This window comes from Zonotrichia leucophrys, chromosome 12, assembly GCF_028769735.1.
Source record: "Zonotrichia leucophrys gambelii isolate GWCS_2022_RI chromosome 12, RI_Zleu_2.0, whole genome shotgun sequence".
Taxonomy (NCBI): Eukaryota; Metazoa; Chordata; class Aves; order Passeriformes; family Passerellidae; genus Zonotrichia; species Zonotrichia leucophrys.
Window position 1 is genome coordinate 18285904 of NC_088182.1, and position 140937 is coordinate 18426840.

The following is a 140937-nucleotide window of genomic DNA, read 5'->3' on the forward strand; positions in this document are numbered from 1 at the left end:
GCCGGGAGAGCCCCAAAATCCCGTCCTAACCCGGGAGCGCCCCAAAATCCCATCCCGAGCCAAGAGAGCCCCCAAAATCCCATTCTGAGCTGGGAGAGCCCCAAAATCCCACCCTGAGCCAGAGAGAGCCCCAAAATCCCATCCCGAGCCGGGAGAGCCCCAAAATCCCATCCTGAGCAGGGAGAGCCCCAAAATCCATCCCGAGCCGGGAGAGCCCCAAAATCCCATCCTGAGCAAGGAGAGCCCCAAAATCCATCCCGAGCTGGGAGAGCCCCCAAATCCCATCCCGAGCAGGGAGAGCCCCCAAATCCCATTCTGAGCTGGGAGAGCCCCAAAATCCCATCCTGAGCCAGAGAGAGCCCCAAAATCCCATCCCAAGCCGGGAGAGCCCCAAAAATCCCATCCTGAGCCAGAGAGAAACCCAAAATCCCATCCTGAGCAGGGAGAGCCCCCAAAATCCCATCCTGAGCCAAGAGAGCCCCAAAATCCCATCCCGAGCCGGGAGAGCCCCAAAATCCCATCTCGAATCGGGAGAGCCCCAAAATCCCATCCCGAGCCAAGAGAGTCCCAAAATCCCATTCTGAGCAGGGAGAGCCCCAAAATCCCACCCTGAGCCAGAGAGAGCCCCAAAATCCCATCCCGAGCCGGGAGAGCCCCAAAATCCCATCCTGAGCAGGGAGAAACCCAAAATCCCATCCTGAGCCGGGAGAGCCCCCAAAATCCCATCCTGAGCCAAGAGAGCCCCAAAATCCATCCCGAGCAGGGAGAGTCCCAAAATCCCATCCCGAGCCAAGAGAGCCCCAAAAACCCATCCCGAGCCACGAGAGCCCCAAAATCCCATCCCGAGACGGAGAGCCCCAAAATCCATCCTGACCCGGGAGAGCCCCAAAATCCCATCCCAAGCTGGGAGAGCCCCCAAAATCCCATCCTGAGCAAGGAGAGCCCCAAAATCCCATTCTGAGCTGGGAGAGCCCCAAAATCCCATCCTGAGCAGGGAGAGCCCCAAAATCCCATCCCGAGCCGGGAGAGCCCCAAAATCCCATCCCGAGCCGGGAGAGCCCCAAAATCCCATCCCAAGAAGGGAGAGCCCCAAATCCCATCCTGAGCAGGGAGAGCCCCAAAATCTATCCCGAGCTGGGAGAGCCCCCAAAATCCCATCCTGAGCTGGGAGAGCCCCCAAAATCCCATCCTGAGCCGGGAGAGCCCCCAAAATCCCATCCCAAGCCGGGAGAGCCCCAAAAATCCCATCCTGAGCAGGGAGAGCCCCAAAATCCCATCCCGAGCTGGGAGAGCCCCAAAATCCCATCCCAAACCTCCCTGGCAGCAGGGACATGGCACCGCTGCTGTTTCTGTGTTCCAGCATCTACAGAGACAGCTTTGTAAAGAGAGAATTGCAAAATAATCGAGTTTGTTCATTTGACAAGCTGAATTTATAATAATTTTGTGTGATAAATGTGTATTTCATGATTGGCTTTTCACAAATATTAAAATTAATATTATATGTGTTGTGTTAGAAAGTAATGCTGTATTAATTCTCTTAAGTAGTGTGGTAAAAATAGATTTAGGTTATAAAAAATGTATATAAAATATAAATATTTATAATATTATATAATATATAATATATAATATATTATATATAATATATAATATATTATATATAATATATAATATATTATGTATTATATAGTATATAGTATATATTATATATTATATATTATATAGTATATAGTATATAGTATATAGTATACATTATATATATTAATATAAATTATGTCATATATAAATATATTAAATAGAAACTACACTATGTAGGATAATTTTGTTTTGTAAAGAAAGGACTCACAGCGAGATAGCAGCCACAGGACACCCAAATCTTTCAGAGAAAAAGAATGTATTGCTCTCCTATCAGAAGAAACATACTTCTTCCTGCCTTGAAGATGCTGTTAGGATTAAGAAGGAGAAGTTGACACTGACCAGACAGAATCCTGTGTTTGAATGGAATTTATGCATCATGTATGAGATGTATGAATATGCAACAGGTTATTGGTTTTAAGGGTTAATTTTCTCTTAATGTGGGTCCTTTTTCGGGCTTATGCTGCCCAGAAAATAGGTACCCAGATGTCTGTAACTCTTTGTTTCTATTGTCTCCTATTGTCCTAATCCAAATTGTCCAAAATTATTATTACTCTAATTGTATTACTATTTTTATAACCATTTTATTACTATTAAACTTTTAAAAATTTAAAAACAAGTGATTGGCTTTTTTCACGTTTTGGAATAATGTACAATTACTACATTACCAGTAAACATTGCTGGTGAAGTCACCATAGAATTGATAATGTACAAAATCCCAGAATCCCAGACTGGTTTGGGTTGGAGGGATCTCAAAGCCCATCCAGTGCCACCCCTCCCAAGGAACAATTCCCAATTCCCAGTTCCCAATCTCCCATCCATGCCTGCCCCTGGCAGTGGGCGCCATTCCCTGGGTCCTGTCCCTCCATCCCTGTCCCCAGTCCCTCTCCAGCTCTCCTGGCTTCACCTTGCCATAAGGACTTCAGCCCTGCCATCCCAAAGAAATGTAAATGCTGTGATTATTTTTCTGGCTCTGTCACTGAGGTTTTTAATTTAAAATGTTGTCTGGACAGGCTTGGTGCCAGGTGAGTCCTCTGCTCTCCTGCTCCACCCTGTCTGTTCCATTCAGGGACAGCAGGAGGGCCAGAGGGCTGGAGCACTCTCCTGTGGGGAAAGGCTGGGAGAACTGGGATTCTTCACCTGGAGAAGAGAAGTTTTGGGGTGACCAAACTGTGTCCTTGCACTGCCTGAAGGAGCTACAGGAAAGATGGAGAGAGATGGTTTACACAGGATGGAGTGAAAGGGGCAATGTCTGCTGTCAGGATCTTTAGCTGCTCAGAGTGACCCCGAGATTGTTCAAAGTCTCTTTTCCCAGCCCGGTGCTTGAAGAAGGAGTCAGAGCTCTTCATTTCTCGGTCTCAAGGTTATTTATTGTTTCTTATCTATAAAAATTTTTCTCCTGCCCAGCTCAGGTCCATCCAGCAGGACAGTTCCAGGCCCTCTGCCTGCCTCCAGGGCAGTGTTATGTCTTTTTACTAAAAACTACGTGTACAATGTTTACAATTACTCCCCAATACCCATCACCTATGTTAGACAGTGAGCTTCTACTCTAAACCAATCTGTCAGTGCCACCATCACAGCAGAAGATGGAGGCCAAGGAGAAGAAGGAGAAAGGCTGGACACACCCAGATTCCTCCATCTTGCCTCCTGAACCCCCATACCAAAACCCCAAAATCTACATCTCCACCCCGTGATAACTTCACTATTATTCTACCTAAACTGTTGTGGCTTGCTGATCTTCACATAAGGTTGGTAATTTGCTCTGTGGGTCATAATCAAACCCACAGGTGTTTTAGGCTTCTGAGCCCTCTGCCAGGAGTCCCTGCAGTCCTGGACAGCCAGAGGGATGTGCTGGGTTCCCACAGGCTCCCACTGATAAAGAGTTCAGATCAGATGTTAAGAAATTCCTCCCTGTGAGGGTGGGCAGGCCCTGGCACAGGTGCCCAGAGCAGCTGTGGCTGCCCCTGGATCCCTGGCAGTGCCCAAGGCCAGGCTGGACAGGGCTGGGAGCACCTGGGACAGTGGGAGGTGTCCCTGCCATGGCAGGGGTGGCACTGGATGGGCTTTGAGGTCCCTCCAACCCAAACCAGTCTGGGATTCCATGATCTGCCCATTCCATGCTGTGCACATTCCCCAGTGCAAATGGAACCTGGCATCTCCAATTCCTTCTCTCTGGGGATGTATCTCGTTAGGGAGGTATCTCATTAGGGATGTATCTCATTAGGGAGGTATCTCATCAGGATCCAGCCCCTCCAGGAGAGCAGGGTGCCCCAAACTGAGGATGGCTGAGGCACAGGGCAGTCCCCAGGGCCACAGCACTGTCAGCAGCACTGCAGGGCTCTTCTGGCAGTGCCCTCAAGGAAAACATGTGGGGAAGTGTTGGGAAATAATTTTTAAAGTTTGATAGAAGGTTTATATGCTATGTATTTGTATGTAAACTCTGAGATAAAATAAGCTGAAAATAGAATAAAAGTTTTAAAAAGTTTTTAAAGCTGGGGCAGGGACAGGTGACAGAGCAGAGTTGTCCCTGCCCAGCCCCAGTGGGGCAAGGTGGGCACTGACAGCACACACGAAAATGGACACAACTATTGCCAAGTTCATCCTCTCCCCACCTATTCCTTCAGCCCACTGACACAGACACTCTGGACATCCTGCTCACATGGTTTGCATTAAAGCATTATGAAATCCCAAATTCTGGTGCCAGATGGTTTTGGATTGGCTCTGCTTCTGTAAAGGGTTTAATTTGGATGCACGGAAAATGTAAAATACTCTGGTAATAGCTTGAGCAGGACTGCACAGCCTGCATTTGCTTTATTCATCAGCCCTGCTGGCTGCCTCCTGCACCTTATATTCCCACCCATGATAAAACTTCAAAACATGAATTCAGATTTACTGACTTCCCAGAACAGACTCTGCTCTGTAAAATGTTTAAAGGGATTGACGCGAAAGGAAATATTCCCCAAGACCTCTGTGCTGAGAAACCACAGGGTGAATAAAAATAGCCCTGTTTTTCCAAATGCACAGCTCCCAGGAATGCCTGAGCCTGCTCCTGAGAGCAGAGGGGGAAAGGGGCAGTGGGGAAAGGTCAGGCATCAGCTGCTGCTCCTGCCAGGAGAGCTCTGCTCGCTCCACTTGCTGAGCTGAATGAGCCTTTCAGCCACTTCTCACATTTTTCAGATGATCTTTTCTTGGTGGAACAGATGAGCACCAGGAGTTTAAATATGGAGTGAGCCTGAAATGGGATCTGCTGGAATTCGCACATCCCATCCTCTGTGGGAGCAGCAGGGTGGAAAGGCCCCTTGCACTGCCTGGGTTCCATCCTGCAGGGATCTCTGTCACATCCTGGGCCACGGGCTCTGCCTGGACTTTATCCAAATACAGAATTGCTGCCCTCATCCAGTCACACCCCCAAGTGCAAAATTACACCAGTGGCTTTCTAGGATATAATAATGAAAAGAAGATGGGTTGTATTTAAGGGGAACTCTCCTAAAGTTACCCCTCAAACAGGACGTGATTTTTAAATTTAAAAATGTTTAAATTTATTTGAGATGGGGAAGCCAGTGAGTGGCTAAAGAAACTATTTCAGCATTCTCTTTTGTTTTAGAAACAAATTGCTTGTTTTCAGAGACAACACAAAAATGAGGGCATGATGTATGGACAGTGGCTGATGTGTGCAGAGGGATCCCCTGGCTCTCCCTAACACCTTTGAGCACTTCTCACTCACCCTCTTTCCACAAGTATTTTTCCCCTGAGTTTCTGTGTAAAACCCAGAAAGAGAGATGTCCCATAGAAAACAAACCAGGAGGTTTAGATCTGATTTTGACAAGTTTAGTATTGCCAAGGAGTCTGTGTTTCCACTTGCAGTGCAACACAGAGACAGAGCATCACTGACGTGAAATTCACCTGATCAGCCTCCAAATATTCTATAATAATTTTCCTATTGAGTTATTGTCACAGACAACTTTCATGAAAAATCATTTCCTTAGGATTTTTCCTCCTGAGAAGCTGGGAGGCCTCAGGAACAAAATGTAAACATTGATTATCTGCTGCTGTGGAATGCAACAGGTGCATCTGGGATTGGTCTCGTGTGGTTGTTTCTAATTAATGGCCAATCACAGTCAGCTGGCTTGGACTCTCTGTCCGAGACAGAAGCTTTTGTTATTCATTCTTTCTATTCTTAGCCAGCCTTCTGATGATGAGGAGGATTTGGGACACGGCCAGGGCGTGGGGCTGTGCCCAGGGTCACTGAGGGTGCCAGGGCGGAGCTCTCACCTGTGCCCAGGGCCTGGCACAGCTCCCTGCCCTGCCTGGCTGGAATCCAGAATGAGCCACCAGGACATGGGTGGGGGCAGAGAGAGCTGAGCATTGCCTGGAGCTGCAGGACACGTCTGTAGGGGTTCAGGATGGGTGCTGGCAGAACTGCTCTGTGGCAGGCCCTGTTGCAGACTGTGGCAGGCCCTGTTGCAGAGGAACGATCAGCACAGAGAGACATTGCTGTGAGAAGCTTTGGTGTGAGAAGTTTGTTACATTACAAACCTCCTTGTTCAGTCTGTGCTGCAGCAGTGTCACTGTGCCACCACAGTGTCCCATTTTCACAGCTGGGAGGGCAGGAGTTGCCCTGTTCTCCTCAGCCCCATCTCTGGCTGCCCTGGCTCCAGGCAGGCCAGGAGTGACACAGCACTGTGGATGATTCACCCCTGTTCTCCTCTGGAAGGCTCAGGGCTGGGTTGCTCAGCACTCTCCCAGATTTTAACCATTTTCATACATTTTTAAGGTGAATGTGTCCCCCCCACCTGGTGAGACACACATGTTGATTTATATATCAGGAGTTCTATGCAAAGGTTCCATATCTCAGAGTTTCGTACCCCCTCGATGTTTCTCATAGGCTGCTCCTCTAAGCACTGACTGCTTCTTCCTCAGAGCACAACCAAGCAACTCCAGTTCCCACCAATCCACTCTTTTATAACATTGTTCTTATTTGCTACAGGTGTGGCCTGTTATCAGGCCTGCTCCTACTCTTCAGTAACTGCTCCAGCTGCAACTCTTTAGGGGATGAGATTACATTCTGTACCACCTTCATTTACCCATCCTGTGTCCCTCTATACACTCAGCTAACCATGAGACAACCCAATAAAACCAATCCAGCCATTTCCAGGAATGCCCCTTGGCTCAGAAGAAGTTCCTGTGAGTTTTCCCTGCTGACTCCAGGGGTAACTCAGGGTTAGGAGCTGCTGCCAGCTCTGCTCATTTCTCACTGCTGAGTGTCTCCCATGCAGAGCCCTGGAGATGAAGTCCAGCTGGCACAAACCCACTGCCACCCCCTGGGAAAAGGCTCTGTGTGGGATCCCACCTGAGATCCATCCCACAGACAAGGACAGAGTTCAGTTACCCTGGACAGGCTTTGGTTCTCTGAGCCATGGAATTGTCCTTTCCCTCCCCTGAAGTCTCCTTGTGCATCTCCCAGCTTCTCCAACAAGGTGAATGCTCCATCAGCAAACAACCCTGGCTGACTCCAAGGAGGTGGGGGAAATCAGCCCTGAACTATTTCACTGAATGCTGGTGTAATTCTGCCCACAGGGTTCCTAAATTAGGGCTGTAAAAACAAACTTAACCCTAGCATGTCCCAGTTTTGATCTGTGTTCTGGTGTATTCTAATAACTGTGTTTTCTGGAAGAGATTTTCTGGGAATTCACACACTTCACCACCACTCTGCAGGTGCAGCAGTGCTCAGGTTTGAGGAAGAATTAAATATTTTATCCCCAGCACCAAGGGACTGGCCCAAAGCCCCGTCCCTGCCTTTGTAGCAGAGGTTCCATCTCATTAAATGAGAATTTAGAGGAGTGGGCTCAGACATTCCCTTGATACCTGTACAGGGTATGGGCATCACAGAGACCCCTGTGAGGAACAAGGAGCTGCTGGATGAGGCTCTTCCCTCAGCCTGGGAAGCTGCCCAGAGCCCCTTGGGGAGCTCAGCCCTGAGCTGCAGCTCAGTTCTGCTCCCAACACCCCAAATTCTCCTTGCTCGGAGCAGCTCCTGCCCACAAACCTGCCGGTCAGGTTGGCTCATGGGAGTGTTTGTCCCTGGGAACAGCCCGGGAGCAGCCAACACCCAAGGTCATTCCCAGCCCCAAACATCAAAACACATTCTTGAGGTGCTCCCCATTTGTTTCTGCTCCTATCACTTTGCCCAGTCTGAAGCTGGCTGAGAGCTGCTTCCAGGAAAATAACCGGAGCAGATAATGTGTTTTGTCCTGGGATACGCTAAAGACAAAAATAAGTGATAATTTCTGGAAAATAACAGCTTCCTTCTGTAAGGAAAGCAAACCCAAACAATTCTATTTGTTCTTCAGTTTTCAGGGACAGCTGATTTTTCTCCTAATTTCACACACAGCCTCCTTTTCCTCTCCTTTTCTCTTTTGCTAGATACCAGTCTTGTGCCATTTTCAGGCTCCCATGGATAAAACATCCTTCTGGATGACTCCTTCCATTAGTGTGACTAACCTTGGAGACAGATATTGATGATATAATGATGACTGGGCTCCCAGCTGCCTGAATCTTTAAGGAAGAATTTTTTTAAAGACTTTAATATGAAGCATGCCTGTTAAAGCTGGTGATAATATTAATAATATGAGTCTCAGATGAGTTATTACATATTTAACTACTGTATTATCAAAATAGGATGGCAGTGAGGCAAAACAAGCCATACTTGTGAGCCATGACAAACTTTACACCTCATTTTATTGAATAACAAATGCTGGAACCAAATGCCATCCTTTTCTTAGGTGACTCTATCTGCTTTTATAGTGTTGACATGAATTCCAAAACAGTCCTAAATAATATATATTGTGCCATCCACCAGGAATTATACAGTGTGTGTGTGTATATATATATATAAAATATATATTATATATATATGTATATTATATATACATATTTATATATATATATATATACACACTATATAATTCCTGGTGGATGGCACTATATATATATATATATATTGTGTATATATATATAAAATAATATATATATAATATAATATAATATAATATAATATAATATATAAAATAATATATATATAATATAAAATAATATAATATAATATAATATAATATAATATATATAAATAATAGATATAATGTATATTATATATTATATGTAAGTATATATAATATATATTTATATATTATATATGTTTATTTTATTTATATATAAATAAAATATACATATATAAAAATTCATATTTTTATATATTATATATATATACCATCCACCAGGAACTAGGGATTGTTTGAAAGCCCAGTGGCTGCAGCTCTGAATTCCACACACACAATTTGATAAACTCTGCAAACACCAGATATTAAATAAATATTAAATAAATCCACTGTTTCTGTTCTCCTGGGGATGTGGCACTGGGGACACAGGGCAGTGCTGGGTTGATGGTTGGACTTCATGATCCTGAAGGTCTTTTTCCGACTAAATCATTCTATAATTCTTTGATTCCATACCCAAGGTGGTGTAAAATTGGTCAAATAATCATGTAGTACTGAGGGAAAAATGCCTTTAGGGTGAAGTCTCACTGCTCATGTGTGGGGTAATTCAAACAGCATTTCCACATGTGCCAAAGGGCTTAGAATTACTCTGATTCCTCAATCAATCCCTAAAATCTCCAAAACTCACTATTTTGTATTAAAAAGTCATCAAGTGTTGGAATAAATCAGCCAAGACTCCATCTTCTTCATGCAGAAGGCTGAATCTTTATTGCAAAGGTATTTTGTAGGGCTATCAGAAGTCTCTGTGCCATATTTCATTGGTTCACAACACATTTACTCCTGGTTTATTGGTCAGTACATGATATTTTGCACATCCATCAAACTTCTGTGTTTTTAGTTAGTTTCTATATTTTTTTTCTACTGGTTCTCATGGGACAAATCCCTTGTTATTGCAGGTGCATTTGTTTTTCACCCTCAGAACAGATTGTTGTGTCAATGAAGTCTCACTCTCCAAACAGCTTCACATGGGACAGGGCAGCTTTGGCTGCCTGTTTAGCAGAGCCTGGTTTCATAAGGCCTTTCTTCTATAATTCTTCAACCTGTCCATGATATCTCCCCCTTTTCATTAATTTAAAAAAGGCTCATGTGTTCTGATGTGGAAACAGCTCACTCTTATCTCATTAAGGTTATCTGTTAGATGTGGGATAAGACACATAAAATACCAGCTCATCAAATTCTATCATGTCATTGACACAGCGTTTCACAGCATGAAAAAACAAAATCATGTCCAATGTCTCCTAGGGAAATGGAAATAAATGGCCATTGTTTTAAAGAACAAATAGTTGAGTTAATTCCTCTTTCTTTTTGTTTTAAAACCAGCGTGTATGGCTCTTGCTAAAAACTCAAAGGGAATAACAAAACAAAACAATATATGTAGTGAAACAAGAACCTGACAGCAATCAGGAATAAGTCAGGTACAACAATTGGGAATATTTCAGATAATACACATAATTAATAGCACATGTGAAATTGGATGATTATTAATCACTAAAATACTGTACCATCACCCCACAGTCTGCAAAAGCTGACAAACCTCAATTTAGTGAGGGCTTGGATAATTACTTCTGGATAATAATTCCCAAGCTCACTCTAAAAATAGGTTCAGCTGTCATATATAAAGGGTCAAATTGCCAAGTCACAGTGACTGGAATCCAGTTTTGATGCAGAAAACATCTGGGTTCGTTGGCAAGTTCTCCATCCAGGTAGAGCCAAGGCCTGGCCACTGCCCAGGCTCCAACTGGGAGGGAATTCCCTGAACACATTTTACAACAAGGCTCCTAAGAACAGCAGTTATGAGTGAAGGCCTTGGGGTTAAAGAATAATCAAAATATCTAGTAGCTGGATCCCTCTGAAGCTTCCTTCAGGACAGAGGTGCTTCAAACACAGCAAACTGCTGGAGTGCTTCTGTAACAATAAACTGGGAAAGCCACAAGACCAGCAGCTCAGAGGAGGCTTTCAATGAAGCTCAGATGTCTTTTCTTGGAACTCCGAAAAATACTTAAAATTGTGAGACAGCATTGGGTCAAAGCAGTGCAGGGACCAGCCAGAAAGCTCAGCTGGTCCAAGAGATGCATAAGCAGCTAGAGAACAACAAAGAGGGATCCTGAAACAGCACATCTTTTAGGTAATTGCACAAAGAGATGTTAAAGTATATAAGAAGCTGGCTATAAATACAGTAATAACATCTTACAAATAATGCCTGTTATAAAATCAGTAAATTCACTTCATGTAATCAATATTTCAATAGTAACTGCCTTAGGAAGTTGAGCTAACACCTTTCCAAACAGTACCTGTGACAGCAAAATGAAGCAAAGGAAAACACTAAAAAAGCTTGCAATAAATAACAGCCATAATGGAGAATCATCACTGACTCTTCTGTGCCATCTATGGAAGACAAAACAGCAGAGAGTGTAATGAGCAATAGAATTCTCAATAATAATAGAATCTTAAAAAAGAATAAAACCAAGGGTGAACACACTGGTCTTTATCCACATACAGGTGTTTGTCAGGGTTTCATCACAGCTGTTTTAGTCAGAGTAGTCTGATCTCTAAAAGAAAACAACTGCATGTCTTACAATGCAGAAAAGCAATATTTAACTGTCTTAGATAGCAGTGCAAGATGTAACCAGAGGTTTGTATTCTATCACTGTCTGTTAAACCAGGTGGGGGAATGTTCTTTATCTCTCCCACAAACCCATCCTCCTTCCAGGAGTTATTTTCTGTTAATGGGCCAGTGAGTGTCCCTGCAGGGCTGATAAAATTCCATGAAGATAACTCATTCTTAATCAAATTAACAGAACATATCTTAGTATTACTCAAATCTGACAATATTGGACCTTAACTTTGCTTAATCTTATTAATAATAAATCTGCAGACAATCTGTGAACAGAATGATTTTTCTGGAGGGATAAAAAGGGTGTGAAAAATCTGTTGTAAGTTTATGTAATGTAGATTCAGGTATAATGGAAGATCAAAGATTACTCACTGCAAACACTTTTAGATGTATAAATTCCTAGAGCTGTGGCAATAAACCAGGTGCATGATTAAAACAACTTTGTCTGCTTCGGGAGCAAAATTTTTTTTTGGTGAGCTAATTATTTCCAAACTTTAACGAACCGCTGCAGATAAAATTCAGGTTATAGGGCTTAGCTAAGAACTTCAAATGAATTGCTGCAAATAATCTGGGGAGGAGAGGAGAGGAGAGGAGAGGAGAGGAGAGGAGAGGAGAGGAGAGGAGGAGAGGAGAGGAGAAGAGGAGAGGAGAGGAGAGGAGAGGAGAGGAGAGGAGAGGAGAGGGAGAGGGAGAGGGAGAGGGAGAGGGAGAGGGAGAGGGAGAGGGAGAGGCACAAGCTGGGTATGGAGCAGCCGTGGTTCTGAGGGAGTTTTGGCAGCTCCCTGCTGGCCCTCTGGTTCCCAAGGCACTGCTCCAGGTGAGGAGGAGCAGGAAGGATCCCTTGGATGTCTGGGAGCTGATGGAGCCCACGCTGGACCAGCTGGGTCAGGAGAAGAGAGAAGCAGAGATGGAGCCACACGAAGGGAAGAGGAGAGTGGAGTCCCTCTGGCCCATCTTCAGGCTCCACCACCAGAAAACTCATTACATCTTTGATCTCTTCCACACAAGGAAAGCAATCAGCAGAGAGCTCTGAGTGTCACCATCATATCTCCTGGAAAAATCCCTTAGCCAGGATTTCCCTCCTGAGAAGCTGAGAAGCGTGGTGGTGTTTGCAGGGGTCTCAGGATGAGGGAAGAGACGAGGATCTGACTCCATGTTTCAGAAGGCTTGATTTATTATTTTATTATATATTTTATATTAAAAGTATACTAAAAGAATAGAAGAAAGGATTTCATCAGAAGGCTGGCTAAGAATAGAAAAAGAAGGAATCATAACAAAAGCTTGTGTCTCAGAGAGTCTGAGCCAGCTGGCTGTGATTGGCCATTAATTAGAAACAACCACATGAGACCAATCACAGATGCACCTGTTGCATTCCACAGCAGCAGATAATCATTGTTTACATTTTGTTTCTGAGGCCTCCCAGCCTCTCAGGAGAAAAAATCCTAAGGAAAGGATTTCTCAGAAAATATCATGGCTACAGAGAAGCCTCAGAGAAAAAGGAAAACAATATTATCTCATTTGCTTCTCCTGTGTTTTGCTGCTTTGGAATGAGGTTTGGACATTGTTTACCAACAGGTGCTTGTTTCATTGGTTTCTTGTGAATTGTTTTTACTCATTGGCCAATCAGGGGCCAAGCTGTGTGGGACTCTGGAGAAAGAGTCATGAGTTTTGGTTAGTAGCTTTCTAGCCTTCTGTCTATATCCTTTCTCTATTCCTTAGTATAGTTTTAGTATAGCAAATTTATACTGAGAATATATAATTTAGAATTTAATTTTAATTCAAAGAATATATAATTTAAAGAATATATAATTTATAAAAATATATATTCTTTTATATAATAGTAACATAAAATAATAAATTAGCCTGCTAAGAACATGGAGTCAGATTCATCATTCCTCCCCTCATTGGGGTTCCATGGAAATACCACATATGGGTACTGCACCAGGGAGGAGACAAAAACCTGACTGCCCAGTGGAAGAGGCAGGGCTGTGGGAACCTCTGCTGCATCCAGACTTGGGGCATGAACTTTGGGAGCAGCTGCAGCTGCAGGGTCCCCAAGAGCAAGCTGGAAGTGGTGACTCTGCACTTGTTCCTCTGCCCTTTAGTAGCTGTTCTTTCTCCCAGCTCAGGGACAGCAGAGGGGTGCTGCTGTTCTTCCTGATCATTGTCTCTGCTGGTAGAACAGCTGTCCACCTGGTGCTGGAGTTACTGTCAGCTTTGGCATCCGTTTAAGGTTGTTAAAAGTATGGGAAATAACACCAGGCTGTGGAAACCCTTCCCACCCAGAGCCATTCCCTGCCTGGAGCTCTGAGCCTGCTGCTCTGGCTGTGCTTGGCTCTAACACCCTCCTCATGTTTCAGTGCACTCACTGTGATGCAGAGACTGCTCTGGGTGAAGCCTTTTGCCATCAAACGTGTTTTCTGAACTCTGAGGGACATCCTCCTCCTCAGTGGACTGTGAGTACAATTACAGCTGCTTTCTGTGATGGGACATTTCTGTATAATAACTAAAGCAGCAGCATGATCAGCTGGATCATGCAGAAATGGAGGGTGCTTTGGAGAAGGGTTTTGTGTAGCTATTTATTTTAAAATAAAGCTTGCCTTCCTGGAGAAAAAATAAAAAAAAGAGTTTTGCACTGAATGTAATTCTGAAGTCACACAAAACATGCAAGTGGGTTTCCAACCACTCCAGAAGAAAACTCATCAGGGGAAGCAAAATCTGCTGTGTAAAACATTACAAAATAGAAATAGCCACTCCTCACACTGAGCAGTAGAACTGGGGGTATTTAGCATGAGGAGGTGACAGAGCACTGGCAAATGCATCCTGAAAGGTGGAATGGAAGCCCCTTCTGCACTCAAATCAGAGTTTATGTGAAAATGTTAAGTGTATGTGCCAGAGAGAGCTATTCCTAGATTCCCTAAGAACGCACCACAAGATTTTATAAGTAATCAATTCAAAAAGCTGGAAAACAGAAGAAAATTATTTATTTATACAGAGAAGATCACACCTCTTATGAATTATGAACTATGCATTTATATAGCAGGCCATATGTGCTCATGAATAAATCCCTTTCTGAGACTCAAGGCTTTGGTAGCTGTTCACTAAGCTAAACTTTACACATGTAAATGAGGAGCAGCCTAGGAAATGAAGATAGTTCCTTCCTAAGTCTTGCTTAAGCCAGTGAAACCCCAAGACCTCAGAAAGGTTTTGCAATGTCCATTTCTGGGACTGAAATCCTTAAAACAACTCGAGAACATCCCAGAGAAGAAGAGCAAGACCCAGCTGTGTGCACTGAGGAGAAAAAGCTGTCTCATGTTTAGGATGTTGTCACTCTCCAAGAGCATTTAGGCTGAGGACTTTTTGTATTTGGCTAGCATTGAAAATTGTAAACAATACTGTAATTGTTTTGTATTGTAAGAACAATTAGCATTATAAATTCAGCATTGAAAAATTATATGATGGTACAATTATGAGGAGAGAATTTCTATTCTATTTCATTTCTATTTAATTTATATGGAGTTGACATAAAAAGAGTCAAAGTGAGAACAACTTACAGGAGTTTTCACCTGTAAATTTTCACCTTTGCAATTCCAAACACAGATTGTTTGCACTGCTGGGGAACCCCACAGTACCTGGGGGTTTTTAACCTTTAAAACTGCCTCAGCTGCATTATTGCTCCAACTTTGAGCCTATAACATAATAAAAGCACCTCTATTTTCAGCATATCTCACACACACAGCTTTGTCACAGCTGTGAACTGTGATATGCCTGTTCCTATGCTTTTCTGCCTCCAAGCCAGCACCTTTCTGTGACCTTTTACTCATCCTCAGCTTGTAGCTTCTCATGCAATTAAAGTGAGCCATGCTTATTTTTAGCACGTACAAATATTCTAGGAACTACAGAGCTGTTTGTCATCTCTGTTGGTAGAGCCCAATTGTTTTCATTTGTTGCTTGGTGGAAATTACCATGGAATTCAGTTATCTTTTTGTTGCTGGCAATGCTTACATTTCTTAGATAATTTTTCTTCTCCTGTGAGTTACTCCCACTGCTCCTTCCTGACAGGCCTATCCCAAACATGGCTTTGCACAGCTTTAGGTGAACATCTCTTTTTAAAGAGTATTTTTCATCATTATTTCTGTACTTCTATGTATTATTAAATGCAGCTGAAAGGATGCTGTCAGGTTTATATCCACATTTCAGTCCAAGGTGGGATAACCTCACTTAGCTCACTCTCCTGTATCCTCTGCACTATTTTGGGTGAAACACCTCACTGGAAAAAACAATTAAGCAGATAAACCACTGTAATATTAACACAGATTTTTTTCCCATTAGATATCTATCTTTCTACAGAGAATTTATGTCTGAAAGGAATGTGGCTATAATATTTTCCATTAAATTATCATGCGGCTAAATCTTTCTTGGCAAAAGTTGTGGTAAGGTGCAACAACTCAACTGCTTGCTTGACAGCTTATTCCAGGAATAATGTAGAGGGGAAAAAAAGTTCTACTCGTTCCTTCAGTAATGAGATATTGGGGGGGGCAAGGTTTGAATCCCTTTTGCTTTGGCAGGCTGCAGACAGGACACCAGATGGGAGATATTTAATAAATAAACACTGCAAAGGCTCTGATCCACCTATAGCCAAGTCCTGACTCAGCCTCCTCTTACTGAAATCACTTGGAGCCTGCTCAAGTGCAGATAAAGAGCTCATTTCAGCGCTGGATCCCAGCTGAGCATTGCTGCAGCCAAACTAGGTTAGGAACCTGCTGCAGGGAGCCCCGGCACTGGGAGAGGTCACGGCAGCTCTGCCTTGAGCTCTCTTCAGTCAAGTCAGCCTAGACCGGGCCATTTCTTCTCCTTCCAGCTCTGGAAAACTTGGGAAAGCTGTTCCAGCACCCGGCTGTCTCTGCTCTGCCACTGCCCTCTTGACATACTGTTTTTTGCCTAAGACTCTCTTCCCTTCCCAGAGTTAACTGTGTGAAAAACGCCAATCACTTGTTTTTAAAATTGTAAAATTTTATTATTAATAAAATGGTTATAAAAATTGCAATATCATTAGAGTGGTAAAAATTTTGGACAATTTGGATTAGGACAATAGGAGACAATAGAAACAAAGTTACAGACACCTGGGTACCTATTTTCTGGGCAGCATAAGCCCGATAAAGGACAGACATTAACAGAGGATTAACCCTTAAAAACAATAACCTGTTGCATATTCGTACATCTCATACATGATGCATAAATTCCATTCAAACACAGGATTCTGTCTGGTCACTGTCAGCTTCTCCCTCTTAATCCCAACAGTGCCTTCAAGGCAGGAAGAAGTTCATTTCTGCTGATAAAGGGGCAATAAATTCTTTTTCTCTGAAAGATTTTGGTGTCCTGTGGCTGCTATCTCACTGTGAGTCCTTTCTTTAAAAAAAGTATCCTACATAGCATAGTTTCTATTTTAACTTTTTTTTAAACTCAAACTATATTTACCACACTACTTAAGAGAATTAATACAGCATCACTTTCTAACACAACACACATAATATTCATCTTAATATTTGCAAAAAGCCAATCATAAACCACACATTTTTCACAACTGGAAGAGTCATGGGGGGATGGCCCCTCAACAAGATGAAGTTGCTCAATGTCAAACGTTCACTGATACAAGGTGGGCTGGTTGTGAATTTCAAGTGGAGGATCCAAAACCCATTTGACCCAGGCCAGTAGGACTGTCCAGCAAAGAGAAGGTTTGGCTGTGGGATCTGATCCTGCTCTGGAGTCACAGCTCAGGAGAGGCCCTGTCAGAGCAGACAGAATGGCACAGGCATTCAACTGGTGGCAGCAACACCATGGAACGCCTGGGCTTATCCAGTCCAATCATGTTAAATTAATAATTGATACTTTTTATTGCGTAAACACTGCATAGACATTGCTGGTCACTGATTCCTCACCAGTAAAACTCCAAGTTTGGAATCACTCGTGCAAGTGGCTGGGGCAGTGAGAAAGAAAAGCATTTGGAGCAAGGGAGGAGCCGGGCTGCAGATTGACTGCGGCAGATGCCCGAGGGCAGCCACCGATAACAGAGCCGCACTCTGGGGACAATCCCGGCACATCATTGTCCGGGATAACCGCAGGGCACTGCTCAGAAAGGCAGCAGAATGAGCAAACCTGCCCTTCAGTGGAACCTCCCATTTTAGAGGGACACCAGAACTCCACCAGCACTGTGCACATAAACATCTCTGCTGTTCTCACAACACAGAGCCTCAGGCACTCCAGGTTTTGGAGGTTATCCTAAAATATTTGTGGGGTGTTTGGTGTCAGAGCCACCCTCAGCAGAGGTATTTGCAGTGCCACACAGGCCATCAAATGCTGCTGGGATTTTTAACACTGTCACCAGCTTTATTTAACACTGTCACCAGGCTTAACAGCCACAGCACTGGGCTCAGGCTGAGCTGTCCCTGTGACCAAAGGAAATGACACCTGGAAGGTGGGCACAGGGTAAAAGCAGCACCCCAAGCAGCTGGCAGCCAGCAGGTTACCCCATAGGGTGTTTTAAAAATAACAGAACAGCACAGGGAGGTTTGCATGTTCCTGCCATGTCCCAGAATGTGCCTCAGAGGATTTTTGATTGAGACACTTTCTCCACACTGGTTATGCCAGGGTTGGCCTCATGGTGACTTTACCTGCACTTTTACCTTCCTGCTCTCCTGGGACACCAACCTGTGCTGCAGGGCCCCCTTGTACCATGTACCTTGTGGCCTTTTATTCCACAGGACTTCCCGAATAACTGACTTCAATCTCTTTAGAGAAATAGAGGGGTGATTGTGCAGCTGCAGCTCTCAGTTAGCAAAGGAAGTCCTTTTTGCCTGTTCTAAATGTGGGTATCTGTCATGAGCTAGCTCATCACTCTCATGTTATTATATACACAAAATAAGAAATTATTGGAAATCTCATCAGCTAATTATAACAAATCAAAATGGACTAAGCATCTGGAGTCAGTCAGTGTGATTGCTTCTCCTCAACCAGACTCATTTTGCCCTAGAAGACTGCATGTAGCTAATTTAGCACAGACACACTCTCAAGAAAAAGAAAGACAATCAGCCAGCAACTGCATCAGTTCCCTACCCACAGCTCCAACCACTCTGAGGAAAACCGCAACAACATGGCTTGCAAATTTGGATTTGTTGTTTTATTTGGTCTTAAAAAGATCTGGCTCTTTGTCCAATACTTGCAAGGGCTGTGTTAGGAGAGATATATTGCTGAAACAACAGACTGCCTTCAGCAGGGAGGGCCTGGAGCTCCTCTGAGCACAGCTACTCACAAATTGCTCTGGAGCCTTGGGGTTTCTGGGCCTGACATAAAATTGCATTTTCCTTGTGTGCAAGAAATGCAAGGGCTTTGTGCTTCCACCTTGTTTGGTGTCTCCTTTGTTTTCTCTAGGAAGCACTGAGCCAGGAATAGATGCCATGCTCCTCACTTTTGTTCTCTAACTGCAAGATTATCCCTTGCCTAAATATCAAAGAGAAACTTGCAAAACAAGAATTACAAGTTTTATGAAGATACAGCAAGCCAAATTACTTCTTGAGGCAAGTACACAAACTAAATGCTGTTGAAAGACTCTCTTACTATCTGCTGGGGGAGAATTTCCTCCATTATAATGAAACAAGCTAAAAATATCCCGTGTAAGAACACTGGAGCTGAACGTGAGGCAGTGCACTTAGGGAGGATGATTAATTGGTGTGTCACCAGCAGAAACACTTCTTGAGCAAAGCATTTCCACTCACTGCTGCACCCTGGTTCCACTTCAGCTAAGGGAGAGTCCAGGGGATGATCTGAAGTTCTTTTAGATAAAGAGTTTTGATTTGCTCAGGGCAATTTATCAGCTGTATAATCACAAAAACTTTTTATGACAGTAACTCTACAGGTGCCACCAAGATGAAGCTTGGAGTTTCCTGGGGTCATGGACAGTCTCAGAAGTACAACCAGCAAAACACAAGAAAAAGTTAGAAAAGTTTTATTACAAGAGGTTTGTCAGTCTGAAATTCCTGAGTCCTCTTACAAAGACTCAGAGAGAAGACAGGTTTTATTACTTAAAAAAAAAGATTTGATTAAAAAAATGATGATATATGATTTGTTTCTTCAGCCTTTGTGAGTGACATTGATCTGTAGCTTGGGTTTTTTCATGAAGTGAAAAAAATGATGATTTATAAGCTCTGAGCACTTCCTTAGCTCCACATGCTATTTTTCCTCCCTTTATCACCTGAAAACTGCAGTAATTGATTGAAACAAAAAGTGGGACTACTTGTGAACAGGATTGTAATGTATCCAAGGCAACCAAAGGCCATGAAAATTATGCTGGACTAGGACTATGACAGTAGAGATTTAAAAAGTAATTAATGGGAAGAAATGCTGTTACTGGGGAAAATGTTATTAAGAGTTCAAAGCCTGGTGGCAACCCTGATGTTTTACTGAGGCTCATCCCTTTCCACAACTTGGGATGGGTTTAGTTCTTAGTTCTGTAGAAAATACAACATGTTACAAACCACACCACACAGACACAGCACTCAAAACACAAATAAAACCAAGTCCATCTTAAATGAGCTGCACTTAACAGGGAGGAAGAGACACACGTTGTTACTCATAGTCTAATTAAAGAAACTTAACAGTGCTATAATATTAGATTTACAGCTTGAGGAAAGGTCAATCCAAAGCGTCTCCAGATCTGCCTCTCACACATTTCATCCTGAGCCCGGGGCTCGGTGGGGGTTTCTTGTACCTGAGGAGCAGGAAGGGAAAGACATTTAAACAAAATGATGACAAATTGTGGGTAACGCTGGTGTGTTGTACTTGATGCACTATCCACGCAGGAGTGCAGTTTGGGGCAATAACTGGCCTAAATTAATTTATTAAGTTCCCAGGCAAAAAGGGAGAAGATTTATGTAAAACATCCTCAAAACGCTGAACTAAGCGCTAACATTACTTCTGAGCTTCGCGTACTCATACAGGCTGAGAGCAAATCCTGCTCAGCAACTGAAAGAACTTTCCCCCGCAGTGTCTGGGCTGTGGCGGTGCCCAGCGGAGCCCTCAGCGCTGAGGGAGCCCCAGAGCCCTCGCGGCCCCGCGTCCTCCATTTCCTGCGCCGCGGCGGCGCCCGCGCCCCGCCAAGATGGCGGCGGCGCCTGAGGGCCGGCTGAGGGCGGGACGCGGCCGCTGCCCGCTCCCCTCGGCCCGTGCCGAGCCCCAGGGCCGCTCTAGCCCCGCGGGCTCTGCCGAGCGCGGCACCGGCGCCTGGCGGTGTCCAGGCAGCGGGACGGAAGTTTGAGGGAGTCCCAGCTACGGGAGGCTGCCAGGGCACGGGGAAGCGGAAAAGCCCGGGCAGGTCTCGCTGGGGCGCGCGGGGTTTCCCGCTGGAGGCCTTGAGCTGCCCGGCTCGGCACGGGAATCAGTGCGGCTCCCCGGTACAACACAGAGTCACCGCGCGGAGCGGAGTGATTAGGCCAGACCGGGCAGACAGGCAGGGAGTGAGACGGGCAAGGGCTCCAACGCTCCCGCCAGCTACTTGAGTGTATGCGCCACCGCCACTGCCGGGGCTGCGCTGTGAGCAGCGCGGGGAGAAGCGGGCGGTGAGTCACGGGGACACAGCGCGCACCGAACGCCGCCATGGCCTCCCCGCCCGCCCCCGGCCAGCGCGCGGGAGGCGCGCCCCGCCCACCCTCCGGCCGCCACGGTTGGGTGTCCCCGTCCGCCGCTCCCATTGGCCGGTCCGCAGCGCCGCTCTGCTCCCATTGGCCGAGCGGGCTCCTGCGAGCCGTGCGCACAGCGGCGGGGCGGGGTGAGCCGACGGGCCGTGTGCACACCGCGTGTGGCGCAGGCAGCGGGACCGGTGGGGCCGAGCGGGCGAGCGGAGCAGAGTCGTGCGGGGGCCGCGGCCGCGGGGAACCGGACCGCAGGTACCGCCGAGGGGGCCGGAGGGAACCGCAGGGGAGCGCCCGGGGGTCCGGCGGGGCCCCGAGGCGGTAGCGAGGGCACCGCGCGGGACGGCGATGGCGCTGGCGCACTCCGGCCTAGCGCGCGGGAAGGTCCGGCCGGGCGGGCGCCGGCGCCATTCCCGGCCCTGCGGCGCACTGGGCAGGCCGTGAGGGCCGCTAGAGCCGTGAGGGCCGCGGGCCGGGTGAGGGCTGCGGGCGGCGGCGGGTGAGTCAGGTCTGGGTTCCGGGAGCGCCCAGGGAGCCTGCGCCGCTCGGGGGAGGGAGGCCGGGGCGCTGGGCGCGGGGGGAGCCGCTCCGCTCGGCGCGGGCGCGGCCCGCACGGGCCTCACGCTCGGTCTCTGGGCCGGGGGTGGCGGGCGGCGGGGCCGGGGCAGCGGCAGCGCTGCACGTGGCCGCCTGGCCATGGGGAGAGGGGCCCGGCCGAGCCGCCCGTGAGCCAGCGAGTTTGGGATAAAGATCGTCCTATGAGTTTGGGCACTGCGGAGAACGGGCTGGAATGAAATATTTTCTTCATTAAATTATTTTTCTTTTCTTTTTTTTAATTTAATTTTGAATCCCCGCTGAAGTCCCGACGGCGGGGCCGCGGCCCGCGCACCACGTGGTTGCCCACGTGTGGGGCGCTGCCGGAGAGCGGAGGGTCGAGGTGTCGCAACTGTTTGCTCCTGCCACAGGCACGGATGGTGGCCTGCTCTAAATCCAAATGTGACCTATAAATGGATAGGAAAAATAGTCCGTGCCATCTGCAGATCGCGGGCTGCGGGGCGGCCTTTTATTCGAGTTCCTGTCTGGCGTGGTTCTCAAGTAACCGCTGTTAGTCATTGAGGAGAGGGCATTGTCACAGCCTTTATTAAATCTAATAGTGAGTTCTGGTTTCCTGTGTGCGCTCAACGTGATCCCATCTCCACGCAGCATTGGGGTTGCCCAGCCCGCGTTTCCTTCTTCAGTGCACACTTGCCTAGAGCAGCAATCCTGCATCCGTCCTCAAAGGGAAAAGGTTAAATAGGTTCACTAGAGCTGTGCAGCAGTCCTGAGAGTTACAGGTTTAACCTGCCATTTCAACTAACTTTGTTAATGTCTGGGCTGGATGTTATGTTTAAAGTCTCACATGTTGCTCGTGGTGTTTAAGTTTAAAATTTCATACAGATAGACATAAAAATTAAAGGGGAAGATGGTAAAATGTGCATATTTGTTCAATAGGGTCTAGCCCTTTCCATATTAACTAGTATGGATAGGCAGAAAGTGCTACTGAGTCACTCCTTGATGAACTTTTGTTCTCTTTTTTGTTTGTGTCAACAGAGATATCTCAGAATGACTTGTCTAAGTGGAGTCATGATGTCCTTTTGGCCTGGTTTCTGTCCCCTCTTGAGTCTTAGTTAATGTTCAGCAGTCCTGGCTCAGCCTGGCTGTGAAATTAACTGAGGGGTCCTAAATGGAGCAGAGGGATTAGCTTTTCACATCGGCAGGTTTCCTTGATTTTCAGACTAGTTTATTCCAGAATTGGGGTGTTATTACCTACTGGTCAGAATAGTTAATTTTGTATCTTGTTTTAATGAGAGCCGAAGAGAGAGACAGGAGCATCACTAACTTTGCTGTAGCAGGTTTTCAGGTTACAGTGTGGAAATAAACTGCTAACTACGATGGCTTTGGTCACAGTGATGTGTCCAGGAATTCTTACAACGTGTTGCTTGGGAAATAAAAACTCCCAGGTGGCATTTCTTGTAAAATGAGTAATGCTTTGACTTCTCCTTTGAAACGAAATGCTGGCTTATGATTATTAGCAGGTCTTTCTGCCTATTCAGAGGACAGCAGGGCTGTGCTTCCTGTCACGTTGGGGTTTCATCACCTGGGCTCTGCCTTGTCCAACTCAGGTGTGGTGCTCTGGGTTGCTCACAGCAGCCTGGGAGGGCCCTGCTGATTTCCCAAGGGTGCCTCTGCTGGAGCTGGGGCTCTCTCTGCTCTGTGCTCTGGCTGAAGGAGTGAAGTCCTGCTGTTTGTAGGTCACCAGAAGCACTGAAGTAGAGTGAAGAGAATTGCCCCTGTTCTGTTGGATCCTGAATAATCCCAGAGGTGCAGCTCAGCTTCCTTTTCACTATGAAGAGCCCAAGTTAGTTGTATTTTAGTTTGTTAAAACAACTTCTTTGGAGGGCATCTAGGTTAAAAGCCATATAAAATGAGGAGTGTTACAGTGGAGCTTTGTGGCAGTTTTACATCATCAGGTCTGAAGGGGCTGCTAAAACAGCTGAATATTGCTGAATCTCATGCTTGAGGGCTGGAGATTGATAGCACCTCTCCTGTTCTGAGAGTCTTGAATATGTATTAACTGCAAAGCCATAGAAAAACACAGAGTATAAGACAGGAAACTTCTTGTGTCTGAGGTGTCTCCTACAACTAGGAGAATTATCAAGAAACTCCCACTTAAAATTTGGTGCTCAAGTTGCACTGAAAAACTTCAGCTGTGTCCTAGGAAAGTGCTGTGGTGCCACAGGGATCTCTGTCCTCAGTCCCTGTATGGCCACCACACAGAACAAGGTCTAAAATTCACTCTCAATAATGTTTCAGCTTCCAGCTGCAGTTTCAGAGGTCTTTAGGAGGAGTTAAATAACTGCTTTTTGCCTTCTCTAGAAAGGCAAGGTTTGAGGTGGGAAAGCCCAACTAGACCTGAGTTTCTGGAGGAGTTTTGGGAGCTAATCCAGGAGGCAGTGCCTTGCTGTATCTCGCAGAATTTGACCTGTCTCAGAAATGCCAGATGAGGCTGTAGTTGTAATTTCTTTTCCATTACCACTTTTCCTGCCCTGGTGAGGTAAAAATCTGGTTCTGCTATGTAAGAAGGGAGGGGACGATGACACATGGACAGACAGGACAGGCTGCTTTGTGTAACACATCTGAGCTCTGCAAAACAGGGAGAGCTGGGACTGAAAACTTTCCAAGAAGACTTAGGTAGCTTTCTTACAGAAGGCTTACTTAAGGTGGCCTTGATAGATAAAAGGAACTGCTGGAAACTTGCCTGTGATGACAAAATGGAGGGGTATTGACTAACAGAGAAGTGTTTGAACTTGGGTGGTTTTACTGTGCTCATTTTTTTCTCTTGGAAGTAACTGAAAACTGTAATGGTGTCCAGAGTGCTTGGAGGCTCTCCATTTAAGGGCTTGTCTTCTGAACCGGCCTTTTCTGGATGCTGCTCCTTGAAGGTGGCTCTTGGCTTTCTCTGAAAACTGAATCACTGCAGTTCACACTGCTGGGCAGTTCTGTCCTGTGTGAGGCTTGCTGGGATGCCGGCAGATAAATCCAGTGTCAGCTGCAGCCACCTCTCACTGGTAAATCCATTTGCAGTTCCAGACCCTTTACAGGAGGATGCAGAAGTTTAACATGGAAATACTGGTGGAGAGAAACTGCAGGATGTGTTTAAGGGACCTGAGGATGAAGCAGCATGTCTGTAATCACATTTGTATGGCTGCTGTGAGCTCAGGGTGGGCACAGGGCCTCTGAAGACAGAGGTGTTTAAATGAATCTCAGGCTGGAAGGATCCTTGCCCAGAGACTGCAGTCTGACTTTGGATTTCTGCTTCAGTTTGTGTAATCTTTACCAATTTGCTGTATAGCAGAGACAGAGAAACTTGAGGTTTTCCCTTTGAAGGGGCAGTTAAAAAGGAAAAAGCTCTGAATCAATGTAAAACTTGTGTATTGCATTCCTTTGGGGCAGTGAGGAGTGAGCTTTTGTCCCTCCTGCACTGGCAGAGGGACAGACTGGCTGCAGGCTGCCATTAATCTCGGTGTGAAAGCTCCCCAGTGTGTATGTGGAGCACTCTGGCTCACCTGTCACACATTTATCTTTTACCCTGTGTTAACCTGGCTGGGTCTGTCAGTGCTTCCTGTGGGGCACTGCCAGCAGCTCCCAGTCCTGTCACCTCCTGCTGGAGTCCCACCTTCGTGGTTGGGAGTGAAGCCTCTTCACATGTGCTGCAGGTCTCTTACAGCTGGTGCCTACTGTTCTGCTCTTTTTAATAGATTCTATGTTGCTATTTGATAATGCTTTAATGTGAGGACCCTTAAAAAGAGTTGTAATGAAGTGAAGGATCTATATATTTAAAATTCAGAGACCCCATCTTGGCCCTGTTGCAGATGAGAAGCAGCATCACGGTGGTGCCTGAGCCCCGCTCCTGCAGTTGCTGTGTTTTCCTGTTCTGCAGTGTCCACACGGTTGCTATGCAGGCAGGGATAAACAATGGCTGGGCAGTGCCACAGCGGGCAGGGCTCAGCCGGGCCGGGCTGCCCTCAGGGGGCGCTGGAAATCCTCAACACTGAGCTGTGTGTGAAATCGAGTGAATCTCAAAGTGCTCCAACAACCAGTTTTAACTTTGTTTGGATGTGTCTATGGTCTTCTTGCAGCTTTTCACTCCTAACCCTAACCTGGCCATCTCTCATTTTGAAGGCAAAATCCGTCATCTAGTCCAGCTGGAAGTTAGATGTGGGGTTACAGAGATGACATGCTAGAGTATGGACCTCTTGCATTTTTAATTCTCACCATTTACTGTGGTTGAAATAACCATTCCTGTGCAGAAGACCATCAGAGAGAGGAACTGTTTTGAGGGAGTAGTGGATAAGAAGCCACACTAAATTTGTGAAACATTGAGGTACTTTGGAAATAGCTAAATGACAATTCATGTTTAGATGCTGACTCTATATTTAAGAGCTAATTCTGGTTCCTGCTGGAGTGAAGAAAGCTCCTGTAGTGGCTTTCTTCAAGACTCAGCTTGTGGGAGTTCCTGTAATCTGGGATGCTGCAGGTCTGGGAGGAGGGGAATCATTCTGTACCATGACTAAACTGCAGGGTTACAGGGGGATTACCTTGAAGGGGATACAGGTAAACTGTGAAACAAGCCAGATAATGATTCTGCTTCTGTTGGGTAAAGAATAGAGTTGGGAGAGCGTATGTGAGGTATTAAAACTTCAGGAGACTTCATCAAAACAAAGGTTGACATGCATATTTTTAAACCTGTGTACTTTAAACTTGTCTTCAAGCACGTTTTAAGAAAGAGTTTAAATGTGTAACTTCCTTGTTCTTTTCTGGCTCTGGAGGTGGTGTGTGAGTGTCCTGCAGCTCAGGGGAGGTGTGGCAGTGTGAGCACAGTCTGGGACCTGCCCTGTCCATTGGGGCTGTGCAGGCTCTGCTCATGCTCCATTCCCAGTCTGGGCTCTCAGAACTCCCTGTCTGGTGCTTCCAGAGCATTCTAGGGATGTTTTGCCCCATTAGCCTTCTCTAGAGTTAGCAACTATCTGCTGTCTTAACATCTTAAAACATTTTCTTTTGTGTATACCTGGAGTGGAATATGCATCCTGAGCTAAAGGTTATTTACAAGTTGTAGTTTTGCTTTTCAGAGTTCAACTGCTGTTTAGGTCAGAAAAGACCTAAAGTCTTCAAATGTGAAGCTAAAGGGCTTTTTGAACACTTTAGGTGTAATATTGCCTGTTCTTGGCTTCCAGTCAGTAAAGGTAGTAGCTGCCAGGCAGATCCTTCAAGAGAAAATGTAGCAACTACCAGGAGGAAATAACTTGTAGAGATTAAGTTTCTGGCTTTTGAGTTTTAACTCTGAGCAACAAGTAAGAAGGTGCTTTACTGAAAGGGATTATGATATTAACGCTGCTACTACAATAGTTTAAGGGATTTCCTTCTCTTTTTCCCTCTCCCTGGACATTTTGGAATTTCTTGCAGTAAAGGGTGGCTACAAAATACTTGGAGGAAAAGTTACATAGCACATTGTCTGTTCAAAGCTGTCTTACTCAAAGCAGAGTGGAGGCAAACTTGTATCCTCTGCGGTGGTTTCAGTGGTCATGATCAGATACTGTACAGGAGAGTACTGACTTAGCTGGGAGTCCTGTGTGGTTTGCAGTGCCTTTGCTGAGGGGCTGGGGAGCCTCTGAATGTCTCATTTGAATGTAGCCTTGGGCTGGGGGAGCAGGAGGTGCTCAGAAATGTCCTTTTTGTTCAGACAGGTGATCTGCAGCCATGAGCAGCAACGAGTGCTTCAAGTGTGGCCGTACTGGGCACTGGGCCCGGGAGTGCCCCACTGGCATGGGCCGTGGCCGTGGCATGAGGAGCCGTGGCAGAGGTGAGTGCAGGGGCTGGGCTCGGTGTTCCTGTGCACAGCACAGCTCTGGCTGCTGCTCTGTGCAGTGCCAGCCTCTGCCAGACCCCAGTGAGGAAGCTGAGATTCTCATTGGTAATAAGAACCAGGGAAACTTGCCTCTACCTAAGAGTTTGGCTGGGGGCTCTGAGAGTGAAGCAAACTTGTCAATTCAGTTTGTGATTGATTCTTAAAAGTGTTTTGAATGTAATACTTGTATTTATTTTCTTTTACCCTTTTCAAGCAGGCTTCCAGTTCATGTCTTCGTCTCTGCCGGATATCTGTTACCGCTGTGGTGAGTCTGGCCATCTTGCCAAGGACTGTGACCTTCAGGAGGATGGTAAGTATCACTAAATATTCCAGCTCTTCAGTGCCACAGGCAGAGAGAGCTCTGTGCCTGAAGAGAAGGGTGCTGGGCTTCCCTGGGAGCAAGCAGTGCACGTGCCCCGTTCACAGCACGCTGCCCCTCGTGCTACCAAGGTTTTATAGTCTGGTTTGGTATGTTTTTCTTATTGTGGAAGCCTGCTATAACTGCGGTAGAGGTGGCCACATTGCGAAGGACTGCAAGGAGCCCAAGAGGGAGAGGGAGCAGTGCTGCTACAACTGTGGCAAGCCCGGCCACCTGGCCCGCGACTGCGACCACGCAGACGAGCAGAAGTGCTATTCTTGTGGAGAGTTTGGGCACATTCAAAAAGACTGCACCAAAGTGAAATGCTATAGGTAAGGAGTGACAGGAGGCACCTGTGGGATGCACCTCTTGGGCTGGATGTGTTCTGTGTCCCACTGTTGTTCAGAGCTAAGGCTTAAACCCCTGTTAGCAAGGTGGAGTACAGATTCCATGCTGTATCTCTAGATGGCCACCCAATGCAGGTGCTCAGTCACTGGAGCGGTGCAGAAAGGGTTGTGTCCTTTTGCAGAAGGTGGCAGGAGGCACTTGGCTGTAGCAGAGGTAGGCACCCTGTGCCTTCTGCCAGAGCTGACAAACCCCAGCTGTACTGCCCAGCTGACTGGCACAGCCAGCTCCTGCAGGAGCACACTGAGGATGCTTTGCTTGTGGGAACAGTGAATAGAAGTGGGTGTTGAATTGGTTTGAAATGCCATCTTCTTCAGTGTTGTCTGGTTTTTGAATGCAGGCATATACCAGAAACAGCACGTTCCTGAGAGCAGTATTCTTCACCCCCACCAACATTCCCTTCTGTGGAGGAAGGAGAGAGAACATGGTGTATTTGAGTTAAAACTAATTATTCTCAAAGCAAGGCTAAACTGCAAGCATAAGCATTGGGAACAGGCAATACCCAGGACACAACTGGGGCAAAAACCCTGCAATCCCACAAAGTTGATGTACAGTGATTGTGGCACGTGCAGTGATTAATGGGAGTTGATCATTTGGGAGCACTTAATGGCTCTGCTGAGGACAAACTTGCTTCATGTCAGAGAATTGTGGAACAGAAGCCCTGAATGCAGGACTAGGGTTGTATGAAGCTGAAGTAGACAATGTCCTGGGCAGAGCAGGATTGCTCCTGTGGGTGTTGTGGCTGCTCTGACAGAACCTTTGCTCTTGCAGGTGTGGTGAAACTGGCCATGTAGCCATCAACTGCAGCAAGACCAGCGAAGTCAACTGCTACCGCTGCGGCGAGTCAGGGCACCTTGCACGGGAATGCACAATTGAAGCTACAGCCTAATTATTTTCCTTTGTCGCCCCTCCTTTTTCTGATTGATGGTTGTATTATTTTTCTCTGAATCCTCTTCACTGGCCAAAGGTTGGCAGATAGAGGCTACTCCCAGGCCAGTGAGCTTTACTTGCCGTGTAAAAGGAGGAAAGGGGTGGAAAAATCAACTTTCTGCATTTAACTACAAAAATGTTTATGTTTAGTTTGGTAGAGGTGTTATGTATAATGCTTTGTTAAAGAACCCCCTTTCCGTGCCACTGGTGAATAGGGATTGATGAGTGGGAAGAGTTGAGTCAGACCAGCAAAAACCCTCTCTGGGTTACAGGGAAGTGATCCTATGCAGGAGGAATGAAATTCTGGAAGTGTCTAAACTTCCTCATAACTTTTATTTTATTACAATGGCCTTGGATTGTCTGACCTCAGTAGCTGTTAACACCAAGTGATATCTGCATCAGGCCCTACCTAGAGCATATAGCTGAGTGGGAGTAAACAAACAAGATGCACATGCCTGTTAATGGCCATGAGAGAGAGAGAGAAATCTGAAATAAATCTAAAAGTAACAGTAATTCAGTCAGTGAATGTTAATGTTGGAGATACAGAACGCAATGGGAAGCTTTTGAATAAATATCTCAAAGTCAATCTGAAACCCAGACATCAGTGCTCATAGCATAAACAATTTGGAGCTATTCAGGAGTTGCAAATAAATGCATTTTCACAGAAATCAAGATGTTATTTTTGTATACTATATCACTTAGACAACTGAGTTTCATTTGCTTGTAATCGGTTTTTAAAGTAAGATGGTAAGAGCAATTGAAGTCCTAGAACATAGAAAATGTAATTTTAACTATCAATAAAGCTGGAGGAGGAAGGGGAGTTTGGCTAAAGTTCCTTTTGTTTATTTTTGGTTTTCCTGTACACAGTGCAAAACAACATATTAAAAGGGGTATGTGGAGGTTCAGCTTGGCCTTTTCTTTTCTGCTGTCTCATGTTGAGGTCCTGTCTGCACATGTTCATGGGAGTGGGGCTGGATGGGGGCTGAATACACCTGTGCTGAGGCACTTTAAGCATTTAATGGAAAAACCACTGAAGGAGGGGTTGCTGGAGGTGCAGTTCCAGTCTCTGAGTAGGTCAGAGTGGTGTTTGAGCTGCCATAGTGGCTCTGAGAACCCAAAGCTTCTGCACTTGGCCTGTCCCTGTGCTGGTTCACAGGGGTCAGTGACCAGAAAGGAGCTGATAAAGAGAGGATCTTGACATGCCCTCAGTAAAATCAGCGTGCAGGGCTCTGGGCTGGGCAGGGCTTCACCCTGAGGCAGCTGCAGAAGGGGCTGCTCACACCTGGGGTGAGGACTGGGCTGTGCCCAGAGTGTCTGAGCTGCTGCCTGTGCTCAGCTCTGGCAGCTCTGGAATGTGCAGTGTGCTGGGCTCATGTTCAAACTGTCACTCCACAGGCTTTCCTTTCCAATCCCAAGGGCTGTGGGGGCTGTAGCAGTGAGAAGGGGCTGTGCTGTCTGTCCCTGCAGGAGAAGTGCCAGGCTGGCATTGCAGCTGTGCTGGAGCCAGCTGAATTGGCACTGCCACTTGTACCTCTGGTGTCATTACAGTGACTGTCAGGGGAGCATTCCTGGTGATTTTGGAAGCAGCAGTGAAATGTCTGCGTTCTCCTGGGGTAGTGCAGATAGCACATGGTGGTTCAGCCTGCTAGGTTGGGACAAATTCAGTCTTTGCACACAATTATCTTAGTTAAGTAACAGCAGTAAAGCTTGGACTTCTGTGATTACAAAGACATGGAAGTCTTTGGGACTTCCATGACAGCTACAAAGTGGTGTTTTCCTCTAAAAAGCTATTTTTATTTAAAGAAAACAAGGTTTAAAAGCTGAGGAACACAAACCGGGCTGTTAGTTACAGAAATAGAAAATTACTTCAAAAAGAGATGTCTCTTCCTTGGTCATCTTTCTGTGAGGACATTGGTGCTGCTGTTCATAGTCAGTTGTACCAAGTGAACAGGCATTGGACAAGCAAGTGGTGATTTCATACATTGTGGGACATGGGAAAAATCAATTTAAATTCTTCATATGTTTCATGTTGATCTTTTCACTAGTACTGAGGTATCTCCTCATTCCTTATGGCAAACTCATGAAGTGGTTACAGAGAAGGACTGTTCGTCGGGAATTGAGTGACCAGACAAGGGGCAGTGGGTACAAACAGAAAGGGGAAATTCACATCAGGTGTTGGATGGAAGGAGCTTTGCATGTGAGGGTGGGCAGGCCCTGGCACAAGTGCCCAGAGCAGCTGTGGCTGCCCCAGGATCCCTGGCAGTGTCCCAGGGCAGGTCGGGCGGGGCTGGGAGCAGCCTGGGACCGTGGGAGGTGTCGGTGCCGTGCCAGCGGTGTCACTGCGGTGTCCCCAGTGTCCCCCCCGGCAGTGTCTGAGGCCGGGCCGGACGGGGCTGGGAGCAGCCCGGGGCAGCAGTGGTCGGTGTCGGTGCCGTGCCAGCGGTGTCACTGCGGGGTCCCCAAGGTCCCCCCGCACCCGGGCCCTCCCGGCTCATCCCATCCCGCCAACCCCAGCAGCGCGCATGCGCCAAGCGAGGTCACCCAATCCTGCACGAGCGGGGTGCGCAGGCGCAGTGGGGAGCGGGGCCGCGTTCAGTTCCGGGGCTTGGAGCTGCTGCGTGCACGGAGCGTTCGGCGGGACCGAGGGGCTGAGGGCACGGCGGGACCATGGTGAGTGCGGGGCTGAGGGCACGGGGGGACCATGGGGAGTGCGGGACAGGAGCTGAGGGCACGGCGGGACCGTGGGGAGTGCGGGACTGAGAGTGCAGGGGAACCATGGGGAGTGCGGGACTGAGGGGCTGAGGGCACGGGGGAGCAATGGGGAGTGTGGGAGTGAGGGGCTGAGAGCACGGCGGGACCATGGTGAGTGAGGGGCTGAGGGCACGACGGGACCATGGGGAGTGCGGGGCAGGGACTGAGGGCACGGGGGAACCATGGTGAGTGTGGGACTGAGGGTCTGAGGGCACGGCGGGACCGTGGGGACCGCAGGGCTGAGGGGTCACTCAGCTTTTCTTGTCCCCTGGTGCCACTGCCCGGCGGGGGGCTCGGAGCGGACCAGCCGCAGGCGGGGAACCTTGGAGGAGCAGGCCGGGGCCGGGGGTGCCTGAGGCCGCTCTGTTTGTGTCTTGCAGGCTCGAAACGCGGAGAAGGCCATGTGAGTGCAGCAGGGACACCGCTGAGCCCGGGCTCACCTCAGAGCTGCTGGCCCTGACTACCTGATCTCACACACCTGTGCCTGCTGGCCCACAGAATGAACACACATCTATGCCTGCTGGCCCATAGAACTCGCTGTTCTGCCTCTTAAAGCACCGACAGTTTAATGATATTTTTAGGTTCTCAGTTGTGCGTGTGCTGGCCCAGAGGCAGTGGGAATTGGAGGGTCCTGCACACACATACCTGGTGCTGTGCAGCTCCTGTAGCTGTGCTGGGTGCTTCTGTGCAGGAGAGACCCTGTAGTAGTGTACTTGTCCCTCTGCAGGCTGGGAGATAAGTACACTGAAGTGTGCTGTAAAGAACCCTTGTGGTTTTAGGCAGTTCCCATTTTGGGAACAGAGATGCCCAGCCAGGTAAGATGAATCAGTCAGCAGTGCTTTACTTGAGAAATGAACCACTGAGGATTTTGGGTGTTGAGAAGTCATTAGCTGGAAGAGCTGAAGGTGGTCAGTGAATGTGTTCAGGCCTTTGTTTTCTACAGACTGTAACTGAGTCCATAATAAACACCCAGAGCAAAGCTTGCTCCTGTTGGAATGTGGATTTGTGAAAGTAAATCTGCTTTCTCCTCTTCAGGACGGCCTTGGCAAGGTTTCGGCAAGCCCAGCTTGAGGAAGGAAAAGTCAAGGTGAGGTGTAAAAGCCCTGGAGGTTTGGTAGCTCAAGGCAGGCCTTGTCCAGAGCCCAGGTGTCCTGTCTGTAGAAGGAAAATATTTCAGCTGACTATTTCACACTCACACAGCCAAGAAAATTCTCCACTAGAGTTTCTCCAAACCTTTTATACTTTTCTGTTTCATATTGCGTATTATGCAGAGAAAAGGGGTTTAATACCTTTTAATAAAAGGTGGAGCTTTAGTAAAAAGGTAGAGCCTTTTAGTAAAAGGTAAAAATGTGGGGAAGAGGACAAAATAACTGCACACAAAACCCTAGAAGCAAGGTGATGCATCAGGTTGTGTAAGCAAGCCAATGGAATGTGAAGAAGTTTGAGAAGAAGGTACTCTGTATAAACTGGAAAAAATTACATAGTTTAGGAGTAGCAGTTGAGAAAAGCTTAACCTTAAGAAGGTGGTGTGTGCTGAAAATGCTGAAACTGTCCTGAATGGAACATTTGTTGTATTGGAGAGGATTATGGGGTGAGAGATTTTGGTTTGGATGAAGTGGATTTAATTAGTTTTTGTAGTCTGTGATAGTTTAATTTGTCAGGGCTGTAAGTAATTACTGTTCTTCACTTACTAAAACTCGATGGGAGCAGAAGGCCCTGGAGCTTGGCAGCACAGTTTGGCACTAAGGGAGCAGCAGAGCCTGTGTGAAATGCTGTGCCAGTGCTCAGCTGGGTTTGATGTGTGTGCTCTTCTGTCTGCAGGAGCGAAGGCCTTTCCTTGCCTCAGAGTGCAATGAGCTGCCCAAAGCTGAGAAATGGAGGAGACAGGTAATGCAACCTGGGGATTTTCTAATTCTGTAGGAAGTAGAACTTTACACTTCCTGCTTAGGCAGCCTGCTTACAAGCAGTTTTCCACACTTGCAGTACCCTGAGAGTTAAATCACAGCACTTTTTCTAATATTTTACAGCTCAGTGTTCAGAGTAGCTCCTACCACGTCAGGTTGCTGCAAGGCCATGTCCTGCTGAGTCTTTAACATCTCCAGAGATTTAGATTCCAGGTTTTTGGGACTGCTCTTCCAGTGTTTGATTATCTTCCTAATGATGTCTTTCTTCTTGAATTTAATCAGAATTTCTTCAGTTTCAACTTGTGTTTTATTGCTACTTGTCCTATTGCCATGCACTTCTCAAACAATCTTGCTCTGTCTTCTTTGTTCCCTCCACTGATTGAGAAATTAATTTCTGTGTTCTTATTTGACTAGATCATTGGGGAGATTTCCAAGAAAGTGGCACAGATCCAAAATGGTAAGATTTATCTAATATGTTTTATTTTTTGAATATCCAGTCATAAGCAGTTACAGTAAAAATCCCATTTCATGTGAACTGTACTGTTTCCATTGCATAAATTCTGAAATTCCTCTGGTGTTTCTCTGAGCTGCCTGATTTATTGGTTTTTTCTTCTCTAACAGCTGGATTGGGTGAATTCAGAATTCGGGACCTGAACGATGAAATAAACAAACTCCTGAGGGAGAAAGGACACTGGGAATACAGAATAAAGGAGCTGGGAGGGCCAGATTATGCTGTAAGTGTGGAATGGTGGTTCTGCTTATAAGTGACTGCTGAGAAAAATATGTAACATTTAGTTAGCTGTGAATGGCTTGGCCAGTGTTATTTTTATTCAGCCCCCAAAATGTTTGGCTGTGTTAGAAGAAAAGTTTTAAATTATGAACTCTGTTTGTTTTCCAGAGGATTGGCCCAAAAATGTTAGATCATGAAGGGAAAGAGGTTCCAGGAAACAGAGGCTACAAATACTTTGGGGCTGCAAAGGATCTGCCAGGAGTAAGAGAGCTTTTTGAGAAGGAACGTAAGTAAAGAGCAGCTCCTCCCAGACATGGATCTGTGTAAATATCTTGAGTAAAATGCTGTTGTTTGTGGGAAGTGCTGGTGACAGCATTTCTGAATGTCTTGGGTCAGCTCAGTGAAACACTGGGCACACATAATTAATTAAATGCTAGAGCACCTTTGGCTGTTTGCAATTAAGGAAATGTAGTACTGGTTCCTACTGGGAATTCCATATGGTAAGGACTGATGGCCTATAGAAACTTCCAGCATAAGAAGCAAACTTCATTGAGAAGTTGTAAATGGTACTCAGAGTTCAGGACTAGGAAAAGGGAAAGTTGGGTTGAACATAATTTTAGAAGCAGGAATGAGTTTTCATAATGAAAAACTCAATGTAAGGGGATGAAACTTTGTCATGGAATGAGTGGGAATTGCTTGGGCCTGGAAGTGAGGCAGAGACAAATTCTGGGAAATACTCCAGGGTGTGGGGGAACCATTGGGTCATGCACTGGGACTGGTTTGTGCTGGCCACAGGGTGACACCAGTGCTGGAGCAGCTCCATCGTGCTGGGTGTTGGCTGGCACTGGGCAGCTGTGGTGCTGTGGGGTTGGGGACACCTGGGGACACTCAGCAGGTGATGGAGGTGACCTGTGGGTGACAGTGGTGTCCTTGCAGCCCTGCCACCCCCACGGAAGACTCGGGCTGAGCTGATGAAGGACATTGATGCTGAGTACTATGGCTACAGGGATGAGGATGATGGGATCCTGGAGCCCCTGGAACAGGAGCATGAGAAGAAAGGTATGTGAGATTCCAGACCTGCACAGAGCAGCCAGCAGGGGCTGCTGATGGACTCTGAGGTTAAGGCACCTTTTTTTTCCTGATGTAGAGGATTTAGGCAAGGAGTTAAAGTCCATTGGAAGAGCTCTGGCAATAAGACCATGCTGCTCTGGCTGGCTCTCAGCCACACTTGCCATTCTCCTTTGCTCCCCAGTTATAGCAGAAGCAGTGGAAAAATGGAAGATGGAGAGAGAAGCACGACTTGCAAGAGGCGAGGAGGAGGAGGAAGAAAACATCTATGCTGTCCACGAGGAAGAGGTAGGGGTGGCTCAGGTGATGTGACTTTCCAGGTGTTTTCTGTGCTTCCTTCTTGGACATGGCATCACTCTGGCAAGGACCTGGGTGTGCTGTCCTGGCCCTCTCCCCACCTCAGGATCAGAGGTGGGGGAGTGCTCTTGGCCCAGGCTTAGGGAGTGCTGGGGGCTGGCAGGTGAGGACAGACTTTCACTGCAGTGAGAAACCTTGCTGTAATTTCAGTGGCACTGTTATTGTCAGTGGTGTGTGGGTAACACTGCTCAGTCTGGCTCCTGAGCACAACCTGCCTCAGCAACAGCACAAGCAGCTTTGGGGACAGGATAATGTCACACTGCCACTGTGTGGAAACCCAAGGGGTGCAGGGCCTTGTTTGCACTTGGATCGTGGTGCAGCTGGTGCTGCTGTCACTGCTGTGACGTGGCTGCTTCTTCTGACATGAGATCTGCTCCCAGTGAGATCTGGAGGAGGGTACTGGAAACAAGGTCCCATTTCTCAGTCTGTATCTAGGTGGGTTAAGCACAAGAATAAAAAGGAGGAATCCATTGTGACCGTGTTCACAGAGGTACGAGGATGAGGGAAGAGACCAGGATCTGACTCCATGTTTCAGAAGGCTGATTTATTATTTTATGATATATATTATATTAAAACTATACTAAAAGAATAGAAGAAAGGATTTCACCAGAAGGCTGGCTAAGAATAGAAAAAGAAAGGTTTGTTATCATTCTTTGTGGCTCGGCTCTCTGTCTGAGCCAGCTGACTGTGATTGGCCATTAATTACAAACAACCCCATGAGACCAATCCCAGATGCACCTGTTGCATTCCACAGCAGCAGATAATCATTGTTTACATTTTGTTCCTGAGGCTTCTCAGGAGGAAAAATCCTAAGGAAAGGATTTTTCATAAAAGATGTCTGTGACAATCCATCATCAGATGGATCTGGTGGCTCTTCCAGTACCTATTTTATTTGTATGATCCCATGGTTCATGAGCCCAGCTCTTAGGTGTGGGACCAGAGCAGTACAGAGCTGTTCAGGGAAGTGGTACCCATATTTGCTGTCTTGTTTAGCTGGCTCCTCTTCTCTGGGCTTATCTCGGCTGTTTGAGGGGCCTGGGAGGCCCGGAGGTGGCCCGGAGGTGGCCCGGGTATCGAAAGACGAGAAGAGGCTTCAGTTCTTCTTTCTGGTTTTATGTTTATTAATTGTTTATCTAAAAGATGTTCTTTCAGCCGAACAGAGATCTGCACAGCAGTCAGCCATGGGCACACTCTGTCTCCCTCCGGGGCAGGCACCTATCTTTATACTCTTTGCTACGTATACAATATTTATCATTTTTCCCCAATACCATCTATTGTTATAACTCGGTGTACTCTCAGTAATAACCAATAGAAAGGTGCCACCGTGGCCAAAGAAGATGGAGGAGAGGAGGAAGAAGGAGGAGGACAGGACACACCCCAATTCCTCCATCTTACTCCTCTAAACCCCCTGTACATAAATCTTAAACCTTGTGTCTCACCCTCTAATTAACTAATCTTTCCACCCTTCACCCCGGTGAGGCCCTGTGAAGCCCTCATCCTTGTCGTCTCCTGTGCAGGGTTAAAGTCCAGCTACCAGGCACTTCTGGCAACATTCCAGGACTCCCGAGACCCCCAAGCTGGTCTCGGAGGCTCAGCATCTTAGGACTGAGATCTTGAGATCCGACACTCTTCTGTTCACAGCATTGCTGTGGCATGGAAGGGGAGGAAATACAGCTTTACATTCATGGCCATGCCACAGCAGAGCAAAGGCCTTATGAGAAATGGCAGCAGTAATGCTGAAAATGTCCAGGAGCAGGGTCTGCATGTGATCCTTGTGTTCTTTTGGTGCTGGCTCCTCTTCACTCATTCCTGTTTTTATAGTGTTGATCATGTGTTGTTCCTTCTGGCAAAGCAAATGAAAAAGGGGTTTTTATGACCTCTATAGAAAATAAACTTGATGTGATTTTTTCACTTTTTAGTCTGATGAGGAAGGTGGCAAGGAGAGAGAAGGTGAAGATGGCCAACAGAAATTTATTGCACATGTTCCAGTGCCAACTCAGCAGGAGGTAAGGCAGAACAGCACTCAGCTGCAGGGATGCACACTGGCTTTTGCAAGACACATCTTCATTTACATCAGGTCATCAGTGAAAGTGCCCTAAATTTGTGATTTCTGTGACTTGACTCTGCAGCTGTTTAATCCCCTTGCAAGTGCTATAACCCCTTTTCACCTGTGAATTTCCAAAACCTCCCTAAGTATTCCATAAATTGGGAGGTGTTGTGGTATAGCTGAGCATCTGAGGTCTCAGCATCCCAGCTGAGCTGAATCCACCCTGGTTTTGTCTCTGCAGATTGAGGAAGCTCTTGTACGAAGGAAGAAGATGGAGCTGCTGCAGAAGTACGCCAGTGAAACCCTGCTGGCACAGAGCGAGGAGGCCAAGACCCTGCTGGGCTTGTAACAGTGCACAGTGCCTGGTCAGTGTGTGATCCCTCTGAGAGCAGCAGGCTCCTCAGTTCTGGTAGCAGTGGGTTTTAGCTCTGCAAGTTCCTTGGGATGTGGAGCAGACTGCTGGGATTACAGTGTGGTGTGCAGGAGGAGAGCCATCACTCTGGTTTCTCTACTTTCTGACTTGTGCTCCAGTGCTGGAAAGGGTTAAACCTTGGTGAACTTGTCTGTGCATCCAACAGCTGCCTGCAGTGCTCTCAGTTTGGGAAAGGGTCTGTGCTGTGGGGCCTCCTGCAGATAGAAGCACACCCAGTGAGCTCCTAAATCCTGGCAGAAAACCCACGGTGCTCCTGCCATCCTGTCTGCTCTGTCCTGGCTGTGAGTGTGCACAGCTTCCCCTGCTGGCTGTTGTTGAGCTGAGAAGTAACTCACACTATTACACCTGCTTCATTTACCAGAACACCCTGGAACCTGTCTGGAGGGGCCTTGAAGGTAGATCTTAGGAGTGAATTTGGAGCAGATTTGATTCTTTCTAAAACACTTGCAATGGCTACAGCCTGTTACCTTTTTTGTGGTTTGTAACTGTGCCCAGATGAATTGCTTAAATGCTGGATATTCCAGCCGCTACTGTAAAAAACTTTGCAATACCTTGTTCAAACATTTTTTATTAAAACTTATTTACAACCTGATGTCTGTTTTATTCTAGCTCAAAGGATTGTGATGATTCCCTAGTGGTAGCCAAAGAATTGGGATCATAGACAGCCATCCCTGTAGGGATTGAAGCTCTGCATCCCCTACTGCTCTTGGCTTGTGAATCCTGGGACAGGAGGCAAGGTTGAGCCTGGTCAAAGTCTTATGGGTGACTAATAGGTCTGAATGAATGGCATCTGCAGCCCTGGAGATTTTCTGTCTAAGGAACACAGTATTGAACAGCCAGGTCTGGGTCTGTTCAGCATTTCTGGATGCTCTCAGTATTTATATATTGCAATCTATTGTGAATAATCCACTCCAGAACAAGCTTGATGAAGTGATCAGACAAAAAAATTGGAATTGAAAAAGTGGAAAGCATAGCTGCCAAATTAAAACTAAAAAAAAAACCCAGAATAAATCAAAAGCTCAATTTTTGGTAGCAAACAGACAACTAACATCACAAACACATTCTTCTCTCTTCCTGGCAGCAGTGCAGCTTTCTCTGCTTTGTAAGAAAGCAGCAAACAATGTCTTTATGGCTTATAATAATTTGTTGTAGATTTGCTTAACTGCATACTGGAGATAACCAAACTAGATTTAAGCAGGGGAAAAAACAGCTGATTCTTATGGCCTGATACAGTCTGAGGGCTTGGTGATACCAATGGTAGATCCTTCTGTCACTGTATGAATCTACAAGATAAAAAAACACACAAGGGTAAAGGCAGGTCAGGGACAGAGTGATGGTAACAGAAATACAAAAGAAGAATAAATGGAAAGAATGGGGAAAAACCAACGGGATTGTAATTACAGTCATGTTCAAAGGAGTATGACCAACAGCATGATGTAAAAGGCAGGTTTATAGACAGGGCTGATCTCTGCCAGCCAACACAGCAAAGGAATAAATGCAAGAACTGCAGTGTAACTGCAGGGCAGACTGGCTGCTGCCTGGCCCTGCTGTGCCAGATCCTCTCTGTAGCTCTGAGTGTGGAGCATTTTTGAGCTGAGTGCTCTTGGCTGCATCTGAGGGAACAAATTGCACAGTAATTATTTCTCAGAGTGGCCCATAGCAAATCCTGTGTCCTGCCAGGCTGTGGAATTGCTGGTGGAGCCAGGGTGGGGAAGCTGCTGTGGTCACAGCCTGGAAATGGATCCTGTTTGTCCTGGAAAACGGAGCAGTGGGCAGGCTCTGCTCAGCTCTGAGTGCAGCTGTGCTGGGATGTGTGTGTGCTGCCAGGCTTGTGGCTCATTCCATCTCTGGAATGCCCCAGCCCTGAGCACATCCAGCTTGGAAAACAGGTACTGCATGTATTCTTACATGTGTGCTTCAGGGTCCTGCCCTGTGTGTGGTCCTGGCTTGAGCAAGGGGATAAACTCTAATTGTGTCTGCTGCATCGATTTGGGCCTGCTTTTGTCTCTTAGAAATGCATGTGTGTGTTTATTTAATGCCAGCCATGGCAGTGCTGCAGAGGGAAGGCACCTTCCTTGTTCTGAGTCCTGGGGAGTGCAGTGCAGTCACTGAAGGATCAGTTTCTCCTCGCAGCCACAGGGGTGCTGAGGAATATTTGTTGGCAGCACTAGGAAATAAGTGGATTTACCTAATCAGCATTAGCAGATGAGCAAGATAAACAGAGACAGCTTTGCAGAGTATCCATTAACTAATGACATTTTGTGCTGTGTGTCTCACTTTCAAGTTTAGCTGCAGGGGTGCAGAGCTGAGGGACTGTAGTGGCTTTCTCCCAAAAAATGAATCCCAGAATGGATCAGTGTCGCAGACATCTTTTTATGAAAATCCTTGCCTTAGGATTTTTTCTTCTTGAGAAGCTGAAAGGCCTCAGGAACAAAATGTAAACAATGATTATCTGCTGCTGTGGAATGCAACAGGTGCATCTGGGATTGGTGTCATGTGGTTGTTTCTAATCACAGTCAGCTGGCTCTGACTCTCTGTCCAAGCCACAAACCTTTGTTATCATTCTTTGCCATTCTATTCTTAGCCAGCCTTCTGAGATGAAACCTTTTCTTCTATTCTTTTAGTATAGTTTTAATGTAATATATATCATAATATAATAAATCAAGCCTTGTGAAACATGGAGTCAGATCCTGGTCTCTTCCCTCACCCTCAGACCCCTGTGGCCACTGTCACAGATCAGTCTGGAAGGGACAACTGTGGGATATCTGCTCCAGCATCCCTGCTCCAGCAGGGCCATCCCAGAGCACAGGGGATGTGTGTTTGTCCAGGGATGTTTGTCCAGACACTTCAGGGGTAGCTCCAGTGAGACAACTCCACGCCCTCTCTGGACAATGTTCCACGCTCAGTCACTGCACAGGGAAGAAGCTCTTCCTGGGCATCAGTGCCCAAATGCTTGGCACCACCAGGCAGAGCCTGCTCCATCCTCTCGGCTTCCCTCAGCCTTTCCTTGAGGAGAGATGCTCCAGCCCCTTCATCCCTTGGCCGGGCAGAACCGGACAGAATGTTTCTTCTGCTGCGTTAGTGAATCGAGCACAGTTATCTCCTGGCTCGGGATGTTGCGCTGCCCGCTCTCGGCAGTGCCGCCGGCCGCGGTGCTCCGGAGGAGCGGAGCCCTGGCAAGGCGCGGCGGTGCCGCAGCCCCGCTGCCCGGCTGACGTTGTGCCGTGACGCGGTGACGCTGCCGGTGAGTGACGCGGGCCGGGCGGGCGGTGCCGGCCCCGCACTCGCTCGCCATGCGCCGGGCGCTGCCGCCGCTGCGCGCCCTGCTCGGGGCCGCCCGCCCGCCGCGGCCGCCGGCGCCCCGCGGGGAGGGGATGCGCGGGCCCCCGGCCGGGCGGAGCGGGCACAGCGCGGTGAGCGGGAGCGGGGCCCGGGGCGGGCGGGCCGGGCGCACCGAAAGCGAAAGGGACGCGGGGCGCGGCGGAGCGCAGCCGGGGATGCCCGCGGTACCCTCGCTTCCCCGGGACTCCGGGATGGATTTCCCGGGCGCTGCCGGCCGCAGCTCCTGTCCCGGGGCTGCGTGTGCTCCGCTCTTACAGAGCGAACCAGGGAAACTCCTTCCGACCGCTGCCGGCTCTGTCCGCGGCACAGCACTCCTGCCACCAACAATTCCTTCAGGGCCAAAAGGGAAACAAAGCTGCTGACTTCAGTACCTCTATCTGTCATGATATCTATCATATATATATATATATATATATATATATGTTCACTTCTTTCCTTATTGCTTTTCCCCCCTTTCTTTTTCTTCCTGCTAGTGTTACTCACTGTAAAATTCCCATTAGTAACCTGTTATCTATACATCTGTTATTCATATGTCGCAAAATTAACGTAAAGGATCGCATCTGCTACAAAATTATTCCAATGCCGCTGTAGTTTCAGCAGTTTCTGGTACCCATTCACAAAGCCTGGGAAGACTGCTCTGCATTTATTAGCGAGCCTTTAGCAGCATCTCTGCAGCAGTTGGGACATTTCTGACCTAGCTTTCCTGAAACGGGTGCAGGCTATGTGGAGACCAGGATTTCAGGGGTTTTGTTCTTTAAAGGGTGATGATTCTACAGAGGAGAGAAGATGAGGCTTCAGGGGGAGTTCTTGCATGTGAAGACAAAACCCCAGCCTAATTTAAATGAATGGGAATGCAATATATTTCCAGTGTTGATGTTATTAACCCGGGCTTACCACAAACACCTTGGAAGGGAGCAGCCAAGTACAATACTTGTGGTACTTTTGCCCAAGACCTGCCTACTGCTGAAAAATTTACTTTTGCATAGTTTGTTAGTATCCTGTGGGGGTTAAGCCATTAGAGTGTGACTCACTGGCACAGCAGCATGTGTTTTGTACCTCTTGGCATCAGTTTAAGTTAATTTTTCCCTATCCTCTGAAACAATCTGGAACTATTTGTAAGGCAAAATAGCTCTCATGAGTGTGTATGCAGAAGGCAGAGGGAGTTGTGGTGCTGCTTGTGTCAACACGTTTTTAGCATGAAGATGTGCCTGTAAGGCACAATAAGATGTGCAGGGTTATAGCTCCCCTGCTCTCACTGGAGGTGTCTGTTCTCAGGGGGCTGTAGCTGCTGTAAACTCTATTAAACATGTAATATTGAATGCAATATGTAATATTTAACGTAATATGTAATATTGGATGTAATATGTAAGGACATGCGTAACTAATGTGCCCTCTGATTTCACCCCTCCTCCCAGCCCCGCGTGCTGCCATCCTTTGGGTTCCTGTTTGACATCGATGGGGTGCTGGTGCGAGGCAGGACCCCCATCCCTGCTGCCAGAGCAGCCTTTGGCAAGCTGGTGAACCCTCAGGGACAGTTCCTGGTGCCCGTGGTCTTTGTCACCAACGCTGGGAACTGCCTGCGCCAGAAGAAGGCTGAGCAGCTGTCCCACCTGCTGGGGGTTCCAGTGAGTCACCTCAGTGCCATTTATTGCATGTTAAATTGCATGTCAGATGTGTTATTTTCCATTAAATGCTGCTCAGCTCATCAGGGCTGCTTTTCCCTTAAAGCCCCCTGATGTGCTTTGCTGAAAGTCAAAAGTGCTGTCCAAACCTAACTGGTAAAGGCACTGGTTTTTCCAATAGTAAGGCTAAATGTATTTATTGGGAAAGATGGTAAGTAGTGATTCACAGGAGCATCTTTCCACAATAATAGCAACAGGCTGGTTGCTACCTGTCCTGTTGAAGGGGTGGGGATGTGTAAGCTAAAAGAAGGTGGTAATCTGGTACAATTAAATCACAGCTGCAGTTTAGCAAAGGGCCCACAATTGGAACCGGTTCTGATTCTCCTTCCCTTGGTGATTTTATCAAACCAGGAGAGAAAGGCTTGCTCGTGTTGAATAGAGTTGGGAGCTGAAAGGGGGATGTGTGATAACTTGTCAGTAAGGTTTTTTTTTTCTCTGGCATATTATCAATACATCATTTGTGAAAGGAGAAAATGCTGATTGTTATGTAATTCCTGGAATCTGTCACATCTGTTAATTGAATCTATGTATGAACAACTTCTCTGGAATACAAGAGAGTCCTTTTGTTTTTAAATCCCAAACAGATTTCCCAAGATCAAGTGATGATGTCCCACAGTCCTCTGCGGATGTTCAAGCGTTATCATAAAAAATGTGTCCTGGTATCTGGACAAGGACCCCTTCTTGATATTGCTCGAGAGTATCTTTAAAAAAAGAGTTTAAAAAAGCCAACAACTTTGTGCCAATGTGTTTTCCTTAATCAGGTTCAGGGGAGCCTATGGATGAAGTGAAAATCAAATATTTCAACCCTACAAATGCAGTAATAAATAGTAATGATAGCTCCTAGTATGGTGCCAAATTTATGTTTTGAATGTGGTTTTATACCAAGTGCCCAAAGGACTTGAATTATATTGATATCATGGTGGTTTCAAAATTTCAAACTGTAACTTAATAACCTTAACTTTTGCATAAGCTTTGCTCAGGCTTCCATTAAGTCCCTTCTGCACTTCTTCCTTCAGTGGGATTTTCATTGAAGTCGGTGTAAATCATAAGTTGTAAAAATGTATATACAACTTTTAAGCATAAGTATAGAGTATAAGTATACTCTATTTGAAGTACAAAACTGAGAAAAAGGTATTGAAGGTACTGTCTCTTAGAAATGCATTTCTAAATTCAAAATTCATTAGGCTTGGCTCAGAGAGGAGAGGACTGAAAACAAAACAGAAGAATTTTAGTCTCTTATTTATCAGATCAGCTTTTTGCCTCACAGAAGGAAAATCTGTCTTTGATGTTGCTTTCATTGCTAACCAGTTTGTCAGTTGAGTACCTCTAAATGGTTAAGGTGGAATGAGCAGTCAGAAAACCTTTCCCTGTGAGCAGCTGTGTGTCCTTAGCTGGCTGCCCCAGCCTTGGCTTCTGCCAGCCCATCACCATTGACACCCTGCGGGAGAAACGCCCTCTGCTCGATGCAGTTGACCATGACAGAAGACCCAATGTCCTGGTGAGTGACGTTTGTGTTTCAAACCTCTCTGTTTGCTCCTTGCATGACATCCTACAACAGGGATCAATATTTGGCTACCAAGCTAATGCTGCTCTTCTTACACTGTGTTTTGACTTTTCTGCTTCCTTATTTGTTTTATTACAACATTCTCAAGAACAACTCTCTTCTCTCAGTAGTAATTCTTTAACCCAGCCTTTGATTTTATAGCCTGCTGTTGTGGGAAAACTCACAATCTAATATAGGTACCTAATGCAAAATCTGCCTTGGAAAGCTGATCAGCTTCCTCAGAAGGCGTGGAAGATCACATAAGCTTTTCCCTGAATATATGATTGTGTTGCTATTGTTCCTGACCCATGAGGTTGCTTTGATTGCAAATGAAAGCTTTGAAGAGAAACAATTTTCCCTCAAAGGACTCCGTTTGCTGTTTACATCACAATTTAAATGTCAGCAGTGGGTACAGCGGTTCCAGCTGGATTGTGCAGAATTAAAGCAGAAGTGAATATATCTGGGTGTGCTGTACCTGCTCAGGGCCAGCCTGCAGAGTGGATTTCCTCACTTGCAGTAAGGACATTCTCTGTGGCTCACAGGATCATAGCTCAGCTGTGGGAAGGTCAAGAACCTGCTAAAGTGTTTGTCACCACACAGAGTAAATAATGAAGTGCAGACTCTTAATTGTTCAGCAAATATATTACATGTTATACAGTGCATTCTTTGTTAGAAGTGTTAAAGAAAAACATCTCAAAATCTGTTTTTCAAATGTCCTGGTACTGCTGGAGGCCTCTTACTCCTGTGGTAAAATAAACATCCATACTTTCCTACACAAGTAGTTAAAAGAACTAATTAAACAAGTAATTTAAACAACTGAAATCGCAACACAAGTAATTTTCACAGCTGGAGTTAAAAAGCTCCAGAGCAGCTGAGGAGAAGCAGGAGGCAGGAGCAGGTAGAGCACAGTCACTGCTGTCCCTGTGCCAGAGGTGTCACCTCAGAGAGGAAACACAAGTTTCTGAGTGAGCTGACATCAGGAATATACCAATATAGAGTGCATTTCCTATTGGAGGGGCAGGAGGCAGCTGTGGGAGCTGAGCTGGAATTTATTCTGTTAAAAATAGATGTTTCATCTTGTAGAAAACTTTCACTTTTTTCTTATTGCAGTCCCCGTCTGCTGTGGAGCTTCCCAAGATTGAGGGTCAGTTATCCTTATTTAACTTGAATCTATCCATTAATAAATTATTCTATTCCATTCCGTTCTGTTCTATTCTATTCTATTCTATTCTATTCTATTCTATTCTATTCTATTCTATTCTCAGAAAATATTTTTTAGATTGCTGGGCACTTTCAAAATTTGTCTGAGACAATCCTAAAATTTCCTTGTTAATGACATCTGTCGTTCATTTGAAAGCATCACGTGTTGTAAAGCTATTTTTTAATGTGTGCAGTTTTCAGCCACTGGCTTTTGAAGTTTGAAGGATATATGAGGTCTCCTTTCCTTTTCATCTGCCTTTAACAGATTATTGTTGCTCTCCTTTCATAATGAGCTGATGTTCATTATTCAGAAATAATTAATCTTGTTCTTACAAGTAGTCAGGATCAGCTGTAGTATGAGAAAGGTGTTGTGTTCACTCTCCTCTCATCTGAACTACGGGAAAGTAGAAATTGGACCTTAGATTTAAAAATATCCATGTCAGATTATTGCTGGAGATCAAAGCAATTTTCAAAAACGACATCCAAATTGTGTTCTGAGGTGAACAAATCAACATCTCTGGTGTTGTATTTAAATACTGTGTGTAAACAGGGAACTCAGAAGTTATGGGAGACTTAGAAATACAATTTAGAAGTTGATATTGTAATTTCTGGAGAAACTACACCTGTAAAATAAAATTCCTAAACCTGTAGATTTTACAGTGGGTAAAATCTTGTTACTTCTGAGATTTCTCTGACTGGATGTGCATGTGATATATTAAGCCCCTAAATTAATGTGAGTGTTTGATCAGTTCCCGGTTATTTTAAGTGACTTGTTCAGTCTCTTTAGGCCAAGTTTTCAGTGCCCTGTTAACAATTCCATGGCTGTTGTGTGCCTGTGCTTCTGCCAGCTGTGGTGCTGTTTGGGGAGCCGGTGAGATGGGAGACCAGCCTGCAGCTGATCATTGATGTTCTGCTGACCAGTGGCTATCCTGGCAATCCCTACGGGCAGGAGAGCTACCCTCACATCCCTGTGCTGGCCTGCAACATGGACCTGATGTGGGTGGCTGAGGCACAGTCCCCAAGGTGAGTGCTTTGTTCATGCCACTGGCATTTATTTGGGGTTTTTCCAGCAGGATTCAGAGCCAGCCCTTGAATACAGAATGCTTGGTGGCTTGGCTTTGAGTGCGGCATCTCTAATGCACTTTCAGCTAATGCTGCCTGGCTGCTGGCTGCATTATTGCATCCAGGAAATCACTTCTCAAGAGAAAAGCTGCTTTTAAGCTCTAAACCTTTTGTTTCCTCAGTCCCAGAACAATGGAGAAAGAGAGGTTTTTTCCTGAGGGCCTCAGAGCCTCGGTTCAAAGGCAAAAATGAAAAAATTATCAAGGCCATTGTTTCATTTCATTAGGTCCCTCTTTGGTATTTTTCTTTTCCTGGGAGGGTAAATGCTGACCCTGCTGGTTGAAAGCAGTGAGTGGTTCTGAGCTGAGGACAATGAGTGAGCTCTTTAGGGAACACAAGGAAAACCAAGCAGAACACACAGAACAAGGTGCCAGGACCTCTTAGAGAGCTTTTGTTTGATTTGGCTGACAATAGAAGGTACTTCTTTAATAGGTTTGTTTCCCCTCCCTTCCCCTCAGTCTGTAATTTGAAATAGAAATTTCTTACTGTGACTTGGTTGCTGCCTCAGTCCTGGGTCAAAGATCTGCTCAGATGCCAGTCTTTGGAAGCAGAGGCCATCTCTAATTAACACACTGGAAAAGAGATCTGTGTGATGGCTTCAGGCTGCACTAAGGCAGCCAGGATACCTCCCGTGAGCAATTTTAAAATTAGATAAATCTGTTGTGCCATCCCAGTAATGTGGGTTTATTGTGGTGTCAGTTGTTCAGCTAATCAGCACCAAATTTTCAGTGAACCAGCTGCAGAAATATTGAGTGCTGAGCAGAATTTGGTAGTTGCAGGACACGATTTATTCCTAAAAAATAATGAAATAAAAAAGCCTAGTTTGATGTTTTAAATCTGTGCTTAATGTAATTTGATTTGGTATTATACCTGTGTAGGTTTGGGGATGGAACATTGATGGATTTGATTTGTATCTGTGTAGGTTTGGACACAAAACATTTGTGGTTTGGATTTATATCTGTGTAGGTTTGGACACAGAATGTTCATGGTTTAGATTTATATTTGTGTAGGTTTGGGAATGGAACATTCATGGTTTGGTTTTATATCTCTGTAGGTTTGGTCACAAAACATTCATGGTTTGGTTTTTTATCTGTCTAGGTTTGAACACAGAATGTTCATGGTTTGGATTTACATCGCTGTAGGTTTGAGGATCGAACGTTCATGGTTACATTCATGATTTGGTTTTTTATCTGTGTAGGTTTGGGGATGGAAAGTTCATGGTCTGGTTTTTTTATCTGTGTAGGTTTGGACACACAACATTCATGGTCTGGATTTATATTTGTGTAGGTTTGGGCGCGGAATGTTCATGGTTTGGTTTTACATCTGTGTAGGTTTGGGCATGGAACGTTCCTGGTTGCATTCATGGTTTGGTTTTTTATCTGTGTAGGTTTGGACACAGAATGTTCATGGTTTGGTTTTATACCTCTGTAGGTTTGGGCATGGAACATTCATGGTTACATTCATGGTTTGGTTTTTTATCTGTGTAGGTTTGGGCATGGAACGTTCCTGGTTGCATTCATGGTCTGGTTTTTTATCTGTGTAGGTTTGCACACACAACATTCATGGTTTGTTTCTATATCTCTGTAGGTTTGGGCACGGAACATTCATGGTCTGTTTGGAAAACATTTACAAGAAGATCACTGGCAGAGACCTGAAGTACGAGGCGCTGATGGGCAAACCCAGCAGGCTGACATACCAGTATGCAGAGCACCTGATCCGGGCCCAGGCCCTGCAGAGGAGCTGGGAGCAGCCCATCCAGACCCTCTATGCTGTGGGGTAAGGTCTGCTGAGCCCCACAGGTGCAGCAGGAACCCCCAAACCCTCTGTGCTGTGGGGTCAGGTGTGCTGAGCCTGACAAATACACCAGGAAATTACTCACAGTGTAAATGCCAGCCAAGAAAAACACATAACCCTTACCAGCTTGTTTCTCCTGCTATTAAGACCATCTAACTTTCTTGGTGCTATGGTGTATCTTTCATGACATTTCTTATCTTAAAAATTAACGATGCTTTGCTCTTTTTACGTGTAATTTCTGCAGGAGCACAAAAAGTGTTTTATATGCAACTAAGATTTCTCCTGATTTTTTATTTAGTTTTTTTTCTGAAATAGGCTGTGTGAATCTAACACAAAGGGTTTGCCTGGGTGTTTATTCTGTTAGGTTTAGTGGTGTAACACCAACTCCCTTTGAGCAAAGGACAGTTAGAGACTGCAGAGCTGGACTTGATCTCTGAGGTCATTTAGGTTGGTCATATGCTACTGCATGTGCTGCCACATCACAGAATCCTTTTCAGAGATAAGGATAAAGCTGCATTGTATAAAAGACTGTTTCAGAGTCTCCAAGATGTTTGGCAATATAATAAGCTCATTCATGGGCTGCTCATACCTTGATTTTCTCTCCCCTTGCCCCAGAATGGAGAGTGATTCATGAAAACGGTGCAATAAAATAGCTGAGGGGTTGGACTTCTCCCTGTCTGTCTGATTCCACACAAAGTGGTGTAAAGTACACAGTAAAGTGTTAGATGAAATTGAAGAATACACAGAATAATTAGACTCCACAGTCTGATGTAGTTATGAAGTGGAAATGTATTGTCAGCAGCCAACACAAGCGATATAGCTCTCATGAAAGCTTGTGCCCTGAGCCTCGGTCTGACCCACATCTTCATTCTCAAAGATATTCCATGTTCATTACATTGCACAACATTGCCATGCATATTTAAACCCTGGCCCCTCCTGTCCTCGCCTCACATGGTAATCAGATCCAGGTCCTTCTGGGCACGCATTGTTTGCTGTGGTGTTCGCACGGGGGTCTCTCAGTGATCTCTGAGGCCGAAGGCTGTGGTCTTCCTCATGACTGAACTTTGGAACTTTTCTCCTTTGCACATGTATTTTGGTCCCTTGGTGTTGTCATTATAGCGCAAGAGTTCTATTGTCATTACATTGCAAGGGTCCCATATTGCTAGAGTTTTGTACCGCCTTGATATTTCTCATCGGCAGCTCCTCCAGGCACTGCCTCTCCCTTGTCCTCACAGCAGCCACTGATTCCAGTTCTCACCAATCCACTCTTTTATAACACTCTTCTTATTGGCTACAGGTGTGGCCTGTTAGCATCAGGCCTGCTCCTGATCTTTAGTAATTGGTTCAGCTGTAACTCTTTAGGGGATAAGATTACATTCTGTACCACCTTCATTCACCCATCCTGTATCCCCCTACACCTTGGTGCTTATCTGAGTACATCTGTCGGCCTTGATCAGCTTGGAGACTGAGGAGCCCCTTTATCTGGGTTTCTTGCATCTCTTGGTCTTCTCCTGGTATTGTTCTTGATGCAAGAAGCTTCAGAAATTTGCATTTTCCTATGCCCTTTGTATCATGGCAGAGGCTTCTTAAATAAAATGTTAAAATTCAACGCATAATTCTACAAGCTAAAATTAAAATGCTTCATTCATATTGCTAACTCAAGTGAACTCCAAAAATCTCTTGTAAGACCCGTGTCTCTGGGGCTGTTGTTTGAGTCCACCCCAGGCTGGCTATGGACCCTGGTCCACACGGTCTGACATGGACCAAAGCAAAAGATGAGAAACGCTCTTCTCCATGTGGGAATGAGTGTCCTGTTCATTGGCTTGGGAAGGGACACCTCAGACTCTGGGGACCTCCCAGGTGGAAAAGAGAGCGTTGCTTTCTTTCAGGGGACCTTTAAACCCGAGGGAATGGGGTGGGGGAAGAGGACTGCAGTCAATGGGGTCCCATGGAGGAGGAGTGAGGGGAGGGGGAAAGACCATGTGATGGGATAAGGGAAATAGCAACCTACGTGACATAACATACTCAGTACAAACTTCCATCACCCAGTGCCAAACAACAACCAAATAAACTATTTAGTGCAATACAACAACCTCTATTTCAAAATGACGCAATGCAAGAATGCCTTTGGCAGCTGCAGCTGAGGCGCTGACCGAGTTTGTGCTTTGCAGGGACAACGTGATGACGGATGTGTACGGAGCCAACCTGTACAACCGCTACCTGCAGCAGAGCTGCCCCAGAGCCCGGCTGCAGGCCAAGGCTGCTGCAGGAACAGCCCCTGCCCAGCTCCCCCAGCACCTCCAGCCTGGCCTCGGCTGGGACACGGAGCTGGCACCTGCGGGCACAGCCCCTGGCCTCGGCTGGGACGCGGAGCTGGCCCCCGCAGCCGCTGCCCGCTGCAGCTCCGTGCTGGTGTGCACAGGGGTGTACGACCCCCAGAGCGAGGGGGCCGTGCCCAGCAGGGACAGCGTGGCTGAGAACGTGTTCCACGGGCACAGGGATTTCAGCTTCGACCCCGCCCTGGTGGAGCCAGACCACATTGTGCCCGATGTGGATGCTGCTGTGGACCTGGTCTTCCAGCTGGAGAACTTTGCACCTCGTTGAGGTGAGGGGATTTCTTAAGGACCACTCAGTGCTGTGCTTTTCTTGCCCAAACACACTGTGCTTTACAGGGGTGCCACAAAGTGCTGCCTTCCAAATTTTTTAACCTCTGAATCAATACAATTAGGTATGGTTATTAGTAGTACATGTGTGTGTTTAATTATATTGAATATCAATAATGCTTTTTATACTGCTTCTAAATATGTAATTTATGGCTGGAGTTACCCCTTATTGTCTTCCTCTTTGTTATGTTAGGGACTTTAACAGCAATATTTCATAGTAAACTATTCATGTACTGGTACTTAAATCCCTCCATAACATCACCTCCTTTTGTTTGCTGGAAGATTTAGCTTTTAGGTGTTGATGATCTTGAGGATACCAGATTGTGGTGCTGGGGTCACTCTGTCCATTCCACGTGGGCTGAACAGAGCACAACAAGTATTAATGCCTGGAATTCTGCAAGTACTGAATGCTCCCTTCAATCAGAGTGGAGTTCAACCTGTTCCACTTTGGACTTGCTCTCATCTGACCTGCTGCTGCCTTTCCTTTCCTGCTGCCTGTTCTCCCATGTCCCTGGAGTTTTATTGCTCCTCTGCTGTGTGAAGCCTTAATTGTGTTGGAACTCCATAGTCCGGGAAGGGAAGCAGCAGACCTGGGTGCCCTCTGTGGCCTTTTTGCTCTTTGCCTTTCTATGTGCATTCCCTTCCCTTCCCTTCCCTTCCCCTTCCCCCTTCCCCCTTCCCCCTTCCCTTCCCTTCCCCTTCCCCTTCCCCTTCCCCTTCCCTTTCCTCCTCCCCTTTTTTGAATTTTGAACCTTAGAAAGCTTTAGCAGTTTTGTTTCCTGTGTTTCTGTGAGTTGGGACTTTACAGTGAATCAGTGACTACTGCTCAGCCAAAAAGTGCCTCCTAATTTACTTGAAGCCTCATACCACTGTGGTAATTAACTGGCCTTTAGTGTAATATATTTCATCTCATGTTGATGTTATATGTTGTTTGGTTCGTGGATTTTATAGCTGTTAGTTTAAAAAGAAAAAGTAATTTATTTTTTTATTATTTTCATAAAATACTTCTAAAGTTTTCATCCCAAAGATGCCTTTGAAAATATTTTTGTGTTGTTATAACACATAAGCTTGGAAAACGTAACCCAATTAATTGTTTTAAACCAAAGTCAACTTACACACAGAGATCAATCCACATTAGGGACTAGTCAGGTTTTTAAGATTGGTGGTTTTTTTTCAAATCAGGAATTGCACAAACACAGCCTGGGTGTTCATTCTCCCAGGTTCCTGCAGGGCTCTCAGAATGACCTCCTGGCCAAATCCCCCCCTGCTCTGGGAGCCCAGGGCTGCTGTGCAGTCAGGTTTTGTGGTGTGTTCCTCTGTTTGCAGTCAGATTTTGTGGTGTGTTCCTCCGTTTGCAGTCAGATTTTGTGGTGTGTTCCTCTGTTTGCAGAGCCCTGCAATCCCCCTGCCCTGCCGGCATTGTTGGTTCCTCTCTCGCAATGGTTCCTGAGTAGCTGTCAGTGTCTCACTGCGTGCAGTGGGAGGACACTGCCCTGAACAGTTCATTTCCTGCTTCTGCACTGGAAAAGTATTTACAGCAGCACATTCTTGCCTTTTTATTGGTACAATGAACAGATATCCACCTGTTCCTTTAGCACTTTCCTGTCACACACAAGGTATTTGCAAAGAACGCTGAATCTAAGTAAAGATTGTAATTCTGTAAGCTCAGGATGATTTAAAGCCACATTGTTTCAGTACTAAAGCATGTTGCAAAACTCTCTAACTTCACCAGAATTGGTGAAGCAAGGAATAAAAATGTTGGGAGTTGCTGAAGAACAGAAAAGGTTCTGTGTGTTTCTCCTTTTTTTCTCTACAATGTGCATGAACACTTCAAAAGGTTCAAGAGAGAACTGTATATGGATCTCTTAGAGCTCATCCCTCATGGAAACATTAACATGAAATGTGTTTGTGGAAAAGGAAGACAGTCCCTTTTGCTCTGTCACATCACAAATCTAAAACCCTCCAAGGCTCAGAGTATTCCAGATTCTCCAGCTCCATGGACTGAGCTCCAGCCTGGTGAGAGGCAGACCCTGAAAAAGCCAAAATGCTGAAAAAACAGCAGATGGAAAGAAAAGAAAGGAAATTTTAGAAATAGTGACCTGGATAAAACTACACACAGAAAGCAGCTGCCAAAAGAGGTGGAAATCTCCTTCCATCAGTGTAAAGGGGGGAAACTGGGATTACTACAGGAATTTCTCTGGAACTCAGTGGTGCCCTGTGTGCTCTGTAACCTGTACAGAAATGGGGACTAACAGATACCACAGCACATCTCACACAGCCTGTGGTAAACTCTTCTGTCTGGACAAGGTGAGTTCTGGGGTGATGAAATAAATCCTGTTTCCAACATTGACAGAAACAGGCTGCACACTTACAAGTTTCAGCAAAGTGTTCCTGTGAGTAAAACAGATGAGTGCATATTCCAAAGAGCACAGGTGGGTTTACTTTGTGTAAAGATTGCTTTAATTTGTGTAATTCAGACCACCTGGCACTCAGCAGGTCTTAACTAAAACTTCTCCTCCCTGCATTGTGTTGGTTTTTATGCAAAGCTCAGAATTCAGTTCTGGGATCATGGTAAACATGCCTTGCAGTTTAACAGCCAGCAGGTGATTGATTTATTTATTGCTTTATTTATTGATCTGTTCCTGAAGCAGAAGCAGCACCTGGTGTACAGGTAAGAATCTCAGAATCTGATTTTCTATAGGATTTGGGATTGGTGTCTTGTTTTATGGAATTGTATCCGGGAAAATGCTTTCTGCTAGTTTAACAGCTAACCTTCTGCCCATAGATGTGGAGGAAAAATATTCAGTGAACTTAAACTATAAAATATACAGGTTTGGGTTTTTTTGGGTTTTTGTTTTTTTTTTTCTTTTTGTGTGTGTGTGGGTTTTTTTGGGTTTTGGGGTTTTTTTGGGGGGAGTTTTGGGGTTTTTTTTTTTTGTTGTTGGTTTTTATTGGTTTTTGTTTTTTTTAAGGTATGAACTACAAAATATTAAGCAAACTTAAACTATAAAAAATACAGGTATTTTTTTGGAGGTACAAACTACATAGTGAAAGGTCAGGTCACCACAGCAAATGAAAAATGGTTGTAGTGTGTGTAGATCTCTCGTATCCAAACTATTTCAGTCTTGGAGAATTCCAGGGAGAGTTCCCAGAAATGGGAAATCATTTCTGGGAATCACATGCACTTACAACAAGCTATTAAAAGGGAAAGCTGGGTTTTTTTGCCCACACAGAAGCTCCAGTTTAATGTGCAGAAGATGAGAAAATGCAGGTCAGTCCCTCCCAGGAGCAGATGTTACTCATTGAGTGATGCCTTCACTGTTTCCATTTCTCACCAATTCCCCCCAGCACACCCTGCCAGGGCAGTCACAGTAAAAATGAGTCCATAAAGAGAATTCAGTGACAAATCCAGCTGCAGCAGCACCCTGAGGAGGCAGCTCCAGAGCCTGACAACTCCCCTTTGGCACCTGAGGCTGTTACTGAAGCAGCAGACAGTGCACACCAAGAAATTCAATATTTGGCTCCTGTGGATCACCAACTCCCAAGCAAAGAGAAAGGGGTGTTGCTTTGTTAAATCCACAGCACTTCAATCAAGTCCAGGATGTAAACACTCCCCTGGGGAGGTGCAGCATTGTTCACACTCAATTGCAAGCACTGGGAGGGTTGTCTGCACGTCTCCAACACTGAGCTTTTCGGGTTTCATTCTTCACCTCCCACACAGCTCTGCTGGAGAGTTTGCTGAGTGGAACAGTTGGAAGTGCATTGCTGGAGCTGATGGACATTTGGAGGGTAAGAGGAAGTTAGTTCAGCACCATTTGTTTAATTAAGAGTACATTAGGTCATATCCTTGGTAAAAGCAGACCATACATCACTGTAGGATAGAATACATCATTTCCTAAAATTGATTTTGTTTCTGATCATATACCACAAGGTACATGCATAAAATAACAACAAAAGGTATTAATTGCCAAATGTTTACTTTAATTAAACCTTTTTTAATGATACACAGTACAATGTATCCACTACTTTGCTAAAATTCACAACAAAAGCAGGTTTCATGTTTAAAAATACTTCTCATAATAAATTCATAAATAGATGAAGGTAAAGTATAAAAAATTACTGTAGTACGCAAGCTTGCTCCCTTGTCTCCTCAAATTCCAAATCATTTAGTCAGTATTGAGATAAGAAAGTTTAAAAGCAAAACAGTTACTGATGATTAGAAATGTACAGCCTGCATCTCTCGAAGAAACCCTGAAAAGCAACAGATTTGTCCCAGAAAATGCAGAACCATTTTAACACTGTTATCACCCAAACCCCTCAAATAATTTTGGAATGCAGTGAATGAATTCAATATGAATTAGAGATTTTTTCCTTCCCCCCCAGAGGTGTGTGTGAGCCAGACTGGCTGGGCTGCTCCCTGCTCTGCACTCGTGGGATTTCACCTGGCAGATCTCAGCGAGGCACAGGAGAGGGAAAATCTGCCCGACAGCACAGAGCACATCTGCCCAGCAGAAATCTGAAACAGAAATCTTTACAAACAGTTACAAAGAACTAAATTCACCTTCTGCTCAGTACCAGCCTGTATTTGCTGGCAAGCAGGACAGGGTCTGGTGTCCCCCACTGGCTTCCCCTGTTTTGGGAATGGTTTTTGTGTCTCACATCATTCCAACACAACCCTGTGGGGAATCCCTGACACTGCACCACCAAACCCCATCAGCAAAGTTATTCTCCTCATCAATATTATCACTCTCCTAAGAAAGCATTTATTTTGTCAAGTATCAAACTACTTTTCACACTTTATCTATTTTAATATCATTTATAAAGGGAAAAAAATCTTACTTATGCACAGCATTGAACTAGGAAATGAACATGAAAAATGCAGAATAATCAAGATGCTCTGCCTTTCACATTAATGATTTTTTTTTCTCTGATAATTATTTCCCTTTAGTGCAAAACCACTTCCACACAAGATTTGTGCTTTATTTGCAAAGGTACCGAGATGCTTTTGAAGACGTTGGGAGGCCTCTGCCTGCAGCTTTCTGGCTGTGTGAATTCTGCTCCTTTAAAGGTCGGGACCTTTTCAGCTCCTGGCTCACTTTTAAAAAATGTCTTCAAGTTTCCAGGACAAGTTTGCATGCCATGTCCAAAGGACAATCCCCCAACCCTTGTTTTCACATATGACAGCCCAGGCACCCAAAAGGAACAAAAGTTCCCCTTTTGGTGAAATTCTTGGAAATGTATCAGCAATAGCTAACAGGAGAGCTATCAGTGGTTTTAGTTTGGCTTCATTTGAATTTTTCCCCCTGAAAAACCTGCTTGCCAGTACAGTGAGAGTACGAAAATCATCAGGACTTCTCCCCTGTTCTTCAGTATTCTCATATTTCTCAAATTTTGCTTTGCAAAGCAAACATTAGCAGGTTTCTGGGCTGACATTTGGTTTCATATTGATGTAATTATAAATATTTGTACAAGTTCCATCCATGATGATGGACTGGATGAGAAACTGGAGATAAAATTAGCTTAAAATCAATACAAAGGGTAACAAAGGCTCCTGGGAACCACATTCTGCTGATGATTTCATTTCAGTATCTGCCTCTGCATTCCACTCCCAAGTGCTACAAGGCAGAGATCAATGTCCCCTCCTGTGCTTCTGTAATATTTTTGCACACTTTGGTCCTGCCAAAAAGAAATGATAAATACTAATGCAAATACATGATCAGCCAAGGGGATCTGCTTAAAAGCAATTGCTGCACCATAGCCTTGTTAATGTTCAACTGGCAGTAAACAGATTTCCTGGCAAATGTTGGTGCTGTGAACTCTGAGCAAGCACTACTGAATTATTCACTTGATGTACATCAGTGCCCATTTGTACCCTCAGAGGTGAAACTCAGCTTTTTACCCATAAATCTCAGGTTTATTGCTCCTCACCCTCTCCACCCAGGTACCCTTTTGGTTTCAATAGGATTAATGGAGTTAAACCAACCTAATTCCTGAATTCCATGGCTGGGTGAGAGTCCCAGGTTTGATAAAACCTTCAGCACAGCACTGAAAATCTCCACATTTTCTGTTTATTTCTGGTCAAGGAGCTCCCAGCCTGGTGGGCAGTGAACAAAGGAAGGGTTTGGTAATGAAAATAAACTTTAACTACTGACAGCCCAAGCACCACCAGCTGCTAATCTAAAAAAGAAACCAGGTTGTTGGGTTTCTTCTGAAAAAAAATTAAAAATAAACCAAGTCTTTTTTCTTTAAAAACTGAAAATAAACTAAGTCTTCTTCTATTTCTTTTGTTCAGTTAGGAGGGCATGCAAACTTGTACTCCACTTGTTACAAGACAGAAGAGCCAACAGTTGAAAGACAAAACTGATTTAAAGCCATGGTTTTAGTTTTCTGCAGGAAACTGAAAACGAATTAGAATTGGTGCCTTCATTTGAAGTACAGCAAACAAATCTCTGCTGCTGTATTGCACATTTTCTAACTGAACCAGACTGACCTGCAGGCAGAGCCTCACCCTTCAAGCCCAGTTTAAGAGATAAATCCAGGCAAATTGTAATGAAAATGGTAGTGCCTGGTGTAATTCTACTTATTCACTAAACAAACCTCAAAATTAAGAAAATGGATCACTAATTCCTCAGTTCTTCATCTACTGTAAAAACACAATCACTCACTGGCTGCACTGGAAGCAGGATTTATGTTCATTTGCTTCTTGTTCCAGTTTTAGGATGAGTTGCTATGTAAACTATGGATTTCATTCTGAGAAGTAGCAATACTGCTCTCAAATGCAAGTGGGTTTTTCCCAGCAGTCAGAAATTTGGCACTGATGCTGCAGGAAGTGGGCTGAGCTCATCTGGGGGTCCCAGCTCCAGCAGGACCACGACCTGCAGGCACAAACTGCAATGGGTCATGACAGAAAATCAAATATCTGCAAATATTCTGTGCCTGAAGGGCCTCACAGCAGCAAAAGCAGCCACCAGCACTCAGTCTGAGCTTGGACTGACTTCACAGTTTCTGCTGAGAGCAGAACGTAGGGAATTCACCAACAGCTCCAGGGTTTGGAAAATTCCCATTCCCAATTTCAAACTCCCAACTGCCTAACTGGGCATTTATTGCCTACTGTCTTTGGAAGCAGGAATATCCTGGAAAACCATCCAAAAGCACTACCAAGTACTGCAGCTCAGCCTGCCCTTCTGCAGAAAATACCAGAATTGTGAAAACTACACTAGTTGAAAAATTTAAGGCCTTTTCATTCTCACAGCTATAAAATTTAAAATCTAACCCCTTAGATAGAAGCAAACAGGCTACAAAGCACACATCACTCCTCAGTTATCTACCTCACAGTTTAAAAAAAACAGAAAGAGCAGAGATTGGTTCAATATTTGCTACAGGAAGATGAATAGGAATAAAATTGGTATCCATTAGCCCTTTCCTAAATCTTCCTAGTTTTCATGACACTGGATATGTTGGATGACTGAACTGGTGCAGCCCTCAGAGCAAAACAATTCAAGTCCTTTTTGACCTGGATTTTTCAAAGAGACAAGACATTCCCTTCAAATGGTGCTTCTTGAAAGTGACTCCTCCCAATTATCAGGATTGCAAAATTCCCTTGCCATACCTGAACACCTCTGCAGAGTTTAAAATATTGCTGCTCCTGCTCTCTTTGCAAATCCACTTTTGTAAGGTGCCTGAGAGTGAAACTGCAGAGGAATCCATCAGGACCTCAGCTACACCTACAAGGGACTCTACAGAGCTGCATCTGAAAGAACAGCATTATGAAATTTATTTTATTTTATGTAGACTTTTGATCCACTATGAAAGATTTTTCCTGCTGAGTTCTAGAGAAATGAAAAGCAAGTGGTAACTTGTGATAGGGAGAGGGGGACATTTGGGTACAAAGCTGGGAAGGAATCACTCAAAAAGACACTGGTCTCTCTGCACTCATGCACTTCTCAGCTATTCTGAGGTCTTCTTTCCCATTATGTGCCCATGCAGTATTTAAAGAGATGGTTTAAAAAACAAAACCAATAAAAAAATCAAATCCACTTATGCCACTGATGCACTCTGGTGATGTAACACCAAATGCCTGACAGAATGAATGTGTTTGACCATCAGGCACGTGGCAGGAGATCTTGGCTACAGCCAGGTCAAGCTTTCTCCAGCTCCTGTTTCCATGGGGCAGGGCTCGAGCTGTGGAATGAAACGATGAGACCTGAGGGCAAAATCTCAGTGATGCTTCCACATGGAAAGAGGAGCTACCACTGTGCAAACAACAGGCAATGAAATGCATCTTCCCTCTCCTCAAGGCTGCTTTAAATCACCCCCCTGCTCCAGTGACAGCGCTCAGGCTGGTTTTGCTTTCTGTTAAAACTTCAAATGGCGACAAAACCTGAGAGAAGCTCCCCCACCTGGGCCTGCTCCAACAGCAGCTAGCAATCCATAGACTGCTATTTGGTCCTGAAATCAAAATCTTGGCTCTTCTGGCCCTTGAAATACCATTATCAGACACTGACACTGCCTGGTCACTGCTGGAGTGCGGAGCATTTGAAGAGACACTGTAAAGACTGCCTGCTCCAAAAGCGACCTCCTTTGCCACAGTGCCATGCTAAATGCTCAGACCTTTGGGTTTGCATCAGTCTCTTCCCCAGCCAAACGTGTTCCCACCCCAAAACACCAACTTCAAAGTCATTTCCTCCATTTTTGTAACTCGTATGAAGGTTACAGAAAATAAAACCGTGGGGACAAATGTTGAGTAGGTTTTTCAGAGGGTTTGACTTTACGGACCACCTCTCCAAAGTCCCTTTTTAAAAATAAGACACTAAAGCAAACAGGATTGTGTCTAACTTCTACAAAATTGCTGGTTTCACAGGAGGAGGAGGAGGAGGAGAATATGGCTACCATGCTACTCAGCATTAGGGTGAAGCACCATCTAAACTCCAGTAAAGTTAGGGATATCAGCTAGCTCTTATCAGCAACCACACCCCCAGCCTTCCACAACGTCTTTGCTGTCAAGCTTGATGCTGTCAGTGTTCTTCTCACTGAACATGGGCCCTCCGTGCCTCATCATCAGCTCGGTGGCCATCTTCACAAAGGCCTCCTCCACGTTGCTGGAGTCCTTTGCTGAGGTCTCTATGGCACAGATGATGTTGTCATAGCGTTCAGCCAGGGTCTGCGCTTCCTCCAGCTGAACCTCTCTAAGGTCACTTAGGTCAGACTTGTTTCCTGGAGGGAAAGGGAACAACACAGGGATTTGTATTTGCTTGTTTGTGCCACAGGAAGGGCTTGGCAGGAGGTTGCCCAAGGAAGCTGAAAAATTTCCATTCTGTAGGTTTTCAAAATGTGACTGAAAAGGCCCTGACCAGCGTGACTCTGTGAGCAGGAGCCTGGACTGGATAACCCTCCCCAGCCCTTTCCAATCTGTATTCCTCTGTTACCCATAAAGAACAGGAAAAGTAACCAAAGAGTGGTGCCTGTAGACCCTAACAGAAGGGAACAGGCTAGAAATTGAAGTTAAAACCATTCTGTGAAAACAGCAGCTGTCTGCTGATTCCTAGGGAAATCCAGAATGGTTCTACTCTTGTATTAGCAGCTCTGCAGGCCCCAAGAGCCACATCTGAGTCCAAAACTCAGCCCAAAACTTTTTGGGCTGGAAAGCAGAACTTCTAGCAAAGAACTGACAAACTCTGATTGCCCCAAAGTCCTTCCAAAATTCCCTGTCTGCTCAAGTGGGTGGGTGCTCCAACTCACCAAAACACATCAGCTTGCTAGGATGGGGAAGGGGAAGGGACTCCACAGCAGCTGTGCTTCAGAACTGGGAAATCCTGGGCATCCCAGTTCTCCATTAAATGAGATGCAAAGGATTCAAAGAAGTCAAGCAAAGCAAAACTCCTCTGCTCCAGTGAACCAGCTCCTTTGGTAAAATTTCCAATCAGGTTATTGCACACACCTTAATCCAAGCAGAACCAAAACCTGAGGCCACACTGCACAAGCAGGGGCATTCCCAACTCACCGATGAGCAGCTGCACGATGTTGGAGCCAGCGTACTTCCTGACATCCTCGATCCAGCGAGGGATGGACAGGAAGGAGCCCCTCTTGCTGATGTCGTAGGCCAGGATGGCCCCGTTGGCGCTGCGGTAATAACTCTGCGTGATGGTCCTGAACCGCTCCTGGCCCGCCGTGTCCCAGATCTGCAGCTGGGGGACACAGCAGGGTCACACACAGGGATACACAGTGACACACAGGGACACACAGGGACACAGAGTGACACCCTGAACTGCTCCTGGCCCACCGTGTCCCAGATCTGCAGCTGGGGGACACAGCAGGGTCACACACGACATACAGTGACACACAGGGACACCCTGAACCTCTCCTAGCCCACCATGTCCCAGATCTGCAACTGCAGGACACAGCAGGGTCACTGTCATATTTTATGAAAAATCCCTTTGCCAGGACCTTTCTCCTGAGAACCCTCAGAAATGTGAACAAAAATGATCTGATTGCTTGGAATGTGGTTTGGAGGCTGCTTTACCAACAGGTGCATCTTTGATTGGTCCCATGTGAATTGTTTTTAATTAATGACCAATCCCAGTCCAGCTGTGTCAGACTCTGGTCTGTCAGGGGATTTTACTATCATTCTTTGCCAGCCTTCTGATGTCTCCTTTCTCTTTCTTTAGTGCAGGAATAGAATAGAATAGAATAGAATATTAGCCTTCTAAGAAATATGGAGTCAGATTCATCTCTCACCTCGTCCTGGGGACCCTCACAACACCACAACAATTAATAACCACACACAGAGTGACACACAGGGACACGTGGGGAACTCAGCACTCCTGGACAAGTGACCACTATGATTAAGCAGAAGCCATGTATTGTTTGCATTATGCACTAACCCAGCTGCACACACTGATCACACATTTCCTATCAGTGCCTTTGCCTGTCCACGTGTTCTGCATGCACCTCTCAGAAGATGGGACTGGTCACAGCCCAGTGGCTCTCTGCTCTTTCTTGTGGTCTTGGAATTCAGTTTCTCAGCTTCTTCTCTACTATTTTAGCACAGTTTATGTCCTAGTAACCTTGATGAATTCTAGAGGGCCCTAAGAAAATTCTGGTAACAGTTACAAGGGGGATGGCTGGTGCACACTGCAGTCTGAGTGTTCAGATACATTGCTACAGTGACACACAGTGACACAAGGCAGCTGCTCTCCTCAGCCAAGGGACAGCACTTGATCCAAGAGCCTTGATCCAAATCTCCTGTCTGTGCAATGCATTCTAGCCCTGTGTTCATCTAGCCTCTTGTACATGATCTAAGGATGAGAACACATGCTTGAGAACCTTGATACAGACATATATAAAATAACTACATTTATATACATATATATATATATGTAAATCTATGCTGAGAACTTGGCTGCTCAGAGTTTGTCCCTGCATCACTTGGGACCCTGGTTTCCTGGCAGATTTTGGAGCTCTCTGGCGTGCCCAGCCCAGCCCTTTGTCACCCTTGGCAGCAGAGCAGGGTGCCAGCCTGCAGCCAAGGTCACCTGCTGGGTCACGGACACTGCACGTGGGTTTTGGCCACCACACCTTCTGTGGCTCTGCCAGTTGTGCAGGGCAGGAACAAAGGGAGCAGGATGTGGTCACATAATCTGAGAGCACTGAGGCTGCTTTAGAAGGAAATATCAGACAATGAAAGGAATATAGATAAAAGAGTGTGTCAACAAAATGCCAGCAATCCTAGGTCCCAACAAAGTCAGTGAAGGATCTGTCAGTGTCATCATCTGCCCTCTTCTGGGTGGTAAAACACACATTACAACTGGGCAGGAAGAAACTATTGGTTAAATACTTTTGCCTAAATCCAGCAACATAAGAATTATGAGTTTGGTATCAGAGTTGGAGTTCCCAGTACAAGATGTTCCAGAGGAAGAAACCAAATAATTCAGAGGAGACAAACACAGCATGCTGCTCATAGGGAATTTCTTCATAAATCCCATTGTTTTATAGGTTGTCTGATGTCCTGGAACATGATGGCTTATATTCCAGGATCTTTTAATCTAAAGTAACTGTGCATGTCCTCATCCTCAGTATAAACCTCTAATCCTTTCTGAATCTTCCAAAGCTCTTGGCTTCAATATACAGTCACACTGAAATGAAAGAACTTCCTGCTATAAATTTATGTTCTGTTGCACTTTCACTTCTCCATCCCCAGCTGATAAATGGGAGACCACTGCCTGTCTTTTCCTGCCATTCTTTGTATTTTGCATCTCCACTGAAACAGGACATAAGCAAATACTACTGGGGTTTTAAATCCCATGGCATGGACTTTTTATTTATGGTTTCCCCTCCCTCTGAATCTCCTTATTCTGAAGGGTTATCAACAACTTAACACAATGTGCCAGTGCTATTTTATACCAAATAATATGGAATCATTTTTCCTTTTATTTCTTTTGCACAGTAGTGTTTTCTGTGTATCTTCTGAGCGTGCTGCATTTCTGAGCAGCAAATTTCCCTTTGGAAAAGGCTGTGCTGATAAGATCTCATTTCCTGTGCTAAGCAAGCACTCAGATCCAGCTGAGAGGGAATCAACCCCAGCAAAAAGGATTCTCAGGGCAGGGGAAGGACTGTGATGGACTCAGAAAAGCACAGAGCAATGGTTATTAATGAAGCAGATAATGGTTCAGAGCAGGCAGCAGCAATTAGCAGGGAGCAGGAAACTGGGGGCAGGTTTATGGTGATCTCTGCACTCAGGTCTCCCACCAGCCCTTTGTGCTGGTTCAATCTCAGCCCCTGATTAGGACAAGTGCTAGAAAAGGCTAATGATGATTACCCAACTCTTGGGAAGGGCCCGAGGGATTCTGTGCGCACAGACAAATTGGAAACACTTGAATTAAGGAATAAAATTGTTTTGGCTTACACTTTCCCTGTGGTGTAAATAAAAGTGCAGAGTGACTGAGCTAAGAACAACCCTCCCTTCAGTTTGGAAGCTTGAAAACCTTATCTGGGGACATTGTTTGTAATTTGAATAATGTCTTCTAGCATTAAGAACACACACTATAGACACAGCAAGGAGGTATTATGAACCAGATCACTTAATATAAAGCAAGTTGTATTTCTAAAGGAAAAATACAGCTAGTTTGCTCGACAGCATCTTTAGAAAATTCTAAGAAAAATATTTTCATGTAACATTAATCAGTCTGATACACGGTCAAAAATATAATTTAAGTAATTACAAAAATACCAATTCTGATCCTAAGTAAACACTACTTTCTCCAGCATGTCTACAGAGATAAATTTCACAGATTTCTACTGAAAAAGAACCATGACAACTATGAAAAATGCCAATCACAACTATAACTTTAACCAGCTTGTACACAGTAAAAGTTTTATATAGTATTTCTGTTAAACTGTATTTACAAGCACATAACTCTTGATAAAAAATAACAACTGAAAACTCTTTGAAAAAAAAAAAAAGTGGTCTTAATATTACTCATTTTTCTCATTTCAAAGTCCCTCACTTTAAGTTAAATACCAGAAGAACTGTACTAGCTACAGGTTACTAAAAAAGATATGCTCATGTATTCTTTTGTATTGTACAAGTGTATGATGTATGTTGTACATGACATAATTACTATTAATTTTGAATATTATTTATTAAAATAATCAGAATGCAATTAATAAAATTTAATATTTTAGTAATAATTAATACTACTTAATAAAGTTTAATTATTACTTGATAATAATACTTAATATTTAATTTCTTATGGTTAATTTAATTACTTATGGCTAATTTAAATGCTTCAGCTTTGTAAATAACATGATGGCAGCCACCGAGTCTGTCACTCAGTAACCTTTTAAAGCTGTTCCTGATTTTGTAATTACTTTGGCAACTCCTTTGGTGTGAGAGAAGCTGGCATTGCTGGAGAATTGTGCTAAACTCATTTGAAACTACTAATTAGAAACACCTATGAAATCAGAGATTGGTGGCAGGGGGACCACAGCTAGGAACAGAAGAGAACAGGGAATAAATACTCCTTGTGCAGAAGGAATATGGCAGAATAAAGGAGCCACCTTTCTCATTGTTTCACTACTGACTACTCAATTACTCACAGATGTTAATTGTTTCACCACTGAATGCTCATTTACTCACAAAGCTGGTTATTTTGATCTCCTCCCAGCTTGGAACCTTTTGGACAGCCACACTCCTCACGGGGGCACATAAAGAACAGTGAGAGACCCCAAAAAATTCTGGGACAAGGAGTGTTTCAGCTGGATGTAAGAGGAAAAGAGAAGGTGGTAAAACTCATGGAGGTTCCCTGGGAGACCATTCTGGGATGTCTGCTCAGGCTTACAGAAAGCAGATTTTGAACTACAGGGACAGAGAAAATGCTGAGGATGTGAGTGGCAGGTTGGCCAAAGAGCACAGTAAATGACCATTATCAAATGTGGCCAAAGTGGCTGCTCCTGCATTGATCAACATATTCTTTATCAAAGGTTAATGCTTAACAGATGGCCCCAAGACACAGTAAATAATTTCTCCCTCCCTTACTTCCTACATAATTTATTAAGTACTTTCCTGATTCTTCTAAAGCACCACAGTTCAGGTGTGCTTTTGCCTGTGGAGCAGCATAAATAATGACAAAGTGCATCCTCCAGCTGACACCTTCCTTTGCAAAAACAGAAATGTCACTTTTGCAGCAAAATTCCATAAAGTTTCCCAGCAGTGAAACTGGACCTAAAGACTGTGCTAAATGACTCTTAACCAGCTGTGTCTGAGTCCTGTCATCTCAAATGGCAAACAAAAACATACATTCCTGTAGGCTGGCAAATCACAACACTTGCTCCTAAAAACATTTACTGAAACAGCCTTGCAACTTAATCCAGGCAGTTTCTGCCAAAAGCAACATCTCTGTGGCACTGTACTTCAATTTAAAGTGATATTCATAGAGCAGGCAGGATAAACTGCCCCATCCAAATGTTTTCCTACACAATTTTCAGAGAATGAGGAATGCCTCTTTTTTGGGAATGCAGGTTATGAGTGTGAAAGGAGTTGACAGAGAGCTACATTTTCCTCTGGATATCAAAGAATATTGCTTCCAATAGCTCTGCCTTTATCTGTGCAGCAAAGTCATTAAATCCCCATTCAAGAGACAGGACACTTAACAAGACACAATTCTGTATTAGTGGCAATTTGGCCAGATCATGACACAAAATATATTTTGGGCCATTCTGAAAGGAATGCAGTTCACAGCCATGAGGCCTGAATCAAAACAAATAATCTTGGTAACATATAAGCTGAAAAAGCCTGTAAATGAAAAAGTGCAATGGTACTTCTTAACTTAAATACCTCTTCAAATAAAGAAGTATTTGCTGTAAAAGGAATGTGTTTGCAACTGTTCTTCTCTCCTGCTACTTTCTCTGAAAGTTATACTGAGGGAGAAAAACTGTGGGATAGAGGAAAAAACACTTTATGTAAAACACTATAAACTGACAGCATAAAGTAGGCATTAAAGGCAATTAATTAGCTCACAGGAGGTAATTCATCAAACGAAAAATACTTTTGTTATTACTAACCATGATTTATGGACTTGGACTTAGGAATGTCCTTGCCTATCATTATGTAAAATGTTGGTTCCAGCATTTTATAAATATCTTTTCTTACAGTGACATAACAGTTATAAAACGTTTTCGTTCTGTTTGCCAGATTTTTTCTATCACTCAGAGAACAAGTAATTATTTTATCAATAGGACTTTAATCACTATGCATTAAGTGATTAACAAGACCAACTTTTAGGCACTACAGTCCACACTCTAGGATTCAGAGAAATCTGCTTTTAGAGAAAGCAGTATGCCACAATTTCAAACAGCATGTACTGGAACGTTTCTGTAAATGTAAATGAAGACAGCCTGCAGACATTTCACAAAGCTGATCTCCTTCTAGATGAAGTTTAGTCAGCTCCAGCAGTGTGTGGAACTCCACGTGAGACACTTGAAAGAACACAGCTGCAAGGTGCAAGGAAAGCCTCAAGTTTCATAAATTATTTTAAAAAAAGTTATTTGCAGACCTTAACCTTCAGTATTCCAACAGGCATCTTTTCCCTTATCAAAAAAACAAAAACAAACCAACACTCCACATCAAAAGAAAGTGAGACCTAAAATCCTTGCGTTCCAAATGTTTCAGAAATGTTATGTAACTGTGACAGGAACATCTGAAGTTTGAAGCAGAGAGGCACATTTAGCCTTAAATTGTTTGCTTCAATCTCAAAATAAGTGTTGGGTTGCAGTGCTACCCTTAGCCAGACTAAAAATGAAGTTCAGGCCACTGGGGAGGGGGGACAAGTTTTTGTCGTCACTTCAGTTTTGAAGGAATTTCTTAAGATGAGCCTGTAAAACATTACAACAACAGGAATTATCTCATTCCTGCACCATTTGCTAAATAGAAAACAATACTGTCCTGAGCACCATAAACCCCTAAGGAAACCAAAGCAGCAGACAATTACCTGGCCTGCTTTTGTGAGGCAAGGAAATGCTTCCTTATTTCCTGATTCCAAGAGCATGCTGAGCAAAGCTAACCCAGGTTAGATGGGCTGCTCTGAAATCTCAATCCAACTGGAAAACTCTGATTTAAACCTCACACACACCCCACATCTTAACTGACCAAACAAAAAAACCCCCCCAGGCAAATGCTTTCATTTTCAGGTTGTGTCCCTGACCCAGCAGCTGACAAAAGTATCTGTAAGGTCAATCAGCAAGTGTTGGATTAATTTCCCTAAAGTAACACTTAAAATACTCTTCTTCAATATCTGCTTTCCTCATTTTTTTCTAAGCGGAAGTACAGAACAGCCCAAACAAAAAGAAAGCTTCAAGACCTTGAACTTCCTGCCTTGTTTTTGGTAAAACACTTAGAAATAACTCAGGTTTTGTTACAGCCAGGCCGCTAATCCTGGAATACCCAGGTGTAAGCAGTGACAATATGAAAATGCACACCTGGGAAGTCTGGCTGGGTTCCTGGGGCGCTCCTGCCGTGCCTGGCACCAGGAACAGACACATTTGTCACTCTCTGTGTGCCCGGCATTTAAACAGAGGCAGGTTTCCACCTTAAAGGAGAAGCCCCACTCCTCATTGCCAGGAAGGGTGGGAGAGGCACCGCCAGCTCAAACAGAAAACCTGAGTTTGCTCTTCAGCTCCCCAGGCGGGCGTGACAGGGAAAGGTGTGACACTAACAAGGAAATAAACACTGCTGCAGGGCATGGCCATGCAACTGCTAATCCCTCTCTTTTCCTTAAAAATGCCTTCATTTCTGTTTTCTGCAACTTACCTTAATACTCAAAGATAATTTACATGAAAAAAACCAAGAGGACTTTGACACCTACTTTGGTAAACACAGGCCTAAACTGCATCACTGCATTTGTGTGCCACCACAAGCTTTACAATTCCATCATCTTCCTCCAGGCAGTGACTGAATTAAATGCTTTTTTAGTCCTACTGGGGATAAGGATAGCTGCAGGACCACATTCTGGAGGGGATGGTGAAGGGACTGATCCCAGTTTAAAGCATCTACTATAAAACCTAGATGCTTTAAACATTTCCTCCCCACTGTTCACTCGCACTCCTGCGCTCAGAGGGTGAAAACAGTTGCAGAAATGTGTGCCACTGAGAAACTGAGGACAGATCCACGGGGTACGTGTCCTGGGCTCTTTCTAGCCCTAACAACCAGCGGATTTCCTCCAGCATAATAAAAAAAAAAAAAAAGAAAAAAAAAAAGAAAAAAAAAGAAAAAAGAAAGGAAAAAAAAGAGAGCAGATGTCAAATTTAGAGTTTATTGAAGAACCGTGAAACCGGCACTTCCTGTGACACCCTGTAAACAGTGTCTTAAGATAATAGCATGCCTAATTTAAGAACCTTCTCTCAATCTACCAGTTCCACATCCCTTTCTGAAAACACGGGAGCCCAGCTGAGCTTTCCTCTGTCTTGTAAACACCCCAGAAAGGAGCCTGAGCAGAGAGCGCTGCAGCTGCGGCTGCCGCGGCCGGGCTCAACCAGGGCTTGCCCGGCTCTGGGCGGAACCGGCCCGGCCCGGCCCTGGGCGCGCTCGGTGCCGCCCGGGTCCCTGCGGGCAGCCGGGGATGGCGGCCCGGGCCCGGCCCGGAGCAGCCCCGCGGGCCCAGCGCCCTCACCTTCACCCGCTTGCCCTGGATCTCCAGGCTCTTCATGGTGAAGTCCACGCCGATGGTGCTGCCCTGGCGCTCGGAGAAGGCCCCGGTCTTGAAGCGCTGCACCAGGCAGGTCTTGCCCACGCTGGCGTCGCCGATCAGCACCAGCTTGAAGAGGAAATCGTAGCTCTCCTCGGGGTCGGGGCCGGCGCCCAGCGCGGCCACTCCGGGCATGGCGGGGCGCGCTACGGCCGAGGGCAGCCGGCTCTGCGCAGCGCAGCGCCCGCCGCGGCCCCGCGCCGGGACCGCCCCTGCCCGGCCCCGTTACCGGGCCGGGACCGCCCCGCTCCGCCCGAATCTGCGCCGGGACCGCCCCTGCCCGGCCCCGTTACCGCGCCGGGACCGCCCCGCTCCGCCCGGATTTGCGCCGGGACCGCCCCTGCCCGGCCCGCCCCGCCTGGCCCCGGGACCGCGCTGGATCCGCGCCGGGACCGCCCCTGCCTGATCGGCCCGACCCCGGCCCGCTCCGCCCGGCACCGCCCGCGGCCGGGCTCTGACGGCTCCGTGCAGGGATCGGTGCTCCGACACACCCGTTCGGGCCGCAGGTCCCCGGTGTGGCGGTGCCACCACCCCGGGCCGGGCCGTGCCGTGCCGGCCCACACGCGGTCCCGGTCCCGCGGTGCTGCGGAGCCCTCGGTCCCTGCCCGGGCGCAGGATCGCACAGGCCGGTGTTCGGCCGAATCCTCGCCGCAGAGGCACGTTTTGTGACACATTTTGTGTTGAGTTCTGCGGGTTTTGTGCATTCCTGTTACAGAAACAAACAGGTGCCGCTGCCCTCAGCTCCAGGAAGCGCAGCTGGCCTGGCTGGCTGCTGCTCTCAGCTCTGCGCTGGGTGTGGTTTGTTTGCACAGCACAGAACAAGGCTCAGGGCTATGGCTTTTCACCCTTGCGAGGTCCTGTGGGCTCAGAGACGGCTTTGGAGCTGTTAACATCCAGCTCCGTGTCCGCCATGTGCACATGGATGTGTGTGACCATTACACCACACACTGCTTCTGTGTTTTAAGATAAATATATCTCAAGAGTCTGGAATTACTTGTTTGAACTGTTATCTGGGTTATCTGCAAAGAAAAGCACTCTTTAACAGGTACTCTTCTTGTATCAAGATGCTTATAAAATCAAGAAGCTTATAAAAATAAGATTTACAATGAAATACACTGTCAGAGCACATTTTGTTGTCCTGTTCTTTGTACCAAAGACAAGCAAAATTACATCTTCACCGTTTCAGGTTATAAAACTGTGACATTAAAGAGTGAGTTAAATTGTCCCACAGGTAGTTGAGCAGGAGCAGACCAACCTGATTATTTCTGCCAACCTGATTATCACAGCCAACCCAGCCAGCTTGGCTGGAATTGCCTTTGAAATCAGTCAGTTTTTGGGTGGCTCCACGATTCACCTTTTCAGGTCTGGATATATCTTTTGGTGATCCATGGTTGCATTCCAGCCACCAGCAGAGGTTTGAATCCTCAGTCAGGCTGGACCAAAGGCTTTCTGTCCCTGCAGCCCTGAATTAAGCAGGGCACTGCATCCTTGGATATTGACCAGCCAGGACTGAAAAGGTGTTAAAGAGATAATAAGACATCACTGTGTGTATGCTTTCATGCTAATTATATTTTCAGAGCTGAGAAAAACACTACGGTTTGTTAGGAGGAAGCATTGGTAGAGATGTCAGTCTTTAATATTCATCATTCATTGTTTATTGTCCCATCATTTTAATGGGATAAAATAGGTGTTATTTCTGTGAAGATAATTTTAAAACAGCTATTTCATTATGCTTTCTAGAGATCATTGCAAACATTTTTCTATTAGCTGTTTTTGTTGCTGCTTGTCATCATGAGCCTTTAACTGCTTTTAAAATAAAGAACTCTTCAAACAAAACCCACAAATTTTCACATTATATTGTTGGGCTTATGTGAGGGATCTGAGATGAGCTCTCTCACATTGTGAAAGCTCTAAGGAGTGCTTTGAGTGTTAAAAGATTTGGTTTTCTTTGATTAATCCCCAGACTCCATTGGGGTTAACACCTGTTTCATACAAAGGTAAAACAGGAAAAACAAAATGGGTTTGAGTCAATTCCAGTTTGTATCTGGCTGTATTTGAGAGTGGTTCATCAGAGAAGAGTAGAGAGTGCTACAAACACTCTGTAGCAGTCTCTGATCTATTACTACTCTAGCAATGCCGAGAAACAGCTCTAAAACCTGGGAGAAACCCCCAACACTGGCCTTGGTCACATTTCCTGTTCTCTCTGTCCCACAGGGGAAGTGAAATTTCACCTCCACCCAAGCGAGCTGCAGGGCCCTGGGTACAGGGGAGGCTGTTGGCAATTCCCACTTTGGATCTGGGGGTAGGGCTGGGTTATGGTTCAAAGCACCTGTGGAGACTTGAGAAAATTAATCCAGTTCTGGCCTTCTAAATAGTCGTCTACAGTGATCTCAGACGAAACAGAAAAAACACAAGGGAGATCCTAAAATCTGTTCCCCACTCTCCTGCAGCACTGGAGAAGGAGCCGAGGGCAGGGGCTCCAAGAAAGCTCAGAAACTCTGTGAGGACACAGTGAATTTACTGAATTCTCTGCAGTAGCAAGCATTCATTCCCACTGGGGATGTAGAACAATCACCAAAATTGCTCATGAAAACCAAGCTGATTTGAGTTATGGCTTGGTGGGCACATTGTTCCAAGAGAAATTTTCCAGCAAATTTCAACATTTTGTATTTACAATGCAGGCATGGTGTTTGATGTGGGAATGCTCCTTTTGTGGTACAGCCTTTCCCTGGTCAAATTTTGGTTAAGAGAATGTTTAAGCATCTGCAGTCCTTGATATAATTTTATCGCCTGCTGATTTTACAGCTGACTCAGCTGGAATGGGCTGAGTTCTTTCAGACAACAAAAGCAGTGATGTATTGTCATTTCTTTTTAAAGAGAGCTATTTGTTAAATATTGAAAATCACCTACTATATAATATATGATATATATTATATATATTATATATATAATATATATTGTATCAATTATATATATTATGTATAATAGATATCATGGATATCATGGATATAATAGATATAGATTATGGATATATTATCATGGATATTATAGATAATAGATACATAATATATAATATATACAAAAGATAATATAATATAGTAATATATAATATAGTAATATATAATATAATATAATATAATATAATAATATATTATCATATATACTAATATATAATCATATATAATAGAATATAATCATATATAATCATATATAATATAATAATATAAAATATATAAAATATAAAATTATATAGATACTAATACATGCATATAATATATGCAAAAAACTACTTATTTGGGAGGTTTTGGTTTGTTTTTTTTTTTTTAAGTAATAAAACCATGTTCCCACACTCAGCATTACCTGATATAGCCCATACATTTGATGCATAAATTCTTACTCGTGCACATTAAATCATACATGATCTGTGACTCTTTGGTTTCTGAAAGCAAACTGCTCTTGTACCAGTCTAGTAATATTTTTAATATTTTGATCTTTTCTTCTTGAGAGTACCTGAGTGTTTATGTTTACAGAAGAGTTTGTCCTCTCTGCGGATGGGGTGTGGAGCTTTTCACCCCCAAAGGGCTGCCACAAATGGATGGATGGGTGTTTTGAAGCCCGTCAGCAGTGAAGAGATATGCCTGCTGTACAGGAATCCCTGCTGGCAGCCTCTCTTTGCCGTGTTTGTGCCGTGTGTGAGCAGGATCTGGGAGCAGCGCAGGGACAGAGATGCTCTTTAGGGTGATGGTCAGAATTTGGTTTAATTGGCAAGTCCCACATTGTTACAGTGGGGTTTTCCTTCTGTGCTCTCCTCCACCCTCAACCCTTTGTCCTCATGAGCAGCAGTGTCCCAGCCCTTGGAGGACTCCTGGAATCTCAGAAAGTGATGTCACTTAGACCTGATCTAGCAGAAATTTTCCCTCTGCCTGGTGTGCTTTTTCTGTAGTAGCACGGGTGGCAGAGGAACCATTGAGTTATAAGGAAATTACTGACAAATAAACAGGGATGAAATCGGTGTCCAAAACTTCTCCTGCCAAGGATTTGTACTGAGTGCTCCTTCTAAGCCTTGCTATAAGGAAAACTGAAAATGTCTCCTGTCACAGACACCTTTCATGAAAAATCTTTTCTTTAGGATTTTTCCTCCTGAGAAGCTAAGAGGCCCCAAGAACAAAATGTAAACATTGATTATCTGCTGCTGTGCAATGCAACAGGTGCATCTGTGATTGGTCCGTGTTAGATGTTTGTAATTAATGGCCAATCACAGTCAGCTGAATTGCACAGAGAGCCAAGCCACAAACCTTTGTTATCATTCTTTGCCATTCTATTCTTAGCTAGCCTTCTGATGAAACCTTTTCTTCTATTCTTTTAGTATAGCTTTAATGTAATATATATCATAAAATAATACATCAAGCCTTGTGAAACATGGAGTCAGATCCTCGTCTCTTCCCTCATCCAAGAACCCCTGTGAACACGGTCACAGTCTCCCTCATGGTGACTCCCAGCAGTGAAATATTTCTGTTCTGCAGCTGCTCAGCAAAGTGTGTGTGACTTTGTCACATGTGATGTGCTCCTCACCCTGTGTGGGTGCTGCCTTTGTTATCAGCCAAGTTCCAGAACAAGCTGTGGAGAACAAAAAGATTGTAATTGTATTTATGAAGTTGTTCAAGTTGGGCATTTTTGAGTGTTAGAAACCATCAGCTATATCCAGCTCCTTTCAGATGACTCAGTTGTGGAGACCAGGCCTCTGTCGTTTGAAATGCTGTATTCATATACACAGCTTAATCATCTGAATGAATGAAGTGCAAATCCTCCTCTGCTTGGCTTCTGCAGGCTTTTATCACCCTTAGTCACCCATCCTTTTCTCCTGGTCTGTCTCTGTAGAGGATGAAAGGCACTCATTGCAGGGGTTTTATCTCACAGGGGTGAGGACACACACACCACACAGAGCCATGCCAATTACAGAACTGATTCTTTCACCCAGCTGGAAATCAGCCTCAGACACCAAAGAGTGGCTTATGAGACCAAACCCTTTGGTTTATTTGGCCAATCCTCCCAGCCAGCCCCCTTGTTTTGGGTATCTGTGCAGTTCCCTGAGCTCCTTGGGGACGTGCATCACCTTGGCTGGAGCTGCACCTTCAGGAGTGCAGGCTCAGGGAGTTTTTGGGTACCTTTAGCAGCAATTGCACCCCCCCAGGATTCCTGCCTGATGTTTCCAGTGCAGCCAGTCCCACAGAGCAGCAGGATGCACATGAACTGGGATTTACCAGCTGGCCTGAGGCTGCATGACCATGAAATTCTGCACAAAGTGCTAAAGACTCAGTAAAGAAACGCCTGGAAATCTGCAGGGTCTGCTGGCTCTTCATTCGTTTATCAGACATCCAGAAATCTGGGCTTTCATTCTCCTCAAGTCTGTTTGGGATTCCTGACCTTGTCACAATAGTTGGATTTTTTCATGGTAATTTTCCCTGGTACAGATTGCTGAGGGACCTCGAGTTGTTTTAATATATGTGGGCCTTTAAAAATTATGATGCTGCACATCAGTTAGGTAGGGAAATGACACGGGAAGAGATCCCGTGAATCCCACAAAGGGATTTGATTTCATTACTTTGTTTTACCTAATGAACTTTTTTCCTTTTTTGTTTTATTACTCTTTAAGAGGATTAAGTCATAGTACAAAGTTATTAGTACAACTTGCATTTACATTAAAGTTCACAATCACTTTAGGAGAACAGAAGGAATAAAACCTCAGTCAAGTTTAAGTATAAATATTGAGCTGTGACTTTGGGAGTTGCAGTAGCATAAACTTTCAGCATGTCTAAAAATGATTAATCACTGGGAAGAAAACAAAGTCCAGAATTTTAATAACTCCAGGCTTCTGACAATCGAAAACAATTTATGTCTTGCACCTTCTGACAGTTCAGGACAGAAAACTTGTAGGGAAACTCTGGGAAGGGCTGGCAGTAATTAGCAGCTTGTTCAGAAATCCTCAGCCCATCCCTTGGACAGGGTGACAACTTTCAGAGAATTTCCATCCCTGTGGAATTCAGCAGCCACTAGGTGCCAATGTTGGTCCAGTTTCAGAGCAGTCGGACAAGGCAGTGATGGGAGGCAAAGGAATCCCTTCGGGGGCTCTGAGATTTTGCTGTGCAGAATTTGTGTCCCTTTATTGCCCCTTTCACAGAATTCACAGAATCACTGGGTTGGAAGGGACCTTCAAAGTCATCGAGTCCAACCTAGCCCCAACACCCCAACTAAAGCCTGGCACCCAGTGCCACATCCAGGCTTTGTTAAACACACCCAGGGATGGGGACTCCACCACCCCCCCGGACCTGGGCTGCCATTCCAGAACTTGATCACTCTTTCCATGAAAAACTTTTTCCTGATATCCAACCTGTGTTTCCCTTGGTGCAGACTGGGGCTGTGTGCTCTGGTTCTGTCTGTGCTGCCTGGAGAAAGAGCCTGTGGAAACCCAGGAAATTCATCTGGTTGCCCTGGAGGACTCAAGACTCTGTCAGGGGGCTCAGAGACCTTGGCACAGAGCCCAAGACCCCTGTGCCTTTGATTCAGCCCTTGGAACAAACAATTACCAACCTTGTATGAAGAATGACAAGCCACAAAAGTTTAAGCAGAAGGATAGTGAATTTATCACAGAGTGGAAAAAGAGATTTTTGCTGGTTTTAGAATGGGGGTTCAGGGGGCAAGATGGAGGAATCTGGGCTTGTCCAGCCTCTCTCCCTCTTCTCCTTGGCCTCCATCTTCTGCTGTGATGTTGGCACTTACAGATTGGTTTAGAGTTGAAACTCACTGTCTAATGTAGGTGACAACTATTGGGATGTAATTGTAAATAATGCACACGTAGTTCTTAGAATAAAGATATAATACCACATTGGGGCAGTCAGAGTGCCTCTGATAATCTTGCTGAGCAGATCTCAGCAGGTCAGAAGAAAGAATTTTATAGATAAGATACAATAAACCACCTTGAAACTGAGAACTGAAGCGTTCTGACTCCTTCTTTGAGCACCAGGCTGGGAAAAGGGACTTTGTAACACATCTCAGGTCACTCTGGGCAGGGAGAAGAGCCCAGCCCCAGCTGAGCACAGGCACCTTTCAGGAGCTGTGCAGCGTGACGAGGGCAGCCCTGAGCATCCTTTTCTCCAGGCTCAGCACCCCCAGCTCCCTCAGGGCTTCCTCACAGGGTTTGTGTTCCCAGCCCCTCTCCAGCCTCGTTGTCCCCTCTGGATGTGCTCAGTGTGCCAAGGTCCTTCCCAAACTGAGGGGCCAGGGCTGGGCACAGCACTCAGGGTGTGCCCTCAGCAGTGCCCAGTGCAGGGGCAGAACGACCTCCCTGCTCCTGCTGGCCTCACCATTCCTGATCCAGGCCAGGAGCCATTGGCCTCCTTGGCCACCAGGGCACTCTGCTGGCTCATGGTCAGTCACTGCTGTCACCAGTACCTGCTGGGAAGGATGAAAGTGTGACAAGAAAGTCTCACAGATATGTGTGCTTGGCAGAAAGATTTTGAATGTAGAGTCTGATGAAGGAATAGAGATGGAAGCAAGTTTTGATATGGGAGAAAAGAATTGCTGAGCCAGTCTTACTGGATAAGCAAGGAAGGAAAGGGTGTGTTAGTAAGAAGAGGTTTTTATAGCTCAAATCCACCTCAAACAAGAAGATGTTTTTACTAAGCAGAAGGATAGCAGAGGCAAACAAGTCAGCAAATGTTGCATGTAGAAGAAAGGTCTCAGAATTTTCCACTGCAAAAACACTGAAAAAAAACTTCTAGCTTAAACTGTAATGTACTGAATTTTAGTGACTGGAGAACAGTAACATGAATATGGTAATTATAGTAGTAATGACAAGCTATAGATAAAAGTTAAGGTACAGATTGGTTCTTCTGTATGAAGATGCTCAGCAAAGAAAAGTGTCTAATGCATTGTAACCAAAACCAAAGGGTCTCCAGGCCTGGCGGCAGCTGGAGCTGACAGCTGTGGGCACAGCTCTGTCACCCACAACCCTGGACTGCTGTAACCTCTTGGATGGAAGAAACTGCATTTTGGTGAGCCCTTGGAGTCCCACATCCCTCATTTTGGCTTTTACAAGTACCCCCAGGTCCCTTTCTGCTCCTGAACGCACAGATCAGGCTCATTTCATCATTTCCTGGCATTTTCCCTCTTTACACCTCTGCTATGTTCCTGGGGAAGTCAGACAGCTGCACACAACAAAAGCTGATACTTTTTGGGATTTTTAGCAAAGCCAAGCAGGGATCTGATTACTAAAAATTAGCAGAAAGAAAGGAGAACCTGGGTTGAGTCTCAGGAAAATGGCAACTATAAGAAAATTATTGCTTTGATGCTTAAATATAATATTATGTTAGTTTTGGCTTGTATTATGCTGGCTTGATGCACATGTGTAACCCAAAAGTGAATTAAAAGACATCAAAGAAGAGGAGAGCCTTCATCCAAAGGTGACCCCCAAAAAGGGGTGCGACCACCAAAACGAGTGGTGGAGCATGTGCGGTAAAGGTGGTGATGAGGGCGGAGGTAGAATTGTGATGAATCGAAAATGGGAGGAGATGGCATTGACATGTGGCATAGAATGGGAGAATCTTCACTTGGAAGGCTTGTTCGTGAGGTGGCAAGGGTCCAAGAACCTTGCACCTCATACTCCAGTTATCTTTTGCTTATGCACTATTATTAGAACCAAATTACTCATTATTTTATTCACATTATATTGTCAATATTTCAAGTGTATCCAATTTTATATATTTTCTAAACTATTCAATTAAAATTGCTGCTACCTCTAATATTGTTTGGTTTTTCTGATGATGGGATAATTGGGCAAACATAATAATGAGCACAAAGCCTTCATTTCTGCAAACTCAGGGATGCTGCGGGGATCTTTGCACCATCAGGCCGAGGTACAAGGCTCGGGATCCTCCAAAGGAACAGAGCCAGCCCCCTTGAGTTGGAGAAGGCACAGCCTCAGTTGCAGCCCCGGGTGCCTCCTGTGGGCCAGGGCACGGCCCGGCTGTAAATGTGTTGGGCTGCAGCACAGGGCCAGGGCGGAGCTCAGCAGCCTCATCAGAGCTCAGGGCCGCGGCCCTTCCCTGCCGGGGCCCGAGCCTGGCCCGGCCCGGCCCGGCCTGAGCAGCCCGGCCTGGCCCCAGGGGATGGGCTCCGCCCGCCCGCTGTGCCCGCAGCCAGGCCCAAGGCTTTGCAAGAGGCTTTCTCCCAGCTTTGCAAAACTTCGGCCAAGTGACCCTTGGCTGTGCTGAGAAGAGTAAAAAGCCCCCTCAAATGTAACCTCACTGCACACCTCATGAGGGATCTGTGCCTCAGGAGAGGCCATTATTACTCCTTTGTGATTCATGAGGGATCCCTGCGCCCCTCAGCAGGAACCCCAAAATATCCCTGTGTGCCTCATGGGGCCCAGGCCCAGATGATGCCAGGGAAGGAAATGTGCCCTCAGCCCCGGGACGCTCAGCATGGCCCTCTGGGGCCCCGCCGCTGGTCAAGGCAGCCCCTGCCTGGCGCCTGCCTGCCCACACCATGGGCATCCACGGCTGCTCCTGGCCATGGAGCTCAGTCTGTGCTGCTGCTGGGTGGGCTTTGCTGCTGCTACCACCTGGACAGAACTGTGAAAACACCATTTCTTTATTAAAATCAAATACAGGACAAGCCCTGCCCTGGCAGATGGGGTGGCCAACTTCAGTCCTGGCCGGGGAACAGGACCAGAGGGCTCAGGGGCAGAGGGTCTCGTTTCGGAGGGGTGGGTTTTGGGAACGCTTCATGGCGGTGCTGGAGCCATGGCAGGGCAGATAGGGGCAGAAGCGCAGATTTCGGATAACAGTCAGCGAGCGCTCTGCCTGAGTTGTTACTCTCCTCTTCTCTAGATGCACGAGAGCTCCTGTGGAGAGAGGAGGTGGCTGAGGCCCCAGCTGCCAGTGGCACACAGGGAGCCTCCTGCACAGCAGGGCCCAGAGCTGGCAAGGCTCCCCAGCATGGCTGGAGCTGCTGGCACAGCTTGGCCCAGCTGCACAGCTGCCCCTCAAGGCCCCGGCAAGCAGGACACAGCTCTGGGCAGGCTCCGTGGCCAGGAGTGGGCCCCAGAGCACCTCTGCCTTTCAAGGGCAATCTCGTCCCTGCTCTTTCTCCTCCCCACCGTGCTTTGCCTCTGCCCTGTGCCCCTGGGGCTGCTCTTGGCCAGGCAGCCTCAGTGGGAGCCAGCACTGGCTGCAGCCCCAGCGGGCCCCCCAGGACAAAGCCTGGCAATTCAGAGGCCAATGAAAGCACTGGGCAGCAGCAGAACCGTCCCCAGAGTTGTTTGGACAACAATGGACTGGCCACAACTCCACTGCAGCCACACTGGGAATGTTCCCTACTTATGAGCAGCCTTTACAGAAAGCTGTTTCAGGTAGAGAATCACAAAACACTCACGATTTTCTCTTCCAGCAATACCAGATTGCTGCATAGCACATCAAGAGGCAAAGTCCTGCACCAACCAAAATGGCCATCAACTTGATGAAACAGTGTGGTTCCCAGCAGATAACTCTTCTCCAGATGTTGTCAGCATATGTTGAGGTGCTGGCTGCATCTGTGGGAGCAATGGAGAGTGTGAGCCCGTGCTGTGCTGCACTGCTGAGCTGGCAGCACGGTGGATACAGCCAGGACGTTCTCACTCCCTGTTTCCCCCTGAGCTGGGGCCTGCAGGCACCTTGCTGCCCCTTGGCACAGGAGTGCTCAGTACCCAAACCCCTGAGCCTGCATGCCATAATTCCTCTGTGCTGTGCCCTTCTGCTCCAGACAATACATTCCAAAGACACAGATAAGGACAAGGACAATGCCCGGGGTATTGGAGCTGCTCCAGGGCCCTCCCTCCTGCAAACAGCTGCCTTTCTGCATCTACCCAGAGAGCGGGAAATTGCATGGGATCACAAGCCCATGGTGCAGTTTGGGCTGCCTGTCAGCTAATGCCCAATGCCTTCCTGCAGAGGCTGGGGAGAAGCTGCAGCCAGGCCAGGCTGGCAAACAGCCCTGCAGGGCGTGGAAGCAGCAGCAGGGCAGCGAGGCTGCCATGGATCCCTTCCCGCTGTGCCGGGCACGGCGTGTCCAGATGTGCAGCCAAAGCCCCCGGCTGCTGAGCCCCAGGACAAGGCTGAGGGAAATGCACCCACCACGCTGGCTGTCCACATCACTCCGTTTTCGTTCCAGATGTTGGGATTCCTTCAGGGACTTACTCGCTCCTCCAGGTTTGTTCTTCCTTCTCAGGGGACCTTAAGAGAAATATTTCCATTTCCCATGAATGGATGCCACAAAAGCAGAGCTCAGCCTGTGGGGTCAGCAGGGACACACTTCCCACCCCTGCTCTGGTAGCTGGGCTTGTGTGCAACATCCACGAAAGGACCTGGGAAAGTCCTCCCTGCAGACACCCCTGTAACACAAGAGCCATAGAAATTTCTGCCATCTCTGCTCAGCTGCACAGGTACCACTGAGCCGCAGGAGCAGTGAGGGGATCGCGCAGGACGAGGGCACACACGTGCATGGCTCTGTCCTGCCACCTGCAGCAATACCCCCCTGGCCGAGCTTTGGGCTCTGAGCTGGAAGCTCTCCCAGGGGAAAGGCCTTGAGCTACCCTCACCATGTCCTTGTGGCCCAGTAATCAGTATGGGGTGGGAATCCAGATCATCGTTATCAACAGGATCATCTTCATCATCACCATCATCTTCATCATCAGGTTCATCTGCAAAGAAAGGCAGGACAGAACAGCTCCTGTGACACTGTGGAAGATTCTCCTTCAGGCCCAAGTGGCAGTGAGGGCACCTGGGTGATTGGTGCCCTCCAAGGCACTCCCTCAGCTCTGCCTTCCACTCAGGAGCAGGGCCAGGGGCACCTCGTGCCTGCAGTGGCCCCACACTGGGATGGAAGGAGCCCCTTGTGGGGCAGTCGGGGCAGAAAGGACTCCCTGGAGCTGCTGCAGCTCCAAACCCAGCCCCAGGCAGGGCCAGGGCTTGGCAGTGGCAGCAGGAGCAGCTCAGGCTCCCTGGGGCCGGCAAAGGAGCTGAGAAAGGCTCAGCCCCGGGGCACAGCCCTGGGCCCGGCCCCTTCCCTCTCTGCTCTTCTCTGTGGCTGCACAGAGCACACAGAAGGACACACTGGCATTGCACATGGGGGAGGATGGACAGATAAATGATCCTTCTTCCCACTGACAGCGATCCTGTGGAGTCCTGTGGGATCTCTGTTGGGCACAAGCGCAGCAATATCGAGGCCAGAATTTCTAGAATCCATCCAACTTTAGAGGATCTTAAGGGGAATGACACAGGAATGTTTCTCTGGACAATGATTACACCTGGACAATGATTACTCTGTTAGGAAAGGGTTGCTGGTAGCCTACCTTCACCAAGGTCCAACATTCTTAAGCCGTGCTTTACCAGCCTTCCCAAATCATGCAAGTCACGATCCCAGTCTAGAAAGGAGCACAGATGGGAACTGTTCCATGCTGTGCTGGGATCCCCTTCTATAGGGAAGCCAGCACTGGAAGGGGGTCAGGTAATGCTGTGTGCCAGGAGTGCCAAGCAGCAGAGAGGGCAGCTCAAGCCTCAGCAGGGCTCAGGCCCAGAGGCACAGCAATTACCTCCTGTGGCTGTGCCTGGCATCGCCTCCCTTCCTGCAGCAGAGGCTGCCAACGAGCCCCTGCTTCCTCCGGGAAACTGAGCCTTCAGTACAGCCTCTCCTTCCATCTCTGCAGAAAGGAAAAGGGACAGCTGGATCAGGTGGGGCTGTTCCCCAGTGGGAAGGTGGCATCTTCAGGAGGCACTGCATGTCCAAGTAATGGATAAGATTCAAGAGAAAGATCAGGTTATTGGGGCTGCTCCAGGGTCCTCCCTCCTGCAAAGAGCTGTCACTGCAGATGTGCTCAGAGACCAGGAAATTGAAGGGGATCTCAGGCCCATGGTGCAGTTTGGGCTGCCTGTGAGCTGATGCCCAATGCCTTCCTGCAGAGGCTGGGGAGAAGCTGCAGCCAGGCCAGGCTGGCAAACAGCCCTGCAGGGCGTGGAAGCAGCAGCGGGGCAGCGAGGCTGCCATGGATCCCTTCCCGCTGTGCCGGGCACGGCGTGTCCAGATGTGCAGCCAAAGCCCCCGGCTGCTGAGCCCCAGGATAAGGCTGAGGGAATTCACCCACCACGGTGCCTCTCGAGGTCACTCAGGGTCCTGGCAAGGTCTTTGGATGCCTCCAGGGTCTTTTTGATTCCTCCAGGCTTGTTCCTCCCTCTCCGAGGACCTTAACAGAAGTGTTTGCATGTCAGATTAAATGATCCCACAAAAGCAGGGCTCAGCCTGTGGGGTCATCAGGGACACACTGCTCACCCCTGCGATGGGCGCTGGGCTTGTGAGCAGCAACACGGAAAGGAGCCTGAAAAGGTCTCCCTGGAGACACTCCTGTAAGACAACAGCCACAGAAGCTTCTGTCACCTGGTTCCTGCCAGGTTGTCAATGATTATCATCTGAGGGGAACATTGACAACATACCTGCAGGAGTCTTTAGAGGCTGGAAAACTTCATGGAGCCATGGTGCGGGAGAAACCTTCCTAGCAAGCTTATCTAGGGGGAAGCAAACACCCAAACCCATTTCCATAGTGTGCTGGGATCCCCCCTCTGCCTTTGGGACCTGGGCACTGCAAGGGGGTCGGGTAAGGCCGTGGGAGCCAGATGTGAATGGACAAGGCCAAACAGAACAGGGGCCTGGGGAGCTCTGGGCTGGCTCCTGGTCACTCTCCACCCTCTTTGCAGGCCCTGTGACACATCCCCGGTCAGCCCAGGGCCCATGGGCGCTCTCTCCCGCCCCCAGTGGAAACCCTCCCTAAATACCCTGGGGAAAACCATCCCCAGCGCTTCCCGGGGAGCAGGGAGCGCTGTCCCGGGAAAGGGGAGCCAGGCTGCCGGCTCACCTGCTCCCCGCGCTTGCAGCGGAGCAGCCTGGGCAGCCCTGGCAGGCAGGGCCACGGCCAGGAGGAGCAGGAGGAAGAGGCGCAGAGCAAGGGCCATGGTGCCTTGCCCTCTGCCAGTCCCGCAGCTCTTGCTGCCACCGCTGTCCTGACACCGCTGTCCCAATGTCAGCACCACTGCTGCCACTGCCACTGCTGCTGCCGCAACAGTTGTGCTCTCAAGCACTGACTGCTCGCTCCTTGTGCTGCTGTGCAACCACGGGGCTCTGGCACCTCTGTGACCTCAGAGCCTGCTGTGACCTCATGGCTGGGGCAGGATTTTGTTGGAATGGATCTCAAGAGGTGCCCTTCCAGCGAGGAGAGGATGTCCCTCCTGGTACCTATGTACAATCTAGGTTTTCTTTAAAAGAGGTGTGATATATGATGTTGGAGAAGTGTGACTTTTCGTGGTTCTTCATAGAACTGCAACGTCAAGTCCAAAATTCAACTCACGTTAGTGATTCGCACTATTGCAGTCCCTGGGTGAACAGATGAGGCCTGGGGGGCAAATCCCCACTCTGCTCATAAGAGATCCGGGGCTGCCACAGGCCCAGTGTCTGTCAGGCTCTGAGCTCATCCCTCCGGCTATGAAGGACTTCCTTCAGAGTCCAGCCTCTTTCCATTATTCTCAAGGCAAGCACCTACTGATGGCTTCCCTCTTTCCCTGGGCTTGCTACTGGAGCTATGGAGGAGCTCCAGAGTCAGATGATGCCAGGGAAGGAAATGTGCCCTCAGCCCAGGGACGCTCAGCATGGGCTCCCCCAGCCCTCGGGTCCCCGCCGCTGGTCACAGCAGCCCCTGCCTGGCTCCTGCCTGCCCACACCGTGGGCATCCACGGCTGCTCCTGGCCATGGAGCTCAGCCAGCGCTGCTGCCGGGTGGGCTTTGCTGCTGCTGCCACCCGGACACTGGGCTGACAGCTCCATTTCTTTATTGCAACAGAACAGCCCATTCGGGAAGTGCTGCAGTGCCCGATTTCCTCAGCCCGACTAGCTGCCAACACCAACACCCAGAGTGGGCCGCCCCCAGAAAACTGTCAACTCTGGGGTTTGGCTGTAGGGCACGGCTGCTTTACAGCACGGGTGGAGTGCGCGGGGGTAGGGACAAGGAACAGGGAGAGGTCTTCTGTATGTTTATTCCCCACAGAGTCAGCGACAGAAATACATTGAATTAAAGGCCTCCACTGATTTCCAAACTGCGGAGGTGCCTGGGGAGGATACAGTCTTTAGCCAGTTGGGAGAAACTGAGGGTGGAACACAAGGCGGGGAATCCATTGTTTAAACCAATAGGGGATTACAGGGGAGGAGGACAAGTTAAACAAACCAACAGGGTTTCAAAGGATATCAAATGGACAGGGAAGTTTCTAGAGAAAGGGGCAGGATTGGGGAGGGATTGACATTGAATGGGAGGAGGAACAGGGAACAAAAGGGCAGGACTTTGGGGAGATGGACAACTAGGGCAAAGCCAAGAACACCATGGGGAAAGGAACAACCCTTTGGTGATAAAATGTGGTATAACAATACCAAATAAGGGGGCATTGTAAAACTGACTACTAGGACCAAATTACAATCAAAAACATGCAACACAACAAGAAAGCTCTCAGTCAGGGCTCTGTTGAGCACTTCCAAATCCTTTCCTGGCAGAAATTGAAGGCCAAATTTGCCCTTATCCATAGTGTAAACAGAGTGTTCCCCAACATTAACCCATTCTGAGCCCCTGTGAAAAATGCACATTTTATGATTGGCTTTTTGCAAATATAGCAGCCACAGGACACTGAAATCCTTCAAAGAGAAAGAATTTATTGCTCTCCTATCAGAAGAAACTAATTTCTTCCTGCCTGCTCAGCCCTCAAGAAGCCGGTTAGGATCAAGAGGGAGAAATTGACAATGTTATGTTTGCCCAATTATCCCATCAAAAAAACCCAAACAATATTTAAGGTAGCAACAATTTAAATTGAATAGTTTAGAAAATATATAAATAAGGGATAATTTGGTTCAAATAATAGCGCATAAGCAAAAACAACTGCGGGCTACGGAGGGCAGAGTTCAATGACCCTTGCCACTTCATGTCCAAGCTTGCCAAGTGAAAGTCACCCCTTATATGCCATGTGCAAACGCCATCTCCTCCCATTTTAGGTTCATCACTTTTCTGTCTCCGCCTTCATTACCACCTTTACCACGCATGCGCCACCACTCGGTTTGGTGGTCGCACAAGTCTTTGGGGGTTGTCACTGATGAAGGCCCTGTAGTCTTCTTCTTTGTCCTTTAATTCACCTTTGGGTTAAACATGTGCACCAAGCCAGTACAATGTAAGCCAAGACTAACAGATCACTATATCTACATATCAAGGCAATAAATCCCTTATAATTAGCATTTTCTGGGACCCGACCGGGTTCTTGGTAATTTTTAGCAACTGTATCTTCAGCTTCTTTCCCGTGGTCCTTGAAAACATCTGGGAAGGGGGGGTGGAGCCCCTCCTCTCCCTCTCTTCTTTGGCATTACAACTTTTTAACTATTTATTATTCTCAAATATTAATTACTGTATCAATACCAATTACTGCTTCAATTTTTATTAGCACGAATCATACCTATTTATCACAACAATGACCAGACAGAATCCTGTGTTTGAATGGAATTTATGCATCATGTATGAGAAATACGAATATGCAACAGGTTATTGTTTTTAAGGGCTAATCCTCTGTTAAAGTGTGTCCTTTTTCGGGCTAATACTGCCCAGAAAATAGGTACCCAGATTTCTGTATCTCTTTTTTTCTATTGTCTCCTGCTGTCCTAATCCAAATTGTCCAAAATTTTTATCACTCTAATGATATTGCTATTTTTATAACCAATTTATTAATAATAAAGTTTTACAATTTTACAAACAAGTGATTGCCATTTTTCACACCCCTCCTGGGAATCAGGAACACGTGTGGTGGGGCCGGCTGCACCTGTGGGAGCAATGGGGAGCATCAGCCCGTGCTGTGCTGCTCTGCTGAGCTGGCAGCATGGTGGATGCGGGCAGGACGTTCTTGGTTTCCCCCAGAGCTGGGGCCTGCAGGCACCTTGCCGCCCCTTGGTACAGGCTGTGCCACCCAACAAAGCCCAGCAGGCCGGGAGGAGGGCCCGGGGGCAGCGCAGCTGCTTGGGCAGTGGCTGCTTGGAGGGACACGGGCCAAAGCCATCCCTGAGCAGCCACTGCCAGCCCTGGCCCTCCCTGCCCCGTGACAGCTCCCCCAGCCACAGGGAACTGACTGACAAAAACTCCACAGCCAGCAAAGAGTAGGTGGCTCCATAATTGCTCCTTTTCAGGTCTGGATATATCTATTGGTGATCCATGGTTGCATTCCGGCCACCAGCAGAGGTTTGAATCCTCAGTCAGGCTGGACCAAAGGCTTTCTGTCCCTGCAGCCCTGAATTAAGCAGGGCACTGCATCCTTGGATATTGACCAGCCAGGACTGAAAAGGTGTTAAAGAGATAATAAGACATCACTGTGTGTATGCTTTCATGCTAATTATATTTTCAGAGCTGAGAAAAACACTACGGTTTGTTAGGAGGAAGCATTGGTAGAGATGTCAGTCTTTAATATTCATCATTCATTGTTTATTGTCCCATCATTTTAATGGGAAAATAAAGGTTCTATTCCTGTGAAGATAATTTTAAAACAGTAATTTCATTATCCTTGCTAGAGATCATTGCAAACATCCTTCTGTTAGCTGTTATTGTTGCTGGTTGTCATCACGAGCCTTTAACTATTTTTAAAATAAAGAACTCTTCAAACAAAACCCACAAATTGTCACATTATATTGTTGGGCTTATGTGAGGGATCTGAGATGAGCTCTCTCACATTGTGAAAGCTCTAAGGAGTGCTTTGAGTGTTAAAAGATTTGATTTTCTTTGATTAATCCCCAGACTCCATTGGGGTTAATACCTGTTTCATACAAAGGTAAAACAGGAAAAACAAAATGGGTTTGAGTCAATTCCAGTTTGTATCTGGCTGTTTTTGAGAGTGGTTCATCAGAGAAGAGTAGAGAGTGCTACCAACACTCTGTAGCAGTCTCTGATCTATTACTACTCTAGCAATGCCGAGAAACAGCTCTAAAACCTGGGAGAAAGCCCCAACACTGGCCTTGGTCACATTTCCTGTTCTCTCTGTCCCACAGGGGAAGTGAAATTTCACCTCCACCCAAGCGAGCTGCAGGGCCCTGGGTACAGGGGAGGCTGTTGGCAATTCCCACTTTGGATCTGGGGGTAGGGCTGGGTTATGGTTCAAAGCACCTGTAGAGACTTGAAGAGAAAATTAATCCAGTTCTGGCCTTCTAAATAGTCGTCTATAGTGATCTCAGACGAAACAGAAAAAACACAAGGGAGATCCTAAAATCTGTTCCCCACTCTCCTGCAGCACTGGAGAAGGAGCCGAGGGCAGGGGCTCCAAGAAAGCTCAGAAACTCTGTGAGGACACAGTGAATTTACTGAATTCTCTGCAGTAGCAAGCATTCATTCCCACTGGGGATGTAGAACAATCACCAAAATTGCTCATGAAAACCGAGTTAATTTGAGTTATGGCTTGGTGGTCACATTGTTCCAAGAGAAATTTTCAAGTAATTTCAACATTTTCTATTTACAGTGCAGGCATGGTGTTTGATGTGGGAATGCTCCTTTTGTGGTACAGCCTTTCCCTGGTCAAATTTTGGTTAAGAGAATATTTAAGCAGTCGGACAAAGCAGTTATGGGAGGCAAAGTGCACAGTTTGTGTCTTTCCCTTGCCCCTTTAACAGAATTCTGAGAATTCTCAGAATGACCAGGGTTGAAGAGACCTTCAAAGTCATCGAGTCCAACCGAGCCCCAACACCCCAATTAAAGCCTGGCACCCAGTGCCACATCCAGGCTTTGTTAAACACACCCAGGGATGGGGACTCCACCACCTCTCTGGGCAGCCATTCCAGAACTTTATCACCTTTCTGTAAAAACTTTTTCCTGATATCCAACCTGTGTTTGCCTTGGTGCAGATTGGGGCTGTGTGCTCTGGTTCTGTCTGTGCTGCCTGGAGAAAGAGCCTGTGGAAACCCAGGAAATTCATCTGGTTGCCCTGGAGGACTCAAGACTCTGTCAGGGGGCTCAGAGACCTTGGCACAGAGCCCAAGACCCCTGTGCCTTTTATTCAGCCCTTGGAAAAAACAATTACCAACCTTGTATGAAGAATAACAAGCCACAAATTTTAAGTAGAAGGATAGTGAATTTATCACAGGGTGGAAAAATAGATTTTTGCTGGTTTTAGAATGGGGGTTCAGAGGGCTAGATGGAGGAATCTGGGCTTGTCCAGCCTCTCTCCTTCTTCTCCTTGGCCTCCATCTTCTGCTGTGATGTTGGCACTTACAGATTGGTTTAGAGTAGTAGCTCACTGTCTAACATAGGTGATAGGTATTGGGAAGTAGCTGTAAATATTGTATACATAGTTTTTAGAATAAAGACATAATACCACCTTGGGACAGGCAGAGAGCCTCTGAGTGTCCTGCTGAGTAGACCTCAGCAGGTCAGAAGAAAGAATTTTATAGATAACATACAATAAACCACCTTGAAACTGAGAACTGAAGCGTTCTGACTCCTTCTTTGAGCACCAGGCTGGGAAAAGGGACTTTGTAACACATCTCAGGTCACTCTGGGCAGGGAGAAGAGCCCAGCCCCAGCTGAGCACAGGCACCTTTCAGGAGCTGTGCAGCGTGACGAGGGCAGCCCTGAGCATCCTTTTCTCCAGGCTCAGCACCCCCAGCTCCCTCAGGGCTTCCTCACAGGGTTTGTGTTCCCAGCCCCTCTCCAGCCTCGTTGTCCCCTCTGGATGTGCTCAGTGTCCCAAGGTCCTTCCCAAACTGAGGGGCCAGGGCTGGGCACAGCACTCAGGGTGTGCCCTCAGCAGTGACCAGTGCAGGGGCAGAACGAGCTCCCTGCTCCTGCTGGGCCTCACCATTCCTGATCCAGGCCAGGAGCCACTGGCCTCCTTGGCCACCAGGGCACTCTGCGGCTCATGGTCAGTCACTGCTGTCACCAGTACCTGCTGGGAAGGATGAAAGTGTGACAAGAAAGTCTCACAGATATGTGTGCTTGGCAGAAAGATTTTGAATGTAGAGTCTGATGAAGGAATAGAGATGGAAGCAAGTTTTGATATGGGAGAAAAGAATTGCTGAGCCAGTCTTACTGGATAAGCAAGGAAGGAAAGGGTGTGTTAGTAAGAAGGGGTTTTAGGACTTAGAGGAAAGGATAAACCCACCTCCAACAAGATGTTTTTACCAAGCAGGAAGACAGCACAGGCAAACAAGCGTGCCAATGTTACAAATAAAAAAAAGGTCTCAGAATTTTCCACTGCAAGAAAACTGAAAAACAACTTCTATCTTAAACTGTAATGTATTAACTTTTAATGATCGGAGAACAGTAGCATGAATATGGTAATTATAGTAGTTATGACAGGCTATAGATAAAAGTTAAGGTATAGATTGGTTCTTCTGTATGAAGATGCTCAGCAAAGAAAAGTGTCTAATGCATTGTAACCAAAACCAAAGGGTCTCCAGGCCTGGCGGCAGCTGGAGCTGACAGCTGTGGGCACAGCTCTGTCACCCACAACCCTGGACTGCTGTAACCTCTTGGATGGAATAAGTTGCATTTTGTATACAATGAACTGCATGTTGGATGGAATAAACTGCATTTTGGATACAATAAACCGCATTTTGGATACAATAAACTGCATTTTGGATGGAATAAACTGCATTCTGGAGAGCCCCTGGAGTCTCACATCCCTCATTTCAGCTCTTACAAGCACCCCCAGGTGCCTTTGTGCCTGAGCACTGTCCAGCCACACCGTCCCTTCAGGCTGTAATTGCTGCTGGTTTAGTTTTTGTCTTTCCCTAATCCAGCTTTTGATAAGTGCACCTGAACATTACATTACTGGGTTTTGAAGTGTCTTTGCAAACTCAAGATAATCAAGGATACCCTCAGTTCTAAATGCTTAGCTGTCGTGAGGGCAGCCTTTGGTGTTGTGGCCATTGCCAGACCTTCCTCTGCTTTGCCCTGCTGCTGATGGCAGAAGGCTGTAAAGGTCAGCTTTATTTGGATGTGTCAGGTTCCAGAGTCCTTCTCTGTGGCCATAAGAGGGAATCTATAAATCCTTGTCAAAAAATAAATTATTAGTTAGGATGTAAAGCCCTTCTGACCCCTAAAGAGGAGACAAGAGAGATGACTCGAGGGGAAAAGGGAGGCTGCAATCCATCCCTGCTGACACTCCCTTCTCTAGGGATCAAAGTCATTTAAGAAAAGGCCTCATTTGAATTTTTCCCCTTGGACTAAGATGAATGCTCTGTATTTCTGTAGCCCTATTCCTTAATAGTATTCTGAGGGAAGAGGTTTCAGTCCACTTTTCCCAGGCAATGTTTTGATGCAGAACCGCACCATTCAATTTTAATAACTCTGCATTGCTAGAGAACTGGATGGATGCTGGTCAGACAAGCCAAGCCAAATGAAATCTGAGCAAAATTCTAAACTCTAACATTTCTTTTGGCTGAAATGAAGATGCCAGGTCAGGCAGTGGCTGTGACATCACTGGGATGGACACTGGGGAAGGCACTGGAGAGGCCACATCAGGAGCAAAGTGCCCCTGGGAAAGAGCTAAATATAAATATAAATATAAATATAAATATAAATATAAATATAAATAGCAGCCATGTGGCCATTATACAACTGGAGCAATTTGTTGTCACACACCCATTATTGAGTGCAATCTGAATTTCAGTGGAGTCAATCTAATGGCAAAATATTTACGTGGGTCCCAGCAACAGAGCTGCAGCACTTTGGGAAATGGTTTTGTGCTCTGGATAGAAAAGGCATTAAGATAAATAAACTTAGCATTGCTAAGTATTACAGTAAACTTAGCACCTTCAAAGGAGTCATTAGGTAGGAATTGTTAATATTTCATCTGTTGGCAATGAAACTAAAGCTGTGTAATTCAGGTATAAATCATAACATGCAAGTGTGTGGGCCTTAAGAATCCAGGAAGAACATTGGTTTTATGAAGCCTCAAATTCTATTTTAATAATTCCCCAAACAGTGCATTTAAACATAAATCAGCATGAGAATGAATATGTATTGGCTAATTAATTTAGAATACAAGAGTGGCAGCACATACCAGCCAAGAGTCTGTTTCACTTCATTTGGTATGTGTTTTGTACATTGAATTAGTGTTCAGTTCTTACAGTTTATGTTTTCTAGTTCAAAAACAGAAGAAATTTCCTGTTCACCTGAGGGAATCCCTATTTTTTTCTTGTCCTATTAGGCTAGGAAAAGTCTTGGTTTTCTGCTGTTTGAAACCTTTTCTTGGGTGAGTTTTTCTCTTTTTATTGGACAAGTTATTCTAGTAGGTTTTTAATGCAGCCAGTGCAAGCAGAAGGTGTACAAAGAAAATGAAAAATTACTGTCATTATGTGACATCTCTCTTATGGCTTAGCTGGGGTTTAACTGAACAGAAAGAAATATTTTACTTTGAATTACTAATTTTCTGTGTAGTTAAATTCTTTGAAAGGGAGCACTAAATCTGAATCCTTCAATTCCCAGCCACTTAACCAAGTGATAAATACAGAACAAGCTGGTTAACTTTGGAATTTTGTTCCTGAGAGCAGAGCTGTGCTTGGTCTCTCGTCTGAATTTAGTGAGAATTGATTTTACCGAGGTTGCTGAGCAAACCTTAGGACAGGTTTACAGTCAAAATCCTCTCAGGTGAGATGAGTGTAAACCCTTGGAGATGTGTAACTTCAAATCCACTTCCTACACTCACTGACATGTAAGAGGAGAGAGAACAGAAAAATGCCACATATCCATCTGATGGAGCTGCTGGGAAAGCCTGGGCTGATTCTCAAAGCATGGGTGAAACAAAAAGCTGTTTTCAGATTTCTTCCTGAAAAAGAAAAGCTGTTAAGTGCACTTAGATCTCATTCATCATTTAACCTTCACTTGCAGGAAGTGGGATTTGAAACACATGAGAAATGCATGTTCTTAAAATACCAACATCCTTAGAGCATGGGATGGGGCAAAAATGCAAATTCAGTGACCTCACACCAGTGGTAGGTACGTTTTAGTGAAAACATTGCAATTTTACTCTGAATAAGCATCTCTTCTAAAATAACAAGCATGCACTTTTGCTCCTCTGTGGCAAGCAGCTGCTCCTCCAGGGCAGGAGGGCTCGAGCTGGCTGCATTCCCCAAGCCATGGCACCTCCTGCACTGTCCGGGTGCCCAGCCCTCCCTGGCACTGCCACCTGGATTGGAGCTGCTGGCAGTTGCCACTGCCCTGTGCAGGCAGGAGGAAGGCATTTCCTACTAAAAATGAAAATAAAATAAAAAAATATGTATAAAAGCAGGCATATCGAGTGTCCATGGCAATGCCACTGTTTTTCCCACTTGCTCAGCTCCACCCTTGGCACCTTTTGGGCAGCTCCTCCCCAGGCTCCCCTGCTCCTGCTGTGCTCTCCCAGGAGCTCCAGTGGCCCCAGCAGCTGCTGCTGCTTTCTTTCTGGATTTGGAAATCCTTCTGTCCTATAAACAAGCAGAAGTGCTTCAATTCTTTCAGTTCTGGTGCAGAAAAGAGTGTTTGTAGCTGACTGCAGCAGGCAGCCCTAGAGTGGCTGCACCCAGAGGAGCAACATCAGTGCTGCAAACCAGACAGCTCCACAGGGCAGAAGCACTTTTATATTTATATATATATATTTATATATGGGGCTGGTATGTACATATATATATGGGGCTGAGCTGGGCTGGTTTATTCCATTGGGCAGAGCTGGGCTGTTTTATTCCGTTTTATTCCATAGAACAGAGCTGGGCTGGTTTATTTCACTGGGCAGAGCCACTTTTATATCACTGGGCAGAGCTGGGATGTTTTATTCCATGGGGCAGAGCCACTTTTATCCCATTAGGCAGAGCTGAGCTGTTTTATTTAACTGGGCAGAGCTTGGCTGGTTTATTCCATGGGGCAGAGCTGGGATGTTTTATTTCATTGGGCAGAGCCACTTTTATTCCATTAGGCAGAGCTGAGCTGTTTTATTATATTGGGCAGAGCTGGAATGTTTTATTCCATTGGCTGGGCTGTTTTATTTCATTGGGCAGAGCTGGGCTGGTTTATTCCATTGTGCAGAGCTGGGGCTGTTTTATTCAGCCTGCTCTGAGCTGAGGCAGGGTGGTTCTTAGGGAATGAGCTGCCTTGTGTTCCAGGGAGCTCCAGAGCTGGCTGTTAGCACATTAATGATCATATTAATCATAATAACCACGTTCTGTCAGGATGGTGGCCCTGTAGCACAAAGGAGAGCAGTGTTTTGTGATGATAGAGCCTTGCAAACTGCCCTGGTGCATGAGCTCAGACCTGGAATAAACTCTAACTAAAGCCTGGCAGAAGGCAAGCAGGAAGCTGGACAGTTCAGCTTGAGCAATGCTGTTTGCTCCAGTGTTAACAAAATATAGAGAATTTATAGGCAAAAAGGTAATTCACACATACTGTGCTATTTAATTAATAAAACCTGCAAATATTCCTCACCTTAACTGAGTTTCAGTCTACACAGAATTGCAGTTTACCCAGAATTGCTGTTCACACAAACCTCTGTGTGCTACTGTGAGGTTTTGGTCAATAATGCTGACTCTGATGACTTGTCCTGCCCACTGTGGAAGCAAACCTCATTTTATTTTATTTTATTTTATTTTATTTTATTTTATTTTATTTTATTTTATTTTATTTTATTTTATTTTAATCATTCCAGCAGTCACAGCTGTGTTCCCAGACTGTGCCAGCAGATACAGCCACCACCAGTTTGCCCCTTGCAGGCAGGATGACAGTTTCTGGGGTGCTCCAAACCCATTTTGGGAGTGCTGCCTGCATGTTTCATTTTGATAGCTGACATATTTTCCTGCCTTTGCACATTGTTAGCAGCTGTGGTGTTATTTATGCAGTTTGATGGAGTTTGTGGCTAAGCATGACACAGTGGCCCTGCCAGATAAACACTGAGTGTTGCTTTTGACCCTCAGTTAGTTCCAGCTGTCCCCTTTGCAGAGGGTTTTTTTCCCAGAAAAACCCCAAATGGATGAAAAGTTATAAATACAAGGCTGTTTTGGTAGAATGTGAACTACTGCCATGGAAGAGATTCCCTCCTCTTTCCTCTTAGAAGGACAGAAAAGTTCTCTCAATTATTCTTTTCCTGTTCATCCTGTGTATTCTGTGCACCTTATGTGATGTGTTGGTTGGTGTAAGCAGAAATGTTCACTAATTGCTCATTTTAAAAATATTTGTACTCTTGAAGCCATGTGGTAAAGCAGTTCACTATTCCATGCATATCTAGTTTATAGGCACAGAGGAGAGTGATAAGCTTTTAGTGTGAATTATTTATTTCATTCTGGGGAAACAAGAAATATCATGTAGGAAATTCCATGAGAGATGGCAGAGTGCATTTCTTCTGATTATTCTGCATTCGTACAGAATGGTGGTTGTCTTTTAAAACACTGAAAAGCTCAGTACAGGGGAAATATTCTAAAATTATGTCCAAAGGACAAGTTCTGGAAATATCTTAGAAATTTAATCAGAAATATTTAGAATCATGAAAGAGATCAAATTTGGGTCAATATGAATGTTCAATAAGCATCCATTATTTCAGTTCCACACAGAATACTTTATCATTGTTCACCCTCCAGGAAATTCCATAAGATTTAAAATTATTTTGCTGATTATATTGCCATTCCCAGTCCATCTTTAACTGTATTCAATCAGGGATGCATTCAGTGTCTGCTCTGTGTAATCTGGGTGCTTTTGAAGCTCCTGAACCTGAGGAAGAGGGGTGAGTTTTCCTGCACACAGGAACGGTCCTGCCAAGCCCCCTGGGACACCGAGAGATGCTGATGGACTGTAAACTCACAGTGAGAAAAGAGTTGTTAAAATAATACAACTGGTGTTCATCTCCATTTATTAAAAAGTGTAGGGGTGTAAATCTTCTTTCCATAAGAGCTGAGAATTCAGTGGGAAAACAGAAAGTTAAATGATTTTTAAAACTGTGGAATCTGCTCTTCACATGAGCAGACGGCGGCAGGGTGGAAGTTTGTGACCATGTTCACAGGGGTTCTTGGATGACGGAAGAGACCAGGATCTGACTCCATGTTTCACAAGGCTTGATTTATTATTTTATGATATATATTACATTAAAACTATACTAAAAGAATAGAAGAAAAGATTTCATCAGAAGGCTAGCTAAGCTAAGAACAGAAAGGAATGATAACAAAGGTTTGTGGCTCAGACAGAGAGCCCGAGCCAGCTGACTGTGATTGGCCATTAATTACAAACAACTCTGTGAGACCAATCACAGATGCACCTGTTGCATTCCACAGCAGCAGATAACCATTGTTTACATTTTGTTCCTGAGGCCTCCCAACTTCTCAGGAGGAAAAATCCTAAGGAAAAGATTTGTCAGAAGTTGTCTGTCCAAACTTCACCAAGCTTCTTTTCGGACAAAAATTAAATCCAGCTCTCCTGAGGACCCAAATTTTGGGGTTTTTAGCACTGACTATTCAAACGAGCCCTGCCAGTGCACATTTGTTGTGGAGGAGTTTGCAGTTTCTGCCACAGCAGGGAAGAGCTCACAGTACCTTGTGGGTTTTGGGGATGCTCCTCCTCAGCCGCCGGCTCCCGAGGCGGAGCTGGCACACCAGCTTTTTGGAGAACTTCAGAGCCCACGCCACTAGAAGGAGGGTAATTACTGCTCCAGCAATTAAAATGAGGTCTCTCCAGAAGAACTGGAGACACTTGGTCGGGAGAAGCCTGGTGCAGACACCCAGGTCGTTCCCAGTCAGCTGCCCCAGGGGCTTCATCCTGAGTGGAGCGGGGCTGGCGCAGCGCAGCCGGGCGAGCGCGGGCGCGGAGAAATCCTGCAGCCACAGCTTCAGGTACAGGATGTGACAGTCACAGTGCCAGGGGTTGTCCCACAGCCGCAGCTCCTGCAGGTGGCCCAGGCTGTCCAGGGCCCCGGCGGGGATGGAGGCCAGGCTGTTGTTGTGCAGGTGCAGGATGCGGGTCAGGCGCGGCAGGGCGGGCAGGGCGTGCAGCCCCCGAGAGCTGCAGTCCACCCCTATCCCCCAGGGCTCCCCCAGGGACCAGCAGCTGCACTGGGATGGACAATCCTCCCCCAGCACCGTGGGGAGCAGCAGGGCACAGCCCAGCACGGCCAGCAGCTCCATCTCCAGCTGCAGAAACAACAAGAACTGAGGTTTATTAGTGTGGTTCCACAGCAGCTATTGCTCGCCCAGGTTTAGGTTTGTGGAATAAAATCTTTGTGGAAGAGGTTTTACAGTGATCTCTGTGAGCCATCGAGAAAAGTTTGACAAGAGGATCCATGTTTACCCCTGAAAGAATTCCCTACCAAGGTTGTTGACATAGAAACCAAGAAAGAAAGAAGGATAAATAAGATAAATCTGGAACTGCCTATTCCAAGAAGCACTTTGCTTGTCTCTCATGACCAGTCAGTAAAGTGCAAACTTATGAGCTTTGTAAGAATGTAGAACAAGCATGCATGCTAGAATAAAAACAGGGTTTGAAGCCTTCTGGAAACAGAGTGTGTTGCTTTGTATTGTCCGATGACAAATCTTTAGCTTTCTGTATGTCCCACAGAACCACCCTCCCTATGTTCGGCACAAACAGTTGAAGACAGCACAGTTCTTCCCTTTTCTCTCTGGTTATTGTTTTCCACTCATAATTGTACAAAATTCTTTCTCTGTATGTCCCACAGAATCACTCCACAACTTCAGCACAAACACTGAAGACAGAGCACAGTTCTTCCCCGTCCTCTCTGGTTCATTGTTTTCCCTTCATAATTGTACAAAAATATTATTGATTAAAATTCTGGGGCAGAATGTCACCAGGAGATGATGGGAAAAGCCAGTTTAGTTTTAGGTAAGGGTTTCTATTCTGCTTTCATATTTTCATAGATCGACTGTTAAAACTGTGTGTTTAAACCAGTTTTCAAAGTGAAGCTTAAGGGATTGAATAATTGTAAATGTCTGAAAACCTTCTTTCTTTCTGAAGCTGAAATACTCATCTTAGCCATCTTCTATGTCTTTGTCAGTGAGTTGACAAATGCTCTGTGGTTCCTCTTTGTGTCCTGTGCCACCTGTTGCTTATTTTCTTTTTCATGTGTTCCTCTATAACTGCCCAGACTTAACTCTGCTCTTGATAGTCATCATTTACCTTCTGTATTGTGCTTCTACCCACCTCCCTACCCCCAGGTTTTTTTTGCTAGGATGGTTCATTAACCAATTTTTGACATTGGTACATACCCTACATTTTGTTTTGTTCACCCTTAAAGCCTATTGCAGCTGTTAAGATAAACTGAAATCTAGGACTGGGTATTCTGAGTATCTTTGCTCTGAACCCCGATATTCATCTGTGATTTTTCAAGAAATCTACCAGAGCTCTTTTTCCCAAAGTAAATGTCTCAGAAGGACAGACTATGACAGCTGGCTAAAATAAGTTAATTGTTATTTATGGAAAAGAAGATGATCTCTTCTGATTAAATATAGAAGCAGCAAGAAACTCAAACTCAAAGAGAAACCAGAACTGTGTCAGAAATGCAGAAGGGAGAGCTGGGGAGGTGCTGGCTGACACTTACCCTGTCTGGCCCCCGTCCCTGTGCTGCAGTGGGGCTGGCAGGGCAGGCTGAGTGCTCAGAGTCCCAGGCAAGTGTGGCAGGGCAGCTTTTCCTGTGCAGGATGGGGCAGCAGCCCAGAGCTGCTATTTATGGTTGTGCTGTGGCATCAAGTGCGTGGGGTGGGTCTGGTGCTTGCTGCAGGCAAGAGGAAATGCTTTGGGATTCTTGTTTTGTTCCTAATGTATTTTTCCTATTTCATCTGACGGGATCTGGAAAAACTCATCTGAAATTTGTGGGGTTTTTTTATCTCCAGAAAATCTCCAGGTATAAAAGTTATTTTGGGCCTGAGCTGCTGAAACACACAAGCCCCAGCAGATGAGGGAGATGAAGTTTGCCTGTGAAACTGAGTTTTTCTGTATTAGTCAGCCAGGTTTGTTTCATATCTGCCTTTTCATCATTTAATAAAAATTTTAAAAGCCCGCCATAACATCAGAATAACCATGATAGGCAGGTGACATCATTAAGGGATAAAAACAGGAACAGAGAAAGGAAATATTAATGACATGGAATTGAAAGAGATGAAATTGTGTTGAAGTTACCCAAAATATAATATTTAATTTGGGTCACTCATGTTCAAAAATGGTAACTCAAACTAGTGAAGGGAAGGTTTCTGAAATAGCTGTGTGTATTTCCCTGCAAAGCCAGTAAATCAGGGTCATGCAAGTTTGTAATACACATGTACCTGTTCATCTGAACACAGAATGCCATGTCTGTGTGAAGGGAAAGCAAAAACAGAATTTACTTTTCAATTTGATTGTGTGAGCAAAGTTTTGGATGTAAGTTTTCCTTTGCTTTGGGTACCAGCCATGAGCACACAAGAATTCTGATGGCAGCTGGCACTTGGAAACCCAGCTTGTTGTGGGTCTGGTGTTCCATTCAGGCCAGTATCTGGGCTGTGTTGGTTTGGGGACAGGCTTGGAGCTCTGGAGCTCTGTTCTACTTTTGGAAACAAGGCCCAGGTGAGGTTTTCATGCTGCAGATGTGCAGCAGACCTGTGGTTTTGAGCTGTCCTTTCTTTATAACTGGCTGCTCCTGGGAGGAAAGAAAATTTCTGGTGTATAAATTATCCTGGCAGCAATTCTTGGTGTCTAATTTTCACTTATTTTTAAAGGACTTTTCTTCATTAGGTCTAATGAGTTACCAGGAGCTGGAACTTTGTTAGGAACTTCCTTAAGAAAATGCTTAACTGTGTATCTCTGCTCTTTGGCATTTGAAAAGGCAATTCAGACAGTGCCAGGGGGAAAAGACAAAAACACTTCAAAGCCTGTTAGAATTTTGATCTTTTCAACGAGATGAGGAGATGATTCCTCCCGTGCTGAGGTGAGCAGTTCATCACTCCTGTCGGGTGGGGATGGCTGTGAGTGCACTGCTCATGGTGCTGCCATCCTCAGGTGCTTCCCCTGCCTGTGGGGAGCACATCCATGATTCCATGGATGTCTGTGTGCCCTGTGCCTGCTCATCCTGTGCCTCTGTGCCTTCAGGAGTTCTGCCACAGGATCAAAACCTTCTGTCACACAGAGAAATTAAACGCTGTGTCCTTCTGCACTGACAACATCTGGGTGGCTGGACTCCGCACTCCCATTCTGTGCTGTCCTGTCCTGGATTGCCAAGCAAATTGTATTTTATTTACCATCTGTAAGGCAGTTGTCTTCTGTTCAGTGGGCAGTTTTCCTTATCTCTTCCACAACTGGGGAGACATCTGCTGATAACAGCTATTTGAATGTCACTGCATGGCTGATAAGAACTACAGCATCCCACTGGGAGATGTGAGCCCAGAGGGAGGAGCCAAGCATTGCTGCCCAGATATAATCTGGAGATTCTGGAACACCAGCACAGCTTCCCCACTGGCTTTCCCAGAGGAACAGCAGCTGCCTCTGCCTCTGGATCTTCAGAGGAAGAGACTGCACCTTTCTACAGGATTCCTGCTCCAACAGAACCACCCCTGACACTGCAGGAGGACTGCAGCCAAATTTCCAATTGGGCTGCTACCAACACCCTGACGCACAGGGTGTCGGGTTGTGTTCTGACTCTGTCAGTGTTGTTTTAGTTTACTGCATTGTTTATTTTATACTTTTATTTTCTTCCCTATTAAAGAACTGCTATTTCCTGCTCCCATATTTTTTTGCCTGAGAGCCCCTTAATTTAAAATTTATAACAATTAGACCAATTCTGAAGGTGGGGGGTTACATTCTCCATTTCAGGGGAGGCTCCTGCCTTCCTTAGCAGACTCCTGGCTTTCCAAACCAAGACACATCCTCAGTTAGTCCTGTGTTCCTCCAGGTGTCCCGGGGGTGGCAGAGGTGCCCAGATGTGCCCAGCTGTTCCTGCTGAGTCCCCAGCCCTGTCTCCTGGCCAGTGCTCCAGCTCCCTGAGGAGCTCAGGGTGTGCAGGGAGTGGCTGCCAGAAGCACCAGGCATTTGCATTTCTGATTTTAGGGCTTTTTGTAGGCCAAATGAGGATTCTTCATTTAAGAGGATTTATTAAGAGCCAATTTGGGAAAAAAAAAAAGTTATAATCTGCTATAATCTTGTTAGGGTATGAAAGTAATTTTTTTTCCACAGAGAGAATCCATGTGAAGTTTTTGTGAGTGAGGGAGGCTCTGTCTCCTCTCAGTGGAGAGGGATTTCTGGACACCCTCAAGTCCCAAACAACCCCTGTCTCCTCACCACTCCCTTGAAGGCCATTTTCTCCGGATCAGCTCTCTTTGGAGGCCTTGGCTCCTGCAGTGAGCTCTGTGGGGCTGTGTGTGATCATTCAGGGAAGAAAAGGGCTGAGGGAGATTACTGCTCTCCTCCTGGTTCAGAATAAAAGCTGCAAGCTGGAGATAAATGAGAAGATCAAATGTGTGACCTGCTGAGAGCAAACTCAGCCACAAGATGCCATTATCTTTTCTAGTCCCTTTTAAGGAGTTCCAGGCATTTATTGCTGACAGTGACCTGTTCTTGACCAAGGAAGGCAGAAGTTTTCTCAAGCACTGTTTCCATTCCCAGAGCTGAAAAAAGTGCCCACCTCGCACTGCCAATGCACAGCTTCTCATTTAAAATCCCTCACCTTGATTAATTCTGCTCTTCTGTACTTTCAAATAGGTTTTGGTGAGAGCAGACAAACCAAAATAGATTTTTGTAATTGGATGTGAGTCATTGGTAATTAATGAATTCTACAAATAAGCAAGGAGAAGGATAAAAAAAAAAATCAATCACAAAATTCATTCTCACATCAAGGAATATTGCTGGCTGAAATGAATTAAAGAAAAACAGGTTTCTCTCAAAGCAAGAGCTATTATTGCCCGAAGGCCAAAATATTCCTCCTACCTCCTTCACTCTGCAGAACTGGCTGCCAAAGCCTTCTGAGCATTTCCACATAGGAGGGCTCAGAGTTTCCTCCTGTCCACATTTTTTCCTGCTGCACATTTATTGTGGTTTTGCTGATGGGGTTTTGCCTCTGTCAAATCCAAAATCTCATTTCCTCAGATTATTCCACAGGCAGATAAAGTCTTGCCATTTAGGAAATTCTTCTCCTAAATGGTACTCCACCCATTTTATCAAGAAATTCTCTCTCCTCCTGCCTGTTCTCATTGAGAACCTCCCCCTCTTTGCCGTTTTCCTCATTCACAATTTCACCAGTGATTGCTTATTTTCCCACTAGGTGTCATCCAAGTTATTTTGTTCTCAAATTCTGAGCATCCCCCCAGTCGGCCCTTGAGCTATAATTTCTCAGTTCAAAAGAATTGCCTGAAAGAACGAAATATTGTGTTCTTTTTTAGGATATTGCTTTCCATTATCTCCAAGATACAAATAAATCCAAGGTACAAAATGTGTGTATTAAGTGATTTGTCTACATCAGAGGGCTGAAAGCACATGTTTGTGTTTTGTGGAACTCAGGGGGTTTTGAGCCTGTTAATGAAAATATTCATGGTCAATCTGGATTTGCACAGCCCTGGGCTGGGCAAGCTGGAGGCTCTGTGCCCCTCTCTGCCTGGCTCTAATGAAAAGCAGGTTTTCTCTGGCTCTTTATGCACAGTCACTGTCATTAAAAATACAATGCAGTGTTCCAGGCAGGCACAACACCACACTGCATTTATGGGAATGTTTTATTTAGGATTGGGATTGAGCTGTCAGAGCAGATCTCCTGCTCTCTATTTTCCGTGTGTGCCTTTATATTAAATTAAATTGCAATATTCCCTCTGGAAATCCCTGGGATTGGTGCTAATGGAGGTTCAGTGGTTGGAAAAGACTAAAGGGAGCCCAAAGCAGCCCCTCCTCTCCTGGAACAAATAGTTGCATGTGGTGTCCTCAGTTCCAGATGATTTCACTGCTCTGTTCCAGCTGTTTGGGCCATTGGTTGCTGAATTCTCAGTGTGACAGAGAGCTATCCATGAATGTACCTTGTTCCAGCACTCTGCTAGCTCTCCAGGCAAGCCTGATAAAGGTGTTTAAGCATCTTTACCAATTTATTGAGTAACAGCTGGAGCAGGGCTGGGAAAGGCATGAGACTGTTCAGCACTCAGTGTTGTGGTGTGGTCCTTGTTTAAGGACAGTGGTGACAAACAAAATCAGCTCAATCATCAGCTAAACTGTCCTGGTTTGAAAAGACAGGTGTCTGCTAAGGAAGGCAGGAGCCTCCCTTGAAATGGAAAATGTAAACCCCCTCCCTCTGAACTATTATAATTTTGAAATTAAAATGCTTTCAGGCAAAGGTATGGGAATAGGAATAACAGTTCTTTAGTAGGAAAACTAAAAATTCAAATGTAATAGTACATTGAAAAAACCCAAAACCACTGCCACAGTCAGAGCATGCCCTGCCCCCTGTGTGTCAGGGAGGTGTCCCAGCCCCATCCCAGGGGGGCTCAGCCCTCCTGCAGTGCCAGCTGTGGCTCTGCTGCAGCAGGGATCCTGCACAAGGGGGGAGTTTTCCTCTGAAATTCCAGTGGTGGTTTAGATGGGCCTGGTCTTTCTCTGGGAATGCAGCGGGCAAAGGCTGCTGAGGTGTCCCAAACCTCAGATTGGATCCAGGTAGGAATGCTTGGCTCCTCCCCTGGGTGGAGCTTCTCCCCATGGGATGATGGAATTTTATCAGCCCTGCAGGGACACTCAGTGGCCCATTAACAGAAAATATCTCCTGGAAGGAGGATGGGTTTGTGAAAGAGGTAAAGAGAACTGCCCAATGAACAGAAGATACCTGCCCCACCTGGTTCTAAGAGCTGGCAATAGAATAAACACCCCCAGCACATCTTGCATTTTCCAACTAAACCCTGCTATTTTCGACTTGAAGAGTTGGAAATGTAGAAGGCAGGGCATTGAACTTTATGGCCACACTGAGCAGTTGTTCTTGGTGAGAACAATTAGCTATTAATTAGTGTATGATATAAAAGACTGCATTGGGAAGGTCCCGGTGATGAGTTTGCTTTGGGAACTCACTGTGGAATTTCACTCACTGTCCATAACTGATAAAATGGTTATTTTTATAATGTCCTTTACAAAGCTATGGCTTCATGGGTTTTGAAATAAAGCAATCAGCTCTGGTTTATGAAGTAGTGATGAATTAATTTTCCCCAGTGAGAGCAGCTCCAGTCCTATTGCTGCTGCCCCACTCTGACTGAGGGCCCACACCTGCAGATGTGCCCAGCTGTTTGCTGTGCAAGGAACTGCACGAGAGTTTGCCCAGACTCCTGAGCACTCGTGGAGAGCCCCAGAAAGTCACTGCAGACACATCTGAGGCCGTTCTGCTGAATTCCTGCTGCCAGCAGCTGGGTTGGTGGGAATGTTTCACCCAGGAGGAGATGTCAGAGTGCAGAGCTGTCCAGGGCTTGGGAGCCCTGAGCAATCCCCAGCTCTGTAACCACAGTGTTTGCTGCAGGATGTGAGATAACTTTATTGCCAGCCCCCATTTCCAGTTCTAGCATTGCATCCCTAAACCCTGATATTTGCATTTCAAAGCCATGTAGAATATTTAATTTATTTTTTTTTAATGGGCTTGATATTTTGAGCCGTAAGAGTGCACATTTTGCAAGTCCTGCTCCTTCAGGTCCTTCAGGCTGTAGGTTGCTAATGAAAGCTGATCAAGTGCCTTGGGTTGTGAAAGAAATCCTTTATATAGTGTGACCTGTGATAAAATCTCAAGAGCTGAAAATGCTGCTGTGCTAATCCTGTTATTTCCTATCACGGAATGCTGATACACAAACAATTTGGAGAGTCAGTTTGATCAAGCTGGCAGCTGAATTAATCACATGGTCACTTGTAGCAGGGTATAAATAAGCAGCAGTTCCTCTGAGGAGAGCTGTACATTCATTAAAAGATGCTGCAAGCCTCTTCCTGCATTATGTAATTATCTCTTTGCCCTCATTTGTTGTCTCCAGCCCAGTGTTTATGATGCATCCAGTGAAACTTCCAACATTTAATCGAGCAGGCTGGAGGGTATTTACAATTTATTTCCTCATCAGTTTTGATAAATGCTGGTGGTTTGATGCTGTCCTGCAGTGCCACCGGTGGTGCCATCCTCCCCAGGCTGACAGGCACAGCACAGCCACAGCTCCTCTGCCTCTCATGGGGAAACAGAGCCTGGAATGGGAGCAGAGCTCCCTGTGCTCTCTTATCAGCAGCTCTGAAATCCCTCAGGGTTTGCCTCGTGCCTTGGCTGTTTGTGCACCTGCATCTGCTCCAGCTAAAGAGCACTGCTCAGGTTCTGTGGCTACAGAAGATCTGCCTGCTTTACTCTATTTTTTCTTCTTTTTTGTTTGTTTGTTTATTTGTTTTGTGGGGTTTTTGTTTGTTTGTTTGTTTTGGGTGGTTTTTTTTTAAATGAGGAGTTATCCCATGAACTGCTCTGAATTATGAGGTGTCCTCAGCTGAAAGGATGAGGAAAGAGAAATCCCTGGGATTCCCATTATGTGTTGGGAATTAAGTGTTGTTTCCATCACTGCCTCCCTTTAGTGGCCCTGGATGCTGTTTTAAGGCCCTTTCATTTTGATCTAGGCATGTTTGTGAGAGCAGAGTGCTTGGCCTGAGGTTTGGGTTCCATGCTTTGTTTTCTGCCTTTACTCACCATCTCCATTCTTTGGGATGTTCCAGTTTGTTTCCTAGTGAACACAATTATTTTTCCTCTTCCTGCCCTTCAAACTCTGTGGCATTTCTGATGAATCTCTGTGAATCAAGCTCAATTTAGAGCAGAGTATTTCCAGAGCACAGGGCCAGTTCTCTGTGCTGTCTCTGTTTCCAGCACTGTGCAGCTGAACAGAGCTTTTAGAAACCTCAGCTTCTGCTCAGTTTGCAAGTCTGGCACATGGGAAAAACACACCCAAATCCCATCAATTCTTCCTTAAGCTTGCTCTGAAATTCAACAGGATGAAAAAGAGTGTTCCACTGTGAATGGAGCTGTGCTGGAGGGTTTCACTGGCACAGGGGCTGTTTGAGGTGCTCAGTTTGGGGATGTTTCTGCCATTAAACTGAGTCCAGGCAGCACAGCTCTCTGAGCACGAGCATATTTGGCACTGCACTTTTGAAGTAGGTATGAATCTTGTGATTTTGGTATTTCACCCACCAGACTGCTGAAATAAGTGCACAGAATATGAGCAGGAACAACATCATCCGTCTGAAAAGCAAACAAGGATTTTGGCAATACCTCTGCCAAAAAAAAACCCAAAAACCAACCTAAGTTTATCACCCATCTCTCCAGGCAAAAAATCTGTGACAAGGGCTCATTCCCTTTTGCTGTTTTAAACCATTGGTGCTGATGTTCCAAGCCTCAAGCAAGTTCCTTTCAACTCCTTAAATATCTCACATAATATTGGTTTCAGGCTAGAGGTGGTTCTTCTTTATGTGTAAGCAGCCAGGTAAAAAACAAAGGAAATAAAAATAATTTCCAGGTCCTGGGGTAAAACTGGAGAAAGAGGGAAGAAAATTCAGTCTGGAAGAGAATAATATCAAATTATTCTGACACAATAACCCTGCAATGCAGACAGTGGGTAAAGAAGGAAAACTGTTTGATCAGATTGTGCTAGCAGGGGAAATAGAAGTGTGTGCTTGCTTCTGTCATCTAAATATTCTCAGGGACCTTTTTGTGGATCTGTAATTCTGTGTTATTTTTTTCATTGAAAACCAGATTATTTGGGTGAGAAGATCCTTCCCCATCACCACTTTTTTCCCCCATTACTTTCTTAGTTACCCAAGATTTTGACAATTTTGTGTTTCTTGGTGCCTTACATTGTGCTTGGCTGAGTCTACCCACTTGGCTTTTCCTTTTTGTTCAAGGTACTTAAGAACCACATTCCCAAAGAACATCCACATTGTTGATGCTTTTTTCCAAAGCCATTTTCAGTAAAGTAGCAGAGAAAATGGGGGCTTTTACTCCCTTTTGCTGCTTTGGAGCTGTAGAATATAATTTCTCAAATGTTTCAGCATAGGGATGCTTGTACTGGCATTGGCTGACATCTCTCTCAAAAATTATTCAGAACACTCTACAAAAAGAAAAACTTTCGTGTCTAAAATGAGAAATTCCTACCAGCCCTAATTTGCAGGAAATTCTGCCTGACCTCCCTTTCAACTCAAGGTCAGCTTAAGCTCTCTCTGGGTGAAAATATAATAGAAAAAAATATAATTATATATACAAGTATATGTAACTATATATAACACTGACTGTGCTTCCTTTGGTTAGAAAGCCAAACTAAAGATTTTGAATCTTTCATTAACCCTGTGGAAAGTTTCTTAGGTTGATTTTAAATTACAGCTTCTCTGCTACTTTTTTTTTTTTTACTATATATATGTTAATATATAAGAATCTATCCATCTTTCTTTGGATCAGAACTGCTGGAGATTTGCATTTATTAAATGAGGTCAAGGTCATTGTTCTTACTGGGAGAGTGCATTTAAAGCAAAAGGGAAATACTAAACATTAGGAATTTTTAAATGATTGTTGCATTTATTATAATTTTGTAGGTATGGAGTTCTTGATGAGAAGGAAAAACCTGTGTAAATAAATTGCATTTCTTTATGGATAGCTACTTTAAGGATGTTTACTGAAGCACCCCATGTAAACCATAGGTAAAAGGAAATCTAAACCAGATTGGCAGTGATGAGTGACAGGTGGAAGTATCTAAAATATCTAAAATAATAGGGGGATCATTTTTACCATCTGATTATTTCAGATTTGAGTTGTTTGATCTGATATAGGTCACTTATTCTTTATTCAAAAGCAGCTTTAAAGCTGAGGTGGCCCCATAGGTCAGGGTTTTCACCCAGGATGTGGCAGCACTGGCTTTAATTCCATCCAATGCAGTTACTGATGCAGAGTGGAGCATCAGTATGCTCCTTCCCCTTCCCCAGTGCTACAGTGGGGAAGGCTGAAAAGAGCCAGGAGGTGAGCAGGGCAGGGCAGGGAATTTGGGATGGGATGGGAGGCCAGAGTCCCTCCTCAGTGCTGCCCAATGTTCCCCTCTGTTGGGGAAGATGAAACAGGAAAGCCTTACAAATATGATTGTCTGGCAAAAGATTTTGAGAATATAGAAACTATAAGCGAGATTGAAATGAAAGCAAGCTTCCCTTAGTTACTGAACAACTGAAAAACAATGGTGTGGCCAGCTGAGGTAATCCCCTTCAGAGGAAACAACACCCTCTGCTTGCAGACAGGCCCAAGGGTCAGAGCAGACCCTACAGCTTGGCAGAAGGGGCCCAAAGAGGAGGTTTTAGGGTTTAAAATGTAACACAGTATGGTAATGTAATGATTCTTATAGGCTGTATGGAAATGCTGTAGGATTTGTATCTTGTACTAGATTGGTTAGTGAGAATCAGAATATTCAACACAGAAGAAGATTTATTGTATTGGAATGGGAACTTCGCACTTCTTACCTCTTGTCTCTTAGCTCTTGCCTTTTACGCTCTTACCCCTTTTACTCTCTTACCCTTTTTGCTCTCTTACCCTCTCATCCTCCTGCTCTCCCTCCTCCCCTTCTCTCGGGCCGCTCTGAGCTGGGCTGCAGGGCCTTTCACCAAACGCAGGGCCCTGCACCCAGGCCCTCTGCAATGAACCCCAAATCCCAGCAGGGCCCTGCACCCAGGCCCTTTGCAATAAACCACAGATTCCATGACCTGGCTGCAGAGATCTCTGTTCTCTGTCCATGGACTGTCCTACCCCTCAACACTCCTATACCCCTCCTGGGTGAGCCCCAGGCCCTGGGCTGCAGAGTTCCTGGAGCAATTTACAGCAACAAAACAAACTCCACTTTGATTAATTGCACTTTTTTCTGGCCAAAGGGTTTCACTGCAGGAAAATTCCTGTTCTGCTTGCCAAGTTTGTCCCTGCTCCAGCTGTGAGGGGGGACTGATGCATCTCTGCTCTCCTGTGCCCCCAGGACCTGCCCTGCCAGGTCCCTGGTACTGTCTGGGGGGAGGCAGAGCCACAGCCCAGGCTCTGACACACTCAGCACTGCTCTTCTTCTCTGTGTTGCTGCTGCTTTCCATGGTCTCCATTTCTCCTCTCAAATCAACAAAAATAGCTCCAATAGCAAAAATAGCAAAAATATTTACCTGTGTTAGTGGGTAAATAGCTACCCCCTATTATAACTCTTGCTTTTATCCCTCAGAACCACAGCCAGGCTGCATTTTGGGGGTGCCAGGTGCAAAGGACAGTGTGGCTGGGCTGTCCTGCTCCCACCGTGTCCCTGGTGCCCCTGTGCCCCCCAGGTGTCCCCATCCATCCCCTGTTTAAGGTTGCTCTGCTGGGATCATTCCTCACCCCAGATTGCACTGATTTCATTGATTTCCCACCTCTTCCAGACTCCCAGTTTCCATCACAATGTGCTTAGCAATGGTTCCATGTGCAGGACTCATTTCACACTTTGGGAAGGGCACACTCCCCTGCCTGACTGGATTCCTGTTGGTGTCAGCTCTGTTGGAATGGTGACATCATTTTCTCCTCTATTGTCTGGCAACTTTGATTTTTTTCCTCTTCTTGATTTGTTTCTTTTTTTTTCTTTAACTTTCTGAACAGAAATAAAATTTTCCTTCCTTATTATTCAAGCCAGATTTTTTTTTTAATTGCAAACAAATCATATCTTTCTTCACACAAGCTGAGGCAACTTTTAGGGTGTCCTGGCTTTCTGCTGGCTCTTGTTTGGGGTGCCCTGGCCATGTACACACTGTGCACTCACAACCTCACTGCTCTGAGGTGGGCAGGGATTAATCCCTCTGCACTGAGGTAATTTATCTTCTCATAATTGTGTAAAATACTTCCATGCCTTTTTTTTGGGGTTTATTTGGCACCCTTGCACTGTAACATGGTCATAGAGGAGCCACAATGTGACTAATCAACATTTCTGTGTCCAAACCTGCTGTAACTTGTGTGGAAATTTTTATTTGGCAGTGGCTGGATAAGGAGTGATGGGGAAGAAAGAAAGAAAAATGTGATTTATATTTGCTGTTTGCTTGTGTGACAATTTATGAGTCAGCCATGGCCTAAACTCCAATTCCACTGTCCTTCAGAAATCTCCAACTGTTTATTTTCAGCAGGAGTGAGGACCAGGTCTCCAAAATGTTATCATTCAACAGCAGATGCAGCTTTAAAACTATTTCTGGTGTTTATTCATCTGTGCAGGAATGAAGTGAATCTGCAATGAGGAATTTCCAGAGATTTCATCCACATTGCTGGAATTAGTTCTTTCCACTTTTAGTCCCAGTAGTTCCGGACCTATGTGCTGATTTTTGTCATTAAGTCTGTTTCTGATTATAAGGCAATGTCAAATGTCCTGTAGGATTTGAAAAGCCTTCCTACTTTATAGTTTTAGGTTCCTTTTGCTTTAAAAATAGGAGCAGATTGGCAAGTTTGGAGTTGCTGTTTTCTTGCATGAGCAAAGGAATAAAGAAAACCAAGGTTTTAAAAGGCCTCTGCATTATAAACCAGGTTAGATTGTCATGACAATGGGTTTTTTCCATCACACAATGGGATTCAATGGAAGTGGAAGAGTTTAGGTGAACTAAAAGAGATGTTTTGTCAAGGGTGGAGTTTCTGGTGATGCAGGGATGCAGATTTCTCCTACTCATTCTGGAGAGTTTTTCCTGTTACAGTTCTTGTCAGTAGAATCTCCTTTCCTGTAGACTCTGAATTGCCAAGTATGGTTTATTTTAGAGTCTCAGCCCTGCTGTTTTCTTCTCTCCTGTCCTTTTCAATGGTTTGTGATCTCGGCCATGCCCAGCTCTCAGGAGATTGGGAATCACTTGTGCAGTCCATGAAATAATGATACCATAATGGTAATAGTCTCAATGAATGAGACTCACTCCTTAAATGACATTATTTCCCAAAATTTCTATTTTTCTGAACTGGAACCATTTCAGACTCTGTCTGGAGAATTGCCTGCTCCTAGACTTGATCCCCCACCCATTTCCAGACTGTAGAACAAAAGAAGAGAAAGAAAAGGCTCAGATGAATTCTAAAATTCCCAAACTGGCACTTTAGATCCAGTCACCAGCTGGACAGCAAATCCAATTCATGGCCATTTTTACTCCTGCCAATACAACTGTAGTTTTGTCTCATGAAACTCCCAAAGCTCCATCCAATAGCAGAGTGTCAGAATCAGGAGGAAAAGGTCTCCTTAAATGCCTTGCAACAATTTCCTGTGATGAAATGGGGGTTGCTGGGTGCACTATTTATTCCTGGTTGGAGGAAAAGCACACAGAAAACTGTAGAGTTGCAAAAAAGAAAACAAAGGACAGCAATAAAAAATGACACTTGTGGCTGCTGGGATGGAGGACTGTGCCCTGCTCACAAACTACAAGACCTGCAGTGTAATTCAGATTTTAGCTCTTGACACCAACTCATTGTGGCTCAAATTATCACCACAGAATGAAAATTTACAGGTTTATCAATGCAATATGAAAAATTTTTATTTCTTCCTTTTCCAGAGAGTATCTTGTTAAGACACTTCCTTTGCAGATCTGGACATCCTGATTTCATAAAGGTTAGTGTTCACTAACAGGTGCTGTGAAAATTAGATTTCTTCTCCCTGCATCAGTTATCCTTTGGTGTTTTCTGAGCACAGAAGAGCCACCCTTGTAGTTATTTACCTCTTATGTCCTGAAATATTTCCCTTTCTCAAGATTTGAAATCCTTCCTGTCCCTTTTCTCTCTCCCCTCAATACACTCCTGTTCAGTTCAATATCTCCATAAATCTGAGTTGGTGGCTTGAATTAGAGGTTCTGTCAGTTTTATTTCTGTGTGGCTCCAGTGAGAGGTGTGAAGGCAGCTCCAGCTGCATTTGGTAGCTGCTCTCCAGACATGCTGAACTTCTCCACACAATTAGCCTTCTCCTCATGCAGAGCTAATTCTGGTTTATCTCCTATTTTTATTTCCTATTTTCATATTATTTCTTTATTATTTAACCTAAATCAAACAGCTGTCTGTGTTCTGTGCTGCAGGTTTTGGCAGAGGTGGGAATTTAAGGAGACCTTTTCCTCCTGATTCTGACACTCTGCTGTTGGATGGAGTTTTGGGAGTTTCATGAGACAAAACTACAGTTGTATTGGCAGGAGTAAAAATGGCCATGAATTGGATTTGCTGTCCAGCTGGTGACTGGGTCTAAAATGCCAGTTTAGGAATTTTAGAATTCCTCTGAGCCTTTTCTTTCTCTCTACAGTCTGGAAATGGGTGGGGGATCAACACCAATTCCAAACTGTTAATTTCCATTGCAAATGGCTGCAGAGGAGCATGCAGTGGCTGCTCCAGGTGGGAGAGCAGAGTCTGAGCCTGCCTGGGCTGCTCCAACCCATCCCCACCTGGGCAGAGGCTCCTGCTCTGTCTGTGGCACCTGAGTGACAGAATGAGTGACAGAATGAGTGACATGCCATTTCTGAGTGACAGAAACGTGGAACTGTTGCTGCAGTCCTGATGCAGGGGTGGGTGAGAGGCTGCTTTCCCTGCTCTGGGATGTGAAGGTGACCTGGAAATGGTTTCCATGGCAGTGGGATGTTCTCTATGCTGCCCATGGCAGGGCAGAAGAAAATGATGCTGAAAACCTGAGCCCATCTGTGAGTGACTTTCAAATGCTCTGCAAAGCTGGGTGTGGGAACCCAGGACATCCCTCTGGCTGCCCTGGAGGACTCCAGACCCTGGCAGGGGGCTCAGAGACCTTGACACAGAGTCAAAGACACCTGTGCCTTCGATCTTAGCCCATGGAAACAATTATCAACTATGTGGGAGGATTTACAAGCCACAAGGGTTTGAGTAGAATAATAGTGAATTTGTCACAGGGTGAAAATGTAGAATTGTGGGGATTTAGAATGGGGGTTCAAGAGGCAAGATGGAGGAATCTGGGCATGGAATGTCTTCTCCTTCTCCTTCTCCTCATCCATCTTCATCTTCATCTCTTCATCTTCATCTTCATCTTCTGCTGTGATGGTGGCACTTCTGGATTGGTTTAGAGTAGAGACAAACTGTCTAACAGAGGTGACAGGTATTGGAAAATTATTGTAAATAAAGTACACATAGTTTTTAGTATAAAAAGATAGCACTGGACAGCAATGCCTCAACCCGACCTGCTGGACATACCTCAGCAGGTCAGAAAAAGAATGTAATGGATAAGGGAAAATGAACAACCTTGAGAACCAGAGTTGAGGAATCTCAACTTCTTCTTCAGTTGTGGGACTGAGAAATTTTTTTTTTACAATAAAATTTTTTGTAATAATTTTTTTTTATTCTTTAATACCTCGGGAGCCATTTCAGCAACAACAAATCTGAGAGCTGGGGATGTTTTTGGGGCCCATCAGTCCCTGGGTGGATGAGTCCTGGTGTGTCTGAGCCCTGGGCATGACAGATGTTGGCTCAGAAGCAATCAGAGCCTGTTGTGGCTCCTGCTGTCCCCTGTGCTGCTGGAGCTGCAGAGCCTGACAGGGCAGCAGCTCCTGCTGCTGTGTGCTGGGCTGGACTGCCTGGGCAATGGATTTAACTCCCACAGTCAGCCCAGAAACAAAAAAGTCCTCCCATGGGTATTGCAGGTTCTTTATTTCAAAATAACACTTTTTATCTAAAAGGTATTTTAAGTCAAATTGTATCAGCCTCCACATATTTTCCCTCATTTTTTCTTGATCTGTTTTTGGCAGCCTTAAGAGGGAGAAAATTCCTCACAAAAGACTGGACCTTGCCTTTGTTAGAGACCATTTTTCCACTTGTCATTGTGAAAAAAACCACCAATGAGAAGCAATCAGCAAAACCAAGGCTATCAAACAATAAAACCTTGAAGTACAGCAATTATTTCAAACTCTACCACCCAAACCCTCAGCTCTCATGACTTTTCAGCTTTGCAGGGTGCACGTGGGTGAAACCACTTGAATACTGATAATTTTTCAATGTCATCCCACAGCCCTTGTTTACTCCCTGGCAGAGATAAGTTACCTCACAGCTCTCTGAGGCAGAATCAGTAATTACGAATGTAATTTGCTTTGGGCACCCCAGGGAACACAGGGAGCTCCCTGGGGTTTGACTCCTGCCCACTGTGAGCCAGGGGAAGCTGCCTGGAGGGAGGAACTTGGGCTGCCCATCCCTGCAGTGAGGATGAGGAGGAGTTACAGCATGAGTAAAAGCAGTGAGGATGTGGTGGAGCAGTGAGGATGAGGAGGAGTCACACCCCAAGTAGGAGCACTGAGGGTGAGGAGGAGTCAGACCCTGAGGAGGAGCAGGGAGGATGAGGAGAAGCAGTGAGGATAAGGAGGAGTTACGTCCTGAGGAGGAGCAGTGTGAGGATGAGGTGAAGTTGTACCCTGAGTAAAAGCAGTGAGGGTGTGGTGGAGCAGTGAGGATGAGGAGGAGTCAGACCCTGAGGAGGAGCAGTGAGTATGAGGAGGAGTTACACCCCAAGTAGGAGCACTGAGGTTGAGGAGGAGTCAGACCCTGAGGAGGAGCAGGGAGGATGAGGACGAGCAGTGTGAGGATGAGTCATACCCTGAGGAGAGCAGTGAGGGTAAGGAGGAGTTACACCCCAAATAGAAACGCTGAGGGTGAGGAGGAGTCAGACCCTGAGGAGGAGCAGGGAGGATGAGGTGGAGTTACACCCTGAGTAAAAGGAGTGAGGCTACGGAGGAGTAGTGAGGATGAGGAGGAGTCACACCCTGAGGAGGAGCAGAGCTCACAGGAGCAGTGAGGATGAGGAGGAGTCACACCCTGAGGAGGAGCAGAGCTCACAGGAGCAGTTCAGGACACTTTGTAGGACATTCATGGCATCCCAGGATGGTTTGGGTTGAAGGGCCCTCACAGCTCTCCTCATTCACTCCAGGCCCTGCCATGGCCGGAGCACCTTCCACTAGGCCAGGCTGCTGCAAGCCCGGCCTGGAACATTCCCAGGGGAATCCACAGCCTGTCCCAGTGTCCCACCACCCTCAGAGTGAAGGATTTCCTCCCATGGTCTCATCCAACCCCACTCTCAGCTCAAAGCCACCCCCTTGCCTCTGGGCCCAGGCCTTCATGGAAAGCCTCTCCAGCCTCCCTGTGAGCTCTCAGCTCTCCCCAGACCCTTCTCCTCATGCAGAGCTAATTCTGGTTTATCTCCTATTCTTTATTTCCTATTTTCATATTATTTCTTCATTATTGAGCTTAAATCAAACAGCTGTCTGTGTTCTGTGCTGCAGGTTTTGGCAGAGGTGGGAAATTAAGGAGACCTTTTCCTCCTGATTCTAACACTCTGCTGTTGGATGGAGTTTTGGGAGTTTCATGAGACAAAACTACAGTTGTATTGGCAGGAGTAAAAATGGCCATGAATTGGATTTGCTGTCCAGCTGGTGACTGGGTCTAAAATGCCAGTTTGGGAATTTTAGAATTCCTTTGAGCCTTTTCTTCTCTTCTTTTGTTCTACAGTCTGGAAATGGGTGGGGGATCAAGTCTAGGAGCAGGCAATTCTCCAGACAGAGTCTGAAATTGTCACAGTTCAGAAAATAGAAACATTTTGGGAAATAATGTCATTTAAGGAATGAGTCTCTTTTCAGGGAAGTTTACTGTAATTCAGACTCCCCTTCTAAGTGAAGAAGTGAGTGAGCTGCATAAAACAAGGAGGTTTTGGTCTGCTAAGCTGAGCTATTCTGTGAGTACCTCAGTCCAGGTTTGGGCTGCGATGATTTCAGCCTCGAGGTAATTTGAAAGAAGTTGGGGAGGCAAAATGCAGTTGAGTTATTTTGGCATGCTGAGGCAAAAAGAAGAGACAGAAAAGCAGAATAGAAACCCAAGACCTTTGAAAATCCCAGTCTTTTGAAAGTAAAGTGTAATTAAGGACATAAGGATGATTTTAATTTAATTTCACACTAGGAAACACACTGTATAGCTTTTGTACTTTGGGAAATTATACATAAAATTATTAAGAAAATAAGACTGTGTAAATACCAAAGGATTGTGTCTTAAACTCCATGAAATTATAAATCTGAGAGAGGCCCTGTGGCTGGTAATGCCACATGTCACATGCACCCTGTAAAGGTTTAGTGTCACTCTCACACTGAGCAATTCCATTTTATTCCATTTTTATGTTAAAAGTGCTCCTTTCCTCCTAGTCCCAGCTCCTCCCATCCCCATGTACAGATGAAGGACAGCATCATGGAAGGGAGGAGTTTGAATTGCAGGGTTTTTTCCTCCCAAAGCGAGCACAGATGCACTGAACCCCTTGGAGCAGCTCTGGCTGGACAAGGCCACTCTGATCTGCTGCAGAAATTCTGTGACTCAGAGTAACATCTGGGATGAGTCCTCACTGCCAAATACTCTAGAGACAGCTTCAAAAATAAATGGGACAATTATCAAACAACTTTAAAGATTAGGTGACCTTTAATTTGCTAATAGTTAATGCCTCCTATAAATGAAAAAATCATGGGAGGAGGAAACTCTCCTTGAAAAATGCCATTTGTGCTAGAAGTGTGAAGCCCTCAGAGGTTACCCCAGGGAGAAATTTGCCAAATGGGAAGTGAGGAGGGCATTGGGAGGGAAAGGGACATTGAGGATGAAGTCAAACCATTTGTGGAAAAAACCCAAAAACTTCATGGTGGAGGTCAGGAGAGAAAATACCCAAGCTTCCTTTAAGGGCCAGTTTGCAGGTTTAAGAGAAAATTAATAAACTAAAAGTGAGTGTGTGAGAAATAGACTGCCAGGTTTGGGGACATGGGAACAGGAGAAAGGGTCCAGAAGGTGACAAACCCAAATGCTGCAAGAACTCTGCAGTAAATGAGGATCCAGAGCCAGGTGTGTGCCTGCATTAGAATCCTTCTCCTGAACACACAGACCAGGTTCATTTCCTCATTTCCTGGCATTTCCCCTCTTTACACCTCTGCCATGTTCCTGGGAAAGTCAGAGAGCTGCACACAACAAAAGCTGATACTTGGGATTTTTAGCAAATGAAGCCAAGCAGGGATCTGATTTCTGCTCATTTAAACTTTTGCCTGTGGCACAGCTAGAGGCTGTTTCTGTAGGATATAATCCTAGCATGTCCCTCAGTATATACTCACTAACAGTATATTATGCTCTGGTATTTTGTTAGTAATATATTTAGCATTAGGAGATAGTTTTCTTTCTTAGAGGGTGAATATTATTCTATGTATATATGTCCTGTCTAATGTATCCTTAAGAAAAATGTAACTTAACAATATATATCTATTCTTACAATCTTCCTCTGCTAAACCACAAAAAAACCCCAAAATACAAAAAACCCCAATGAGGTAAAACACGATTGAACAGAGTTTGTTTCATTGTTTGCATAACACCTTTTGTTCCCCCCTTTAAAATGAAATTAAAATAATACAAATTTTTGTTCCCAATGTGGCTCAAAGGTGCCGCAATTTTCAGTGGAGGTGTGTGTGAGCCACACAATGTGGAAAGGAATGGAAATTTTATTCCCCAGCTTGCATTGTGGACCTTATTCCTGTATGAAAACCTTTTTCCTGGGAAAAATTAATACACATACAGTTGAATGATCTTATTTCATCTCAGGCAAATCACATTCTTCAAAGATCCACAGTGCATCTTTCCAGCAACATAAATTCAGCTGGCTCTTTTAGGAACTCTGCCCCTGTTTGGCAGGTAAATGACACAGCAAAACACCTTGGAAGAAATCTATTTTTTTTTTTTACTTTTGCCCCAGGAATTATTTTACTGCTGATTAAAACATTCCATAGCACCATGATTAGACCCAGCTCTTTACATTAATTGGCCTCCATGTGGGGCCTGATTTTGTGTCTCTGCAGCTGCACTGAGAGAAATTAAAATTTAGAACTCACTTGTGCACTGCACGAGTTGTTTGCTAACACAGAATGACAGCAAAGTGAATTTTACAGCCCTTCCTTTCCCTGAGAGCCTGGGAACAAGATTGCTTTGGACCTTTTTCAAGCACTTAAATTTAACTTCTTATGTAAAATCTGACTGTTGTCAGGAAAGGCTGCTGCATATTCCTAAGGCATCTCTATAATTGCAAATATAAGATTCATCAGAGTAATAAAAAAATCTAGCTTCAGAGTTAAATAAGGTGAATAATTGAGTGAGAAACACAGAGCCCTTAAAGCCTGTACTGCTGGCACACACTCCTGGGTGTGTTTATCATTCAGTTTGTCACCTGTAGGGGAAGGGATAACAAATCCAGGGGTAACACAGTCTTGGCTTTGGAGTGGGGCTTCCACAAAGGCTGAAAACTGTGCCCAGCCCCTGCATAGCCAGGGCTGTAAATCCATGTGGGTCAGGTGAGGGTGGTGGGCACAGTCTGGTGCCAGTCCAGTCCCAGTTTTGCAGAGCTGTAAATCCATGTGGGTCAGGTGAGGATGATGGGCACAGCTTGGTGCCAGTCCAGTGCCAGGGGCATCCCAGGGCTGGGCTCTGCAGCCCAGGTAAGGCAGGGCTGTGCCCACCCAGGGCTGCTGCTCCTCCCTTGGGTCACTGCTCGCTCCTGGCCAGTGCAGGCATGGCTGAGCTGGACAAATGTCCCTCCTTCCTCCTTCCAGCTGTCCTGGGGCTGCCTGGGCTCAGCAGGAGATCACCAGGGGGTTGGACAGGGACCGTGGGCTCTGTGCCTGCTCCAAGGGCTGCTTGTGCAAGAGTTCACAGGCTGCCAGCTCCTGCTGAAGGGTGTCCAGCACTTCCAACAGCTGGGCTTTGCCTTGGGAAAGCAAATGGCAAACATGAGCATTTGAACAAAGTCAGCAAGTTGCAGTTTCACAATTATAACAGGCTCTTTTCTTCATAGGTGCCCTTTCAAGTGGTTGTCATAAAATGTCTAAATTTTGTGAACAAATAATGAATTCTTGTCCGAAAAAACTGAGTAAATCTGGGTTCAGCTGTCTTCTTTGGTTTCCTCTTGCTTCATCCCCTGCCCACTGAGGTCTCATGTACTTGTGTGAACAAAGACTATTTCATATCACCATTGCCAACCCAACCAACCACTTTGGCTTGTCAGAGAAAAAAGGTTTGATTTGATTACCAAGACTTGGGAAAGAAAAATGTTTGATTACAAACTGGGAAAGCTGCTGAAGCCTCCCCAGGTGCACAGGCAGACAGTGGGAAGCAGAGAAGGTGAGCTGTGCATGGCAGCGGTGATGCAGAATGCACAGAGAGCAGCACTTGGAGTTTAGGGGAGCTGAGCTGTGCTGCTCATACAAAGGGAGGAGCTTTGAGCAGCATCCCTTGGTATTATTGTCACTGTTAGTAATGAAAGGATGGGACTTCTTTCAGGCTAAAAATGATTTATAGCTCAGACAAACATCAGTCTCAGGGGCTGTGAGGTTTTAGAGAGCAAGCACTGGGCTATAGCTAAAGAGCAGTCACAAGTTCTTTGTTCCAAGGCAATACAGAACTTTCTAACCCAATGACAGCTGCCACAGGGTTTATTTTGCTTTTCTAACCCATCACCTTTACTCACTTCTGCCGCACTGTGGATACTTTTGTCCAATGGCTTCTGTCTCACATGCACACAAATGCTTCTGTTATAAATCTGAACTCTCAGCTCACTCCACACAACCCCAGCCCTACCCTACAAACCCTTCACCATCTCAGCAGTACAGCTGCTCACTTACTTAAGGCACATTCTTACAACTGTAGAAATATAAGTTTATAATTTTTCTGCTTAATGTCTGTGTATTGTATTTTTACATCAACCCAAGCTTCTTCCAAGGCTGCAGCTCAAACCCTTCGGTATCTGTGGAAGTTTCCATTTTTCCAATTCCCACACCCTGGAGTCCCTGTTCCTGTGCTGGATAATTGACAGATAATTCTGGACACTGTGCTGTGGATCCAAAAAGTCTCTTCTGTTCTCCCAGGAGAACATCACACCCATGGCTCAGCTGTGGTTTCTCTCTGTATTGGTGTCCTGGAGCCTACAAAAGTCTGCCTTTGCCCTCTTTTCTCTGCTTCCTCTGCAGCTGAAGAGCAGAGCTTGGCTCTGGGCTGCCTCTGCCCTGGATTGCTGGGCACAAGGAAAAACAGCCTTTGAAACTGCAAACCCCAAAGGGTTCCCATGCTGTTCTCCCTAAATCCCTGTAAATAATATTCTCCAAAACCCAGCCCCCAGGCCACATCTGGTCTTTTCTAATCGAGTCTTTGCTGCCTGCCTATTAAAGCCCCTCCAAACCATGTTCCTGGGACAGGATGTTCATTCCTTGCAGGGAAGTACAAATGCCCTGCTAATAGGAACAAAGTAATCAAAGCAAAGCCCTGGGGCCGTGATCCCTGCACGGCTCCTGCAAAGGCAGCTCCACACCACAGGCAAGGACAGGAGCTTGCAGGTTTAATTTTCACACCAGGATCATGAAGTGATGTTATTAGAGGAGTGCAGGTTTGAGCTGGTTTCTGCACAGAACTGTTCTGGTGGGTAAATCTTGTGTTGTAGCAGAGGAACCCAACACACTGGGATAGCAAACCTGAAAACAGCTGCATTACATACTTGGTAATTTCTCCACTTTCTCGTATCAATGAAACCCTAAAAATATTTGTAGGACACTGAATTATCCCCCTAAGGCCAAATTTTAATTAAATTTTCACTAAAAAAGCACCCTGGGTGTGGTTTGGATGCATCACAGACTAGAAAGCATCACTTTCTATAGGTATTCTTCTTGCAAGCTACCTTCTTCTCGCCAGCCTGTACCCCAGGATTGGAAATATCCTTTTCCTACCCAATGTTTGTCCCCAAAGGACACTTTTCATGGTTCTTTAGATGTGATTTCTTTTCTTACCAGGCTGGGGGTCACAACAGGATTCCAAAGTGCTCAGCAGGATTTTCCCCAGGGCTCGCTTCGATATGTTCTGCAAAAAACAAAACAAAATGATGGCACCAATGTGTCATTCAGCAGCTCACAGATATGCAACAGAACCTGTGTGCAGGGTATTTGCATTTGTAAACTAAACCAAAATGCCACTGAATCCTGATTAACACAAGACTTGATATTTGCTTTATTTTCAAGCATTTGATCTTTGACCCTGCTCAGACAGTTTGTAGGGGGTTGTAATTCCTTAATATGGCTGTGGAAAGAGAAATAACAATTATTCAGCAGGAAATACAGAATTTTCTAGAGCTTGTGCTTAAACAACTGTAGGTGGCAAGGAGGGTAAGCAGAGCAGAAACTCTTTGAGTCCTCTGCCAGGTCTGTGGGAAGGGGAACTGGACCTGGTGGTGTTATTTTAGGAAGGGTCCTCTCAGGCCCAACTGAAGGACAGAGCAAAACACCACCAGGTCCTGTGGCAGGGCTGGATCTGAGATGTAATAAACATTAGCCAAAGTGAGAGCACTGTAAAAACTACGCAGGATCTGGATGGTCTCTCTCAGTGGTGGTTTTACGTATGAAATCTGGTGGGACATTACATAATGAGCCTGGGAAAGCAAACTGTCCTCATTTGCTGTCAAGACACTGGTGTGCTTTCTGGGAGATGGTCTTGCAATCAGTTTAATTAGCACTTAGAGAGCCCTGAGTAGCTGCAGGGACAGGTTGTTCTTGCTAAAACTTCAAGAAGTGCAAATGGAAGGGAGCAATTCTGGGAGGAAGATGCTGCTACCTCCAGGCAGAGCTGGCCCTGCTCCTGCCTGGAGCCCCCAATGGGGACTGGGGCAGAGTGGGAAGCAGTGTGAGGATTTCACATGGCCTCAGCAGCACTGTGTGAGGTTTTATTAGCCCTGTCAGCATGTGTGTGTGCCTTTGGGCAGTCACTGTTTGGTGGCAGGTTCTGTTGGGAATGAGATATTTCAGACACAAAGGTCAATGTGCCGGGGAAGTGACACCTAAACCCACAGGTTCTGATGGGTCTCTTTTGTCTTGGGTACCTCCCATCAGGGATTATGGGGATTCTTGCTAAGCTCCCCTGGCAGTTTTACCTCTTTAATGCTGACTCAGAGTTACATTAGCATGCAATTAATCAAAGGTCCTGTCCTAGAAGGAAAAATACATATTCTGGAATCTTCCTGATTGCTCACTCCTCTGTTTTCCTCGTTTGCCCTCAATTTTGGTTTAGAGGGTAATGAGCTTGAAGATTCAGCTCCAAGGAGATTCAAAGGGGTCTGAAAGCTTTCGGCAGCCACCAGGCAGCTCCCAGGGCACACATCTGTAAAATCCTGTCCTGCTGTAATGGATTCTGTACTTCCTAGAAGGGATGAACATTTTCTCAGTTTGGAAGGGACTCCAAAGCCCAGTTTTCAGTCCCAGGAATGCTTTCTCACCATACCAAGCCTCGGAGCTGTTGGAGAAGCTGCAGAACATCCAGGAGCTTCTCTTCCACCAGGGACAGCCGAACCCTCTCTGTCTCCAGCATCTGCAGCTCCATCTTCAGCACTTCTGTCTCCTCCACCTTCTGCTGCAGCTCCCCGACCCACGGGCCCTTCATCTGCACAAAACACAGCAAACTGAAGGCACTGGAGCTTTTCCTTTCTTGCCCAAGCATTGCAAAGCTGAGGTTTCCCCCTTTTGTGGTAAATGGGGCTCACTCCAGAAGATTCCCTTGAAGGGAAGTCCATTTCTCTAATGTGCTACATAAAGTGAGATATCAGGGGTTGTTAGGAAATCAGGGCTTTGCTCTTGTGCACAATGGGAGCTCATTCATCACTGGGTACAGGCAGCTCATTCGGGAATTTTAAATATTACATTTATTACATATTTTATACTTCAATACTAACATTGCTATGTCAGCCTTCTCCCCTTTTGCATTCCCGTTGTCCTCTATAGAGCAAAACTAATTTGTGTTTCCCCAGCACAATCATTCTTTGTCTTGCAGCTCCTTCCTAGCAACCATCTGTACACTCAGTGAGACACGAAGATGTCTCTGTCCCTGGTGCAGTGGGGACCAGGTGAGGAACACCAAGAGTAACAACCTCTCCCCTGTTTCTCCTTGCTTTTCTCCAGATGTTGGGATGAACTCCTCCTTTGACCCCGCATGGCAGTTCAGAAACTAATTGCCTTTTTAATTAAGCTGGCAGCTTGCATGCGAACTCATATAGAAAATAATTGGCATTTCTTTGTAACACTACACTTGGCAGCATAAGACTTTATTTTTAGACTTTAGAACTCATGTTTTCCTCATCTATCATCCCCAGGTCACCACCCTGTCTTCAGGAGGAGCTATTTATAAGTGTTTGCCTGTTGAAAAGTAGAACTTTCTAGACATGACAAATCTCAAAACCCTCTCAAACTCTGGTTTTACAAGCCTCAGGTGGAGCAATTATTCATCAGTGTTTGAGAGTGCTGCCCTTCACTTGCCTGCTGAGGCCCTTGCTTGTTAGCCATGTTGTTATTTTCTGATTTTCCACACTGAGCAGGTACAAACTGAAGCAAATACAGCCATGTGTAAGGCACTTTTGTCAGCCTCAGAGAAGGTGTTGGTGGTTTATTTATTAAGCCAATATATTTATTTGCAAGGTGCTTGAGAGAGAGCATTTCTCAGTCTTCCTATTTGCTTTCTGTTGATGACAAGGGGAGTCACCTTTTTGACAGGAATTTTTTATTACTTGTCTGTTTTGTAGCAGCAAATTCCTCCCCTATAACTGCTGGCTAATATAAAAGGGCTTAAGAACAAATTTCCTAACAGGCTCAACATGATCAATCCTACTGCAATTTAATTCATGTCACATTGAGTTGGCACTGTGTCTCCTTCACCTCCCTGCTTGCCTCTAAATCAAGAGCAACAGATTCCATTTTTCTTCTGGAATTTTGTATTAATCTGTTGATAATGGTGCTTTTCCAGACAAGCTGCACAGAACTAATATCCATCAGCAGAGATGAAAAAGAGGGCAGTATGATGCTGCAGAAGAAGATGAGCACCTCAGAATGGGTAAAAAGGAGAAGAAAACTGGCACTACCTGCAGGTATTTTTTTTCCTGTGGACTGATGCTAAGCAGTAGAGAAGAAACTTTTGTGTTTCTCTAAAGAATATTGCAAGGATAAATTGCCATTGAATACTGCAAATTGTGTAAGGCTGAAACAGGATTTTATTCTGGCTTTAATTTTTTTTTTCCCCTAACAAGTAAGTTAGTCAAGGGAGAAAATGATATGAAACGCTGTTAAAACACAAAGGATGGCAACATGTATAGAAGCTGAATACTTCACCCTCACTTCAAATATTTCACTGATTCACAAAATCCTTCCAAAACTACTAGAAGCTTTCTGCTTTGTTTAAAGATGGGGTATAAAATACTGAACAAGCACAGGAGAAAGCAGACCAGGGCAATGCACTATTTTTGTTCCACAGAAAGATTGCTGGCACTTCTGTGCCCATCAGGGCCTGAAGTCTGCAGAATTTAAATAGTGAGCTCACACAGGACTGCTGGGACACAGCACTTTAAATAATGTGGTTATAACCTCTGCTCAAGGGGAGCTGGACATGCTGCAGAACTAATTTTATTCATATTTTATTATATTAGACTTATATATTATATTTATGACATAAATATGTCAGTCTAAGCTCAATAAAAAGACAGAGAGTAAATGGGACAATTTACTCCAAAACAAGGAGTCTCAGCCAGCCTGAGGGATTTACAGAAAAGTTATCCTGCTCCCAGAGGCGTTGGATGCCTGAGGATATGGGGAGTGCTTCATCCACAGCTGGAGAACCTCAGTAAATCAAGGACAGTATTTGAAGGGCCTGGGGTACCTCTCATCCTCCAAAGGCAGTTTTGGGTAGGAACCAGAGTAGAAATGCAGGTGTTGGAGGCGAGCAGGAGATGTCTGAACTGACAAACTACAGCACAATGAGAAACATCAGCAACAGAGAGCAGAATGGCCAGAATAAAACACAAACACACACAGATGCAGCTCCCCAAAGATGCATAAACAGCTCTTTCACACTCTGCTTGGCACCTGTTACCTCTTCCATGCTTGTTTCCAGTTTTCTCTCTTGGTGGCCGTTGAGTTCTGGATGCTCTGTGAGGGGGGAGATTGTCCCCAGGAGCTCCACAGGGTCCTTCCCCTCAGTGCTGCTGGTCTCCAGGTAGGACAGCAGCTTTCTCCACGTCTTTTCATCACATCTACACACATCATTAAGAGAAAAGAGTTAGTGAGACCTCACAATAGAGGCCTGTGTTTGTAAAAACCAGTTTTCCCGTGGCATTCTTGGCAGCACAGGTCACAAATGAGTGTCTGACACTAATTAGGGCTTAGGGGAGGACTCTCCAGCTGTCTGCTCCCCACGTGCCACACAGGATGGGCACAAGGCTCCTGACTGCAGCCACAGGTTGTGAAATGACCTTTGCAAAGGGCTCAAATGGCATTAATTAAGGAATTAAACTTACCCACTGCCACAGCAAGGGAGCTTGGCCAGGATCCTCCTCCTGTGGCCCAGCTGGGGAGCGCGGTGCCCTGGCCACTGCTCCTCCTCCTCCTCTTCGTCTGAGGCGGCCTGGCCCTCCACAGAGCGACAGAGCTGCTCCTCTGCAGGGAGACAGGCAGCCCTCAGCAGCACCCCAACAACCCAGTGTGATGTCGTGGTTTGCCTCAGATACCTCAGGTTTCTCTCTGTAGATTTCCCCAGGTGTGCCAATCACCTGTCCTTTCCCCACCCTGACCCCTGCTGAGTGCTGTCTGTCAATCCTGGCATTCCAGAAAGGGCATCAAGTGACTGGCAAAGCTCAAAAGATGCCTTTCAGCCCTGGGGGACTTTGGGCCATCCAGGTGTCATTTGTCCCCTGACACTCCCCCCACCCTGTACCTGCCTGGTGAGATCCTTATCCCTTCCCTCTCCCCAGGGTTAAAAGGAACAGCAACCACTCTTCTCACTGGTTACAGCTGTGGCCTGTTAAAGCCAGGCCTCTTCCCAATCTTTGGTAATTGGCCCAGCTGCAACTTCTTAGGGGTGAGATTATTTTTTACACTATCTTTATTTTCACGGTTGGAGGAGTTCAGTGGCCTGTGTGCCAGGAATAAAGCTCTGGATCAAAACCATCTATCAGAACCGACTCCTTTCCTTTGCCTTGCCTTGAAGCTTCTCCAGCAGAGGGAAACCTGAGCTCCTGCAAGCCTGGACTTGCCTGCAAGCACCCAGCTGCAATATCCAGCTAGCCAGAGGTGTCTCTGAGGTGAAACCCCCGCACATCCAGCCAGCCAAAGGTGTCTCTGAGGTGAAGCCACCACAGCTGCCGCCTTTGGCCAAGCAGCAAGGGCTGGACAAGCCCAGGCACAACCCATCTGGCTATATTGGTAAATAATTCCATTACCCAGCTACACCCCCAGCCTGAGCCAGAACAAAGTGAGAGCCTGAAGCCCCGAGCAGGTGCCTAGCAGCCTGGGAAGGGGCTGAGGCAGTGTACAGTGTACTGGCTCTGCATGAGAGGCATTTACAGAAGTGACACAAAACCACCACAGGCAGCTGCAGCCAAGATCCTCATTTTAAGAGTCTTGAAACTTTCTTTGCTTTCTTGTGGGTAACTTGGAGCTGTTTATCTCAACTCTCTTCTTTCCTTGAGGTAAGGTGAGGATAAGTGTGAAGGATCAGTTGTGGGGGACAATTACTGTTCAAGGACACAGGTTTTTTTTACTTGTTGATCTCTCTGTATTAGTTTTTCTGCCTAACTAATCTTATTTTGCTTGATGGAGCATTTCCCCCTATTTTAGAATCTATGACCCCATGATTTATTTGTATGAAAACATTTTGCTAAAAAGCTGCTTGTTCTTGAAATACAGGTAGTGTAATTTTATGTGGAAACTCTGAGCTGGCAAAGTGTGTGATTTGATAAAAACATTTGTAAAAGCAAGTTTGCTTTCTAAGTTTAGCCAGGTGAAGAACATGCTACAATGTTAATTGTATTTACTTGTCACTGTTTTTAACATTCCCAAGCAGCTGCTTGCTAGCTCCACTCAACACACACCTAAAATCCAATTTTTTGTCACAACAAACAGCTCTCCAGCCTGCAGTAAAGGTGCCTTGTAATTCAGAATCATTGTCAGATAAGTGCTTTTGTGGTCTTTGAACTGGATGTGCCCAAAAAGATAAATCACTGCAGGGAAGCCAAAGCATGCAGTGTTGTGGCAGCTGTTGGGGCTACATGTGCTAAACAGTTTGGGCTTGTCCAGAGTCACTGGAGCAGCCAGGATGTTTCCAAGGAACGTGGCTGTACAGAATATTAACTGCAAATTGTTTCCTTGGAAATTATTTTCGCTGAGGTTCTGCATTTTTATTTACAAAGAAATGAAATCTTTATATTTTGAAGCCAGGAAAAAAGTTTTGGTGGGATGAGTCATGTGGAAAAAAGCAGTTTTAAATCATAGTTCTAAGTGATAAGTTCAGTCTTTCATTAAACACAGAATTATGTGGGGAGTGAGGAGCGGAAATCTGGGCTATGAGGTTTTGCCTAGGTCTGGGATTTCAAGACTCTCCTGGACAGGTTTGTGGTGTGGTGCCTTGACCTCCCTGGTGGTTTTGCTGCTGCTGCACCAGAGATGAGAGAGGCCAGGCAGTGTTTGGGGCTGGGGTCGGTACCGTGGTCGGTGGTGCCCGGCGGTGCCATGGACACTCTGCAGGTGCCCCTGGGCACGGCTGCTGCCTCCTGCTCCTGATGCTGCTCCTGATGCTTCTGCTGCTGCTCAGGGCTGCTCTGCTGCTCCTGATGCTGCTTCTGGGGGCTGCTCTGCTGGGCCAGCTGGCATCGCTCCAGTTCCGACCTGCAAAAGAGGCCAGAGGGTCGTAGCTGAGACAGAGACAGTACAAAGCAACACACTCCGTTTCCAGAAGGCTTCAAACCCTGTTTTTATTCTAGCATGCATGCTTGTTCTACATTCTTACAAAGCTCATAACTTTACACTTCACTCACTGGTCACAAGAGACAAGCAAAGTGCTTATTGGAATAAGCAGTTACAAGTTTCCCTTATTTATCCTTCCTTCTTTCTTTCTTGGTTTTTATGTCAACAATCTTGGTAGGAAATTCTTTCAGGAGTAAACATGGATCCTGTTAGCAAACTTCTCAATGGCTCACAGAGGTTGCTGTAAAACATCTTCCACACCAGAGTGAGGTTGGTGTGCAGGAAATTTGGAAAACCAAGATGCGCCCAGCATGGCTTTGGTGGGATGCAGCTGCTGGGACTGGATGAAGAACAGGGCCATCGACCCCAAGGGCTGCCTGAGGTGACTTCCCTGACAGCCAAAGGAAGGTGGGTTTCACCTCTCCTGTGATAAGAAGAGCTGAACAGTGCCTGTAACTTTTAGGTCAGGTCCAAGACTTCTAGGGAACATCTGTGGAGTAGTCACTGTGGCCACAGGGACCTGCACCCAGTCCCGTGGGCTCAGACATAGCAGAGAGTTGGATCCAGGTCCTGTGAGTGATGGGATGGAGCAGAGTCAGAGCCTGAGCAGTCAAAAGGAATGATCCAGGAATGGTGGCACACCTGGAAACCAGGGGCTTGCAGGTGAGGAGTGTCTCTAATGGGTGTCATTGCTGACAGCCTCCTTTGGGATTGTCTTTGTCTGAGGTCAATGGCAGGACATCACACTTATGTGTTTTTAAGGGAATGGCTTCCAAGGGACGGGACACAGATCAAATAATGTAACTGAGGAATAGGAGTCTTCAAAGGTGCCAAATTCCCTCCAAATTCTTCTGTAGGTTAGTTTTGGTCTGGTGAATATTGAATATTTCCTTTATTTAACATGTTAAATAGCAAAAATGAGAGCTAAACCGCTTAGCAGGTGGGTCCTGCTGACACAAGTTGTATCATGCAAGCTTTCTGTACAAATCCTGTGCTGCCTGCCAAGGGCTCCAGCTGCAGCTGGGAGGGGACTTTGGCTGCAGGGACAGAGCAGCTGAGACCAGAATTGCAGAGCTTTTGTTTAACTCAGCTGCTCCTGAGGAGCCACACCAATGGTAGCTCCCTTATTGCCTGTGAAACCGTAAGGAGTAAACAAGATGATGAATTTAACCACAGAAGTCACTATTTGAAAACATCTGTAGGGGAGAAGCTGAGCTCAGCCTTGCTGAGAAGCCAGCACTTGCTTTACCCCCTTGGGTAGGGCTGACTGCATTAAAAACGAATGACTTACTTCATTTGCAATTTATGGTGTTATTCAGCTCAGCAACAACTGGATTTCCTGAAAGCCAAGGGAAACACCAATCCCCATAATCAGTTCTGGAAAAAATAATTCTGGAGTGGTGCACAAATAAAATGCACTGTAAAGCCTGGACATTCAGACCAAGAGCTCTGAGAAACATCACAGAGCTTCAGACCTGGGGGATATTCCCCTGCACAGTGATACTGCATTTTACTTTCCTGAAATGTGCTGATTTTCTGGTACTCTACAGGAATCCTTTACAATTTCTTGAGCACCACAGTTGGTGTCTGAGCAGATTGCTCTCCGTTTTGAGCTGCAGTGTAATTCAGATTGCTTGGGTTTCAGATTCTAGAGTTAGTTCACATAACACAGATGAGGATATTTCAGTGAATATTTATTGCAGTGGTTAAGATTTTAATGAAGAATTTTTAAAGTATCATGGAAATCTTTTCCAGCAGGTGTGGGTGAAAGGGACTCGAGGAGGAGCTGGAAGCAGGGATCCTCACTGCTTCTCAAACACAGGTTTAATTCTTTCCTCATTGCTATTCATACAGCATCAAATGGGTCTCCATAAATGAGAAGCAGAGTGAATAAACAGCACATTTGTTTGGGGCAAAGATCAGAGGGGGAAGGTTTGTGTGGGGTGAGCGTGGCAAGGCTTCCATGGAGACAGGGAAACAGCCCCCATTCACGGCAGAGCCTTTGTCCCCAGCACAATGGGCAGCAGCACTGCCGAGGGGAGAGTTTGCAAAGCATTGGACCTCAAAGTAATGTCCATGACTAATTGGCTTTTAATTGGCTCTGCTGTATTGTTATGGAAACATGGAGCTGCAGGAAAACCCACCTGCTTCTGGTGCTGAGCAAATCTTGGGCTTGAATAATTCCTGACTGGTCAGAAAATAACTCTGAGGAATTATTAACTTGTCATTCACAGACTTTTAACTGGTCTCTTTTAGAGACTTCCTTGGAGCAGATCAAACAGCTGTGTGTGTACATTGCCCTGAGTGTAGTTATACTCAGAGCTACACTTTATTTTCAAAGTGTAAGATTTGTGGTTTTTAACCAAAATGAGCTGTGATTTTTATTTTTGTGCTATTTTACCTAAGCTGTCAAGAGTTCAGGGAACTCAGAATGGTTTCAGATTTGGCTTACTCCCTGTGGGAATTAGAGACTTCAGGTGTGCACATTTTAGAATTATTTATGACTATTCATTTACAGCTGAGATTTTGTTTTCACGCTGGAGCTGAGTGTCTGTGCAGGTTTTCTGAATTCATCTCTCTCTGGTTGGTGCTGTGAGCTCCTCCCCAGCAGAAATCCAATTAATGAACTTTCTGTGATCAATCCAGACGCTTCATCTCAGCTTTTAAATAGCTTTAAATATCTGTCAGGTATTAAAGATAAATGTTTAAAATCATTAATTTTTAGTGGCTATAATAAAGATCACTAAATATCCTGGCTTTATATGGGCAGTTCTAAAGCACATTTATAACTTCAACTCTAATGGTTACAGTTCTGGGAGGTTTCCAGTTTCTTGGCTGATGATTTTCATTTTCTTGCCAGAATCACCAGCCTCTAGAAATGTTTTCTTGCAAATCTTTCCATCTCCCTGCATGTTGGGATGGTGCTGTCACACACAGCAGGGCTGTGCCTTGCTGTCCCTCCTGGGGTGGCTTTGAGCACTCTGGAGGCAGCACCAACCTTTGTGCACCCATGATGGAACTGAGGGTGCACAATGATTGTTTGAGGTGTGCTTTGAGCCCAGCCCACAAGGAACAGCAACAGAGGCATGTGGGAGCAAACACAGCCTCACCCCACACGCCCGTGCCAGAATTGCCTGGATACATTCTCTTTGTCCTTCCTGCTTTTCAAACTCACATTTCGAGAAATCCGTCTTTCTTGACTTGGATTTTACAGAAAGATGCTTGAAAGCCTACAATGAAAAAAATGAATAACTAAAATCCTGTGGTGTTCTGAGCACTGACAGCTCTAACCAAGACACTTGACATAAATCATTGAGGCCAGAGGAAGCAGAGCTGGGCTCCTGTGATCATTTCCTTGTGTAACAGCCCTCACCTCATGTGTTCCTTCACGTAGACCTGTGCTGTTTAATCCCCAGGAATCCTTCCCTTATCTCCTGGGTGCTGCAGTGGATGGCAGTAAAAATCAAATGTCCAGGGAGCCTTTTAGTGTCTTCAGAAGTGTTCTTCCTAACAGACTATTTAACAGCTGGGTGAAGATCCTGTAGAATTCCACTCAAAGCTCTTTCTGATGTCTGTAAAACTGCAGCTATGCCTGAGTGTGACAGACTGAGAGCTCCTGCTTACTGGCACGTAAATTCCTTCAGGATTTATTTCAGCACCTCCCAGATTTAGAGCCTCGTGGATCTGGAGTGACAGGAGAGAAGATGGCTCATTTAACAGCAAACACTGTGCCCTCAGCTGGCTGTGAGTTATTTCTGACAGGGTCTTCCTGAGTTTGGGAAAACCTGACAGGAATGTGTGAGGGAGGGGCTGTGAGCAGCTCTAAATCCAAGCTGGGTGTTTCTCAGGAGCTGTGCAAAGGGGTTTTGGTGCCTGCAGGCTCCCCAGGAGAGCTGAGCTGAGGTGTCAGAGACAGCAGCTTCCACTCCTCAGATCCTGCATCAGGAAGCAACAACAATTACCTCACCCTGTTTGCTGCTTTGCAAAAACATCCTCAGAGCTTCAGAGTGCTGCTCTCCACCAGAGACTCTGGAATTCTGCATGTTCCTTCAATCCCACCTCTGTGCCTGCTAGCTTGATGACTTTTGAATTTTTTAAAGTTTTCTGAGAGCAACCTTTCCTTGCCTTCTTGAAATATTGTTCTGGTAGGTGACTGAAAAGTAACTCCTGAATTGATTCACAGAACTCAGAATGTTCTGAACTCCCAAGGCTCAATGTTAAGTGAATGGCCCATGGGTGGATCAAATCCACAATCTTGGCATTATTAATGCTATGCTCTGAGCAACTGAGCCAATCTCAGGGTCAATTATGTTCCTTTGCAAATATTTATAAGTTATTTGCCAGTTCCTAAAGATCAGAAAATGCTGCCTAGTGATTCATCATTTATTAGGATAATGCATTAGGATCCTGTGCTTTGGCAGCAGTTATGGCAGCTTTTATTTTGTCTTTTGTGGCTGATATGGTTGAATAAGAAACATTACTGGGAGGTCAAAAGCCACTGGCAGGAGTGTAATGTGACCATTTTAGCTGCTCCCTGGGTGTAAGAACTGATTTCTGCCAGTGTTCAGCACTCTGGCTCACTTCCCTTCTCCATGCCGCACCTCTGCCTGTCTCAGCAGCACCTCCCCTTTCTTTGATGAGCCCCAGCCCAAGCAGGTTTGCACTGCATTCATCAACAAAGTCACTTAAACTTAGATCTGAGTTTAAATTTACATAGACTCTTCCCTAGCAGAAACTTAGGTGCATCATTTTAGCCAATGACATCTCATTGACATAAACTCAGTTTAATTAGAGTTTAGCTCTAATTATGTGGCTGCAGTGCAGAGCTCCTAAATGAGGTGAAGGAGAGAGATGGTCATAGGTACATGAAAATTCCTCATGGGGAAGTTGGGTAAACAGGATTCCTGTTTTCAAAGTCAATAATATTTTAACAAAAGGCTTTGGTTCTTTGCTTCTCCCTCTTAAAAAAAAATTAAAAATTAAGCCATTGCTTAATTGCAGTTTTCCTCTCATTATTAGAGCCTCTCCATTGGGGATCCCAGCTGTGTGTGAGGGGTTGGAGCTTTTTTGGGGGGACACATCATGCTCCCCATCACGAGCAGCCCCAGGAGCCCACAGGGGGCAAAGACCCTCTTCCCTTGGACACTCTCACAGGTACTTAGAAACAGATACTTCCTCTTGTTTTCAGAGAGCTTCCTCAATAGATTTCCACAGGAAGAGAGGGAAATCTGTATGAAAAACAGGAAACAGTCCTCAGAAGCTTTCTGTGAGGAGGAAGACTTAAAATAAATGTGGTTGTTTGAAGCACTAGGTGATACCAGCGGTGTTATCTTATGTAAAAACAGTGATTAATAACATCACAGGGCTGCAACAGGATTCAAAATCTCAGGTGTTTATATATTTAACTTTTCATTGTAGTTGACAGTAGGTGACCAGCACTGAAATTTCTGTAACCTGGTTTTTACACCATATTTTCTATTTTCTATTACACCATATTTTCTATTTTCACTTTACTGCCCTGGGCAACCCTTTTGGAAAACTTCCCATCTCTCTCAATCTTGGACAGGATCCCAAACTTTCTCAGGCTGATTCTGTTCCTCTTGCCCCCAGTATGAGACTTCATCTTTTCCCTTGGCTTTTTGACCTTCAGTTTCAAATCCTGAGATTTATGCACTAGAAGGGAAGACAGGTCAGGATAACATTTGACAAAATCTGATATGCAGAAATATTTGTTAGTTAAAACCTTCTAGAGGTTTTGTAATGATCTTTCTGATCCATCTTCAAACTCTCAGAACGTTCTAGATGTGATGGAATTGTTATAGACTTTACTGTGAGTACTGAAAAGGGAGGGGGAATTTGTAACTCTCCACCTTAAAAGCAAGTCTAGTCACACTAGAAAAATGTTCCAGTTTTCTCCCAAATTTGCCCTAAACCATAACATGGCTGCATTGGGAATCTTGGGCTGTGAGTGTAAGGTAGGTGACACATGCCCATCAAAAATCGGGATACAGCATGTGGAATGACAATTCTGAGCGGAGAAACTCTTACATTTGTAAATCCTTCAAAGGAAATTTGACTTCCTTTTAGTGTCACTTGCTTTATTTCATAAAGCCCAACATCAGAAAGGAGAAGATGGATTTGGCCTTCACAGTGTGTTGTTTGCATTTGAGAACTTAGGGATAATACATTCTGTGCTCGTTTCTGATACAGAAAATGGCAAAAAATGAAAGCAGAGGATGTTTCTGAGTTCCACAGCTAGGCTTTAGTAATTAGACACATTGTATTTCAAGAGATACATGAAATAAAATCTCAAAATCCTCACAATGCAAAAGCATCTGAAACAAAATCTGTTTTATCCACTCCACTCAGCTGGCAAATGCTGTTGGTTGGATTTTTAAAGGCAACACCCCAGAACAGGGAAACATTTCATATTGTACTTTTTGAAGTTTCCATCAGAGCGAGCACAGAAGGCTTTGGAGATGTGAGAGGGTCCCTTTGAGGCCAGAGCACAACCAGCAGGGATGTGCTGCTCAGTTCTGGGCTCCTTTCAGCTCAGGGCCACAAGAAAGCTCTGCTGGCTTTGCTCTGCTGCTCCAGCTGGAACTGCTGGAAGCACTGGTGTTTGCCAAGAGACTGTTTCATATGAGAGAGACTTAAAAAAACAGCAGCAGGGCTTTGGAATGTAGATATTTCTTGGTTTTGGTTTCTGTAGATGCCCCTAAATGAGGAAAAAAAATCAATATAGTCTGTGCAAAGTGCAATATTGTTCAGCCTGAGATTTATCAGCAGAGCACCCTTCTCCCTCCAAACCATCACCGATGATTCTTCAAAGTGCTCCTGATTGCTGTGGGTGCACTCAGTGCAGTTTTTCACTGCAGGAATGAATGGCTGCTCCCTGTGATGTGCCCTGGGGTTCAGGATCTGAGAGGGGCCCTGGGAGAGCATTTTCAGAGGTCCATTTTCAAACCAGCCTGGCAAGAACAGCTGAAGGTGGCACTGACCATGCCCTGCCTGCCTTTTGGGCTGGACATTCCTCCAGCAAGGCAGAGTACATGAAACATGGTATTTCTGGAGGATTGTTAAAGAAAGCTGCTGGCAGTAAAGGGAGCCAGCTGTAGGTTTGTGTCCTCCAAGGATTAATGACAGCATCCCTGGAGCATGCACGAGGCTGCTTTGCATTAGCAAAGGCTCATTGAACTGCATTGATCCTGCCCAGAGCTGGGGGAGACAGGATAAATCCTGCTTGTTTTCAGGGCTCTCATCACTCTGGGAGCAGAAAGAACCTTACTTTCAGATGTGAGGGCCATTATTAATGCTGCTTTGAGAAGTAACAGGCTCCAGATCTGATGAAGGGCCAAAGCCAGGGAAAAAACCCAACTGGTGCATAAATTTGATTTTCTAGCAGAAACATTTGTTTAAAATACCAGATCATTCCCAGATCTCCAGTTAAAACCCAAACACATCATTAGGAACAGAAATCAAGGCTATTTATTCCACATGCAATCTGTTTGAGATGACTTTTCACCACTCGTGCCCCAGTGCCTCAGGCAGCCTCCAGGTGTGAGCACCTTGTGGTGAGAGTGCTGGCACCTGCTTAAGGAATTGTAAAACACATTTATCAGAATCAGGAGAATTCAGCCCTTGGATCCACGGCAGAGCAGAAGAGACACGATGTAAGTTCCCAATATTCCAAATTAGTTCCATTCAAACCCCTGTTTATTCAGTTCCTGGAAAGGCCATGCAGGATCAAAGGTGGCTCTGGAGTGTATCACTAATGTTTGGGAGAGGGTTGAACAAAACCCTGGCCTGCAGCAGAGCTTCCAGGCCTGCCTTTATTCCAAAGGAGCTCCTTGTATCCAGCCCTTTGTCAGCCCCAGACAATGGGATTCTGTGGAGATCTTTCAGTGGCTGTGCTTTCCCACCAAGACTGAGCAAGATTCTAGGAAATTGTTTTTTCTTGTTGTGTGCAATTTGCCACGGACAGTCTGCTCTTATTCAGTTGAATATTCTGAATTTCCTGATGCAATTGCTGTTAAACAAGAGCTGCTTCTCTCCTGTGTCTGCTCTGTGCTGCTAACCCATGGCTGCAGATGGAGACAATTGCAGGATTGTTCCCTGAGCCTTCCCTCCCTTGGTACCCCAGCAGAGCAGTCACATCTGGGGCCTGTTACTTCTGCAAGAATTGCATTTGTTTCCAAAACCAGGGAAGAGAATCCACAGTGCTGGTGCTGCTCTTGTTGACTCCTCATGTCACTACATTATTGCAGAAGAAAATGTAGAAAAATCTCAACATCCCTGAGATGCCAGCTCCAAAGACATTTACTAGGCAATCACTGCAAGCTTTCCAAGGGTCTGCAACTCCTCACAGTTGTTAGGTTTTGCCTGTTTAGTTTTAAATAATAATTGCAATTATTGTAATAATTGCAATTATTATTTAATTGCCTCTGGCAGGTGCATCTTCCATGGACCCTCTGGATTTCCTCACCTCCCAAGGCTGGTGCAGACCTGAGACCTCCTTGTTCTTGTGCCCGAGGCTGCAGGAGCCAGCAGGATCTGAGGGTGGTGGACACCCCTCCAAACTACTCCTGATGCTCCCCAGAGATTCCCTCAACCCTATAAAAGCTGCTGAAACCAGAGTAACATCATTTCGAGGCAACACACTGGACTTTCCCTCTCCAAGATGAATAAAACCCAAATGAAATGTTGCAGTGCAGACCCCAGCCTGCCTTCAGACCCATCTCAGCTGGTGCAGAGGGTAATTTCCTGAGCAATCACTCTGGAACCCACATTCAGGCTGCCTTAATCAAATTCTTTTTCATTCCCTGTGAGTCTGTGACCACTTGGAAAGTGCTCTAAGGACTGATACAAAAAACCACATAAATTTTACTAGAGCAGCATGTGCAGTTATGTATTTGTACTTATTTGCCAGCATAGGATCAATAACAATGGAAAAAAGTTCCTTAAATTAAAATCTCAAAACAGCCCATAAAGAAAAAATTTCTCCTGTCCCCTGGTAAGGATTAGACCTGCAACTTTGAAATCTGATAGAACGTGGTTAATTTTTATAAAATTAATTTCCTGAAGAGGAAAACTACAATGCCATGTTTAAAAACCTGATGCATTCTTCTTGTAGAATAAAACAGTGCAGTGGGAAGGGACTGACAGCCATCAGCTAGTCCAAATGTAGCTCTTCTAAATCAGTGTTTTCTTTTTAAATTGTCTGTATTTGATATTCATGGTGGAGTTCTCTAGAATTCATAGCACTCAGCCTTCCCCAAGTCATGCATTAATGCAAAGAGATTTTAAATGAGATTTTCCTGAATAATCTAACCAGATAATTTCATCATGCTCCTTTATCATATAGGCATTTCTCTAGCACTAAAATATTCAGGATACAGCCTTTATTTTATACCTCTGATTCTGGCAAGGACAGTGTAACCTCTATAAAAAGAGATTTCTGAAATAACAAATGTGGATGTCAGATTCAAAATATTCCTAAATCCCTGGCTAGGGTAGGACAGTACAAAGTAATAAGATCTATTACACATACAAAGTAATAAGATCTATGACACAAAGTTACTTTCTCATTTTGCCACTTAAACCAGCAGTTACTTTTCTGGTGAAATGAGCTGTTACAATGACTGAAATAATCTGATAGTGTAGTTTGAGTGGTGGTGATCAATATGTATCAATAAAAGCCATGCTGCTGAAAATCCAGCTGCTTGTGTTCCTCAGCAGTGCTGGTGGGGGAAGTTTGGGATGAGTTTGGGATGATTTGCTCCTGTTGAAGTGAATAATGCAGAGTGTGCCCTGCAGTGATAACTCCTTCTGTGCCATCTGCTCAAGCTTTGTGTTTTACAGCACAGCTCCCCTGTCTGTTCTTCTCCATTTGTGGAGTCAGGTTATTCTTATATCCTCAGAGGGGGTTTAAAGGAAGAGAGGGCTCACCATAAATACTTCATTCCTTTTTCCAATGAGATAAAATGTTGTATTCCTATCTCAGAATACCTGGACTAGAAATAAGAAAAATCCCTCTTTCCAGGGTTATAAAACACCATTTTCTCTCCCTGACAGTCCCAACAGGGTGTGAGAAATCAAGTTAGAGCTGCCTTTTATGGGCAGAGAGAGGTGAGGCACTTGGATGTGAATGATATCACACAGCATATTGAACAGAAGCTTTAATATTGGTTATACATGCACATACCAAGCAGCAGGAGTGAAGTGAGCAAATGTGCACAGAGAAATACCATTGCATGTCTGTGCCAGCCAGCAGCAGACAGCACTAAGGGCAAGTGAATGGAAATATTAGAAATATTATAAAAAAGCAATAAATATATTGATTAATATATTCATTATAAATATATAACTATTTATTATAAATATATAATATAAATATTTAAATATAGCTATATTATAACTATTATAAAATAGTTATTATAAAGTGTAATTATAATATATAATATAGTTATTATAAATTATTAATATATTTATAATAAATATATAACATTAATTAATATTATTAGTATATTTATTCCATCTTATAATATATAAATATATATTCAAATATAACATTTAAATATAGGTTTATATTTTATAATAAGATATAAAAATATATATTTAAATATAAAATTATAATACAAAAATATATATTTAAATATAAAATTTAAAATTTTATCTATTTCTGATAAACAGAGAGTATTCTGAGAATGCTCTGCTTGCCCCCAGATCCCAGCCTGTGTTGAGAACCCCTGGGCCAACACTCTTACAAATGATGTTTTTCAATTATGTGGGGAAATATTTGCTGTGCCAGCATGTCAGAAACACTAAGCCTGGCTTTTCAGATGAGATTTTGCTGTTGGCACGAAGGGCTGAAAAGGCTCCTTGCAATATTGGTGTGGCTGTCTGTCACACAAAGGCTGACATCTCCATTGAATGGCCCGTGCTGGTTCCCAGCCCAGCAGGAGCTCCTGGGCCCTGAAAGGAGATTAAACCAGTGATTGCAGCCAGGACAATGCCAGAAAGGGAAAGCCTGACCTAAAGGCAGGGACTTGTGCAGGGTTTTGTCACACCGGATTTGGGCTGGGCTCTTCAGCCACCTAATCCTGTATCCTACTCATTATGTCCCACAAGGAGAAGCTTGGAGGGGTGTGCAAGAAATCTGAGAGAGATTGCTAACGGGGAAGTTTGGGCTAGAGCTGCGAGTCAGAGATTTTCCCAAATTGGAGCTAATATTTATCACTGTAGCTCAGAAATGCTCCTTGCCAGAGGAACGGTTAATCCATTCTAAATCCTGCTAATCTCCTGCTATCAGAGATATTTGTGCACCTGAATGAGGAGGGTGTTACAGAAGAATGAAACAGCATCTCTAAGCTGGAGGTCATCTTAAAGGTGATGGTGGGAGCAGGGGCTGATGTGGGTAATAGCTGCCTTTTCCTGTGGATTAAAATCACTTTTTAGAAGGGGAAATTGATGTGAAGGGACAACATCCAAAGCTGTGGTCTGGGGTAAGTCAGGGCTCAGAGCATGGGAGCTCTGAGGTGACAGATGGAGATGAGATTCACTCCCAGAGCTGTGACCTTGGACTCCTGCAGATGAAGCCAAGGTGATGTCAGAAACCCAAACTCTTATTTTGTCATTTCATATGTATTAAAGGCTCAAAGACAATACTAGAGATACACTTCCCCTGCTCTTCATGGATCTGGGGCATCCTTAGTCCTCCCCTGGCCTTCCACTGCAGTATTTCAGTAATTCCCATGGTGACTCAGGTGGAGTCATCTTTCTATTTAACACCTGCTAAGTAGTTGGGGTTTTTTTAATTGATATTTTAGTTGCTTGTTTAATCTGTGTAACATTTCCTCCAGCTCAGCACTGTGCAGGAAGGTGCTCCAAGCTTGTGGCACCCACTGGGTGAGAAGAATTTTGTTTTCTGTCTGCTTTGAACCTTCCTCTGCTTTCATGAGCTGATTCACAGCTCCTGTGCTGAGAGACTGAACAATTCTCCCTATTCATCTTCTGCATGAAAATCTCCAAAGCTATCTCTCTTCCACATCTGCATGTGGCTAAAATAATTTCCATCCATTTTTTTCACACTTTTTGCCTTTTCTATGCCTCTTCTAGTTTAATTGGTTTTGGTGGAAGATCATGAATTTCCTTGTTCTGATACAGGTGTTCTGTGAATGTGCATAATTCTTTGTACTGTTCTCTGTTCCCTTTGTAATACATTTTAGTATCTTATTTGCTTTCCTTCCTACAGCTTAATAACTGAACAGATACATTCCTAGAGTTATAAAGCTCAAAGCTGTAATTTTTCAGCAGCTGTAATAAACTCTCATTACTGTGTCTGTTTCACTGAAGCTGAAAGTGTTGTTTGGGGTAGGTTTTCGTTTTTCACCCCCCAAATGAATCTGATTTCATTTATTTGGTACCTGCCAGCACCCTCACTCAGTGTCCCAGGATCATCCTGCAATTGTTCACAGTTGATCCTGGTTTTTCATATTTTGACTAACTGAGGAATATAAAAATCTTCATTTCCAGTACTATTTCACTCAAATAATCACAATATTATAGCTTTCCTTACCATGTGATATAAAGCAGTTTTTTCCAACTAAAATACAGAAATCTCCAAACTAAACAGATTTCCAGACTGCCAGCTGTGGTTGAAATTAGGATAAACCCAAAGTTAGGTATCCATCTCCCTCCCAGTGGATATTCTGATCTGAATCCAAGCTTTGTGATTCAAATGCACTTTTAGTGGAGACTTGAATCAAATTACTGAGCTGGAACTTCACTGCTTTTAGCTGCAGAGATTGGTTCAGACTCATCTCCGAAGGATGCTCTCTTCTGCAGGGTTTAATGAGAGAGAAGCAATCTGAAATATCCTGGGGTTTAACATCAGACAGGGTGCAGCTTTTTAAGCACAAAATAATCTTCTAAAACATGAAATCTAGAATGTATTTACAATGCACAACTTCATCCACTAAATGCATTACCAGTGTGTGCAGATGAATTTGTTTAGTCAAGGAAGGAGGGGAAGTCCTTTAAATTTAAGGATACACAATCTAAGCCACATAAGCTTTTTTACATCTGTTTTATAGCACTCACCTCTGACCTGGCACTTTATATATTATATTCTG

General features: G+C 45.4%; 6 protein-coding genes across 14 annotated transcripts in view; 3 read left to right on the forward strand and 3 right to left on the reverse strand.

Annotated features, from left to right (window-relative positions):
* The first annotated feature begins 21100 nt into the window (after positions 1-21100).
* CNBP (CCHC-type zinc finger nucleic acid binding protein) lies at positions 21101-30024 on the forward strand. 4 transcript variants are annotated; one of them, XM_064723908.1, is made up of 5 exons: positions 21101-21236; positions 27262-27381; positions 27641-27736; positions 27918-28116; positions 28961-30024. In XM_064723908.1, the coding sequence occupies exons 2-5, from the start codon at positions 27279-27281 to the stop codon at positions 29076-29078; spliced, it is 516 nt and encodes a 171-aa protein (XP_064579978.1). In that variant the 5' UTR covers positions 21101-21236; positions 27262-27278; the 3' UTR covers positions 29079-30024. The 4 variants fall into 4 exon arrangements, with proteins under 4 accessions (XP_064579978.1, XP_064579977.1, XP_064579980.1 ...); XM_064723907.1 differs by having other exon boundaries at positions 27641-27735; positions 27914-28116; XM_064723910.1 differs by having other exon boundaries at positions 27644-27736.
* A 1583-nt stretch (positions 30025-31607) lies between these two features.
* ISY1 (ISY1 splicing factor homolog) lies at positions 31608-39001 on the forward strand. 2 transcript variants are annotated; one of them, XM_064724223.1, is made up of 11 exons: positions 31608-31789; positions 32251-32273; positions 32906-32957; positions 33692-33757; positions 34189-34231; positions 34396-34508; positions 34673-34790; positions 35441-35563; positions 35757-35860; positions 37849-37935; positions 38218-39001. In XM_064724223.1, exons 1-11 carry the CDS (start codon positions 31787-31789, stop codon positions 38323-38325), a joined length of 840 nt encoding a protein of 279 aa, XP_064580293.1. In that variant the 5' UTR covers positions 31608-31786; the 3' UTR covers positions 38326-39001. The 2 variants fall into 2 exon arrangements, with proteins under 2 accessions (XP_064580293.1, XP_064580294.1); XM_064724224.1 differs by lacking the exon at positions 31608-31789 and adding an exon at positions 31954-31981.
* A 2711-nt stretch (positions 39002-41712) lies between these two features.
* On the forward strand, positions 41713-53532 carry LOC135453351 (haloacid dehalogenase-like hydrolase domain-containing 5). Of its 2 annotated transcripts, none has more exons than XM_064724316.1 (9): positions 41713-41822; positions 43167-43376; positions 44018-44130; positions 44838-44931; positions 46087-46120; positions 47025-47199; positions 48886-49074; positions 51264-51697; positions 53146-53532. In XM_064724316.1, the coding sequence occupies exons 1-8, from the start codon at positions 41784-41786 to the stop codon at positions 51694-51696; spliced, it is 1287 nt and encodes a 428-aa protein (XP_064580386.1). In that variant the 5' UTR covers positions 41713-41783; the 3' UTR covers position 51697; positions 53146-53532. The 2 variants fall into 2 exon arrangements, with proteins under 2 accessions (XP_064580386.1, XP_064580387.1); XM_064724317.1 differs by lacking the exon at positions 53146-53532 and adding an exon at positions 52038-52447.
* Positions 53533-54697: 1165 nt separating this feature from the next.
* RAB43 (RAB43, member RAS oncogene family) lies at positions 54698-70188 on the reverse strand. The gene is made up of 3 exons (XM_064723806.1): positions 69917-70188; positions 61756-61939; positions 54698-60968 (listed from the first exon to the last, which is right to left on the reverse strand). The coding sequence occupies exons 1-3, from the start codon at positions 70124-70126 to the stop codon at positions 60715-60717; spliced, it is 648 nt and encodes a 215-aa protein (XP_064579876.1). The 5' UTR covers positions 70127-70188; the 3' UTR covers positions 54698-60714.
* A 26393-nt stretch (positions 70189-96581) lies between these two features.
* Positions 96582-98681, reverse strand: GP9 (glycoprotein IX platelet). The gene is made up of 2 exons (XM_064724410.1): positions 98631-98681; positions 96582-97209 (listed from the first exon to the last, which is right to left on the reverse strand). Exon 2 carries the CDS (start codon positions 97201-97203, stop codon positions 96607-96609), a length of 597 nt encoding a protein of 198 aa, XP_064580480.1. The 5' UTR covers positions 97204-97209; positions 98631-98681; the 3' UTR covers positions 96582-96606.
* Positions 98682-115861: 17180 nt separating this feature from the next.
* EFCC1 (EF-hand and coiled-coil domain containing 1) overlaps positions 115862-140937 on the reverse strand; it is a 38778-nt gene continuing 13702 nt past the window's right edge. Inside the window, exons 3-8 of one of the 4 annotated variants that reach the window (XM_064723880.1) lie at positions 127545-127726; positions 125362-125500; positions 124938-125097; positions 122307-122465; positions 120827-120896; positions 115862-118758 (exon numbers count right to left, since the gene is read on the reverse strand). In XM_064723880.1, coding sequence (XP_064579950.1) covers positions 118625-118758; positions 120827-120896; positions 122307-122465; positions 124938-125097; positions 125362-125500; positions 127545-127726 — 844 coding nt within the window. In that variant the 3' untranslated portion in view covers positions 115862-118624. Of the gene's footprint in view, positions 118759-119026; positions 120061-120826; positions 120897-121079; positions 122226-122301; positions 122466-124937; positions 125098-125361; positions 125501-127544; positions 127727-140937 lie in introns of those variants that run through there. The other 3 variants (XR_010441782.1, XM_064723881.1, XM_064723882.1) reach the window with 3 other exon arrangements.

What these genes read in the sequence shown, in the direction of transcription:
- CNBP (XM_064723907.1), top strand. Translation starts at nt 27,279, where the DNA reads ATGAGCAGCAACGAGTGCTTCAAGTGTGGCCGTACTGGGCACTGGGCC. An exon ending in CATGAGGAGCCGTGGCAGAG is followed by an intron (nt 27,382 to 27,640) that starts GTGAGTGCAGGG and finishes ACCCTTTTCAAG; the next exon opens with CAGGCTTCCAGTTCATGTCT. An exon ending in ACCAAAGTGAAATGCTATAG is followed by an intron (nt 28,117 to 28,960) that starts GTAAGGAGTGAC and finishes TTGCTCTTGCAG; the next exon opens with GTGTGGTGAAACTGGCCATG.
- ISY1 (XM_064724223.1), top strand. An exon ending in CTGAGAAATGGAGGAGACAG is followed by an intron (nt 33,758 to 34,188) that starts GTAATGCAACCT and finishes TTATTTGACTAG; the next exon opens with ATCATTGGGGAGATTTCCAA. An exon ending in TGGGAGGGCCAGATTATGCT is followed by an intron (nt 34,509 to 34,672) that starts GTAAGTGTGGAA and finishes TTTGTTTTCCAG; the next exon opens with AGGATTGGCCCAAAAATGTT.
- LOC135453351 (XM_064724316.1), top strand. Translation starts at nt 41,784, where the DNA reads ATGCGCGGGCCCCCGGCCGGGCGGAGCGGGCACAGCGCG. An exon ending in GGCGGAGCGGGCACAGCGCG is followed by an intron (nt 41,823 to 43,166) that starts GTGAGCGGGAGC and finishes CCCTCCTCCCAG; the next exon opens with CCCCGCGTGCTGCCATCCTT. An exon ending in GCTGAGGCACAGTCCCCAAG is followed by an intron (nt 47,200 to 48,885) that starts GTGAGTGCTTTG and finishes ATATCTCTGTAG; the next exon opens with GTTTGGGCACGGAACATTCA.
- RAB43 (XM_064723806.1), bottom strand. Translation starts at nt 70,126, where the DNA reads ATGCCCGGAGTGGCCGCGCTGGGCGCCGGCCCCGACCCCGAGGAGAGC. An exon ending in TCCAGGGCAAGCGGGTGAAG is followed by an intron (nt 61,940 to 69,916) that starts GTGAGGGCGCTG and finishes TGTGTCCCCCAG; the next exon opens with CTGCAGATCTGGGACACGGC. An exon ending in CATCGTGCAGCTGCTCATCG is followed by an intron (nt 60,969 to 61,755) that starts GTGAGTTGGGAA and finishes CTTTCCCTCCAG; the next exon opens with GAAACAAGTCTGACCTAAGT.
- GP9 (XM_064724410.1), bottom strand. Translation starts at nt 97,203, where the DNA reads ATGGAGCTGCTGGCCGTGCTGGGCTGTGCCCTGCTGCTCCCCACGGTG.